This window comes from Mirounga leonina, unplaced genomic scaffold, assembly GCF_011800145.1.
Source record: "Mirounga leonina isolate KUSES-001 unplaced genomic scaffold, KU_Mleo_1.0 Mir_129, whole genome shotgun sequence".
NCBI classification, from domain to species: domain Eukaryota; kingdom Metazoa; phylum Chordata; class Mammalia; order Carnivora; family Phocidae; genus Mirounga; species Mirounga leonina.
The window spans coordinates 37105966-37250144 of record NW_023270323.1 but is presented as its reverse complement, the minus strand read 5'-3'; the positions used below and the strand labels follow the sequence as shown (position 1 = coordinate 37250144).

At 38.5% G+C, this 144179-nt stretch overlaps 3 protein-coding genes and 1 pseudogene across 7 annotated transcripts in view; 3 read left to right on the top strand and 1 right to left on the bottom strand.

Annotated features, from left to right (window-relative positions):
* The window catches only part of EXOC1 (exocyst complex component 1), a 68204-nt gene extending 54727 nt beyond the window's left edge, over window positions 1–13477 (top strand). Inside the window, exons 16-19 of one of the 2 annotated variants that reach the window (XM_035004938.1) lie at window positions 3483–3666; window positions 7007–7206; window positions 10590–10784; window positions 12429–13477. In XM_035004938.1, coding sequence (XP_034860829.1) covers window positions 3483–3666; window positions 7007–7206; window positions 10590–10784; window positions 12429–12581 — 732 coding nt within the window. In that variant the 3' untranslated portion in view covers window positions 12582–13477. The remainder of the gene's footprint in view (window positions 1–3482; window positions 3667–7006; window positions 7207–10589; window positions 10785–12428) is intronic. The other variant, XM_035004939.1, reaches the window with a different exon arrangement.
* A 29376-nt stretch (window positions 13478–42853) lies between these two features.
* Window positions 42854–117439, top strand: CEP135 (centrosomal protein 135). Of its 3 annotated transcripts, none has more exons than XM_035004936.1 (26): window positions 42854–43055; window positions 44487–44644; window positions 46126–46316; window positions 47499–47666; window positions 50389–50530; window positions 52628–52712; window positions 56671–56799; window positions 58211–58426; window positions 61387–61452; window positions 63764–63902; window positions 68074–68297; window positions 73305–73457; window positions 74352–74504; window positions 78454–78531; window positions 85582–85733; window positions 97318–97433; window positions 97507–97661; window positions 98269–98324; window positions 99065–99233; window positions 100068–100178; window positions 100480–100665; window positions 104774–104983; window positions 106046–106248; window positions 107318–107422; window positions 110350–110462; window positions 116002–117439. In XM_035004936.1, exons 2-25 carry the CDS (start codon window positions 44532–44534, stop codon window positions 110450–110452), a joined length of 3423 nt encoding a protein of 1140 aa, XP_034860827.1. In that variant the 5' UTR covers window positions 42854–43055; window positions 44487–44531; the 3' UTR covers window positions 110453–110462; window positions 116002–117439. The 3 variants fall into 3 exon arrangements, with proteins under 3 accessions (XP_034860827.1, XP_034860828.1, XP_034860826.1); XM_035004937.1 differs by lacking the exon at window positions 42854–43055 and adding an exon at window positions 43376–43566; XM_035004935.1 differs by lacking the exon at window positions 42854–43055 and adding an exon at window positions 43376–43662.
* On the bottom strand, window positions 86099–87182 carry LOC118010511 (annotated as a pseudogene). Its single transcript, XR_004679213.1, has one exon. The product of XR_004679213.1 is annotated as a 60S acidic ribosomal protein P0-like (transcript).
* A 15240-nt stretch (window positions 117440–132679) lies between the features above and the next one.
* The window catches only part of CRACD (capping protein inhibiting regulator of actin dynamics), a 250404-nt gene continuing 238904 nt past the window's right edge, over window positions 132680–144179 (top strand). Inside the window, exons 1-2 of the mRNA XM_035004934.1 lie at window positions 132680–132714; window positions 133348–133439. The gene's annotated coding sequence lies outside the window, so the exon portion shown is untranslated. The remainder of the gene's footprint in view (window positions 132715–133347; window positions 133440–144179) is intronic.

Genomic DNA, 144179 nt, shown 5'->3' with positions numbered 1-144179 from the left:
CACACATTATCTCATCTAATCTTCACGACCTCCTCCCGCCTCCATAAGGTAGACTCTCTGAGAGGTTATGTTACTTTGCCCGGGTCAATGGTAAAAAATGATGGAATTAGTATTCTTACCCGGACAGTCTGGTTCCAACACCTGCAGCCTTACGCTCCCCTCTCTACTGCATCCATTTTTACTTTTCACAATGATCAATACCGATGAAGTAAAATACAAGGATACCTCCAAGTTACTGCAGGCTCGGTTGGTCCAGGCTCCTGCAATAAAGCGAGTGTCACAATAAAGTGAGTTATTGGAATAAAGTGAATTCAGATGAATTTTTTGGTTTCCCAGTACATATAGAAGTTATGTCTATATTATACTGTAGTCTCTTAGTGTTCAGTAGCATTATATTTAAAAAACAATGTCCGTAACTTAATTTAAAAATACTATTGCTAAGAAATGCTAACCATCATCTGCACTTTCAGCGAGTTCTAATCTTTTTGCTGATGGAGGGTCTTGACTCCATGTTTATGGCTGCTGATGATCAGGGTGGTGGTTGCTATAGGTTGGGGTGGCTGTGGCCATTTCTTGAAATAAGACAACAGTGAAGTTTGCCCTGTTAATCAACTCTTCTTTTCACAGTTTCTCTGTTTGATACTATTGTACCCACAGTAGAACTTCTTTCAAAATTGGAGACAGTCCTCTCAAACCCTGCCGCTGCTTTGTCATCTAAGTTTATGTAATATTCTTGATCTGTTGTCATTTCAACAGTCTTCACAGCATCTTCACCAGGCATCGGTTCCATCTCAAGAAACCACCTTCTTGACTCATCCATAAGAAGCAACTCCTCATCTATTAAAGTTTTATCATGAGATTGTAGCAATTCAGTCACATCTTCAGGCTCCACTCCTAATTCTAGTTCTCTCACCGTTTCTACCACATCCACATCTGCTACAGTTACTTCCTCCACTGAAGTCTTGAACCCCTCAAAGTCTTCCATGAGGGTTAGAATCCTGTTCATGTCTTACTTTTGTCCTCTTCCCATGAAGCACAAATGTTCCTAATGGCATGTAGAATGATGAATCCTTTCCAGAAGGTTTTCACTTTCTTTTGCCCAGATACATCAGAGGAATCACCATTTATGGCAGCTTAGCCTTACAAAATATTTTTCTTAAATAATAAGACTTGAAAGTTGAAATAAGTCCTTGGCCCATGGGCTACAGGATGGATGTTGTGTTAGCAAACACGTAAACAGCATTAATCTCATTGTCCTTGTCCATCTCCATCAGAGCTCTTAGGTGACTAGGTGCATTGTCAATGAGCAGTCATATTTTGAAAGGAATCTCTTCTTTTTTGGAATAGTAGGTCTCAACAGCGGGCTTAAAATAGTCAATAAATCATATTGTAAACAGATGAGCTGTCATCCATATTTTGTTCTATTTATAGAGCACAAGCAGAGTAAATTTAGCATAATTCTTAAGAGCCCTAGGATTTTTGGGATAGTAAATGAGCATTGGCTTCAACTTAAAGTCACCAGATGCATTAGCCCATAACAAGTGAGTCAGTCTGTCCCCTGAGGCTGTCCCCTGAAGCCAGGCATTGCTATCTCTAGCTAGGAAAGCCCTAGATGGCATCTTCTTCCAATAGAAAGCTGTTTTGTCTACACTGAAAATCTGTTGTTTAGTATGGCCACCTGTATGAATGATCTTAGTTGGATCTTCTGGGGGAACTTGCTACAGCTTCTCCATCAGCACTTGCTGCTTCACCTTGCACTTTATGTTATGGAGACGGCTTCTTTCCTTAAACCTCATGAACCAACAGGTTGGTAGCTTCACACTTCTGCACCTTCCTCACCTCTCTCAGCCTTCACAGAATAAAAGTTAGGGCCTTGCTCTGGATTAGGCTTTGGCTTAAGGGAATGTTGTGGCTGGTTTGATCTTCTATCCTGACCACTAAAACTTTCTCCATATCAGCAAGAAGGCTATTCTGCTTTCTTACCGTTTGTGTGTTCACTGGAGTAGTACTTTTAATTTCCTTAAAAAAAAACTTTTCCCGTGCATTCACAACTTGACTGTTTAGCACAAGAGGCCTAGCTTTCGGCCTGTCAGCTTTTCACACGCCTTCCTCACTAAACTTAATCATTTTTAGCTATTGATTTAAAGTGAGAGACATGAGACCCTTCCTTTCACTTGAACATTTAATTGGCCACATGTCCATATTGTGTCTCAGGGAATAAAACTGTGTCTGGACTTAAGGAGAGGGAGAGAGAGAGGGGAATGGCTGGTTGATGGAGCAGTCAGAACACACACATTTATTGATTAAGTTTGCCATCTTTTATGGGCATGGTTTGTGGCACCCCAAACGAAAGATCACTGATCACAGATCACCATAACAAATATAAGAATAATGAAAAAGTTTGAAATATTGCCAAACAGTTACCACAGTGTGACACAGAGGCGTGAAATGAGCAAATGCTGTTGGAAAAATAGTACTGACAGACTTCCCAATACAGGGTTGCCACAGACCTTCGATTTGTTTAAAAAAAAAAAAAAAAAATGCAGTATCTGTGAAGTGCAGTAAAGCAAAGTACAATAAAATGGGTATGCTGTAGCAGTAAAGATAATATCAAGTGGTTGACAGTATTCCAGGACTTTCTAATAATAATGCCTATAGCCTACAAAGAATACTTTTCTAAGCCACATGTCCTAGGATTTTCAAGTTATGCCCCCAAAAGCATTTATGAAATTTTAGGTAGAAGTAAAAATGTCTAACAGTATTTGGCAGTGTAATTCTTATCTAGATCCTCTGAGAAGTACACAGAACCATAATTGAATTCATGGATTTTTTTGAACCCAAATATCTAGGTTTTGTCTATATGAGACATCCCTTTTGTACTTTGTCACCATCATACACAAGCACTTTGCTGAAATAAATAGAGAAAAAATAGGATAAGTAACTAATAGATACATGGCAAACCTATGTAGTGTAAATCCATTGTAGAAATGCCTGTTCTCCCTCTCTGTTCTCATATCCAGAAATGAAAGAACTGGTCTATCCAAACACAAATTTTAGGCTAATGAGAATTGGAAATGACTATGATTCTCAAACTTGGCCACATGGCCACCAACTAAAAATAACCTAGAGAAATCCTGTACCTGCCCTGGTTATCTCCTCTGCCCCAAAATGAGCAATCACCTTATACTTACCTTTCATGAATGATAGAATTGTTTAGTGCTTGTTTTCACTTTGAACAAAAACTTGAGCTTCACAAAGCTCAAGTTTGATTGTATCTTGTTTTAAATAATATGTACTTTTTAATCTATAAAAGTAGTGTTTCTTGGTTATCCCTGTTGTATTAATCTGTAATTAGTAAACATCCAAAATGTTCTAGGTACTAAATTATGTCCTTCCCCTATAATATATACGTTTGCTTATGATTATATGTTGTTTCTAATGTGCTTGGCTATTTCTCTCACTTGCTTTCTGCCTAACTGTAGAGTAACCAAATAAGGCAAATGGAAGAAGTAAAAATCTCAAAGAAGAGTAAAGTAGGAATTCTTCCATTTGTTGCTGAATTTGAAGAATTTGCTGGACTCGCAGAATCGATCTTTAAAAATGCTGAACGTCGTGGAGATCTAGATAAAGCATATACTAAACTTATCAGAGGAGTATTTGTTAATGGTAAGCTTTGTTATGTACTAAAGAATTTTTTGGTTGGTTGTTTTCACTATTTATGGTCATTTAAGTTATTTTCCATATTCTATAGTCTTATTTAAGTTTTCTGAAAGTAGGTATTTCTTGAACTTTACTTTGAATTAACTATAGCTATGAATGTACTATTTCTAACTTGTGCTCATAATAATTCATTTCCTTGTTTATTCAGGAGGTGTAGTCTGCTGTAAGATTGATCAAACCGTAAAATTCATCACAGTGAACAGTTCTGTAAATAGAAGAAAATGGAGGGGGGACAGTTAATAAGAGTATAATAGACTAAGTACTTGGTTACTGATGAAGCCTGTAGTAATGTGCCTCTCCTTAGGGTATCAGCCTAAGAATGGTGATTTCTCCACTTATTCTCAGTATCCCTCTGCCTGAAAAATCATATTGTTCTTTATCAAGGGGTACACAATTTATCAAAATACTCTAGAAACAAATACAACTATTGCTCATTCTATATCACAGTAGAATCATTCTGGATCCTGGTCACTATCCATCACAGTCCCTGTGCTCTAGAAGGATTAGGCAGATGACTATAGTAGTTGGACCAACCAGACTCTCCGTCTCTGCCAGGGATCTGAATCTTGAAGAGAGTGACACTTGAGTGAAATGAAGGCCCTTGGAGTTAAAATATTCCAATGATCGGGGCGCCTGGGTGGCTCAGTTGTTTAAGTGACTGCCTTCAGCTCAGGTCATGATCCTGGAGTCCCTGTATCGAGTCCCGCATCGGGCTCCCTGCTCGGCAGGGAGCGTGCTTCTCCCTCTGGCCCTCCCCCCTCTCATGTGCTTTCTCTCTCTCTCATTCTCTCTCTCAAATGGGTTTTATGTACTGCTTATCTTTTCAGCAGTACATAAAACCCATTCATATTCATCAGGAACCACTTCTATTTTAGTTCATATGGGATTATCACTATGCAAAATTGGAATTCCTTTTTTAATCACAAAAAAAACAACCTTTTTAAAAAATCTAAAAATGGAATTTTACATTTGCATTTTAGCAAGAATCTTCGGGAGATGATAGGCAGTATAACATGAAGCAAATCAATTTACCTCTTTAGGCCTCAGTTTTCATATCTGTCACATAAGGTAGGGTAATGCTAAACTACTGTCTTCCTGTGGCAGATCCCACAATTAAGTTACAGAAACTGTATGATGTGCCATTTAACTTGAAATAAATGATCTGATTGCATATATTCAGGAACTTTAAAAGCTGAAACAATTGACAGGAAGTGGAATCATCTTACCAATTACATATGACATTTTCGGTGGAAGCATGTCTAGGGGAAAGATAGATAAATTACATGATTGAATGTTTGTATGGTAGATATTTCTTTTTTTTTTTTATTTTTAAAGATTTTATTTATTTATTTGAGAATGAGAGAGAGCACATGAGAGGGGGGAGGGTCAGAGGGAGAAGCAGACTCCCTGCCAAGCAGGGAGCCCGATGCGGGACTCGATCGAGGGACTCCAGGATCATGACCTGAGCCAAAGGCAGTCACTTAACCAACTGAGCCACCCAGGCACCCCTGGTAGATATTTCTTTTAAAATTCAAAGTAACTTTGGGGCGCCTAGGTGGCTCAGTTGATTAAGCATCCAACACTTGGTCTCAGCTCAGCTCAGGTCTTCATCTCAGGGTCATGAGTTCAAACCCCAGGTTGGGCTCCACTCTGGGTATGGAGCCTAGTTAAAAAAAAAAAAAAATTTAAATTCAAAGTAGCTTTGCTTTGTCTGACTGTAAAGTAATATATGCTCATTATACACCCCCAAAAATCAAAAAACAGATTTTAAAAATCAAGAAAAAAACAAAAATAATTTGTAGTTTCATCAGGAAAGATAACATTTAATTTTTATCCATCCAAATTTTTCAGTATTTCTCCTTCATATATATGTGCATATTGTGTGTGTATGTGTGTGTGTATGTGTGTGTGTGTTCTTGAATGTAAAAGTTTTATCATACCTTACACTCTGTTTTGGAACATGCTACTCTATAAATTTTAATGCCTCTCCTTGTCAATTTATATTATAACTGTAATCATTTTTAATGATGGCATAGTATTCCATGTATCATTATTTATTAAATCTCCTATTAATAGGCATTTAGTTTGTTTCCAGTTTTTTGCACATATTTTTGTATTCTTGTCCAATAGTTTCCTTGGGGTAAATTACTGGAAATGGAATTACAAGGTCAAAAGGTTTACATATATCTCAAGGCCTTTGCCAAACTGCCTTAGAGAAAGGTTATACCAGTTTAGTGTTCTGAGCAGTTGGTGAAAGTTTTCATCACATCTCATTAATGCTGAATATCAGTCTTTTTTTTTTTTTTTTTTAAGAGAGAGAGAGTGAGAGCAGGAACACAAGCAGGGGGAGTGGGAGAGGGAGAAGCAGGCTTCCCTCCAAGCAGGGAGCCTGATGTGGAGCTCAATCCCAGGACCCTGGGATCATGACCTGAGCCGAAGGCAGATGTTTAATGACTGAGCCACCCAGGCGCCACTGAATATCAGTCTTTTTATTCTTTGTCAACTTAATAGACTTAAATTGATTTTATTTATGGTTTTTTTTTTTGTTTTTTTTTTACTATGCAAGAGCTTTGAAATTTCATGTCAGATTTATCCATCTCTCCCTTTATGATTTTTGGACCATCTGTAAAAAAGTCATGCTATCACAAAATTATTTTGTTTAAAGATTTTATTTATTTATTTATTTATTTATTTATTTGACACAGAGAGAGAGAGCACAAGCAGGGGGAGCTGGAGGCAGAGGGAGAAGCAGGCTCCCTGCTCAGCAGGGAGGACTTGATCTCAGGACCCTGGGATCATGACCTGAGCCAAAGGCAGATGCTTAACCAACTGAGTCACCAAGGCATCCCAAAATTATTTTTTTAATTAGTTTTATTTTCCTTAGTACTTGTGATTATATTTGTTTGCTTTTTACATTTTTAAGTACTTGAGCGATTTAGAATTTGTTTGGCTGAAAATGGGAAATAGGAATCCAGATTTATTAGTGTATTCAAAAGGACCAGGTGGTTGTCCTAACACATTCTGAATAATTCATCATTTCCCCCACTGATTTGAAAAGCCACCTTTATTATATACTACATTTCCATATATATATATATATGACTATTTTAGAGTGATTTTTTTATTAGGGCTAGGTGGATATGAAGACCCTTCAGAATATCTTAAGTCCAGAAACGTGCTTACTTCTTAAACTTACAAATGAAAAAAATCACATAAATATTTTTATAGCTAAATATGGTAATACTCATGTCAGGATGTTATTATGTTTTTTCTTTTTTTATTTTAGTGGAGAAAGTAGCAAATGAAAGCCAGAAGACCCCCAGGGATGTAGTTATGATGGAAAATTTTCACCATATTTTTGCAACACTTTCTCGTTTGAAAATCTCATGTCTAGAAACTGAAAAAAAAGAAGCCAAACAAAAATACACAGATCACCTTCAGTCTTATGTCATTTACTCTTTAGGGCAACCTCTTGAAAAACTAAATGTAAGTATATATTCATTCAGTAGTATTTTCCTGATTTTGAACCTCTATACATATATTTACATATGAAAAACATAAGACATTCATCCTAAGTTTGCTCATGTATTGATGCAAAGGTTAATGAAGGGGAGGGACCCAGTTATCAAAGGTTCCAGTGTACTAAGATACTGGTAGATGCTCTGTATGTTCTTATTTTAATTGCTGTAAACAATGATGTGGGCTGAGGTAGTGTCAACCCATTTTACAGATGAAGAAACTGAAAGTAAACTTGCTTGAAGTTACAGTAACTGGCAAGTAGCAAAGCTGGTTGATGAACCCTAGATTAGGCTTTTCCATTATACCACACTCTCTTATTTCATACCTCACAAATGGCTGATCTTTAACCTTAGTTCAGATGAAGATTTCAAAAACTTTATCAAGATAAAAGGAAAACCAAAAATTGTTTTTTTCATTGCCTTTTTCTTTCCCTTCCTTTCCTGAACTGAGTCATTCCCCACAGCATATTTGATCATTAAAATTAAGAAAGGATGGTTTTGGGGCACCTGGGTGGCTCAGTCGGTTGAGCCTCTGACTCTTGGTATCAGCTCAGGTCATGATCTCAGGGGTTGTGAGGTCAAGCCTCGCATCAGGCTCTGCACTCAGCAGGAGTCTGCTTGAGGATTCTCTCCCTCTGCCCCTCCCTCCGCTTGCATGCTGTCTAAATAAATAAATATATAAATATATTTTTTAAAAGATTTTATTTATCTATCTGCTGTCAACAACAAATACTTAAAATATATTTAATCAAGTACAGAACCAATTCCTTCTAAAACTTAAGAACAGATATTCCTTTAGGGTAAAAGGTCTGTCTTAGACCTAAATCCTATGTGATACTTAACTGCAACATCAGAGGCATTCCCTGTGAAATCAAATTTAAAGCAGAAACATTGCTACATCCTTTAATATTTAACATTGTTATGGAAGCTCTAGCCAATGCAATAAGACCTGAAACATAAATAAAAGATATAGAAAGAAGAGTTAACGGGGCATCTGGGTGGCTCAGTCAGTTAAGCATCTGACTCTTGATTTCAGCTCAAGTCATGAGCTCAGGGTAATGAGCTCAAGTGCCCGCATCAGGTTCTATGCTGAGAGTAGAGCCTACTTAAGATTCTCTCACCCTCCCCACCCTGCTCACATGCACTCTTTCCCTCTCTCTCTCTAAAGAAAAAGAGAGTCAAGATTATAATTACCTGTATATAATACATTGAAATTACTGATCCATGAAAATGTAGCAGGATTCAAAATAAATATATAAAAAAACAATTTATTTTCTGTGTGTCATAATCAATTAAAAGTTTATGTAGAAACAAAAATTTAAAAGCACCAGGAATAGACTTGTCAAAACAATTATTAGCAAAAACATAGTAATAATAATAATAATTTAATGAAGAACAAACAAATAGTAATTGCCAAGAAAATTTTAGAGAAAAATAATGAGAAGGGGATTGGCTTTTCAGTATTAGATCATATTGTATAGTGCTCAAATACAGGCATGCCAATCAATAAAACTACATATTTAAGAAACATATATTTCAAAGACAACCTGAGATGAATATTTATAACAATCCAGTAGTCAGTAATATAAAATATAAAATACCTTTTTAAAATCAATAAGAAAAGCAGTAGTATCCCAATGTATAAATGGGCAAGGGTTCTGAATATACTGTGAAACATATGAAAGCAGGCTAACTTCATTTATAGCCAAAGAATTGTGAAATAAAAAAACAAATCTTTTTCACTCATCAAAATGCAATGATTTCTTTAAGTTGTGATAATGCTGATGGTAATATGGTAAATAGCAGTCTCATGTACTGTTAACAGAAATAGAAATTGATTGAACTTTCCTGGGAAGCAATTTATGTGTATGAAGAATCTTCAGAATACTTACCATTATTCTCCTCAACTGAGGAATTGTAGTCATAGAAATTTGTGCTGAAAAGTAATCAGTAATGTGGGTAAATAGTTATGTATGAAAGATACTTGTGACAATTGTGTTTATAATAAATTTCTTTTAATCTGAGTAGATTTTATCAACTTAAAAAAAAAGTGAAAAATGTTAAATATCCAATACTGGAGGAATGAATGTATAAATTATAGTTCAGTCATTAGATGGAATATTATGCAGCCATTAAAATTTATACTTTGGAAAAAATATAAATATTACGTAGAAAATACAGCATGTGGGGCGCCTGGGTGGCTCAGTTGGTTAAGAGACTGCCTTCGGCACAGGTCATGATCCTGGAGTCCCAGGATCGAGTCCCGCATCAGGCTCCCTGCAGGGAGTCTGCTTCTCCCTCTGACCCTTCCCCCTCTCATGCTCTCTCGCTCTATCTCATTCTCTCTCTCAAATAAATAAATAAAATCTTTAAAAATAAATAGATAAATAAATAAAATACAGCATGCAATATTATAATCTCACTTATGTACTCACATCAAAAGACGAGAAGGAGGGGCGCCTGGCTTGCTCAGTCGGTGGAGCATATAACTCTTGATCTCAGGGTTGTGAGTTCAAGCCCCACTTTGGGTATAAAGACTACTTAAAAAATAGAATCTTTAAAAAAAAAAGAAGACTAGAAGGAAATCTAAAATGTTAACACAGTGAATAAATTTCACTGTTTTATAAGCAGGGTTTTTTAAATTTGATAATAAAAGCAGTGCTTAGCCATTATTAATTTTTTTTTACATTTTTATTTTTATTTTAGTTTCTTTTTTTTTTTCTTTTTGTAGTTTCAAGTTTTTATTTAAATTCCAGTTAACATACAGTGTAATATTAGTTTCAGGTATAGAATTTAGTGATGCATTACTTACATACAACACCCAGTGTTTATCACAGCAAATGCCCTCCTTAATACCCATCACCCCTTGAGCCCATCCCCCCACGCACCTCCCTTCTAGCAACCCTCAGTATGTTCTTTGTAATTAAGAGTCTCTTATGGTAGGACACCTGCACAGCTCAGTCGGTTAGGCATCTGCTTTTGGCTCAGGTCATGATCCTGGGACCCTGGGATCAAGCCCCACATTGTACCCCCTGCTCAGTGGGGAGCCTGCTTCTCGCTCTCCCTCTGCCTGCTATTCCCCCTGCTTGTGTGCTCTCTCTCTCGCTCTCTGTCAAATAAATAAAATCTTTAAAGAAAATAGTCTCTTATGGTTTGCCTCTCTTTTCGCCCCCTCTGTTCATTTCTTAAATTCCACAGGAGTGAACTTATATGGTATTTGTCTTTCTCTGACTTATTTCGCTTAGCATAATACTCTCTAGCTTCATCCACACTCTTGCAATGGCAAGATTTCTTTTTTTGATGACTGCATAATTGTATATGTATTCCACATCTTTTTTCATTTCCTTGAAGCATTTCTTTGAAGGCGTTGAAGCTCGAGTAGCACAGGGTATAAGAGAGGAGGAAGTAAGCTATCAACTTGCATTTAACAAACAAGAACTTCGTAAAGTCATTAAAGAGTATCCTGGAAAGGAAGTGAAAAAAGGTCTAGATAACCTCTACAAGAAGGTTGATAAACATTTATGTGAAGAGGAAAACTTACTTCAGGTATGCTTCGTTCTGTTAACCATCCTAGATTGCACATCTTAAAATGTTTTGCTTTTCTCCAAACGAGTCCTCTAGAAAGGCTACAGATTTTCTAATTTTAGTGCAGGAGGAAATTTCCATAAAGTGCCATAAAGTACAGACCAGACTAATGAGTTGTGAGGAAGAAAGGAATAATATTTATAATATGTTTATATGGCTATTCCTATTTATTTTATATTTCTACTGTATTGTTTTGAGGCATTAGTTGTTTTTCTTTTGTTTGGGGGTGGGGCAGAGTTTTTTTAGGCTTTTTGTTTGTTTTTTAGATTTGAGGGGAGTAACTAAATGGAATAGAGTATAGTACAGTGGAGTAATTCTGAGCATGGGAGCCAGAGTTAGAAATGGGTTCATAATCTGGCTCAAGATTAAGCTGCATGACTTTGGGCAAGTCACTTAACCTCTCTGAGCCTCAGCTTTCTTATTTGAAAAGTGGAAATAATACCTCTGTCATAGAGTGGACACTACTATTATTGTCATTGCCATTTTATAGGTAAGAAAATCAGAGCTTAGAGAGGTGGAGGAACATGACCAAGATCCCACAGTGAATGGATGGTAGAGCCAGATTTAAACCCCAAATTGGGCCATTTTTCTTTATGAACCATACTGAAAGGCCCAGAGATGAGGGAGAATAATTGACTTCAACATCATCAAAGCCTTTATTGCACTTGTGTTTGCCTCTGAAAGTCAGATAGTTACAGATAAAGTGAGAGGAGTCGCAGGTGGAAGAAACACCATGAGCTAAAAGATGTAAAGCAAAAAGTGTAATACTGTTTAGTACGTAGACTTAAGGTGACAGGAATTTAGGATTTATGAGATTGAGGGTTTACAAGGAAAAATCCTGGAAGAATACATTCCCTTATCTGTTGGGTAGTGATGACGGTCATAGCACCCACCCTCACCAGGTAGTCATGAGACTTAAATAGAATAATACGTATGTAAAGTACTTTGTACTGTGCTGAGATAGAGTAAGCATCAATAAATGTCACCTGTTAGTATTAGCTAATATGTCAGTGTATATATCAGATTCTGCCTTGATAGTTATCTACATAGTAGTTTCCACTGCTAAATCATAAATCACTGGATTATATATAATCTATCTCATTTTAGTATCCCTTATGGCATCAAGCAATGTTTTGTATCATCAATTTTAGATAAATGTTTAAACTTTCATCTGGAATGAAATTTAAGCAGTAAGTGTTGCATTTCATCTAATTACTAGTCTTAGTTCCATGTATAATTGTGCATGTACACATCTCTATTGGATATTGTAGTAGCTATAATAATAGCTAAAATGTAATGAGTGCATACCGTGTCAAACACTGTTCTAAGCACTTTATATACATGCACTCATTTAATCCTCACAAGAAACTTATGAGGAAGGTATTATTGTTACTACCCTGGTTTACAGATGAGGAACTTGAGGCCTAGAGCAGTGATGTAACATACTCAAGGTCACATATCTTGTAAGTAGAAGGAGCAAAGATGCATGTTCTTAACCATTACACTCTGCTAAAATCTTAGAATTTATCTTGACATTATTTCTACGTACTTGATTATATATTTCCTTTCATAATTTAATGACTTGTATCTTCATTTTTATAATAGGTGGTGTGGCACTCTATGCAAGATGAATTTATACGCCAATACAAGCACTTTGAAGGTTTGATAGCTCGCTGTTATCCTGGGTCTGGTGTTACAATGGAATTCACTATTCAGGACATTCTAGATTATTGTTCCAGCATTGCACAGTCCCACTAAAAAAGAAGAGATAAATGAAAGAAGTGTCTACTATTTTATTTATATATATATGGGAAAAGAAAAAGATTTAGGTGCTAGGGAGCCCCTGTTGCTTTACGTCAACAGACTGGGTAGGAGGAATGGTTATATACAACTTGCCTTATCTGTGTGATTAATAACACGAGACCTACCTGTTGCAGGTGGTCACTTGGCCCTGTGTGCTAACAGAGGCATGTGAAAGGAAGAACAGCAAATTAAGTGTCCCAGAAAGTGACAAAACCATACTTTTGACAAGTTTATTTAATCCATTGTGGTAGAAAAGGTACAACTCCAATAAATGTATCATTAAATGTTTAAAAATTAAAAAAAACTTCTGAAGAAAAGATAAATGAAAAAAGCACTCTGAGTACACCAGACATTATTCAAAATTATCAAGTAACTGTTTTGAGAACCCAGACTTAGAACTTTATGTATTATTAAATGTCAGATAAATGGGTAATACCATACTACAAATATTCAAGAGCAAAAGTACCAATTTATGTAGCAGTTTTATTTGCCCAATAGGTTGTGTACTAACTTAAAACATTTGTCTCATCACAAAATGCCTTTAGCATTTTTCTGTGACTGAACAGAAAGTTTTCTTTTATTGCCTACTTTCTTGTATTTGTCAGTGGTTGTCCTGTGTGTAAGGCATCAGGAGTTCTTCATTTTTCACTAACTCACTATTGCCTACAAATCATGGAACTACTAAAATAATTGTACAGAATTTTTTTCCCCTCTGTCTAACTAATGTGTATATGGATAAGGGATCTTGTGATGTTCAGTTGTAAACTTAGATTCTGAGAATTATGTGACTGTGTGGCAGTGAATCTGAAATAAAGAAATTTTCAAAAAAATTTTTTTCGGAAAAGTTAAAATTTGATATTCTTAGATCTGTTCTATGCTATTTTTTTATAAAAGCAAATTCTTACAAAATCAGTATACAAAAATTAATTACATGTTCATTTACCACAAAACACTTAAAAGTGTAATAAGAAAAATAATAATAGCATCAAAAATATTTAGTATTTAGGACTAAATCTCACAGAACACTGTACTATGGACTGAATTGTGCCTTCTCAAAATTCATACGTGGAACCCCTAACCCCCCCCAACAGTGTGACTGTATTAGAGAGAAGGCCTTTAAGGGGGTGATTAAGGTTAAGTGAGGTGATAAGGATAGAGCTGTGATCCAACAGAACTGGTGCTCTTCTAAGAAGACACCAGAGCTCTTTGTCTGCCATGTGAGGACACAGCAAAAAGGCAGCCATTTGCAGACCAGAAAGAGAGCTCACTAGAATCCAACCATGTGGCACCCTGATCTTGGACTTCCAGCCTCCAAAACTGAGAAAATAAATTTCTGTTAGCTAGCCCACTCAATCTATGATATTTTATTATGGCAGCCTGAGCTAAAAATACAAGATGTATAAGACCTTTAGGAAGAAAATTATAAAACTATTGAAAGATAATAAAGAAGGCCTAAATAAGTGGAGGACTATTTCATGCGCCCAGATAAGAACACGTAACAGTAGAAATGACAGTTATTCTCAGATTTAAAGATTCAGTACAGATTTCCAATTTCCAGTCCTATCCATAAGAAACTTAAGTCACCTCTCCATTCTAACAAGTGAAAAGCTGAACAAACTGAAAAATCAACTCTTCTTAGATCTGTAAGAGCAGTGAGGTCACAGGGCAAACGACTGCCACAATCAGAGAGACCCAACAGGAGAATACAGATTATCATGACTTACTGGACCAGAAACCCCCAAGCTGAAACATCCTCAGGAACCAGTGTCCAGGTAGGGAAAACTGAACTGTAATTGACAAATTGACAAATGGCTTGAGGCTGAGTGTGGGTTAAGTCTGAGAAATAACTCCTAGTCATTGGGAGTCCCTCAAATATTTGTGAGTTTTACCTCCTGTAGTTCTACCAGTGAATGTCAGAGAAAAATCCCCTTGTGCTTCTGGCAGGGGGATGAAGAAAGGATCCATTTGGAAATACGGCAGAGTATTCTGCTCCTGACAAATTGTGTTCTCAGGAGAAACATTTAACCAGAGCTTAAGTGACCTAGGAGAAGGGAAGTACCCAGCTCCAGCTGGCTCTAGCCTTACACATGGAGGAAGAGAAATACCCAACTTCAGTCCATTCTATGTCATCTTTTCCCACATAAAGGGGGGGAGGAGGACTGAAAAACACAGGTAAAGTTGTGCCTGGAGGTACAGGCTCAGTAAAAGACCTATTCATAGGACTATATAACATTTCCTCTCCCCCAACACCCCACCCCCACATTACTAATGGCCTATTTACAGCAGTTCCTTTTACCTAGCACATCACATCTGGCTATCAAGGAAAAAAATTACAAGACATATTAAAAGCAAAAAAACAGAATTTAAAGGGACAAGCATCAGAACAAGACTCAGATATGACAGGGTTTGGGGAATTATCAGAGCAGCAGTTTAAAATAACTATAATTAATATGGTCAGTGCTCTCATGGATAAAGTAGAACACATGCAAGAACAGATGGGCAACGTAAGCAGAGACAGAAATTCTTTAAAGAAAACCCAAAGGAAATCATAGTGATCAAAACACTGTAACAGAAATGAAGAATGCCCTTGATGAGCTGCTTAGTAGATGGGACACAGCCAAGGGAGGAATCTCTGAGCTCGAGGATATCTCAAAAGAAAACTCCAAAACCAAAAAGTAAAGAGAACAAAGACTAGAAGGGGAAAAAAACAAAAAACAACAGAATATCTAAGGCCTGGGACAACTACAAAAGGTATAACATGCATGTAATGGGAATACCAGAAGGAGAAGAGAGAAAGGAACAGAAGAAATATTTGAAAAAAATAATGATTGAGAAATTCCCTGAGTTTGTGTCCAACACCAAACCACAGATCCAGGAAGCTGTTCCAAAAAACAAGCAGAATGAATGCCCAAAAAACCACACCTACATGTATCATTTTCAAGCCTCAGAAAATGAAAGGTTAAAAAAAAAATCCTGAAAGAAGCCAGAGTAAAAAAAAGTCTTCACTTCTAGAAGAACAAGGATAAGAATTACATTCAACTTCTCAGAAACCAGTCAAGCAAGAAGAGAGTGGAGTGAAATATTTAAATTATTGAGAGGGAAAAAAACCCACCCACCTAGAATGCTATACCCTGTGAAATTATCCTTCAAAAGTGAGGACAGATAAAGAGTTTCTCAGATGAGCAAAAATTGAGGGAATTTGTTGCCAGTAGACTTGCCTTAAAGCAAATATTAAAAGAACTTATTGGGGTGCCTGGGTGGCTCAGTCAGATAAGCATCCAACTCTTGATTTCGGCTCAGGTCATGATCTCGGGGTCATGAGATTTGAGCCCCAAGTTGGGCTCTGCACTCAGCAGGGCGTCTGCTTGAGATTCTCTCCCTCTGCCCCTCCCCCCCCACTCATGTGCTCACTCTCTGTCACTCTCTCTCAGATAAATAAATCTTAAAAAAAAAAAAAAAACTTTGAAGAGAGGGAAAAATAAAATGAGATGAAACCAGAGAGGGAGACAAACCATAAGAAACTCTTAATCATAGGAAACAAACTGAAGGTTGCTGGATGGGAGAGAGGTGGGAGGATGGGGTAATTGGGTGATGAACATGAAGGAGAGTACATGATATAATGAGTACTGGGTATTACATAAGACTGATGAATCACAGACCTCTACCTCTGAAACCAACAATACATTATATGTTAATTAATTGAATTTAAGGAAAAAAAAGAAAAAACTTTTTTAGAAGGAAAATGATAGTGAAAATGAGTGAATTTTAGCTACACACAACATTGTAGATAAGTACCAGGAAAATAATGTCGGATGAAAAAAAATCACAGAAGAATGCATACAATATGATTATATTAATATAAAATTCAAAAACCTTCAAATTTAAACACTATGTTGTTTAGAGTCACAAATATGGTAAAACTAAAGAAAAGCAAGGGAATGATGGCAAAATTCTGGAGAGGTGATTAAGGGGCAGGAAGGGAAGGGTTGGTATCTCTTAGGTACACATAGGATTTTTTTTTAAAGATTTTATTTATTTATTTGAGAGAGAGCAGGGGGAGCAGCAGGGCAGAGGGAGAAGCAGGCTCCCCGCTGAGGAGGGAGTCCGATGTGGCACTCAATCCCAGGACCCCAAGATCATGACCTGAGCCGAAGGCAGACGCTTAACCGACTGAACCACCCAGGCACCCCCAGATACACATATGATTTTATTTTTTTAATTTATTTTTTTAAATTTTATTATGTTATGTTAGTCACCATACAATACACCATTAGTTTTTGATGTAGTGATCCACGATCCATTGTTTTACACATATGATTTTAAAGGCATATTATAATATTCTTAAACTGGGCAGTGGGCACATGGATTTTATTATATCATGATTCTTTATCCCTTACATATACCTTATAAATCTTATTTTATATCAGTTCAACATTTAACTTAAAAACACTAAATCAGGGGCACCTGGGTGGCTCAGTTGGTTAAGCAACTGCCTTCGGGTCAGGTCATGATCCCAGGGTCCTGGGATCGAGCCCCGCATTGGGCTCCCTGCTCAGCAGGAAGCCTGCTTCTCCCTCTCCCTCTGCCTGCCGCTCCTCCTGCTTCTGCGCTCTCTCTGTCAAATAAATAAATAAATCTTTAAAAAAAAAAAAAAACACTAAATCAGATTTGTATGTGTGCATCTTTATTGATATACAATAAAACCTGAACATTTAGAGGTAACAATCTGGGACCAAAAGAAATTCATTGACTTAATCAAGGTCCAAGCCAAGTATTAACAGAGCTGATACTCCACATGACACTGAACTCCCTCTCCAAGTGCTGGCCTTTCTTTTTCTCTAGGCTAACAGGAATGATACAAATACACATCACATCCAAGGACCAAACACTATCTAGTATCTCCACTAACAGGCAAAAGCAATGGATGACTCTCACCAGCCACAGTTTTCTGGACCCTTAGATCTATACTGCTGTTTGCTAGAAGGGAACACTGAACTTCTAAACAAAATGCTGAAAATGATAATTTAAATAAAGAATAACTGTAGATTAAAAAGTACTGAGAAAGTAAAAATAGCTTTACTGGGTTGAATATGTAATAGACTGATGTCAAAGGAGTAAGATTATGAATCCTCATAGTTCATGTGCTTTGGGATCCTCTGCATCTGTGCTTTTCAAACTTTAATGTACATACAAAACAAATGGGGATCTTGTGAAATGCAGATTCTGATTCAAAAGGCTTTGTGTGGTCCAAGATTCTGCATTTCTTTTTTTTCCTTCAAATTTTATTTAAATTCTAGTTAGTTAACATATAGTGTAATCCTGGTTTCAGGAGTAGAATTTAGTGATTCATCGCTAACACCCACTGCTCATCACAACAAGATTCTGCATTTCTGACAAGATCCCAAGTAACATCAACACTGATGCTCTAAAGGCCACAGTTTGAACTACTAAGCTTTACGATGTAGAGTTATATCATGGCTACCTCTGAACAAATCAGGATTACTTGTGCTTTTCTTCCAGGGGAGACAGCTGACCATAAATGCCATGGTTTTAAGAGTTCTGTTTGTTAAATTTAGTGGCACTGTGCCATAATGTTCACTCACCTAAATTTCTAGGTGAGTACAGTACTGAGTGCATTTAGGACTAATTCGTGTTTTCAAGAGGATGGAGGAGCAGTCAAAAGGCAGTGGGGTAGACAGAGGGGAGAGAAATATGAAAAAGGTGGGGAAGGCACATACTAAGAGGCAATGGAGAATACAGCAAGCAAGACAAAGTAACCATCCATCTATAAGCAAATTGCTTGTCCAACAATCTTAAGAAAGAAGCTTCTCTGAGATCAACATTTCAATTAATTTCACTTGTCTATACAAGATGATGGGTCTTTGGAGAAGTTAAGTATTTGCCTAGTTGGCTAGAAGAAAGTTAGTGGAGAAGCAATTAAGAAATTGAAGGGATGTGCCCTAATCTGAATTTTATACTTGTCTCCATTTAATTCTGAACAGCCTTTCATGATCTTCTTTAATTTAAATTACATTGCCCTATAATTCTCTGAGAAGAGCCTATTCTCTTCATGGCACTTATTGTAATTTGAAATATATTTGTCTTTTTATTTCTTGGTATCTTGTCTCCCCTACTTAGACTGCAAGCTTTATGACTCGGATCAAGACCGTTTTGTTTACGAGTATCCGTCTACCACATGTAAGTACTTAAGAAATATTGAGTTTAAAAAGTGAAAAGTGAATAGGTAAAGCCTGAATTGTTAATTCACAGAGGGAGGAAACCGTCACTCCTATTTCTTTACTATTCTCTTCAATATAGACAGCACAACCAATCTTCTGAAATACAAGTTCCATTAGGGCAGAGTCTCTACCTACTTGGTTCACTGATTGAGCTCAATGCCTGATTGGCTGCCTCGCCTTAAGTGCTCACTAACTAGATGTTGAAGACTAATACTCATTCTAGGTACTGAGTGAAGGAATTATTATAAGGAAACTGACCCGCAAGATAAAGAAAAATTGTGCTCTGCTCACCATTAACTTTATACACATAGGGTCTTGCAAATATAATAGTATAAATTCAACACATGCTTGATGAATTGAATTCATGGAGGACCTGTTAAAAAAACTGAACCAAGTAAATTTGGAGATCTATTTAGCTTTATTAAATGATTCATGAATCATGGGCACCTGGGTGGCTCAGTCGTTAAGCGTCTGCCTTCAGCTCAGGTCATGATTCCAGGGTCCTGGGATCGAGCTCTGCATTGGGCTCCCTACTCAGCGGGAAGGCTGCTTCTCCCTCTCCCACTCCCCCTGCTTGTGTTCCCTCTCTCACTGTGTCTCTGTCAAATTAATAAATAAAATCTTTAAAAAAATAAAAAATAAATAAATGATTCATGAATCAGGCAGCATCCTATCTAGCAAGTGGCGGGGGCGGGGGGGGGGGGGGGGGGGGCATCCCAAAGGGGGACAGAAAGGGAAGGGGTTTTAAGGGGTGGAAAAGAAGGGGAGGGACAGGGGGGGGGGGGGTGGGGGGGGGTGGGGAAGGATTATTTCATGTGAGGTCACTTTCATTTGGGGACAAAAGAGTTTTAGTAGATGGATTACTTCATCTCCCTTTGGGAGATGAGGAGGGTCTATGTGACAGATTCCTTATTAATGCTGACCAGAAAATTCCTGGCTGGTTAAAGGTTATATTCCTGGTGCAGGGGGGCAGGGCGGGGGGGGAGTGTTAAAACTGAAGTTAGGTTAGATATTAAGTCTTGGTTTGCTGATGTGGCTTAGGTGACACCATTTGGGGCCTGTGGTTTTCTTTTTAACAACCTAAATGAACGATACCTTCTATAGAATTCAGATATGCTCTCTTTAGGAGGGTTTTCTAGACCTACTTCTGTAAATTCCTCAGATAGCCACTGTGGGCTGTGGGGCCTTTCTACATTTTCTTGCTAACAGAGCTCTACTTTTTACAGGATAGGAACATGGCCAAACAAGGGCAAAAAAATTAAGATTGGCATAAACCTTTGGATACCTGCTATATATTAAAATCACTGGGGAAATGTTTAAAACTAATATCCTGCACCCCACCCCAGACAAATAAGTAAGAATTTCTGAAGGTGGGGCCCAGGTTTTTACAAATCTCCTGGATGATTATAATGGGCAACCAGGGTTGCACTGGTCCAAGACAGCTATGACAATCCTGTTCTGCTTTGCCTGTGTTTGGTTTAGAGGTTATGCATCTATGTGACCCAGTTCTGGTCACTAAGATAGAAGAGAAAATCTGCTAAGAAGTCCTAAAAAAGATTTCTACCTTGGTAAGCAGTTTATAAGATATGTAGGATCTTTTGCCTCTACCTCTTCTTCCATCTTGATGTATCATGATATGAGATCATTAGAGCTACAGTCATGAAGAGACACGGCTGACACACTCAGATGACAGAGCACAAAATGCAAGAGTCTGGGGGCGGCTTGGTGGCTTAGTCGGTGAGCCTCTGACTCTTGGTTTGGGCTCAGGTCATGATCTCGGGGTCGTGAGATACAGCTCCGCATCGGGCTCCACGCTTGGCACGGAGTCCACTTGTTCCTCTCCCTCTGCTCCTCCCCCTGCTGGCTTGCTCTCTTTCTCTCAAATAAATAAATAAATGAAATTAAAAAAAAAAAGGCAAGAGTCTGCTTAACTCTGAATTTGCCCAGCCTTCTTGTTATGTGAAATGATTCAATGTCTTTATTGTTTATGCCACAGTTTTTCTGTGACTTGCATATAATTCCCTTTCTCTTCCTACTTATAATATAACCCTTACTCATTCTTTCATTCATAAAATGCATTCATTTATCAAAATTAAGATGCATAACAGTTAAGAGCATGAGCTTTGCAATCAGACAGCTCTAGAATCCTATTTACCTGTTAGTAGTTGCATGTCTCTCTAAGCTTTGTTCCCTCTTCTATAAAAACAGTGGTGCCTACTTTATAATTTCATCATGAGAATTAAATGAAATAATATGCAGAAAGCTCTTAGCACAGAGCCGGGACCTAATCAATAATGGCCATTGCTGTTACATGTCTGCTCTGTACCGGAAGTTTCCTCTTGTTGCATTAAATTAAAAGAAAACAAAAAGCATACCTATTCCAAATGATATTCAGTAATGCATTTGATTATTAAATATTACCTCAGAACTTTCCAAGGCACAGTAATCCTAATTTAACATCTTGTTATTCACAATTTATCCTTTAGAATCTCCACATACCTCTTTTGAGTATAAGATCTGTAACGGAATAGTGATTTGTTTTCTAGAAGCATTGTATGCAAAGAAAAACATATTCAATCATCAGTAGTCTGGCTCCATTCATTTGCAATTAAAATTAGAAGGTGAGATGTGGTAGCAGACATTTTGTTACAGATTAGAAGACCAGTATTTCATTTCATGAATGGTTTTGTAACCTTGATTTTACTACTTAAGAGAAGTATCAAGTTATTGTTTTTGCACTAGATGAACTGGCATATTAGTTTTATAGTCATGTGCCCATTTCATACTTTAAGGCTAAGTAAAGAATAGAAGATATGCCTTTGTTTGGAAAGGGAGGATGAACCTAAAATTTTGTTGGATTAATATGTGAATGCTCATGTGAGCATTCTGAAGTGAGAGGTATTAGGTTGGTTTCTTGTCCAGTATGAGAAGAAAGTAGAAGGATTTTACTGAGGAATCAAAGAAAAATGTAGATCACAGAATGATATGAGTGCATGAATAGCAAATATGTAAAAATAACATGTATAAAACAGTAGAAAGAATAGGTGCAATTATCTGCAAATTGGGGGATCAGATTTAATTTCTTTAATGGTTATCTGTACATTACTATTAATCATTAGGGTTTTCTATTCAATATTCATTGCATAATGGATTAAACATAGGGTGAAAAAATTCTTCCCCAAACTTTCACACTAATTTACTGGGTAACTTTAGGCAAGTGATTTAACATTTGGGGGTTTTGAACAGCACAGTCATGATCCTTTTGTGTTTTGTAGATGATTTTGATAATGATATGTGCAGAAAGGTTTGAGGGTTCTTTTGGAAGAAATTTTACATTGTTTCATTAGAATTTAACATATCTTGCATTTGCCATAATTTTTTTAAAGCCCTTTATCTTTGGATGGTTTTTCTGGCCCAATAGCTCTTATTAGGTTACCTCCCAGGCTTTGCCAAGTTGTAACTAAGCCAATATTGATTCTCTGCAACTACTTTGAGCTCAGCACTGACCAGTCAGTATTATAGCACTTAGACAAAGAGAACTTCCTAAAAGGATTTCTAAGTAGTGGAATAATACATTTAATCCAAAACATTATATGCTTTCATAAGAAAGTTTGTAGGCCCTAAAATTTAATTTGAAAAAAAATCTTTAAGTGATGTGTATTAAAATTTACTTATTATAACTTGTAATTTTATAAACCAAATTTACTTTGAATTAACTATAGCTATGAATGTACTATTTCTAACTTGTGCTCATAATAATTCATTTCCTTGTTTATTCAGGAGGTCTAGTCTGCTGTAAGATTGATCAAACCGTAAAATTCATCACAGTGAACAGTTCTGTAAATAGAAGAAAATGGAGGGGGGACAGTTAATAAGAGTATAATAGACTAAGTACTTGGTTACTGATGAAGCCTGTAGTAATGTGCCTCTCCTTAGGGTATCAGCCTAAGAATGGTGATTTCTCCACTTATTCTCAGTATCCCTCTGCCTGAAAAATCATATTGTTCTTTATCAAGGGGTACACAATTTATCAAAATACTCTAGAAACAAATACAACTATTGCTCATTCTATATCACAGTAGAATCATTCTGGATCCTGGTCACTATCCATCACAGTCCCTGTGCTCTAGAAGGATTAGGCAGATGACTATAGTAGTTGGACCAACCAGACTCTCCGTCTCTGCCAGGGATCTGAATCTTGAAGAGAGTGACACTTGAGTGAAATGAAGGCCCTTGGAGTTAAAATATTCCAATGATCGGGGCGCCTGGGTGGCTCAGTTGTTTAAGTGACTGCCTTCAGCTCAGGTCATGATCCTGGAGTCCCTGTATCGAGTCCCGCATCGGGCTCCCTGCTCAGCAGGGAGCGTGCTTCTCCCTCTGGCCCTTCCCCCTCTCATGTGCTTTCTCTCTCTCTCATTCTCTCTCTCAAATAAATAAAATCTTTTTTAAAAAAATTATTCCAATGATCATACCAAAGAGACCATATGTAAATGTCTTCTCTAAAGATCCCCAGAGTTGTTCTGGTTTCCATTCCTCCCAAGGTCCAGTGGTTCTATTTTCCTTTGATTCTGTGAATCAACCAATGTTCTTCCCGTATTGAGGGCAGGGAGTGGTAGGGAGCATTTCAGTTAGTTTCTATAACTTGCAATCAAAGATTCCCAACTGAAGCAGGCAAAACACGTATATACACAAAATCAAACACACTATATAAGACAATAAATGATAGATGCCAAGTGAATGATACAGTGTTGTAATAACTCAGAGGAGCTAGATACATCTGTGGTCTGATAAAGTCAAGACAAGGAAGATTTTGTAAAGGAAATGAGACAGGTGTCATTGAGTTACTGCCACCTACCCATTGGACAATATCCATGAAGATCAGTGACAGTATAGCACTGAGCTAAGAGCTCAGACCCTGAAGCCAGAGAGAATTGGGTTCAAATTCTGGCTCTGTCTGGCTGTATGATCTTGTTTAAGTGAGTTAGCCTCTTTGTGCCTTGGTATCCTTTATTTGTAAAATGGAAATAGTAGTACTCCTCTCATAAGGTTCATTGTAAGGATTAAATCAAACAACATTTGTAAAATGTTTAGCACAACACTAATAAGCACTCAATTTTAAAAAGAAATGAATCAATCATGTATTTCTTGACAATGGTTGAGAAATCAAACTCAACTCTCCAGAGTGAATGGATGAAATGGAGCAACATAATTGGTCCAAGAAAATGACAACACATAAAAGGGATCCATTCCTTTTTCCCACCACCCACCCTATCTCCCTCCACACGTGCACACATTTTCTCAGGCTAGAAGGAGTCTCATTGAGGTCTTTGCCTGGGAAGCCATTATCCACTATTAAATGTTTTTAATAACTTGCTAATGGTGTTTCATCAGCCCTCAGCAACCTGTGAGATAAGCATTATTGTTACTAATGCCCATAGAGAAGCACAATGAGTAAAATATCTGCACTCAAACAATCCAGAAGAGGAGCACCTGGGTCACTCAGTCGGTTAATCATCTGCCTTCAGCTCAGGTCATGATCTCAGGGTCCTGGGATCGAGCCCTGAGTCTGGCTCCCTGCTCAGCCTTCTCCCTCTCCCTCTGCCTCCTCCACCATGTTCATGCTCTCTCTCTCTCTCCCTCTCAAATAAATAAATAAATAAATAAAATCTTAAAACAATCCAGAAGATTGAGAAATTGATTTTTATTAATTTGATGTTTTGCCTAATTCATAGTCTATGTTCCTTTAATATATGGCCAAATAAGTCGAGGAAGGCAACTATTTTAATATTTCTTTTCATTAGGAAATCTTTCAGGATTTCCAAACAAAAATTACTTTCGCTTTCCTAAAGAGAAAAACTACTAAACTCTAAGCTCATTGAGAGAGATGTAGGCCAATGAATAAAATACATTTATAGGTGACATGCTAGAAGTAGGTCGAGATGAAGTAACTGATTCTAGCTGGGACACATTAGGGAGTCTTCATAAGTCTCTTTGCTTCTACTCTGTGTAATTCATTCTTCTCACAGAAATCTAAATGACATTTTAAACCATGAACAAATCACACAGACTTCCTGTTTGTACCTTTTGTCCCCGTTACTATAGCTACGTAACAAATGACCTCAGACTGTTGTGAGGGAAAAAAACCATTTTTTATGCTCATGAATTCTGTGTGTCAGGAATTCAGACAGGACACAGCAGAGATGACTTGTCTCTGCTCCATGGTGTCTGGAAGCTTAGCTGCTGCACTCAGAGGTGGAGGCTGGAATCATTTGAGGACTCACCCTCTCACCTGACTGGTGGTTGATGCGGGCTGTTGGCTGGGAGCTTCAGTAGCTTTCCACACGAACCCCTGCAGGTGATCTCTCTGTGAAGACGAGTTTGCATTTCATTGCATCACAGTCGTTAGGTTCCAAGGGAAAATGTCCAGAGAGAGAGACAGAGTAAAACTGTATTTTTTATGACCTACCTGCAAAAGTCACATGGTTTCCCTTCTGCCATACTCTATTGGTCAGAGAAGGGATAAGCCCCAGGCCTAGGCTCAAATTGAGGTAACATAAACCCCACCTCGCAATGGCAGAGTTTCAGGCCCTTTGTAAGAGGAGTGTGTGAATGGGATTTATACTGGTGCAGCTACCTTTGGAAAATTCCACTTGCCACACTTTTCAAAGGTGCCTGCTGCTCTTAGAAAAATTCAAACTCCTTGAATGGTCTATAAGGCCCTGTGTAGTCAGGATTCCCACCTACCTCTCTGAACTCATCTCCTACCTCTCTCATTTCCTGTAGTCCAGTCACACTTTTGTCCGTCCCATGAATTGATTAAACCAAACGTTACCTAAAATACTCTGACCCCAGATCTTTATAAGCCTGCTTCCTTGACGTTCAGCTCCGGGCTCATATGCCACTCCTCACAGAGGCCTTTCCTGGCCAGCTCTCCTCCTTCCATTATTCTCTGTCACTTTACCCCATCTCATTTTCTCAGTCACCTATCTTAAGCTGAAGTTAAACTATTCACTTATTTGTTTACTCGTTTATTTTCTACCTCCCACCTACATTCCCCACTGAGAGCAGGATCCTTACCTGGCTTATTCCCCTCTCTGTCTCCGAGCTAGAACAAGGAGGCTTGGCACATCCTAGGTGCTCAGCACATATTTACTGAGGGAACTGAGTGAATAAGGGGGCATCGTGTTTGGGGTGCTTGGGTGGTGCAGTCAGTTAAGCACCTACTCCTGGCTTCAGCTGAGGTCCTGATCTCAGGTCCACCGATCTCAGGGTCGTGAGATTGAACCCCAGGCCTGGCTCTGTGCTCAGCACAGTCTGCTTCAGATTGTCTCTCCCTCTCCCTCTGCCCCTGCCCTCCACACCCTTGCTCTCTCTCTTTCTCTCTCTCTCAAATAAATAAATACATCTTTAAAAAGAGGGGATGATGTTTGTTCCAAACCTTAAAAGACAAACAAGTGGGTTGTTTTTTTTTAATAGCTTTACCAAACTATAATTCACATATCATATAGTTTATCCATTTAAAGTTTACAATGCAATGGCATTAATATATTCACAGAGTTATGCAACCATCACCACTATCTAATTTCAGAACATTTTTATCACCCCAAAATAAATGCCATCCATACCCATTAGCAGCCATTCTCCATTCCCCCAATCCCTGGCAACCACTAACCTGCTTTCTGTATATATTTAGATTTACCTATTCTGGACATTTCATATAAATAGAATCATACAATATGCAGTCTTTTATGATTGGATTATTTCACTTAACATAATCTTTTCAAGCTTCATCCATGTTGTAGCATGTATCAGAACTTCACTTCTCTTTATTGCCAAATATTCTATTCTATAGACATTTTATTCATCCATTTATCAGTTGATAGACATTTGAACTGCTTTCACATTTTGGTTATTGTGGATAATGCTGCTTCTGAACATTTGTGCACATGTTTTTGTGTGGTCAAATGTTTTTATTTCTCTTGGGTATATTACCTAGGAATGGAATTGTTGGGTCATAATGGTAACTTTTTTAAAATTTAAATTTAATTTTAAATTCCAGCATAGTTAGCATACAGTGTAATATTAGTTTCAGGTGTACAATACAGTACTTCCATACATCACCCAGTGCTCATCACAGCAAATGCCCTCCTTATTCCCCATTGCCGATTTCACCCATCCCCCCACCCACCTCCCCTCTGGTAACCAGCAATTTGTTCTCTAGAGTTAAGAGTCTGTTTCTTGGTTTGTCTCTCTCTCTCTCTTTATTCCTTTGCTCATTTTTTGTTATTGTTTTTTCTTAAATTCCACGTATGAGTGAAATCATATGGTATGTGTCTTTCTCTGACTGACTTATTTCACTTAGCATTACACTCTCTACCTCCATCCATGGCATTGCAAATGGCAAGATTTTATTCTTTTTTATGGCTGAATGATATTCCATTGTGTATATATACCACATCTTCTTTATCCATTCTTCTATCAACGGACACTTGGGCTGCTTCCATAATTTGGCTATTGTAAATAATGCTGCTGTAAACATAGGGGTGCATGTATCCCTTTGAATTAGTGGTTTTGTATTTGGGGGGTAAAATTGCACCCAGTAGTGCAATTATTGGATCCTACTCTATGTTTAACTTTTTGAGGAGCTGTCAAACTATTTTCCAAAGCGACTAAACTGTTTTACATTCCCACCAGCAATGTGAGAGGGTTCCAGTTTTTCCATATTCCTGCCAATACTTGTTATTATCTGTCTTTTGGATTATAGCCATCCTGGTGAATGTGAGGTTGTATTTCATTATGGTTTGTTCATATGGATGTTTATCCATTCCTGATGGAAAATGATGTGGAGCATCTTTTGAGGTATTTACTGGCCATTTGTATATCTTCTTCAGAGAAATATCTATCCAAATCTTTTGCCTATTTTTTTTAAAGATTTTATTTATTTATTTGAGAGAGAGAGAATGAGAGACAGAGAGCACAAGAGGGAAGAGGGTCAGAGGGAGAAGCAGACCCCCTGCTGAGCAGGGAGCCCGATGCGGGACTCGATCCAGGGACTCCAGGATCATGACCTGAGCCGAAGGCAGTCGCTTAACCAACTGAGCCACCCAGGCGCCCCCTTTTGCCTATTTTTAGTTTATCTTTTTATGAATGTAAGTCCCACATCAGATATATGATGTGCAAAAATTTTCTTTTGTCACTTGCGTCTTTGGTGTTGTCCCTAAGAAACCATTGTCTAACAAGCAAATGTTTATATATTTCAGGAAAATTCAGTAGGAGAGAGATATAATAATGATGAGGGGAAGCCATCGGATAAAGTCATGGGAGAATGAAAGCCCCAGGCAAGGTGTTTTCAGAATTCAGTGTATCTGGAGGCTGAGGGAGAGGGGGTTGTCTACAGTGCCTGGAACATGCAGAGGAGGGGTGAAGATTTGGGGGTCATTGCCATGGGGATAGTGGCTGAATTCACAGAAGCCCAGTGTACTGAGTAAGAAGGGAAGCGCTCTGAGGCTTGAATCTAGGAAGCACCAACATTTAATGGGATTAGGGAAGAAAAGAAGCTCACAACAGAGGTTGACCAAAGAAGTGAGAGAAGGCCAAGAGATGTTGTGTCACAAGGATCAAGAGAGCAGCAGTTTCCAGAAAGAAAGTTATCATCAACCATGTCCAATAAGGCAGTGTCCAATGATGGTTAATAAGACAAGGGCTGAAAAAATCCACTGAATTTGGCATTTGGTGGGTCATGGCTGACCTTGGGCAAGGCATTTCAGTACTTTAGTAGCAGAGAGGAAGCCTGATTGTGGTAGAATTGAGTACAAATAAGAGATAAAGGACAGGTTTACAAATAGAAGGATGACTCTTTGCAGAAGCTTGATTATGAAGAAAGGAAGGATAATGTCCCAGACAGGGACCCAAGAACAAAGCTGGGACTTTATTAAAATGATCTTGAGTTTGGGCACCTGGGTGGCTCAGTTGGTTAAGCGACTGCCTTCGGCTCAGGTCATGATCCTGGAGTCCCTGGATCGAGTCCCGCATCGGGCTCCCTGCTCGGCAGGGAGTCTGCGTCTCCCTCTGACCCTCCCCCCTCTCCTGTGCTTGCTCTCTCTCATTCTCTCTCTCTCAAATAAATAAATAAATCTTTAAAAAAAAATGATTTTGAGTTTGTGTACCCATCAGAGTTCAGTGCAGGAAATAAAAAACATTCTAGGTATTTCAAAAAGAAAGGAATTTAATTCATGACATTATGTGCTTTAAAACTCAATGGAAGGGCAGGGGGTCAGAAGTCAGAAGCCACCAATGACTTTCAGCTTCAAGATCACATCACCACAGCAGAAATCCATGGTTCCCACTGCTGCCACCACACAGCTTCCCTACTCTGAGATAGAAAAGGGGAGGAGTTGGGTACTGGTTCAGATGACTATGGATGTGGATGCAGGAAGTGCAGGTTCCCTCCTTCTAGTGGCAATCCAAACACATCTTGGTTAGAAAGACAGCCCTAGTTTCTAGAATGGTGAGTAGCTTGTAGTTAACTTTGAGCATTACGTGCAAAGCACTATGGTAAGAATGTGTTTGTTTAGTTCTTATAACAAGCTCACTTAGTGAGATCAGTTTTCCCAAGGCCATGCTGCTAAGAAATGATGGAACAGGCCTGTCTAACTTCACATGGGCTTCTGTGACTGTGCAAGGACAGAGATGTCTGCTATCTGCCCACTTAGGACACAGCAGGGAAGAAGGGCTGCTAGCCTCAATTGATCTTCCAAGAACTTGATTTGGAATCCTCCAAAATGACCTGGGGAAGAACCCCATTACCAATTCTGGGAACGAGACATAAACTTGGTCTTACTTCTTATTCATGCACCAATAATCTATTCACTAGATTGGTATGTCTCATCCCTATTTTAATCAGACTGCCAAAATTATTTCTTTTTTAACTTAAAAAAGAATCATATTTCTGCCTTTTAAAACACTGATGAGGGCACCTGGGTGGCTCAGTCGTTAAGCGTCTGCCTTCGGCTCAGGTCATGATCCCAGGGTCCTGGGATTGAGCCCCACATCGGGCTCCCTGCTCCGTGGGCAAGCCTGCTTCTCCCTCTCCCACTCCCCCTGCTTGTGTTCCCTCTCTTGCTTTGTCTCTCTCTGTCAAATAAATAAAATCTTTAAATGTTTTTTTTTTAAGATTTATTTATTTATTTGACAGAGAAAGACACAGCGAGAGAGGGAACACAAACAGGGAGTGGGAGAGGGAGAAGCAGACTCCCCGCCGAGCAGGGAGCCCGATGCGGGACTCGATCCCGGGACTCCAGGATCATGACCTGAGCCGAAGGCAGTCGCTTAACCAACTGAGCCACCCAGGCGCCCAAATAAATAAAATCTTTAAAAAAAAAAAAAAAGATCTCATCTTTGAAAATAAATAAATAAATAAATAAAACACTGATAAATCCAATTGATCAATCACCAGCACATTCCATTTTACCTTAGCACATTAGATAGCAGAGGCTGTATTGGCTATACTCTAGAACACATCAAAAATAAAATAAGCATGAAAGTTTTGGACATTATTGCTATGATATCAGATATTCACATAAAAGCACAAAAGCAGTGATGAAATGCCTTGTCATCATCCAATCTTCATTATTTGGCATAAGGTCTCTGAAGCATAATAGGAAGCATTTAAAAGAACACTGTAATCTCATAATTTAATCTCTGTTCTGTTTTAATCAGGTGCAATCCTATCAAGAAAGCTCAAAAAATGACTAAGCATCTTAACAAATTTATATAACAGTAAATTTTTTCTTAAAGACATTTTATGTAATCTATATTATTTCATAATTCATTATTCAATTATTCATTCATCAAGCATTTATTGGGGACCTCTGGTGCTACAGAGGCAAGCTCAAAAAGCTCATAGTGTAATAGGGGAGATGGACAAGTAAAAAAGATTCAATCAGACTGCTTACAGTTATTATCTTTAGGAAAAAGTAAAACAGGGGTCAGGTCAGGGAAAATATTAGCAGTTTCTTGGGGACTTTGAATTTGTAATCTCATATATTGTTTGAATTCCTCTACAAGCATATACTAGTTGATAATTTTGAAATGTGGTAAAATGTAGATGTTAGTTAATAAGGTTAATATTATAGAAATTATCAGCATGATTTTTCTCTTTTGCTTTTCCTAGCACATATTTTTCCTAGTTTATACAAGACACCAACCAGTCTCAGAAGGAGATTAAGGGATTTGTTATAGAATGAGAACATTGATTGCTTACTGCGTGCCAGGCACTGTTCTAAACAATTTACCTGTAATGCAAAGAGAAAGATCAAATTAATATTCAGTTTCTGACCTTCAAATAAGATTATGCGGCCAAACAATAGCCTCAAAAATAGGTTATTGAATCTAGAGGTGATTTCCTACATTCTTTTTTTTTTTTTTTAAGATTTTATTTATTTATTTGACAGAGAGAGAGAAGCAAGAAAGGGAACACAAGCAGGGGGAGTGGGAGAGGGAGAAGCAGGCTTCCCGCCGAGCAGGGAGCCCGATGTGGGGCTCGATCCCAGGACCCTGGGACCATGACCTGAACCAAAGGCAGATGCTCAGAGACTGAGCCACCCAGGCGCCCCCCTAAATTCTTTTATTAAGCTTCATCCCCCATCCATTAGAAACCAGGCCTGGACGACTTGGCTCAGACAGTTCTTTCCTTGAGTACAGAAGACACTCCGTTGAGGAGCTCTAACTACTCTGTGGTAGAAGGAGAAAGTGAGGAGGAAGCCATTCCTCTTCGGCCCCAGAATTGTGGGACGAAGAGCAAGACAGGAAGACAGCCATCAGACACCTGTCCTGAGTATGTAGTATGGGACTGGGGAAGATCCGAAGGGCAAGAGGAGGTCCTTCTCCCTCCTTCCCCATCTGAGACTCTGCGAAGGGGCCTCATTCATTGCAGGCTGCCTCATGTCACCCCAAGTAGGGCCAGCATGGCCAGGCAGAGAAAATCATGAGATTTAACTTTGGAGTCACCTCTACTTTCCACATGAGGACCTTGTGACTGAGAATATCTGAGAATCTGGCTGGGGATCCACAGTGCCTGTGAAGTAGGTGAGGGACTGCAAGATGGGATGGGATAAAATGGAAGTCACAGCCAGTCAGAGGAGGATGTAATGGTGGAAGGAGGCCAGGGAAGGCAGAGTGAGTCGGAAAGAACAACAGAGACAGAGAGATATGCATGCATCACATCAGCCACAGGCTTCAGCCCAATGCCAGCAGTGCCAGAGCGACTGAGTGGACAAGAGCAGAAGAGGCTCCCAAGGACCAGAGTCTTCCCTCAGCCACAAGGGCAGGCAACTCCACACCTCCCCACAGGCATCCACACACTTAGCATCTTGGAGCTCAAAGGGTCAGAAACCTGACAGGCTAAGCTTTTATTTTCCAAGACAGACCAATATCACCTTTTATCTTTATTTTTTTTTAATTTATTTTATTTATTTATTTATTTATTTTTTAATTTGACAGAGAGAGAGACAGCGAGAGCAGGAACACAAGCAGGGGGAGTGGGAGAGGGAGAAGCAGGCTTCCCGCAGAGCAGGGAGCCCGATGTGGGACTCGATCCCAGGACCCTGGGATCATGACCTGAGCCGGAGGCAGACGCTTAACAACTGAGCCACCCAGGCGCCCCCAATATCACCTTTTAAAGCGTGTGTTTAAATTACTGGATCAGATTAAATTTAAACCAGGAAGGATGTAAATGTTCATTGTTTTTACTCCTCACCAGCAGGTGGGGATGGAGGAAGAAGGCTGGATTAGTTAACAAAGGGACTACAATTTCTCCATATTACGGAGATGTGGTGTGAGTTAAATTCACAATCCTGCTAAATAAATTTAAAAATCAATTACAATACAGAATATTAAATGCTATGAAATGAAGCATAGGGTGCTATGGGAGCTCTATGCAGCAAAATAATTGCTGTATTGGATCAGACCCATAGCACATCCAGCCCAGGATTTGGTCTTTCTAGTAAAACCTCATGTGCTGGGCCCTAGAGTAGTGAGCATGGCGAATTTTGACTTTGTATGTCATCAACTGGAAAATTGAGGGTATTCCTTGAAATATTACCAGATTTTCATAATATTCTACTATATATTTGGCATCCATTGATTTCTCCAACTCTTCTTTTTTTTTAATTTTATTTTATTATGTTATGTTAATCACCATACATTACATCATTAGTTTTTGATGTAGTGTTCCATGATTCATTGTTTGTGCATAACACCTAGTGCTCCATGCAGAACGTGCCCTCTTTAATACCCATCACCAGGTTAACACATCCTCCTACCCCCTCCTCTCTAGAACCCTCAGTTTGTTTTTCAGAGTCCATTGTCCCTCATGGTTCTTCTCCCCCTCCGATTTCCCCCCCTTCATTCTTCCCCTCCTGCTAGCTTCTTCTTTTTTTTTTTTTTTTTAACATATAATGTATTATTTGTTTCAGAGGTATAGGTCTGTGATTCAACAGTCTTACACAATTCACAGTGCTCACCATAGCACATACCCTCCCCAATGTCCCTCACTCAGCCACCCCATCCCTCCCACCCGCCACCACTCCAGCAACCCTCAGTTTGTTTCCTGAGATTAAGAATTCCTCATATCAGTGAGATCATATGATACATGTCTTTCTCTGATTGACTTATTTCGCTCAACATAACACTCTCCAGTTCCATCCACATCGTTGCAAATGGCAAGATTTCATTCCTTTTGATGGCTACATAATATTCCTCTGTGTATATATACCACATCTTCTTTATCCATTCATCTGTTGATGGACATCTTGACTCTTTCCACAGTTTGGCTATTGTGGACATTGTTGCTATAAACATCAGGGTGCATGTACCCCTTCGGATCCCTACTTTTGTATCTTTTGGGTAAATACCCAGTAGTGCAATTGCTGGATTGTATGGTAGCTCTATTTTCAACTTTGTGAAGAACCTCCATACTGTTTTCCAGAGTGGCTGCACCAGCTTGCATTCCCACCACCAGTGTAGGAGGGTTCCCCTTTCTCCACATCCCCACCAACATCTGTCGTTTCCTGACTTGTTAATTTTAGCCATTCTGACTGGTGTGACATGGTATCTCATTGAGGTTTTGATTTGGATTTCCCTGATGCCGAGCGATGTTGAGCACTTTTTCATGTGTCTGTTGGCCATTTGGATGTCTTCTTTGGAAAAATGTCTGTTCATGTCTTCTGCCCATTTCTTGATTGGATCATTTGTTCTTTGGGTGTTGAGTTTGATAAGTTCTTTATAGATTTTGGATACCAGCCCTTTATCTGATATGTCATTTGTAAATATCTTCTCCCATTCTGTTGGTTGTCTTTTGGTTTTGTTGACTGTTTCTTTTGCTGTGCAAAAGCTTTTTATCTTGATGAGGTCCCAGTAGTTCATTTTTGCCCTTGCTTCCCTTGCCTTTGGTGATGTTTCTAGGAAGAAGTTGCTGCAGCTGAGGTTGAAGAGGTTGCTGCCTGTGTTCTCCTTTAGGATTTTGATGGACTCCTGTCTCAGATTTAGGTCTTTCAACCATTTTGAGTCTATTTTTGTGTGTGATGTAAGGAAATGGTCCAGTTTCATTCTTCTGCATGTGGCTGTCCAATTTTCCCAACACCATTTGTTGAAGAGACTGTCTTTTTTCCATTGGACATTCTTTCCTGCTTTGTCAAAGACTACTTGACCATAGAGTTGAGGGTCCATTTCTGGGCTCTCTATTCTGTTCCATTGATCTATGTGTCTGTTTTTGTGCCAGTACCATACTGTCTTGATGATGACAGCTTTGTAATAGAGCTTGAAGTCCGGAATTGTGATGCCACCAGCTTTGCTTTTCTTTTTCAACATTCCTCTGGCTATTCAGGGTCTTTTCTGGCTCCATACAAACTTTAGGATTATTTGTTCCATTTCTTTGAAAAAAGTGATTGGTATTTTGATAGGGATTGCATTGAATGTGTAGATTGCTCTAGGTAGCATTGACATCTTCACAATATTTGTTCTTCCAATCCATGAGCATGGAACGTTTTTCCATTTCTTTGTGTCTTCCTCAATTTCTTTCATGAGTATTTTATAGTTTTCTGAGTACAGATTCTTTGCCTCGTTGGCTAGATTTATTCCTAGGTATCTTATGGTTTTGGGTGCAATTGTAAATGGGATCGACTCCTTAATTTCTCTTTCTTCTGTCTTGTTGTTGGTGTATAGGAATGCCACTGATTTCTGTACATTGATTTTATATCCTGCCACTTTACTGAATTCCTGTATGAGTTCTAGCAGTTTTGGGGTGAAGTCTTTTGGGTTTTCCACATAAAGTATCATATCATCTGCAAAGAGTGAGAGTTTGATTTCTTCTTTGCTGATTTGGATGCCTTTTATTTCTTTTTGTTGTCTGATTGCTGTGGCTAGGGCTTATAATACTATGTTGAATAGCAGTAACACCTAGTCTTCTTAAACATTTTTAACATCTGCACTGTCTTTCAGAGGCTTTAAGTCTCTGTAGAGGATATTTTTGGACATTCTGGTTTTTTTTTTTAGATTTATTTATTTATTTTGAGAGAGAAAGCATGGGTGAGAGGGAGAGGGAGAGAGAATCTGAAGCAGACTCCACACTGAGCACAGAGCCCAACGTGGGGCTCGACTCACAACTGGGAGATCATGACCTGAGCTGAAACCAAGAGTCGGACGCTTACCCGACTGAGCCACCCAGATGCTCCTGAAACTTCTGTTTGTTATCATCCAATTTTGGTGAGTTAGGAAGAGTGAGGTGAGGCAAGTTCTGTGTATCAGAATCTTCCTCTTCAGATGGTTTTCCCCAACCCTGAGGAAAAAAAAAAGAGAGAGAAACCAAAGTATGTTTGAAGTTTAGATAATACATATGGTTTGCTCAGAATGGCTCAAAACATGAATTTTATTTCCTCACATGCAGTTCTTCCTCTTGCCCCTATACTTGTCCAGTATAACCCATGACTTTTTTTGGTATCTCTGAAGTAGAGTAAGTCCCTGGTCAGTAACAAAAATATCCAGTTCCCTGTCATAAACAAAACTTTAAGCATGGCTGAATGGTCATTGTTTTCTCCCTTTTCTAGCATGGGCCTGCTGTAGGGAGAGAAGACAAAGGGAAGTGGTCACTTGCTTTCCTCTTTCCCATCCTCATTTCAATTCCTCCTCTAACCAAGTTGCTAAAGGAAGGAGAGGAGGGGAGGGGATAGGAATGTTCTTACTTGACCAGTGTTGCTGTGAACTGATGTCTGCTCTCTGGCCCTGCCAGGTGTCTAAACCTCTTTCTTTGTTGTTATGGGTGCTTTGGAAACCACCTCCCTTCTTCCTGAGGGCTCTCTTACCTGCAGCTCAACTGCCAAGAGTCAAGGCATCCCTATTCCCGGAGGTCTCTTACTCCTTCTCTGCCCTGAAACTGGCACAATCTCCAACTTCCCTTCCTGTAGACCTTCCTAGACAGGACGCTTTGCTGTTAGGGTTTAGTTGCAGCCCACAGAAATCCCTCTAGATCGGGGCGCCTGGGTGGCTCAGTCATTAAGCGTCTGCCTTCAGCTCAGGTCATGTTCCCAGGGTCCTGGGATTGAGCCCCGCATCAGGTTCCCTGCTCGGCAGGAGGCCTGCTTCTCCCTCTCCCACTCCCCCTGCTTGTGTTCCCTCTCTCGCTGTGTCTCTCTCTGTCAAATAAATAAATAAAATCTTAAAAAAAAAAAAAAAAGAAATCCCTCTAGATCATTTAAATGGAAGGAGCCTTACAACCAGGTTATAGGAGGCCGACAAAAATTGTTTGGAAGGGCTATGTTTGGAAGGGCTAGAAGAAGAGGCTCTAGGCAAAGCTTCTAGAAACAGCTACCAATGCCAGGATTACATCTCCCTTGTGGTCAGGAAAGCTTTCACCAGCAGGATGAAATCTCTCTTGATTTGAGATGAAGAGACAAGCTCTCCAAAAATTCCTGGATCACTTTTAACATTCTGTTACACTGCTAATAAAACCCTAACTTGGTCTGGGAATGAATCAAAACTGATTCAGGCCTTCTTTGCCAGGGACTGCTCTTGTGGGCATGGAACCCAGTTCTGGCCAATAAAGGGAACTCTACTACGGGATTCTGGGCGACATTTTTCTCCCTGATGACAAAGAAGCCTTTGAGGCAAAGTCCTTTTTTTTTTCTTGTCATGCAATCCCTGTCCTCTGCTCTCACTTTTTTTTTTTTAAGATTTTTATTTATTTGAGAGAGAGAGAGCACAGAGGGAGAGGGAGAACAGACTCCCTGCAGAGTGGAGAGTCCGACGTGGGGCTCGATCCCAGGACCCTGAGCCGAAGGCAGATGCCCAACTGACTGTGCCACCTGGGAGCCCTGTCTGTCTTCACTTCTTGTATTTGGTGTTGTTGCATGTAGACCTGTTTCTTAGAGTTGTGATAGCCATCCCATGAAACAATGGGGCAAAATGTCTGAGGATAGAAGCCATCCACTGAGAAGGGAGAATGTGGATGGATGAGAAGTGATCAGGTCCTTGATGGCACTGCTGAACTGCACACCAAACTAGGATCAGCTACTGTCAGGGATGTTGTCAAGTGAGACCATGAAATGCTTTGATTACTTAACCAATTATTCATCAGGCATTCTGATACTTGCAACCAAAGACATGTTGACCAATACGCAGTCTCCATCTCTGGAACCTGTGATAAGTTCTGAGAGAGGATGAGAGAGCCAGTCCGGGCCTAGGAAAAAGATGCAAAGGCAGCCCAATTCAGCAAGTAAGTATTTTCATGTTTCTGCACACTTGGGACTTTCTGAGCAAGTTTCACCAGAACCTGGGTTAAAGAACAAGCCGTAGAAGTTAAAATATGACCGTGGCAGAATATAGTGAGAAAACTGAGAGTTTTCCCTCCTGGATGTATGTATTTACCTTTCAGAGTGGGACACAACCTGAAACCAGGGAGACATCCCAGGAGGTATAGACCAGGAGAGGCTTCTCTTGTCTTCCCCCTGGAGACATTTACAGTTGACCCTCGGACAATACAGGTTTGAACTATGCAGGTCCACTTACATGCAGATATTTTTCAATAAATACAGTACTGTAAATGTATTTTCTCTTATGATTTTCTTAATAGTATTTTCTTTTCTCTAGCTTACTTTCTTGTAAGAATACAATATATAATACATATAACATGCAAGATACGTGTTCATCGAATTTATATCATCGGTAAGACTTCTGGTCAACAGTAGGCCATTAGTAAGTATTAAGGAAGTCAAAAGTTATATGTGGATTTTCAACTGTGCAGTGGTCTTTACCCCAACCTCCCAGGCTGTTCAAGGGTCTAACATATTTATATTCCAGAAGGTAAGAACCCAGGACCTTTCCCTTCTCTTTCTAAGGAAAATGAGTATACCATAGGCAGCAAACATTTGTCTTCCTTTCTCAGGAAGGGAGGGGTGAGAGCTGTCCCTCTCATATATAAACTCTCAGATTCTTAATTTAGAGGGGCTTACTGTCCTGCAGTATAGAACCCAGAACATATTGGGTAACATCTGGCTTTCATCTTATCACTCTGGGGGGTTGGGCAAGTGAACCCATAGTTATTGATGTAATAATAACTTTGATCTCTGCTCCAAAAACTCGTATTTGTCTTCAAGATAATTAAGTAAATATTAAAAATGTATCAGCCATAGAAAGAAGCTTATGTATGGTTCTTTACTGCTGAATATGTGACTCAGTTATAAAAAGGCTAAGGTGATACTAGATTGTGTTGATATACATTGAATGTGCTGTGCCAGATATATCAACAGAAACAAATATATCCCAGTCCTCAGTCTTAATCTGATACAATAATTTATAGGTATAAATTACAATAAGAAAACAGAAAAACTAGAGTGTTTCTACTCCAGACGAGGTAGCCAGTTAAGTTATAGGCTTGGAGACCATATCATGTGAGCAAAGGTTGAAGGATCTGGAGTATTTTGAAGGGTCATCACATGTATGAGAGAGAAAATTCACGTTCTTTTGATTGCTCAGAAAAAAATTGCTCACACTCAAGGAGAAGCAGATTTTAGCTTCATATAAAGAAGAATTTTTCTAACAAAGCTTTCAGCAATGCAATGAGCTGCTTTGAAAAGCAGTGAGTCCTCTTGTAGTTGCAAGTAGCTACAGGGTAGCTGGGGTGACCATCTGTTAGAGAAGTTGCACAGACATCTGTGTTTATGTGGGAGGCTGGTCTAATTAACCTTTTGGGACCCTGGCAACTCTATGTCTCCACAAAATTTAATTGATCATCATCTGAATATTCTCTTTTTTGGCCATTGTCCTATAGATTTCCTTTCCTTGACAGAATTGTTTTAACTTCCAGACTTGAAGCCAACACTCTTACCACTTACTTTGTGACTTCTAGTAAGTTAATCTCATCAGTATACTGGAGATACCAATACCTCCTATGTCATAGGGTTACTATAGTGATTAAATGAACTAGTACCTGTAAGTCACACACAGCACTTAGAACATAACCTAATATGCACTCGATGCATTATGACTAATATTAGTTTATTCGTATCTTTGCTTATTGCCTTTTTCTACCTTTTACTTGGCTACCTACTCATCCTTCATACCTCCACTACTTTGAATTTACATGCCTCTTATTTTCAGTGAGTTTGAGTCCCTGTTCATACGGGTAAAGAGCCATGTGATGAATTACATGTTCATATTTTTGCTCATTTTAAAATTATTTTCCAACTATATTCTATTATTTGTTAGTCATTTTACTGTCGAGTTATAGGAGCTCTTTATATATAAGGTCTATGGTAATAGTTGTAAATGTTTTTCCCAGCTATCCTTTGTCTTTTGACCATAGAACTTTTGAAGTGCAAGAAAAAGTTTTTTAAAATATATATTAGTGTTTATCAATCTTTTCAGTCATGCAGAGCCCCTACTCTTCTCTCTATTCTTACTGACTCCAAATGGTGATTAAAAGGTGTAATCCCTTGCACTAGCATTATGCAATGAGAAGTTCTGATGTCTTTGTAGACACAAAAGAAGCTGCTATGTCATTAAGATGCTTTAGCATTGTGCTTTTAAAAGTGACCCTTTCTTGGAAATAATTTCCTAGTGTCTCTGCTGCTAAAGAATAGCTCCTCATAACATCTGATCACTTACACAGCTTGAGTGTCTTTTGTAGCCAAGTCACTACAGAGGCTCCACTGCAAGGCTCCAGACAGACGGGAACTATTGTAACCATTATCCTTATCTGCCAGTAAAAATCAGGTTGCCAGCCAAACCACATACCTGTGGTAATAGGGAAACTGAGTCCCTGCTGCTTAAATAAAAGGACCTGAATTAGCTAGCGGTCATAGTGACATTTTAGCCCCATCTTTGGGCCAGTCACTGTAGGGAGGCAACTGTGTTGTATGGGACTCGGGGTCAGAAGATCTGGTTCATTCAGTTCTGTTCAATTCAATTCACCTTCCTGATCTTTTTTTTTTTTTTTTTTAAGATTTATTTATTTATTTGTTTGTTTGACAGAGAGAGAAAGAGCACAGGCAGAGGGAGCAGCAGGCAGAGGGAGAGGGAGAAGCAGGCTTCCCACCAAGCAGGGAGCCCGATCACAGGACCCTGGAACCATGACCTGAGCTGAAGGCAGACACCCAACCGACTGAGCCACCCAGGTGTCCAACCTTCCTCATCTTTTATTAAGTGCCAGTCACTCTACTTGGTTATGGGCACAAAGAAGATCACATTAGTCTTCTGTGTAGTATGAGGAGCTCATGGTCTAACAGGGGAAATGGGATAATCAGTGACAACAGCAGAGTTAATGATATCCAGATATGCAGAATATGTTTTGAAAATACAGAGAAGAAATCTGAAAAAGAAACCTCAATTTATCTCTGTTAAGTTTCTCCTAAACATTATCTGCACATACCTAGTTGTTTCCTGGTGAATTATTTTTATTCACAACACTTTTGACACCAGATGAGAGATTTTTTGTTTTTTTTTGTTTTTCCCTCCTGACACCAAATACAGTGTCTTTTCCAAAATCACTTTTCCAAGCGGTCCAGACTTCAGTTAAGTTCAGACTCTAACTACCTAGAGTTACCACAGACTCCACAGGTTAAGACTCTACAAGACTGGGTGCCTCGGTGGCTCAGTTTGTTGGGTAACCAATTCTTGGTTTTCACTCAGGTCATGATCTCATGGGTCATGGAATCAAGCCCCTGGAGGGGGGCAGGGGCTTGAAGATTCTCTCCCTCTGCCCCTCTCCCCATTTGCATGCATGCGCCTGCTCTCTCCCTCTCATTCTCTCAAATAAATAAATAAATCTTAAAAAAAAAAAAAAAAGACTATACAAGACTGCTCCTACTTGAGATGCCAGTCATAAGTCCTGGGCCTCCCATACTTCTGTTGGACCAACTATAAACTGGGGTTCCCATGACCTCTCTCAGGTTAGATAATTTACTAGAATGGCTCACAGAACTGAGAAAGGCACTTTACTTGCTATTACCAGCTTCTTATAAAGGATAGAACTCAGGAACAGCCAAATAGAAGAGATGCACAGGGCAAGGAAGGGGGAAGGGGGATGGAGCTTCCACGCCCTTTCCAGACATGTCACCCTCCCAGCACCTTGATGTGTTCACCAACCTGGAAACTCTCTGGATCCTGTTGTTTAGGGTTTTTACAGTGGTTCTATTACATAGTCATGATTGTTTGTTTTCCTGCTCACCCAGACTAAATGTCAAGAACTAAGAGAGTGTAGTGGGTTGAATGGTAGCCCTCCTAGAGATATGTATGTGTGTGCTGGGGACCCTGACCTTAGGCCCTGGAGTCCAGCAGTGAACCTGACTCTGGTCTTTCATGTCCCCTGGGGCAAAACACGGCCATAACATCAGTGTTTCGCCCACCTTTTGAATTTGATTTTGATTTTTGTTTTAATTACTGTGTTTTGGGGACAAAAGGAAACCAACCAGTCTTCTGGACTAGAGGCTGTTGCACAGCTATTTTGTTATGTTATTAATTTATTTATGCCTCGCTGTTTCCAAAAGAGATATTTGTTCAGCAAAAAAAAAATGTGTTTATTATATATGTTCAAGACTATGAAAGCCATTTACAGTAGTACCTAAGTCCCTGTCTCCTAGAAATTCCATAAAACAACTCATTAAGACATGTGGGGAAACCAAGTAGACATAATGGAAACGTATGTGTCTGTCAATATATGAATGGGTACAGTTATTCACAACCCACAGAGCAGTGATCTGACATGCAAAGATTAAGTACCTTTTCTGACTGTAAGGCCTACTCGGGAGAGTAGTGAACAGAAAGCACTTGAGCTCCTCTCTGATCATACAGAAATCTTCAGAGGAGACGTGGAATTCTAGGAGTTGACCTATCTGGTTTCTTTAAGTGAGCAAGCTCTCTACCCCACAACCAGTTTATTTCAATTGAATTCCCTTCACAAATGTTTATTGTGGTAGGTGCTAAAGAAACATAACTGAGTAAAATAATCTCTGACTCAAAAAATTCAGTTGTGAGGTGGCCAGGGAGAGACATACAGCGCTAACTACGTTTTGATGGGATGAGCCATAATTCATGGGATCAAAACTTAATATTATACTCATGATGGGATGAGTATAATAAATGTGTCTACACCGCTTTACAGGGAGAGGGGTGTGGCAACAATAGTTAATTTTATTGGGCGGTTGTCAGGGAAAGTTGCAAAGCACCGTGATTATTAGGTTGGATTTTTCGTGGTCAGCAGGCGTTCACCTGACGGGTGAAGGCTTATCCGCCGCAGGGACCAAGGGCTGCACAGCGTTTTAACCCTGCGCGGGGTAGACAAGCAACGAATCCCGCAACGGGGAGGGATCATTTCTGGCATCCGCTGAAGTGCGGGGTTTGCCGACCGGCAGGAGGCGCCGTGGCCGCGCGCCGTCCGGCCGTTGCGTTTCCGGGCACTCGGGCCCAGCGCCGCCATCGCCGCCGCGCGCGCCCCCGCCGCGCGCCGCGCATCGCCTGCGCCGCTCCCGTTACCGAGGCAACCGCGGCGCCGACTCCGCGCCGGCTGGGATCGTCTCTCGGCGCCATTTTCAAACTGTCCTAGCGCCGGCGCCGGAGTCTGGGGCGGAAGGAGCCAGCGAGGGAGGCGACGCGCGAGGGGCGATGCGGCCGCAGGCGGAGGAAGCGGCGGCTGGAGCTGGGGGTGAGTGCCGCTGTGGGGGCGGGAGGCCCGGGCGCGGCGGCGGCGCTCTCGCCGTAGCCTCCGGGAGGTCCCCGCGGGCCGGGCCCGGGTGCTGCCGGGAGGGAGGCCGCGCGGCTGGGGAGGAAGTGGGGCCCGGCCGGGCGGGGCGCGGCGCGGAGATTCGTCGCCGGCTCCGCGGCCGACACCCCTCCCCTTCGAAACCCGGCAGTGAGGCTGCGGCGCGGAGGTCGACCTGGGGCCGCTCGAGCCTCCCTATTTCCTTCCGCGCCGCTCGCTGCGGGAGTCTGTGCGGTGTGTGCACACCCGCCTACCGCCGACTGATGGGTTGATTTAAAAGTTAAAGTGCTCTCTCGTGTAAGAATCTTACAGGCTCTTTGTGAAAACAAAGTACCCGAAAATGTAGGACGGGAGCCATGTGTTAACCTTTGCCCTGCATCTTCGAAAACATCCCCTTGACCTTCCAGTCACTACTGTTTTAAGTTCAGTGTGGAAGGACTTAACCTAAGTTAAGGTTGGTGTTTTGTTTTGAGCCCCTGTGCATACATACACACAGGCTCCTTTTGTAAAAATAAGATGTACTGGCTTTCAGACACCCACCTTCCCAGAGGTAAGCTAGTGAGTAGTTCTAAACACGTATGCGCGGGGGACCTCCAAACCTAAGCTTTTATGTTGTGCTAGAAACTTTCAGTAAGGCACAGTGTTTGGGTGATGTAGGTGGGGGAGGACAGCAGCCCGTAGGTGAGGAGGTTTTTTGTTCTTGGAGGGATTTTACTCTTTTCCATCTGTCCTGTGTTTCGATATTTTAGCCATTCTAGTATGAGTGAAATTGTACTTCATTGTGGTTTTAGTTCATATTTCCCATATAACTAATGGTGGTGAGCACCTTTTCATATGATTATTCCTGTTCAGTTATCTTTGCAAGGTGCCTGTTCAAGTCTTTAGCCCATTTTCTTACCGGACTGTAATTACTGAACTGTAAGTGTTCTTTATGTATTCCATATACAAATCCTTTGTCAGATATTTTCTCCCACTCTTTCCTTTATCTTTTTGTTTTCTTAATGGAATATTTTGATGAGCAGACATTTTTAATTTGATGAAGTTCAAAAACTTATCAGGTTTTTCTTTTGTATTTAGTCTTTCAATAAGAGGCTTCTCTGAAGATTCTCTGCCTACCTCAGGCTTGGGAAAATATTCTTTGTTTTCTCCATTTTTTTTTTTTAACTTTTACGTATAGGTTTATTAATGTTTATTAATGCAGCAACATGACTATCATAAGCATTGCATTTAAGTCAAGTCTAAATATTCCAGAAGGCTGCCTACCTGAAGAGAAACAAAAAAAAGTTGCTTCATATTGAAAGAATCTTTTCTTCTTACCATGAAATAGTAATAATAGCCATAATAACAGAATAATGTCTTACTCTTTTCTTTTAGGACTTTAATTTTGGGGAGTGAATAAAACTAGTTTTGGAAGACAAGATGACTGCAGCTGCAGAAAGAAAGTACATTAATATTAGAAAAAGATTGGATCAGTTGGGATACCGCCAGACTCTGACAGTGGAGTGTTTACCATTGGTAGAAAAACTTTTCAGGTAAAGATGAAAATACAGTTCTAAACCCATGTGATCCTTAATCCCATTTATCTAGTTTCTGTTAAACTTCATGTTACAGTAAAGAAATGGGTAGGTTTTTTGTTTTTTTTTTTTAAGTCCTTCAGTCATCTGAAGCTCATCTATTCTTAGATCCTACTCCCAGATCATCAGTTCAGGGCCTCCACATTGCAAAACTCTAGGGGTCACCTTTCATACTCTACTGTTCAGAGTAGATGTTTCGGAGAGTTCTCCGTGAATAGAATTACAATTTTTTAATGTGATTTTCTGATATCCTTGGGTATTCTATGTCTGCCTCACTAGTCTTTAATTACTGTGATTTGATAAAGGTTCTCTCATATGTGGTTGGTCATTACTTTAGCAGTTACATGTTACTTTAACTGAAAGATTCTATGTGATTTTGTTCTTTTCCATTTTTTGTTCTTTCCTTGAGACTGGAGCAGGGAAATTGCTTAGAAAGCTTTTGCAGTAGGGCTACAAGCTATGATGATGGTAAAGAGAGAATGGAGGAAAGATATTTGGTGCTCTTTATTATGGCCTCCAGAACCCTTCATGATCTAGTTCTAGCTCTGTGATTCAAGGTTGGAGGGTGGGTGAAGTATGTTTAATTTTCTAAGAAACTGGCAGACTTTTTCCACAGTGATCTTATACTCCCGACACCTTCATCTCCCATGTATTTAACCATTTGGAGTTCCCTAAACATAAACACTCCCCACCAGTCTCTCCCCTTGGTCTCTCCATGTGCTATTCTGTCTGCCTGGGAAGTCTGTCTGACCTCTCCCTCCTGCCCTATGCTTGTTTAGCTCTATGGCCTGCAAGATTGTCACATCTGCTACGTGTTACCTTCACTACTTATCATTGTTGGAAACTTGTTTTTGTGTTTCCTTTAGAATGTAAACTCCATAAGACTAGAGACTGACTTTATCTCTGCTCTATCTAGTACAGGCTGAACACATAGTTGTTGAGTTTGTCACACAGTATTATAACTTTTGACAAACTGTCAGTAGGATATAAGCTCTATGATGCTGTGTTCTATATTGTGTTCCCTGCTCGGTAAATACTGAGGGAGTGAATATTCTACTGGTCTGTGTTCTTAGAGGTAAGGAATCAATTCTTATTCTTCTATGCTAGCATTTAGCATATAGCAGGCATTCAGTAAATCTTTGCTGAATGTACAGGTAAGTTTCACAGGTTCCACAGGATAAGGTGATTAATTGGACATGGGGGATGAATGAGAGGAGAGATTGAAAGGTGATTCTAACTATGTGTATGTTTCATAACTTTTAATCTTGTTTTGAGAAATTTTTGAGCACCTGGTACCTTGAAAGACGCCTAGTGTTTTTGTTTTTTAGATTTGATCTCACTTAGTGTTAACATTTAAGTCTTTCTTGAAATATATTTTTAGTTATTAAAAGTTAATGGAATGTTTCCTTGTATTTATATTTTCTGTTCTTTAATTTCAGTGACCTAGTTCATACAACAGAAAGTCTTCGGAAATCAAAATTATCTACTGTGAAAGCTGAAAAAGAAAGTGCCAATTTTGATTTTGTTTTGGAACCTTATAAACTTGAAAATGCAAGATTGATCAAGGAAAATAATGAATTATACCTGGAATTAATGAAACTGAGAGAACAATCAGGTCAACACATTAAAGGTAAAATATTGTGACTTTTTAAAATGCTGTATTTTGGGCGCCTGGGTGTCTCAGTTGGTTAAGCGACTGCCTTCGGCTCAGGTCATGATCCTGGAGTCCCAGGATCGAGTCCCGCATCGGGCTCCCTGCTCAGCAGGGAGCCTGCTTCTCCCTCTGACCCTCCCCCCTCTCATGTGCTCTCTGTCTCTCTCATTCTCTGTCTCAAATAAATAAATAAAATCTTAAAAAAAAAAAAATAAAGTAAAATAAAATAAAATAAAATGCTGTATTTTTTGCCTAAAAAGTTTTTTCTGTAGGAAAAGCTTATATATAATATTGTGATAGTCTTCCTGCTAACAGTCTTGAAATAATGTAGAGTGCATTGAAGAGTTCCCAATAAGGAAAATAAATTTACATTTCATAGCTATAATCATCCTCACTATAAGTAGATTAAATTTTTAGAATTAAAATTGCTGTAGAAAGATGCACAGCATAGGAAATATAGTCAATGATATTGTAATAGCGTTGCACGGTGACAGATGATAACTACGTTTGTGGTGTGCGTAACATAACTTACAGAGAAGTTGAATCACTATGTTGTACACCTGAAATCAATATAACATGTGTCAACTATACTCAATAAATCTTTTAATTAATAAAAAGATTGCTCTAGGAAATATTAAATGCTGAAACTAAAGAAATGTCCTTGAAACAACTTTCATTTTTCCCTTACTAAAAGTAAGAGGACTAAGATGAGGTGAAAGCCTTGTATCATTCTGATTCTTTAATACCCCCGTCTTCGAGCTGGAAGATTGAATCGAATGATTTCAAAGGTACCGGACAGAGGGTAATTGTGTGGCTATCTTACTATAAATTTTTCTTTTATCAGTAGAAAGCCCTGTCTGATACCTGGCATGAATATATAATCCCTCAGCTACATACCCACCTTACTGGATTGGAGCAAATGCCATAATTTATATTAAGCCATATAGCAGAAGAAAAATATGATTCCCTTTTTTGTTTAGTGACTGACTTGTAGTTTTGTTAATAATGGTGGAAGAGGTAATAACCTTTCAGACAAAGGCTTGGGTAAGAATCAGATGGAGCCTTTCAAATTAATGTGACTTTTGTATTTTGTGAAATGGAAGGATTTGATAGATTTCCTGATCTGTAAAATGGTTTTTGAATCTTTTTCATTTTAAGAGTTGAAAACTACGTTGAAGAAGTGTGCACGTGAAACAGCTGATCTGAAATTTCTAAACAACCAATATGTTCATAAACTCAAACTTTTGGAGAAAGAGAGCAAAGCTAAGAATGAAAGAATTCAACAACTTCAAGAAAAGAATTTGCACGCTGTAGTACAAACTCCAGGTGAGTCTGCCGTGTCTCAAAACAAATTATACACGTCTAATCTTTTAAAGATATTAAAGCTGTTGACTAAAATAAGACTTTGGATTTTCATGCTTAGACTTTAGTATTTGTAAAGATGATTTTGGATTGTCACATAAACTTTTAAATTTATTTCTTAAGATCTAGGTAGTATTTTATACAGGCACTTAGAAACTTTATAGTAGTTTCTTAGATACAAGTAGTCTAACTTCAGTGCCTAGAGTTTTATTTCCTTAATCGTTATTTTAACTTCTTTTTTAAATTATTATTATTATTTTAGTATCCTTTTTTTTCCAAGTCAAACTGTATTCAGCTTTATAAAAAATACTCGTCATAAACAGTCCTGGTATTTCAGGGAAGACATGGGCACACAGCCACTGGCAGTATACAGCAGCTTCCAAACTCCAGGCTCCAGTGGACTGCCATCATCAGAGGCCACTATAAAACCCAGTGAAGTCTTCATGTGGTGCTCTGAACAGGGGAGGTTTAGGGTGAGGGTTGACAGTTCACACTTAGGGTGTTGTTTAACAACTTATTACAAGCCGGCCCTGACTTTCAGGAAATGAAATGAAAATGGCAGAACTATCAATCTGAAGATCCACAAGCTAAAAAAGGAACTCTTTTGAGGGATGCCATCTCAATGTTATCATTATTATTTTAGTTATAAAGGTAATCTGTACTCATTAAAAAATTTGGAAATGTGTTTTCAGTATTTCTTAGTTTATTTTACTTTTTTTAGCTTTATGTTCGGTAGTTCTGTAGCAAGAGAAAAGAAAGGAAGGGTCATATCCAGAGTTAAGGGTGGTCAAGGCATAAAGTTGGTGGAAGAATCTCCAGTACCAGTGACAAGATCGTCAAGATGTCTGAATTATGGGCTGAAGATAATGGGAGTGAGTGAGGTGTAGGAAAGTGCTGGATTATGAGATGAGGTGGAGGCTGAGGGATTAGGAGCATGAAGACTGAGATCAGAAGGGAGTTGGAGTTCTAGATGCTGGCACAGTTTGAAGTGGTGATGAAGGCCACACACAGTCATCTTACGGTGTGCCTGTAGCCAAGCGGAATCAGGGGAAGATGGAAATGTCAGGAAATGAGATGGAGAGGGGGACTGTGGGCTAAAGGCACAAAAGATCAAGAAACATGGAAGAAGGTCTTAGAAGTAACTAGAAGATTAAGGGGAAAAATGAGGATAATCAGGTTTCCTGAGAGAGGAATGGGGCAGATTCCAGAGAGATTCAGGTGGTGTAATCTATAGAATTCAGTGACTGAATGTGGAAGACGTGGGAGGTAGAGGAATTCCCAGATTTCTGTTTCAAGTGAATGAGCGGGTGAATGATGGTACTATTTTTTAGAGAAGGTGGAAAGCAGAGCAGGAGTTCACTTTTGCATGTGTCAAATATTATACCCATGGAACATCCACATTGAGATTTCTAGTACACAGTAGGATATGTGGATCTGATTTTAGATGTGTGGTCCCAGATGGAAATTCAAATTTGGGAGTCATTGGAGTTTGGTGGGAATTGAAGCTATGGATGCGGTGGGAATTATCTAGTAAGATTATGTAGACTGGGAAGAGAGAACAGATCCTGAGGAGAGGTTGGTAATTAAAGGACTGGTGGAAGGAGAGGGTCTTTAAAAGAAACTGAGAAGGAACAACCAAGGAGGAAAACCAGGAAGTAAGGGAAGGAGAAAATGGTTTACTTTCTTTAGGTGTGTAACTACAAGCAAATCATTTAAATACTTTTGATCCAGTTTCTTCATCCTCAACACAAGAGATATATGTATACAAAATGTGTCAGGATTCTAATAAAGACACAATTGTAGATTGTGTTTGTTCTTCGTGTGGATAAATTCATTTTTCAAGTGCATGTCTAATCTTGGCCAGGTGCTGGGAAAGGTAAGTTATCCGTGTAGTTTGGATGTATATGTCCATAAAAAGAAATTACTCCTGATGGTTTTAAGGATAATTAGGTAGGGCGCCTGGGTGGCTCAGTTGGTTAAGCGACTGCCTTCGGCTCACGTCATGATCCTGGAGTCCCCGAGATCGAGTCCCGCATCAGGCTCCCTGCTCGGCAGGGAGTCTGCTTCTCCCTCTGACCCTCCTCCCTCTCATGCTTTCTGTCTCATTCTCTCTCTCTCAAATAAATAAATAAAATCTTAAAAAAAAAAAAAAAGGATAATTAGGTAGGCATTCCCCACAAATTCAGTTATAGCATCATTTTATATTACAGATGACATTCATTCATTGTATACTAATTTTGCTGTATAAAGTTTCTGTTACCTGCTCTTTTGGCATTGCTTAATAAACAAGTTTATTTTAGTTATCACTGCTTTAAGCTTCTCATTTGACAGTTTTCTGCTGGTGATGATTTCTTGAGTTCATAAGAGCAAATACCACAAGGCATGCTCAACTTTTAATCTTGCCAAAGTCTTGTTCCCATCTAATGGAGGAACAGATTGCATCTGGATATATGTACCAAGCATGCCAAAAATAAAACTTGTTTTATAACCATGTCTTGTTGAGGTTTTCGGGAATGCATTGTTTAGTTAAAGATCAGGGTGTGAGTATATATAAGGGAGGAAGTATTTTATCGCTAGGTAATATGAGCTAGAGACACCCTTTATAACAAAAAACCTAACCTTCTGGAATATTTAATTCTAATATTTGTTTCTTTTAAATGTTTTTGAAACGCACATTGTGTTTTAGGTGGCAAAAAAAGAAGTATTGCTTTCAGGCGCCAGCGTATGCAGATTGATGAACCAGTCCCTCCCTCCGAAGTCAGTTCATATCCAGTTCCGCAGCCTGATGACCCTTACATTGCAGACCTCCTGCAGGTGGCTGATAACAGGTGCATTAAATAATTTTTTGTTGGTTTTAGTTAATTACTTGATTAACTCTAATAAGTTTCTTGATGCTAGGGCTCCAGTCTTTGCTGTTGTATCTCCAGGGCCTAGGACAGAACTTTGCATGAGCACTGAGGAAGTACTTTCTGAATGTATCCTAAATATAGAATGTTTTTACTTGGGGCGCCTGGGTGGCTCAGTCGTTGAGCGTCTGCCTTCGGCTCAGGTCATGATCCCAGGGTCCTGGGATCGAGCCCCGCATCGGGCTCCCTGCTTCGCAGGAAGCCTGCTTCTCCCTCTCTCACCCACCCTGCTTGGGTTCCCTCTCTCGCTATGCCTGTCTCTGTCAAATAAATAAATAAAATCTTAAAAAGAAAAAAAAAGTTTTTATTTGTTTTGGAACTTTGATCTCAGATAGATCATAAATCTGATGTTTCTGTCCATGTTTACTTTAAAATAATTTAGTGCCATCTAGAACCTATTTTAGTAGAGTTGCTTTAGTATTTAGTTTTATCACCCAATTCGTCTTTTTGCAGGACTCTCTCACTTCAGATATGTCAAATGCCAATGAACATGAATAGATTTGTAACTGGCTTTGAAATTCTTGCTTCATGATTCTCTAGCTCTGTGTGCTTGTTTTTCCTTAAATTGGAATCAGATATAAATTCTATTTTATATAGAAAAGGTCTCTGGGAAAGGCACTATGTAAGTGTCCTGGGGTTGTAAAGATGAGTAAGATGGTACTGCTGCTCTTGAGAAACTTACATTCTAATAGTAAAGATGAGATAAATACACAGAATGCCATTAAGAAAATTTTAAGAGGTTCAAAGTAGCAAAAGAACACTCGTGACAGCATCTGTGGTCATACCTGGAAAAGCATTCTAAAATAAGTACTACACTAGTAAAAATGGTTAGTATGGATAACTTTTTATTTTGTAGATTATACAGAGTATATGGGGGAGTTTTTCCACTTCATTAATCTCATAACAATCTAAAGGAACATTGGTGGAGGTACTGATTAGGATCTCTTAGTTATTGTCACACAGTATTACATAACTATGTTTATACAGTTATCTGAACTTGTGAAATATTTTGTGGGGTTCTTTTTTTCTGTTACAGTTGTAATCTAGGACTTCTCAGTGTGATAGTGTATTTAAGGAGTTTTTTGGTCTGCATGTTTGTCATTTTCTGTCTTTAATCTTTTTCCTTAACATCTTTCTTTTCTATCAAACCATCATAGGTGGCATTAGTCTCTTGATGATCTTGTTTGTTTCCTTTTGCACATACACATTTTGTTTGTATTCAGAGTAATTCGTGTGCATACATATGAGTGCAGTCACATACCTACTTTTCTCCTAAACCTAGAGTAGTAGAAAATACTGGTTCCAATAACAGCATGGACAAGGTGTGCCAGCCTCACTTACTCTACTTCACAGAAAATCTCTCTTAAAAGCAGACCTGGCTTCAGGCTTTATTTTTCCAATATGAAAGTGGTTATGTCATATTTATGTTAATGTTTGGCAAAGTTTGATGTAATATAAATACATTTGGATAGTTGTAGAATTGAGGTAATTTGGACAAATCTTGATTTTGTTAGAATTAACAAGTTCCAGAAAGGAGTAGGTTTTTGCTGTAGTTATTTGGTGAATTACAGTATTTCTTGATATTTTTCTTTTCTCCAGGATCATAGGGTAGTTCATTAGAAAATACAGGGTCATTTAGGGTTAGAAGACAAACTTGAGTCCCTTATTTCACTTCAGAATGTGAATTCTGGGCTAGACCCTCTAGTTTCCTGAACTGAACCTAAGCATTGGCAGCAATACCTCAAAGAGTTTTAAAGATCAAAATGCAACAGTAGGCATAATGTATCTGAATTTCAAATTATTTAACACTCAGTTTCTTTAATCTATTCTTATAAAATTATATCTCCAAGATGATGTACTCTCCTTATGATGTGGTTTGGAACCCTTTGGTACAGTACTTCATACCTTATTGAGAAATAGAAAATAGAGAATTTATAGGAGAACATATCTAGTTTCATTTCTTGTTTTTTTTGTATTTCTTAAAAAAGTATATTGACATTAGTTATACATGTGTTTCAGAATTCAAGAACTGCAGCTGGAAGTCCACCAGTTACAAGAAAAGTTAGCAATGATGGAAAGTGGACTGAGAGATTATACGGAGCAGGTAGGATTTTTTTTTTACTTCTATAACAGGGATGCATGATTGCATTGTTGAGATGGGTATGCTGTGATTGTAAATAAAGTTGGGTTATATTTGGTATTACTGATACTGAATTTTTATACAGCTTTTATCTTTTCCACCAATTTGTTAATAGAGATAATAGCTGGAGTGGCTTAGATGGCTTTAGAGCAAACAGTCCAGTCCATTATGCATTGAGGCAAATACTAGTTTTTTTTTTGGTTCCTTTAGGTGAATCATCTGTCTCCCCAAATATTGTAACCATATTACTTGTTTTCATCTTGGGAGGTATTTTACTGAAGTGTACTGTGCTTTACAGTGGTAACATAAATAATTTTTTTACTCTTACTGTAGATTTTGTTATTTGGAACATAAGTCTTCTTGATAGTTACTCTTTTGTGGCACCATATTTGTTGTGTGTTTTCACTACAAGAACTAGTAAAAGAGTTTTCTGAAGAAGCAGGGGAATTAATATATGCAGGGTTAGATCATAACCGTAATAAGCTTTAATTCTTTCTTACCTTCTGTTGGTGTTTGGCTAAATTCTGATTTGTATAATTACAGGCTTACTTTCTTAAAATGCTTATTGAAGCTTAAATTGGGTAACACGTTTTTTCATTTTCTGCATGTGACTGCATTTTTTCTGGAGTGAAGTGATCTGCACATACAAATATATATGTAACTTATGTGTTGGTATAACTGTTAAGTTTGTAAAGTACTTTGAAGATATTTGAATAAAAATGGAGTAAAAAGGAATTGTGATCACATCAACCAAAAAACTTATAATATGGAGAGAGATTGAAAATATCAAATATGCATAAGTTGAATATTGTTGGTATTTTTCAATTTATAATCACACTTTCATCACATTTTCCCCAAGTACTTTATGAACATAAGCTGACCAATCTTGGTTATCTCTGTGAGGTAGTTGAGGTGTTTGGAGAAAATAGCCTGATCATTCTCATTGAAACTCTGCTGCCTATCTGGGTGTTTGGTTTTTGTTTTTGGGGGTTTTTTTGCTTAAGTTTGTTCTGTTTTTCTCAGTTTGTATTCCAAATGTTGCTGTTCTCTGCAAGCTCTTTCCCCAGCCTGTAATAAATACTCTCCTCAAGATATCACCTTGTCTCAACTTTGTTTCTACCTTTAAAATTAGCAATGTTCACACTGAGGCTCTCCAGACTTAATGGGTAGTGTGGCATTCTTCCTATTTAAGGCTTAGTCTTTGTACCTGTGCTCTTGGCTCTATTTCCTCTTTTCTTTTTTTTTTTTTCAAGATTTTATTTATTTATTAGAGAGAGAGAGAAAGAGGGCACAAGCAGGAAGTGGCAGAGGGAGAGGGAGAAGCAGGCTCCCCACTGAGCAGAGAGCCAGACCTGGGGCTTGATCCCAGAACACTGGGATCATGACCTGAGCTGAAGGCAGATGCCCAACAACTGAGCCACCCAGGCAGCCCTCTTCTTCTTTTTTTTGCTTTCATTGATATTTTTTCCTTCTTTAACAAACACTTAAATGGCCACTTTACAACTAGTAATGCTTTTAATCTCCCTAACTGTCCTAGAAAGAGGTGCTATTATGGTCGTTACTAACCTCCCCTAAAAAGATCTCCTTTAATTACCTCTCCCTCTTGCTGATGCCTTCTCTTCCCTCATGCAAACTTCTCTAAAGAGTATCTTACTCTTCTGTCTCCACTTCTTCACCTCCTGCTGTCCTATTGCGTTCTGGCTTCTGCCTCCCATTACATAAATTGGTCTAGTTAATGACACCAGTGACATTAATTGCTAGATCCAAAAGGATACTTTAGTCTTTATTTTCTTGGCTCCTCTGTAGTATTTGTCATTATTGATAATTTCTCTTTAAAATACTTTCATTTTCTTTCAGTTTTCCCTTTTTTAAAAATCTATCATCATTTCTTCTTTGCTTATTTCCTCTACCTGTTCCCTGAAATGTTACTGTTTTTCAGGATCTTGTCTTTGACCCCTTCTTTCCCAGTATATTTTCTCAGAAGGTTTCATTTACTCTCTTGGTTTAAGATATTCCCTGTAGTTAATGACTTTTCAGTCTTTCTGGCTCAAATCTCTATAGAGCTCCAGACCCATATATCCAATTTCATATTGGGCGTTTCCACTTGGATGAAAGCTCTTCATACCATATACCTAGTACTAAACTTGTTATCTTCTGCCTCAAATCTGTTTTCCCTCTTATATTCTCTACTTTGGTTGGTAGCATTACCATCTGCCCAAGCCAACATTCTATAGTCTTTCTAGATCTCATTCTTTCCCCTTCACTTACCAAGTTCTGTCACTTCTAAGTACTTTGTAAACTTACTTTTTCTGCTTTAACCTATCTACTGTTTTATGCCTTACTCATTTCTCATACATTCCTCCAATAGGTCTCCCTTCCTCTGGCTTTATTCTTATTTATCTTTTAATCCAGAGCAGTCTTTCTCCTTAGCAAAGTATTCAGAGCTTAACATAATTAATTCCTGCCTGATTCTTCAGACCCACCATAAGTTCCCTTGCACGTTACAGTCGTCTTACTGATCGTCTTACTGAGCCATTTCTGCTCCTTCGATCATACCATGTGGCTTTATACTTCTGTGTCACTGCCTGAAACATTCCTCCTTTCTTCTCTTCATAGCATCATTTATAACCTTTTTGGGCATATGTATTTGATAAAGCCTTCACTAATTTCAATAGGCATATGAATATATCATGGAGAGTAAATCCTTTTATTCCCTTAACTTCTTTGGTGCCATATACCTCTTTACTTTATTCTACCATTGAACAACATATTATATAGCAATTATTGGTTTACTTGCTAGTTTTCCCTGTAAAGCTGTGTTCCTGAAAGTCAGAGACCATATTTTACTCATCTTCATATACCAAAAATTGTGTTCCATAATTGTTGAATTGAATGCTTGGTTTTAGTTTTCAATTTTTTTGAAAAAACAAAAGCCGCAAAACCCAAAGCTGTAAAGTGTTTGGGTTTTTCCAAATTCATGAATGTGAATAAGTGTGAAATCATGGCTGATAGTGCTCTCTGTGATTTTATGTGTGTTATTTTCTAAATAATAATTAAATTCACCCCAGCTTCCTATCCTTTTCCATATTGAGTTTCAGTAGCAATTCTTTGTGTCCTACATCTATTTGTTCATTCTACATTTATTCTGCCAGGCACTGAAGTAGCTCAGACTCAGTTCTAGTACCCAGTAGTTTCTTTTTTTTTTTTTTTTTTTAAGATTTTATTTATTTGAGAGAGAGAATGAGACAGAGAGCATGAGAGAGGCGAGGGTCAGAGGGAGAAGCAGACTCCCCGCTGGGCAGGGAGCCCGATGCAGGACTCGATCCCGGGACTCCAGGATCATGACCTGAGCTGAAGGCAGCCGCTTAACCGACTGAGCCACCCAGGCGCCCCCAGTAGTTTCTTTTTATATAAACATTGCCTAATCTATGGAGGAGGGAGGGGGAAAAAAACCAAAAATTAAAAATAATTGGGAAGAATCTATTCAATAGAAATACTTATGAGGGGCGCTTGGGTGGCTCAGTCGGTTAAGCGGCTGCCTTCGGCTCAGGTCATGATCCTGGGGTCCTGGGATCGAGCCCCACGTCCGGCTCCCTGCTCAGCAGAGAGCCTGCTTCTCCCTCTCCCTCTGCCTGCCACTCTGCCTACTTGTGTTCTCTCTCTGTCAAATAAATAAATAAAATCTTTAAAAAAAAAAAAAGAAATACTTATGAAAGCTTTGTTGACATTATTTTGAAATTTTCTGTGTTTATTTTTGCTTGTGTATATGTATTTCATAATATGGTACATATATGAATGTTAATCTCTTGTACACACTGTAAAACATAAGAAAAATGAAAGTATATCCAAATAAGTGTTTGTACAGTGTTATTTCAGTTCAAAGCAGATTTTTTTAAGTGATAACATGACTTTATGTCTTCAGATTGAGCTAAGAGAACGAGAGATAGAACGACTATCAGTAGCACTGGACAGTGGCCGTTCCCCTGATATTCTCTCTCTGGAGACTAGAAATAAAACCAATGAAAAACTTATTGCTCATTTAAATATTCAGGTAATGACTTTTATAATTATTTCACTGAGTATATAAAATCATTAAGTGTTTATAACAGTCCATGGATTTGTAAAAGTGACAGAGTTGTTCAGTAGTGTATTATTTACAATAGGAAAATTTTGATAGAGCCAGAGTATCCAGAAATAGGATGCGGCTATTGAAAAATCATGTTTTTAAAGAATATATAATGAAAAAAAAGAATATTTAATGAGGCAGAAAAATACCTACACCATAATGTTAAATATTTAAAAGAGGAGAATAAACTGTAGACACAAGTGATGTTCAGTTTGCTTTTTAAAAATGTGCATATGAACTTGGAGAGAGAAAGCATTGGAAGAGAAGACACCAAAGTATACTAACAGTCTATCTTTGTGTGATGAGATATTCTTTTTGATTTTATTTTCAAAACTTTTGTTTTATAAAAACGTAAAAAAAGAAAAGATTTTTAAAAAGAAATATAAAAGCTAAACATGTAATAGATTCCCTTGCCATGCATTTGACCTAAGAGTAAAAGAACACGAGAGTTATATAAAGCATGTTATGTTACCTTTAGAAATTTAGACATGTCGTTGCTGCCTGAGCTGTAACCAAAATAGAGTAAATCACGAATATCAGCAGTAGCTCTAGAGCAGTGCTATCCAATACAAATATGATATGAGCCACATAATGTAATTTAAAATTTTCTAGGGGCACGTGGGTGACTCAGTTGGTTAAGCGTCTGACCGACTCTTGCTCTCAGCTCAGGTCTTGATCCCAGGGTCATGAGTTCAAGATTCTATGGAGCCCACCTAAAAAAAAGAAAAGAAAATCTCAGATCAAAATGTAAAACATGAAACTATAAAATTTTCTAGTAACTAGATTAAGAAAGTAAACAGGTGAAATTAATTTTAATAATGTATTTATCTCAGTATATCCAAAATATAATTTCAATGTATAATTAATGTTGTAAAATTGATGTTGAGATCTTTTACATTCTTTCTTTTTTGCACCAAGTCTTTGGAATCTTGTGTCTATCTTACATTTATAGCACAACTCAGTTCAGACGAGCCACAGTATGAACATGTGGATACTAGTGACTGCTGTATTGAACAGCACAGTCTAGAGTAGTAGTATCATGGTAGTGATATTCTTGTCGTAATTTTAGAACTCTCTGTTGGGAAAAAGTTCACACAAATGTTTTGCTTTTCCTTTCCTTCCACGTTTAAAAATTGGAAGCCAATGGCTAATATTTTTATTACACCCCACATTGTCAGTTTTGTGAATCAAAGCAGTGTAAGATTACAAATGTAAAATAGCTCTGGTTTAAATGTTCAGTATTTTAAAAAATACGGTATTTTGAAATATTTTTGGAAGTCCAGTATTTAGGATAATTTTCCAATTCATATACCTGTGAATTACAAATTCAATTTAGGTTGACTTTCTTCAGCGAGCTAATAAAGACCTGGAGAAGCATATACAGGAGCTTATGGAAACCAAGGAAACAGTGACTACTGAAGTTGTTAATCTAAGTAACAAAAATGAAAAACTCTGCCAGGAATTAACTGAAATAGATCAGTTAGCACAGCAGTTAGAGAGACATAAAGAAGAAGTGCTTGAGACTGCCGATAAAGAACTTGAGGAAGCAAAGGTATGTCTAGGTTGTGGGAGCATTTGTTAATCCTCCTGGAACATCGTGAGCCTAAGCCCCTTTGATATCTGATATGGTCTTTTGGTTTGTTTCATAATTCCAGTTTTCCCAAAGTGTCGTTCACACTCTCTAAAATTGGTTATGTTTCTGAAGCACACCTTTTCTTAGGATAGCTCTCCAGATTTTGTCCTATTTTCCCTCAAGATTTTCATCTCTGCATTGTGAGTGAGCTTTGGAAGTTTGTCCTCTGTGTCATTCTGTGCTCATGTTCCCTTTAAAAGTATTTTCTGAAATAGTGTATGTCCTTACACGTTTTTAAGTTGGTAGCTAACATTTTTTCATCTTTAAGTTTAAATAGGTATGAAAGGGGGCACCTGGCTGGTGTGGTGGGAGGAGCATGCAACTCTTGATCTCGGGATTGTGAGTTCGAGCCCCAAATTGGGTGTAGAGATTACTTAAAAATAAAATCTTTTAAAAATAATAATGAGTAAATAAATAGATATGAAAGATGTAATTTCCAATGTATTGTAAGTATTGATCTCTTAAACTGTCACATCGTTCTTTTAAATATAGCTAAATGACCCTTTCTTCTTGAAATCTTCACAAAGTTTTATCCTATTTTAATATATTTATGCTTGGATATCTTTTCATGATCACCCTATCAAACATCTCTGCAATAAAAAAATACATAAATTGAAAGCATTTATTTATTTAGAAATTTTTTACTTTAAAAAATGTCCTTTGATTACAAGGTTCAAAGTGTTAACATTTTCCTTTGAATAGTGTTATCATTATAATTATTAGTAATTAGTGGATCAAAGTGACAAATATAGCACAAATGTTGATACTTACTGAATTAAAAAGTAAAATTTTATTGGAAATACATCTCTTAATAAGATACATATCTTATTAATACATTTCTTAATACATATCTTTCATAAACTTTGATTATCTTTTTGGTGCTTCAGAAATTTTTCATATTTTGAGTGGCATTAGATGCATGACTTTGCTTTAAAAAGTGGGAGGAAAACAGTTTTGAAAGGGAAGGTGAGAGAGGAAAGATCATGAGATACTTAGACCACACACAGGTTTTCAGGTAGATAATTCTTAAAAAGGACTGTACATGCAAATTAAGAATCCAGATATGGATACATTAAAACTGCACGTATACAGTAGTTTTACATAATACTTGGGAAGTATTTATGTTATCCCAGGAATGGATATAAGCTAGCCTGAGGATCAGTACTCTACATCATTGAATCAATTTTGTACCATGTCGTTTCCACTAATTAGTGGAATAAAAGTAGCATACCTCAACATAGTGAAGGCCATATATGAAAAGCCCACAGTATATCATACCCAGTGGTGAAAGATTGAAGCTTTTCCTCTAGAATCAGCAGCAATGCAAGTATGCCCATTCTTACCAGTTCTGTTCAGTGTAGTACTGGAAGTCCTAGCTAAAGCAGTTAGGCAAGAAAAAGAAATAAAAGGCACCCAAATTGGAAAGAAAGAACTGAAATTGTTTCCAGATGACATGATCTTGTATGTAGAAGATCCTAAAGATTTCACAAAAAAATAGAACTAATACATTCAGCAGAGTTGCAGGATACAAAAATCAATGCACAATAATCAGGTGTGTTTCAATATGCAAATAATTAAAATCCAAAAGGAAATTAAGAAAATAATCCCATTTGCAGTAGCATCAAGAAGAATAAAATAACTTAGGAATAAACTTAACCAAGGAGGTGAAAGACTGTATGCTGAAAACTATAAAACATTCTTGAAAAAATTTGAATAAGACAGAAATAAATGGAAAGACATCCTATGTTCATGGATTGGAGGACTTAATATTGTTCAAATGTCCATGGTACCCAAAGCAATCTACAGATTCAGTACAATCCCTATCCAAATCCCAATGGCATTTTTTATAGAAATGGAAAAAAATTATAAAATCTCAAGGGGCCCCAGAATAGCCAAGAGAGTCTTGAAAATGAAGAATATAGGGGTGCCTGCCTAGCTCATTTGGAAGTGCATGTGACTCTCGATCTCAGGGTCATGAGTTCCAGCCCCACATTGGGTATAGAGACTACTAAAAAAAATAAACTTAAGAAAAATGAAGAACATAATTAGTGCAGTTTTAATTTTTGGTGGCTCTAGTTTCATTGCAACATTCCTATATCTCATTCCTCTCTTTTTCCACTTTTTTTACATCTTCTCTGCTCATGCACACAACATACTGAATATAGCTTCTCAGGTCCCATTGGCAGTGCTCAAGAATGACAGTTTAGGGGCGCCTGGGTGGCTCAGTTGGTCAAGCGACTGCCTTCGGCTCAGGTCATGATCTTGGAGTCCCGGGATTGAGTCCCGCATCGGGCTCCCTGCTCGGCGGGGAGTCTGCTTCTCTCTCTGACCCTCCCCCTCTCATGCTCTCTCTCTCTCTATCTCTTTCTCTCTCTCAAATAAATAAATAAAATCTTTAAAAAAAAAAAAAAGAATGACAGTTTGGCTCGCAAAAGATTTCTGTTGGGTCAAAATATTTTAATATTGGCATTCAGTGCTCTTATTTGCTGTATAGAGGTTCCACATTGGTAGTAGCAGGTGGAGGGAAATCAAATAAGATGGGAAAATTAGGAAATGACAGTGCCGTAAGAAGAGCCCAAAAATCAAGGTTCAAGGAAGGTCCTGCAAGTATATAGGCAAAATAGGTTTTTAAGTGGGCCCTCTTGTTTCAGATGTTACAAATAGCTCCCTCTAAGCATTCAGGATACCAAGAAATTAAAGAGAAGCCTGGACTTTGTCTCCTCTTCACTGAAATTGAGCCTTAAAACTGCTAAAACCTCCCATCTCACTGCTGAGAAGGAAGACTACTCAAAAAAATGACTTGGTCTTATTTGCATTGTGACTTAGTGATAAATATTCTTGACTTTTAGGTCTGTACCTAATAAGTTTTTTATTCCTAGAAAGAGATTAAAAGAAAGCTTTCTGAAATGCGGGATCTTGAAGAAACAATGGCAAAACTTCAACTGGTAAGTAGATGTCATGTTAAATTGCCAGAACTTTTGGTAAGAAAATTTGCATGCTGTATTTTACATATATTTTTTAATTGAGATATAATTTACACATTATAATATTCACTCTTAAGCATTTATTTCATTGGTATTGGTGTAGTTATGAAGTACTGCAACCATTCTGACCATCAAGTAAAGGAACATTTTCATCACTCCAAAAAGAAACGTCATACCCATTTAGCAGTCCCTCCCCATTTTCCTCTGCTCAGCCTCTGACAACCACTCATCTTTCTATTTCTATAGACTTGCATATTCTGGACAGTTTATACCAATGGAATCATACAATATGTGGCCTTTTGTGTCTGGCTTCTTTGATTTAGCACAGTGTTTTCTAGTTTCATGCTTGTTGTAGCATGTATCCAAGTACTTCCTTTTTATGGCTGGGTAATATTCCACTGTATGGATGTATTTAATTTCATTTCTGTTTTTATAATTCTTTAATTTTATATACAGTAGATGGCAAGTTAAATTTGAATTTGGAAAACCTGTTAGGAATTTTATATTCTTTTAACTACTTCATGACTTGTAAGTTTACTAATATTAAAATTAGAAATTGATAATTACTTGTTAAAATTGTTGACTTTTATTAAAAGCACTCAATCTGGGGTACCTGGCTGGCTCAGTTGAGGCATGCAACTCTTTTTTTTTTTTTTTTTTTTAAGATTTTTTTATTTATTTATTTTAGAGAAAGAGCACGTGTGTATGTGAGTGGGGGGAAGGGTAGAGTCTGGGAGAGGATAACAAACAGATAGGAGCCCATTGCAGGGCTCAATCTCACAACCCTAAGATCATGACCTAAACAAAAATAAAGAGTTGGACACTTAACTGAACCACCCAGGCGCCTCTAGAGCACACATGACTCTTGATCTCAGGATTGTGAGTTTGAGCCCCACGTCAGGTATAGAGATTACTTAAAAAAAAAAAAAAAAATTCCGTCCTCTTTTATAAAAATAGCTTTGTTTGGTAGTGAAAACCATCTTTCTAGATAATATTTGTTCTGGTAGTCTTCTTCAAATAAGAAAAATAGTAATCGTCCCAGCATAAGCCTAGATGTAGCATATAGTTCTATAGTCATGCCTTGCTTCCAGTTAGAAACTCCTGGGTGGTCACCTAAAAGATGATTGGGGATTTTTTTTTAATAGCTTATTAAATTGGATGAGTTTCTTTTAAGATTGGAAACTAAGACTAATACTAATTTTCAAGTTTTCTTATTATTTATAGTCTTACACAGTATAGCAGCAATGTTCTGGTGGCATAAGGCAAATTAAAAAATGAAGCCATTGTGATATGCTGCCACACTGTAGGTGCTTGAATACTTGCTGACTTTTATATGCTCACTATGAATCACAGTGGCTTCTTTTTTATTCACTTGCAGCTACTCAATTCAGTATTAAATAACTGAATTAACTAAACCTGATAAATGTCCACTCTTTTTTTTTTTTTTGATGTTGTCTACTCTTGAGTCTCATAGATATTGTGAAAATCTTCCATGAGGTCAGTAAACAGAAAGTAGATGTTTTGATGATGTTTTTACTGACAGTGTAAACTCTGTGAGGGCAGGAATTTTTGTTCGCTGCATTGTATGTATCCTATCAACAGTTGAGTGTGATTCGTAATGCTTGTCTCGGACTCTGACCAAGTCTCAGTAGTATTGGATGACAGTCAGATGCTATAGTTACTTTCTGACCTTTCTTATTTTTTTCATTAGTATGATATTATGTATTTTTAGGATAAATACTAATGATATTAATAGCTAGCATTTATTAATCACTTGCCATGTTCTAGACACTGTGCAGAGTGCTTCACATCCTTAGTTTCATCCTCACCAGTGAGTTCTCGGTGTCCAGATACTGCTCTTATCCCCATTGTGCAGATAAGCCTGAGACAATAACCAGCATAGTTACTGATACCTATGATAGTCTGAGAGCACTATGGCTTCCTTCCGCCTTCTTTTAAAAATAAAAAGGCTTTAAAGCTTTTTATTGCACAAGTACATATTCATTTTAAAAAGTAGACAGTATGTTAAACAAATTAAGAGAAAATAAAATCTAATAATTCTACTCAGAAAGGAGCCCTATTCATATTTGGGTTTTGTGGTCCTTTTAGCCACAGTTGAGAATGAACTTTAGTTGAACCCATATATTTGACTAACTAAAAGTGTGTCTGTGACTTACTCTTAATTAAATGTACTTACCAAAATATCTACTTTAAGTTCTATAATATTTTATCAAGTTGTTGGAAATCTTAATTATAGTATTAAAATTTGCAGGAATTAAACTTATGCCATAAAGAAAAGGAGAGACTGAGTGATGAACTACTTATAAAGTCAGACCTGGAAACTGTTGTTCATCAGCTTGAACAAGAAAAGCAAAGACTTAACAAAAAAATGGAAAGTTTTGCAGTTACAGGTAAAATATAAAATGTTGATAACTTAAAAAGTGTTATTTCCTCTTGACATATTATTTTTCTTAGTAGATTATCTTTCATTCATTCATTCACTCAATAAATATTTGTAGAGTGCTTGTTAATATATCAGAAACCATACTGGATGCTGTAGATAGAGTGGAAAATCTTCAGTGACCTTACAGGATTCTTTTATATTTTGACTAGTTGGTACAGGGAACCCTGCTTGAGTATTTTCCAATAGAAGTATATGCTTTTTTGAAGCAGATAATAGAATTAATTAAGACTAAGAGGAAAACTTCTGAAATGGTGAAAAATTGAAATGCAGAATCTTTGTAAGGAGATGCACTTACATCACCTGAAAGAACATATTCTCTTTCTCTCTTTCTCCCAGTAGGGCAACTTTCTGCCAGGTATCAGCACTAAATAAGTTAGTTTAAGAAACATGTAAGAATTCATCCACTCATCCATTCTATTTGACAAATGTTTATGAGCCTTTCGTGTGCCAGGCTCTGTTTTGGGTACTGGGGTATATGATGGTAAACAAAATACGCAAGGTCCCTGCTCTTGTGGAGCCTTTGTTCCAGTTGGACAAATTAGTAGCACATAAATGAAAAAGCCAATTTTAGATGATAAGAGGTATGAAAATGGGGGAAGATATGCTAGAGATTGACTAACCCAAGGTCTCAGAGACAAGACACCAGCCAATGAAGATTTGGGGCAGTTTTTTCCAGACAAAGGGAACGGTAAGAGCAGAAGCCCGGTGCTGTCAAGAGCAGAGCCCCCCCCCCCCCCCCGTTGGGTGTAGAGATTACTTAAGAGCAGAAGCCCCATGCGTCTTCAGAAGTAAAAGAAAGCCAGTGTGCTGTGTTAAAAAGAGGCTATATTCTAGGCTTTTCAGCATCCATATGGATAATCTGTTTGACCCCTTCTCCATTCACTGCCTTTATGACTTGAGCACATTACTTAACCTCTCTATGCTTTAGTTTCCCTGTCTATGGGGTTAATGATGGCACCTACCCAAAAGATTATTCTGAGGATTAAATGGGTTAATACATTAAAGTGCTTAGACCTATGTATAAAAGTTTGTAATTTACTTCCTTTCATACCTAGCTGTGACCTATCATTTCAGTGTGATCTTTCATATCTGAAACTCCCTGCTTCTCTGTGTCTCAAATGCACCAGCCTACCAAAAATCCAACCACAGGTCAACCAAAATATTTACCTTCTACACATTTGCACATGAGCAACTAAGTACTGCTTGTGTGTGCACCAAACACATCAGTAGCACTGTAAATTAGATGGTCCAGCGCTCAGTGATGTATGGAAATTTTACTCTATATTTCTTACCACTTGATCTCCTACTGTCTGCAGGGAACATTTCAAATGTTTTCCATTCTCAATAAGCCTATGACTCTCATTCCACCTCCCATTCTGAGTGGGCGATCTTCAGGTTCCCTAAGAGAATGGAAGCCATCAGTGAGGCTTTCTGTCATTTTCCTGTCCCAAGATCTTAAACTGTCCATTTTTATCTTCCTTCCTGTTACTATGGAAGTGTGTCCCTCTTAGGAAAGGCCACTGCCTCCGAATGTTCTCTGGGTCCTGTCCTTTCTAATTTTAAAACCTCGCATATTAATTATCTCTTTTCTATAACTTAAGTCTGTACTGTTTTTGTCCATTGGCATTTAAACATACTTACCCTGATATGTCTCTTGAGGCAAGGAAAACAAAAGCAAAAATAAACCACTGGGACTACATCAAAATAAAAAGCTTCTGCACAGCAAAGAAAACAATCAACAAAACTAAAAAGCAGCCTACAGAATGGGAGAAGATATTTATAAATGACATATCTGACAAAGGATTGGTATCTAAAATATATAAAGAACATATAAAACTCAACACCTGAAAAAGAAATAATCCATTTAAAATGGTAGAAGACATGAATAGACATCTTTCCAAAGAAGACATACAGATGGCCAATAGATGCATGAAAAGCTGCTCATCATCACTTGCCATCAGGAAAATGCAAGTCAAAACTACAGTGAGATATCACCTCACACCTGTCAGAATGGCTAAAATCAACAACAAAAGAAACAACAGGTGTTGGCGAGGATGTGAAGAAAGGGGAACCCTCTTGTACTGTTGATGGGAATGCAAACTGATGCAGCCACTGTGGAAAACAGTATGGAGCTTCCTCAAAAAGTTAAAAATAGAACAACTCTCCTATAATCCAGCAATCGCACTACTAGGTATTTACCCAGAGAACACAAAAATACTAATTCAAAGGGATACATGCACCCTGATGTTTATAGCAGCATTATCTACAATAGCCAAATTATGGAAACAGCACAAGTGCCCCATCGACTGAAGAGTGGATGAGGAAAATGTGTATCTGTATACCATGGAATATTAGCCATAAAAAAGAATGAAATCTTGCCATTTGCAATGACATAGATGGAGCTAGAGAATATTATGCTAAGTGAAATAAGTCAGAGAAAGATGAATATCATATGATTTCACTCATGTGGGATTTTTTTTTAAAGATTTTATTTATTTGAGAGAGAGCACAAGCAGGAGTGAGGGGTAGAAGGAAGAGGGAGAAGCAGAATCCCCGCTGAGCAGGGAGACCGATGCAGGACCCGATCCCAGGACGTTGGGATCATGACCTGAGCCAAAGGCAGACGCCCAACCGACTGAGCCCCCCAGGCACCCCGCTTATGTGTGGAATTTAAGAAGACAAATGAGCAAAGGGAAAAAGAGAAAGAGAGGCAAAGAAACAGACTCTTGGGGCACCTCTCTGGCTCAGTCACAAGAGCATGTGACTCTTGATTTCGGAGTTGTGAGTTTGAGCCCCCCCCCCCCCGTTGGGTGTAGAGATTACTTAAAAAAATCTTTAAAGAAAAGAAAAAAGAAACAGACTCAACTCAAGAGAACAAATTGCTGGTTACCAGAGGGGAGGTAGGTGGAGGGATGGGTGAAATAGGTGATGGGGATTAAGGAGTGCACTTGTCTTGATGAGCATGGGGTGATGTATGGAAGTGTTGAATCACTGTATTGTACACTTGAAACTAATATTACACTGTATGCTAACTAACTGAAATTTAAACAACAAACCCATGCTTACCCTTTTCCCATTCTGTAACAAAAACTTTGACCCATTCCCCTCCAGCCACCCTTTTTCTTTTTCACAGTTTTAACATTTTGAAAGGTCATCCACCTTTGCTGTTTCTGCTTGATCACTACTACCCTTTAGCTCCTCAATCTGCTCCAGTTGGCTTCCGTCCCCACCTGAGCTACTCTCGGAAGGGCTTCTCTCATCCCCATTATGCTAAATGCAGTGGACACTTTTCATTCATTACTTTATTTGACTTCTTAGCATTTAACCCAGTAACCCATTCCTTCCCACTCTCCTACTTTCTTCTTACCTCTCTGGTCACTCCTTGGGATGAATTTGCCAATTCATCCTCCAGATTTCATTGTATGCTATTCTTTTGTAGATTTTATCCCACTACACAGAATAACTGTTTGACCTTAGCTATATTTTTCATACATGTGGGCATAGAGTAAATGCTCCACAAATACCTGTCAAATGAATGAAAGAAGAGATGAGTGAATCAGAATATGTCTAGAAAATCATTTCGTGCCTCAGAGTTAAATTAGATTGAACCATGTGAAATTACCAGTATTAGCATACTTGTGACTCATGAAAAGGTAACTTTGGTTGTAAAAGTTAATAGTTGTACTTATTTGGAGAAAGATGAGTTGTTTTGATCTCTTTGTGTAATACTGTATTAAATTCAAACTTAATGTTAAAAATCATGCATATTATGATTAATTGCTTTTAGATAAATTTTCTTTTAATGCATTTTCAGGTCACCAGAAAGTACCATGTGGTAGTTTATTCATTCTATAGTACTAAATGATACCAACCTTGTGAGAAGACAAAAGTAGGAGGACTTTGACTTATTAGATTTTATTTAAACTTTTAATGTAATTTGTGCTCTTTTTCTTCATTTTTCTTAATATTTACCTCTTTGATATCAGCCAATGCTAGGTGATATACAAAAGTTAATGATTTTTAGTAGCTTGTATTCTAAAACTTACTGATATAATGTATTTGGGTAATTGTATAATTTATATGCAACACTTTTAATATTTAATTACTTTAATTTACAGAAAGAGAACTTACTCTGGAAGTTGAAAGGATGAGGCTAGAACATGGAATAAAACGTCGAGACAAGTCACCCTCTCGTTTAGATACATTTCTGAAAGGTATAGAAGAAGAACGAGATTTTTATAAGAAAGAACTAGAAAGACTCCAACATATAATACAGCGAAGATCTTGCTCTATAAATTATTCTACACGTGAAAAAATTCCAATATTTAAAACACTAGAAAAGGTAATATCTCTTTTTAAGGATGATTGATAATCAAAAGTGTGTCTTTATGAACAAACTTTTCTGATGTGATTATTATATTAAATATAACTTATAATATTTGTTTTTTAAAAGTTTTTCTTGGGGCGCCTAGGTGGCTCATTCAGTTAAACGTCTGACTCTTGGTCTCAGCTCAGGTCTTGATCTCAGAGTCATGAGTTCACGCCCTGCCTTGGGCTCTGTGCTGGATGTGGCGCTTACTTAAAAGCGTGGGGTGGTGCACCTGGGTGGCTCAGTTGGTTAAGCATCATCAGACTCTTGATTTTAAAGGTCATGTCATAATCACGGGGTCGTAAGATTGAACCCCGAGTCGGGCTCCTCGCTGGGCATGGAGCCTGCTTCAGAGTCTTCCTCTCTATCCCTTTGCCCCTCCCCCTTGCTCATGTATGCACTTACTCTCTCTCAAAAAAAAGGTTTTTCTCAATTTTGATTTTTTTTTACACAACCTGTACTGTAGAAACATTGCATTTATGAGGAAAACTACTTAAGAACAAAGCATAACATAGTGATTTTTGGAAATTAAGGAAAGATGAATAGTTCATTATGTATGTAGGGTAAGTACAGGGACATCTGGGCTTCCAGAAACTGGAACTAGTAATTCATGCTACTGGACGTTTCCTTTCTTTCTATCCTTTACTCTTGGTATCAGCTACATTTTCTCTCAAAGCAGAGTGGCTTCATCCACATGGCAGATGACATGGCTTCTTGCTATTCCCAGCCTTGGACCAGTCAGAAGGGCTGGTCACACTGTGCATACCAGACATCGTCCATGTTAACCACTCAACAGGAGCAGGTAGAGTGTGGAAGTGCGTGCAGGGCAGGCCTTCCCATTTGTCTGCTACAACACATTTATAAGTTGGTAGTCTAAAGATGTATATTAGGTAAAGTTAACCATGTTTCTTGAGAGATTAAAATCATGTATCTCTATTTTCGGTCTTAATTATTTTCAGTGTTTTATGAGTATCATTTGACTTCTTCATTCATGTTTTTCTTTTTTTTTTTTTTAAGCTTTGGAGCTATAGGAGTCCTGGAGGCTTATGATTCTAACATTATCTACACACTAGATAAAATTAGGGGAAGTTGGGACTAAAATTAAAACTCAAAACATTTAATTTCAAATGTTTAAAAATACCAAGTCACTGTGACATATACATGAAGATAATAGGTTAGAAAAAATTCAGACTTGGCTGAGTTTACTAGTTTCATCATTTTTTTTCCTGAAGATCCTGTGTCCATTGTCAGATGGTTTGGGGTTGTTTTCTGATTGGACTGTTTTTTAACTTCATTGGCTAATGGCTGAATTTGATTTACAGGTGTTAGTAAAAACACTATCCTATGTTATCTGTTATAAGCAGAATGAATTGGTGGGAAAATGCTGTATAAGTTAATCTTTGTGTTACTGAGTTGTTTTTTAAGCCCCATATATACTTAGGACTCAGAAAAAATGAATCACTGAATTGATCACCTTTATTGCATAGGAGAATCTTCCATAAAATGGTTGATTAGTTTAATCACGTATTTATTCAGTAAAACTGAGTAGACAAATATCTTAAAGCTTTTAACCTAAATATTTGATTTGACTCCTCAGTATGGATTTCTAGTTGAAAAACAAATGAGGTATTTTTGAGGTACTGGTAAAATTAGAAGAGACTTTTATCCCTTTTCAACTTATGTATTTTCTTAAAATGTTCTAATGTTACCTGACACAGATCAAGAATTCCTTTTCTAAAGTTTAGAAAGGTAGGGTGTTCAGAGCATTTTAGAGTTCCAGTAATAAGTTGCAGGAATGGCAGGGAAGAGTAGGTGTGTACGTGAGTGAAATGGGTGAAGTGTGCATCTGCACCTAAACTTGGGTATTTTAAACATGTTTAGAAACTACATAGCAAACTATGGTACACATGAGTTTTCAAATCCTGCTTTATGGCAAACTGTTAGGCACAGTTTCCTTAGGATTGCAGTACTCAGAAAAAAATATTGATATTTTTAATATCAATGATCTTTGTCAAAGATACACCCATTGATACTCTATTGTGTGTGTAGCGTGAGCACTGCCTCCTTCTCCTTATGCTTATACTCACTATGGTTCCAATCATGAGTTTTAAGTATAGTAGAGTTGAAAGGGCTTTAGAGTTAGAGACACAAACTGCCTTTATGACCTTGGACAGGTTACCTCACTTCATGAAACCCGTTTCCAAAGGTTACATGAGATAATAAGGGCCCAGCATTACACCTAGTGCCTAGTAAATATTTCACGCCCTTATTATTTGCTGGTTCAAAACACATCAGGTCTAGGTACAAAGTTAAATTCAGTTCAACAGGTACATATTAAGTGCCCGCTCTGAATCAGGCACTGGATGTGAGATAAAGAAGACATAGTTTCTGTGCTTGTAGCCTTTAGTATTGTGTATGTATGTGCATGAGCTTGTGTGTGTGTGTGTCAGGAACAATGGAATGGTAAAAGGGAATTATTAACAATTACATATGAACACAAATATATCTGTATATTTATGTCTATATAGGATATATTTAGAAAAGAGCTAGAGTTCCTGCTTAAGAAGGCCAGTCAGTAATGTTGGAGAATTCGTTCATTTTAGGTACCATGCTAGGCACTGAAGGTGTGGTCAGACCAGATACCTACTGTGTCTCTCATTGAGCTTTCATTTTAGTGGTAAAGACATATATTAAACACCTAATCATGTTAATAACTTTATAAGCTCGTTTATAGTAAGTGTTAGTGAAAAAAGGATACAAGGTTTCAGAATGCTCTTAAGAATACAAAGAGGGAGATCTAAATTAGACTGAAGAGTCAGAAACTCCTGAGAGAAAGTGACATTTAAGCTGAGACCTAGACAGTAATGAAAATAGACTGTCAAATCTTTTTTGTTTTTTAATGTCCCAACTTTATTTATAACCAGACCCCCAGCTCCCACCCCATCCCAGGTCCTCAGCTTAGCTCTGGGGGAGAAACTGGATGAGCAGTGACACTTCTGCCAAGCCTTGAGCTCAGGAGCCCCTCTGGGCTTTTGCCCTAGCCCGCTGAATTTTGTCAGCCATGGGCAAACTCTGTGATTCCAGGGCAGTGGGACAGTACAAGGCTCAGCTCTGCTTTGTTCCAGTGCTCAGTGACCACATCTGCACTACTGTCAAATCTTTATTCACTGAGTACTCCTTTTCTTTTCTTTTTTTTTTTTTAACAAGGATTTAACTCTCTCTCTTTTTTTTTTTTTTTTTAAGATTTTTATTTATTTATTTGAGACAGAGAATGAGAGACAGAGAGCATGAGAGGGAGGAGGGTCAGAGGGAGAAGCAGACTCCCTGCCAAGCAGGGAGCCCGATGCGGAACTCGATCCAGGGACTCCAGGATCATGACCTGAGCCAAAGGCAGTCGCTTAACCAACTGAGCCACCCAGGCGCCCGAGTACTCCTTTTCTAAAATCTATGCCGACCACCTCCTTTTTGTAAGATATTTTGATGTAGATATAATTAGGTTACAGATTTTCTTTTATAGCTATCTAAGCCTTAAGTCCTCAAACCCTAATCTGCTTTTTTTTTTTTTTTAAGATTGTATTCATTTATTTGACAGAGAAAGACACAGCGAGAGAGGGAACACAAGCAGGGGGAGTGGGAGAGGGAGAAGCAGGCTTCCTGCGGAGCAGGGAGCCCGATGCGGGGCTTGATCCCAAGATCCTGGGATCATGACCTGAGCTGAAGACAGACACTTAACGACAGAGCCACCCAGGCACCCCCCTAATCTGCTTTTGTCCTATAAAATATCTTACCCTTTAAGGTGTCCAGATAACTGACCTCATCCATTATGCTTTGGTTTTGCTTGTTTACCAAGATGATAACTTACTTCCAAGTGGCAGGTTAAATTTACCTCACAGATACCAAGTCTACATTAGACATGGTTATGTGCACAGTAGATAATGAATAACATATATCAGGATGCTTAACATATATTAGATTATCTCTTCCTGGGGCTTCTGCATTTAGTACTTTAATATTAAGGTACCTTACATCCCCTCGGGGTTGTGAGATCAAGCCCTCCGTCAAGCTTGTGCTGGGCGTAGAACCTGCTTAAGATTCTCCCTCTCCCCTGATCGCTCGCTTGCTTGCTCGCGCTCTAAAAAAAAAAGACCTAGATCCCAAGTCTACATTTACCACCTTTATTTTCCACATAGTTGTGAAGATAGTGGATCTGTTGAATCGGACTAAAATAATAAGCATCATCTTGTTTTAGAAATGTTGGAAGTATTTGCTTATTTGGTGAACATCCTTAGTGTATACTGCCTGGTAGAAATGTTTATATTTCTCTCATTGCAAAAATAGACTTCACATAGGTTGGGGCTGGGATGGTTGTGGAGGTTGGTGTGGCTGGGAAATTGATCTTAGATTCAATCAGAAAACACTGAAGAATGTGCTAGGCTATAATAGTTACTTATACTGGGTGAGCAGGCACACACATATCCTCCTAGTCTCTTCCCTGGAGAGGTTTGTAAACTAGTGGTTCCCAACAATTAGCATGCGTGAGAATCACGTGGAGGGCTTGATAGACCGTGGTTACTGGCCCTATGCCCACAGTTTCTGATTTAGTATGTCTGGGGTGGGCCCACCAACTTGCATGTGTAACAAGTTCCTACATGCTGCTGATGCTTCTGCTCTGGGGATTACACTTTAGTTACTGCCATTATAACTCCAGGAGAATGACAGTTGAAGTGTTTGACAGGATCTGATCAAGTGGTATTATTGGCAGCGGGGGTGGGGGTAGGGGGGTCCTTTTGGGCATTTGAAGGCCGGGAAATTTGCCCCAGTACTGCCTGCACTCTATCATCTGCTGCTCTCACTATGGATAAAAAAATTGTGTTCCTTTTGTCTGTTAACATTATTCAGTCACTATCATTACCAACATCCTGTGACAACCATATGGTGATAATTATAACAATGATAACTTGTTTTTAAATTATGTTTCAGGGTGATTACAACTCAGAAATTCATCTGATCACAAGAGAAAGAGATGAACTTCAGCGTATGCTGGAAAGATTTGAAAAACATATGGAGGACATACAGTCCAATGTTAAATTATTGACAGCAGAAAGAGATAAACTAAGTGTCTTATATAATGAAGTAAGAAATTGATTAAGCCAACATTATATAGAACAAGTTAAATATAAGGGAACCAGTATAAATCTTTTAAATTACTGTAATATATGGACCTTGTTATATTCCTTCATAATTAGAGTTATCTAAGTATGGTAGTAGTTTCTGTTATTGTCCTGTTCCCAAAGCAGAGATTTCTATAATTTTTTCCATATTTATTCTTCTTCTCTTCCAGTTTATCTCTGTGTTAAGTCTGTTAGAAATAATCTCCTACTTCTAAAGCTACCTGAAACAGGTCTTAGCCTACTCTGAGCCAAGTTTATCCTTGGGATTCAGACATGTTAGGAGTCTATCAAACAGTGGGTAGCGCCCACGATTTGGAGATACTGGATATTAAGGACTTAGCCTGTAATTTGAGAATTGATACAGCTTGGCCCAGTTTCAAAGCCTCAGTTGTCAGAGAGCAAGGTGAATATAAACACAGCAGAGTGTCTAAATTTGTTCCATACCAATTTCCCATGAGGCTCTAATGCTACTTTGAGAGAGGGAGAAGGACATGTAAGTTAAAAGGTCAAGTTGAAAAAGCTGTTCTTACTTTTGGAGATTTTTCTTGGAATCTGCATTTGCAATTTGATTCATTTCTGGGCTTTCCCCACTATTGACTTGGATTTCAGCTTTCTCGAGTCTGCTTAGTTAATTACTCATTGTTCATCTGCTGTCTGGTTTCCAAAATTTTGTAGCTGGCGTTTCCCCTCAATCTCCTTGTCTTTCGGGATTTTGTTGTTGTTTTAATCCTTTTACTCATTTTGTTGGGATTTGGGAAGAGAGCAAAGGCAGTATGTGTTTAGTTTGCCTTTTTTTTTTTTTAACCTTTGGAGCATATCCAAAGTGGTTTTTATTTATATCTTTTAATTCTTTAAGGCTCAGGAACAGTTATGTGCACTAAGACAAGAGTCTACCAAAACCACACTCTCCCATAATATTGTGAGTCTTATGGAAAAAGAAAAAGAACTTGCATTATCTGACTTAAGAAGGATTATGTCAGAAAAAGAAGCTTTAAAAGAAAAGTTAAAAGTAAGTAATAAGATTGACTTATTTTTGAAAGGTAATTTATAGGGAAAAGGGAGGCCTTTATGTTTTCCTGTGAAGTGACTTATTTAGGATGTACAGCTAGATCAAGAGGTTGGCAAACAATGACACATGAACCAAATCTAGACCATTGTGTTTTTGTATGACCATGTGCTAAAAATGGTTTTTACATTTTAAGTCATTGAAAAATAAAGGAGAGTATTTCATGACACATGAAAACTGTGAAATTCAGGTTGCATCTTCGGTCAGTGTTATTGGAATACCATGCTCATTTGTGGACCATAGTTTTCTGTGTGGCTTCTGTCGTGCTGCAGTGGCAGAATTGACTATTTGCAGCAGAAAGTGGCCCACAAATCCTAAAATACTTATTATCTGGTTCTTTAGAGAAAATTACTGACCTCTGATCTCAATAGGTTCCTTCGTCATGTGGAAGGACATTATCTTTTTTTTTTAAATGTAAAACGACTTGACTGAGTTATTCACATAACATTCAGTTCACCCATTTATAGTGTACAGTTCAGTGCTTTTTAATATATTCATAGACCTGTTCAGCCTACCACCACAGTCAATTTTAGAGCATTTTCATTACCTCGAAAAGAGACCCTGAAACCCCTTAGCAGCGGTTCTCCATTTCACCCTAGCCTCCTCAGGCCTAGGCAACCACGAAACTTTCTGTCTCTACAGATTTGCCTACTTTGAACATTTCATATAATTGAAACACTTAGTGTGTAGTTTTTTATCTCTTGGCTTCTCTCACTTTGCATAATGTTTTCAAGTTCATTCATGTAGTATGTATCAATACTTTATTCCTTTTTATTGTAGAATAATATTCCATTCTATGGATAGATAGAAAACATTTTAATTTTCATTTATGTGGTTTTTACTTTTTGTTACGAAAAATGATGCTGTGAACATTCATGTACAACTTTTTGTTGATGTAGGTTTTCATTTATCTTGGGTATATACCTAGATTCATATGATAACTGTAGCCATTTGAGCAACTGCCAGGCTGTTTTCCAAATCAGCTGTACCATTTATATTCTCACCGGCAGTGTATAAGAGTTCTAGGTTCTCCACATCCTCACCAACACTTGTTATTATCTGTCTTCTTTGTTATCATCATGCTGGTGGGTATGAAGTAGTATCCACTGTGGTCTTGATTTGCATTTCCTTGAGGGCTAATGACATCGGGCATCTATTCATGTGCTTATTTGGCCATTTGTGTATCTTCTTTGGAGAAATGTCTATTCAGATCCTTTGCCCATATTTACATTGGGTTATTGCCTCATTGTTACTGAACTGTAAGAATATTTTATATATTCTTGATACAAGCTCCTTATCAGATACATGATTTACAAGTACTTGCCCCCATTCTGTGGGTTGCCTTTTCATTTTCTTAATGGAGTCCTTTAAAGCACAAGAGTTTTTAATTTTGATCAAGTCCAGTTTATGTATTTTTTTCTTTTGTCTCTTGTGCTTTTGGTGTGCTATTTAGCGGCAATATCTTATACTTTCTTTTATAATCTCCAAAAAAATATGTGAATGTACATAAAGCACTTAATAGTGCCTGGAACATTATAAGAACTCAACGTTAGCTATTACTGTTACTATTTTGGATTCATAGTTTGCTTCCAATAAGTATTATTGAATTAATACTTAGAAATTAGCAGCTCAAGTTAGGAATAAGAATATTTAAGCATTATAAGGGTAGTCTTTATGTCATACATTTTCAGTTGAAATTTTACCCCAGAATATTTTTAATTGGGTTCTTTTGGAATACTGCCCTGCAGAATGTGCTTTCTTATAAAAATAAGTGTTAAAATTACCAAATGGAAAATTTCTGTGCAATATGGCAGCGTTTAGCACAAGCTTCTGATTTATTCTTCTCCATATTTGTTGAAAGGGCCAAGGACTGTAGAAATAGGATTTTAAAATGCAGTAATACTGAAAGCTCAGAAAAAGTGAAATTCCTATTACCAGAATCTTTCTAGATTGTAGAAGGCAAGATTTATGAGTTTACAGTAGGTCTTTTACTTAAAAACTAAATTAATCATCTCAATCCTAAAGCCTCCTCTAGTAGTTTCCTGTTATTCAGCTATCTACCTACCCAGTTGTCAAACCAGGCATCATCACTGCTCCTCCCTCCTGTAAAGCTCTTTTCTCTCAACTAATCACCAAGTCCTATGTGTGCTACCTCTTAAATAATATTTAACACTTACTGAGGTCTTTTCATGTGGGAGGCTCTGTTCTAAGTGCTTTTTACATGGGCTATCTCAGTAAATCTTCACAATTACCTTTTCAGATAGCTAATGCTTACAGATGTGGTCTTTGAGTTACATAGTTTAAATAATCTGCCCAAGATCACCTAACGGTGAAGTCAGATGGAGTCTGACTCCTGAGCTTACGTTAGTTTCTCTCGACTCTGTGTACTTTTTTCTGTTCCCCTGCTGCCATCCCATTCTGGCCATTATTTTCTCCCAACTGCATTAGTGTATCAGCAGCCTCTCAAATCTGTATTTTACACCAAAGGCAGAGTCTATCTTTCAGAGAGATAAATCTGATCAGATTTAAAATCTATCAACTGGGGACGCTTGGGTAGCTTAGTCGGTTAAGCGTCTGCCTTCAGCTCAGGTCATGATCCCAGCGTCCTGGGATCAAGTCCCACATCGGGCTCCCTGCTCAGCGGGAAGCCTGCTTCCCCCTCTCCCTCTGCCTGCCGCTCCCCCTGCTTGTGCTCTCTCTCTCTGTCTCACACAAATAAATCTTTAAATATATATATATATATATATGAACTGTTTTCAAAGACTTCAGTGATTGGCTTTTGCCTACTTCAAGGTCTATCTTCTTTTCCCCAAACTCATCTCCCCCATTTCCCACATCTCATTTTCTCAACTCCAAGCTTAATGGACTTTTTCTTACCCCCAATTTTCTGCATAGGCTATTGAAAAATCTTTTACCCCTTACAGTACTTTCACCTGGCTAATTCCTATACATCCTTTAGAGCCAGGTTAAACATCGTTTCCTCACACAAGCAATGAACCCAAGACTCTAGATTCCCTTCAGTATGTTGCCATAAAGTTCATTTTTTCTAGCAGAATATTCATGGTTTTATTATGGTATCTTGTTTAAGGTTTGTCTTTTCTACTAGGCTTTAGTAACTGTGATGTCAGAGGCTTTATCCATTTTACTCACTATGTTTTCCTAACACCTTGCTGGGTGCTTGATATGTAGTATGTACTCAATACTGGTTGAATGATCTAATAAAAAATGCATATAGCACAGTGACCCTTCCAACCAGATATATAATTCAAGTGTCCAGGTGTCTTAATTGATTTGTTTTTAATGAGTAACATGGATAGAAGTATGAATCTGCACTAGAAAAATTCTCAGGGAATACTAGCTTATATCATTTGTCCTACACTTAGCATCAGCAAGAGTTGGATAAGGTAACCTAACCAAAGAAATAGTGCTTGTGTTTACACTGTTGACCAGCCTATTCTTGAAATTCTCATCTCTTGCATGGCCCTGTAGTAGTCTTTCCTGTGTCTTTGTGACCTCATTTCTTCTTTGCCCTGTGCTCCTCTCACTTCTCATGAGGGCGTACTCCTGATCAGACTTAACCTGCTGCTTTTTCCTTTTATATTTGTACTAATGGATTGACCTGTATAAATCTTTAAAAACAAACCCATGCCATTCTGTGTCTTCTATTACAATTGCACATGGAAGTTGTATATAAAGGATAAGAAACTCTTGTCCCTTTTTTTTTTAACCAAAAGCATCATTATCATAAAATGTCTAATGATTTTCTTTCTAAATCATTTCCATGTTATTAAAAAGACAAATAGAATAAATCTGTAGACTTGTGTTGCTTACTTTGCTAATTTTGTTTTGTTATCTGCTGTGAATAAACATCTTCCATAAAATTCTTTTTCAGGATCTCCAGGAAATGAGTATTTTTGAAAAATCAAAATTAGAGAAAACTATTGAACATTTGACATGTATTAACCATCAGGTAATTTATCAAACTAGATTTGGGGTAAATTATGTTATATGAATTTCAATTATAGTTTCAATATGCTCTATGTTTTTAAAATTACAAAATAGTATGCTAGAGATGCTGGTTAGGAGTACATACTCTGAAGGTCGACTACGTGCGTTCATATCCTTCTCTGTCACCTATAACCTGTAGACAGGCTACTCAAACTTCCTATCCCTCGGTTTCTTTATTTGTAAAATGTAAAATGGAATGGTGGTAGTACTTCTAAAGTTTTTGTGACGATTAAACAAGTTAGTACATGTCAAGAACTTAGAAGAGTTGCTGGCATGTTGTAGGCACTCAGTAGGTGTTAGTTATGATTATTGTTGTTTTGTTCTTGTTAAAAAAATCATAATACAGACATAGTGGAAAAAATGAAATTCATTTTCATTCCTTATTGCTCTCTCTAGAGATAGAATTTTGTAATCAAATTGTTATGTGTTCTGAATCCTTTTTTTTCCTTGGTGTTTCATTTAACTAGTTTCCTTTACTATGTCTTCACTGCTTTTATTTACGTCTACATATGCTATCATCTGTTTCTATCAACTTTGAGTCAGTTGATTTTTTTTTTTCCTCCTCCTCATTGGTTATATTTTCCTGATTCTCTGCATGCCTAGTAATTTTAGATGTCAGACATTGTGAGTTTTATCTTCTTGGTTGCTGGATGGCTTGTATCCCTATAAATACTCTTGAGGTTTGTTCTGGGACAGTTAAGTCAGATGGAAGTAGCTTGAGCCCTTTCAGTTTTGCTTTTAAGCTTCATTAGGTGGGACCAGAGTAGCATTTAGTCCTGGACTAATTTTGTTTCATTACTGGGACAAAACTGTTTTGAGTATGCTATCTATTGCCCTATGAATTATGAGGTTTTCAAATGACTGATGGGAACAGTAGTTATTCCTGGCCTACATGAGCCCTGAGTATTATTCCCTTTAACTTTTTGATGGTTCTTTCTCTGGCCTTGGGTAACTTCCTCTGTGCTGAGCTCTGCTCAGCTGAACACTCAAGGGGCAACTTTTATAGATCTCTGGAGCTCTGTCTGTGTAGCTCTCCTCCAGTGTCTGCTCTGCAAACCCTAACTGCCTTGGCCTCCCTTGACTTTCAGTCGTGTCTTCTGAACTTAGGGGAACCACCAGGCTTCACCTGAGTTCCTTTCCCTGTGCCACAGCCTAGAAATTCTTGAAGCAGTAAGCTGGAGCTGTCATAGGGCTCACCTCATTTATTTCTTGTCCCTTAGGGGTCACTGTCCATCACTACCTGATGCTCAGTGTCTTGAAAACCATTGTTTTATGTATCTTGTCCAATTTTTAATTATTTCAGGTAGAACGGTCCAGCTTGCCCAGAAGCTGAAAGTGAGAATTAATGAACTGAAAAATATAAAAAATATATCTAAAGTACTAGAAGTCATTGGAAAGAGACTAGGATATGGAAAATGTAAAATAAGTTAAAGCCTTAGAGAATAAAGTGAGAAAGTCTAACATATATTTGTCAAAATTCTAGGAGAATGTAATAGAATGTGTGAGAGAGGCAGTATTTGAAAAGATAATGACTGATAATTTTCTAGGTCTTATAAAAACAGGAGTTCTCAGATTCAAAATGCACAATGAATGCTGGAAGTTTAACAGATCCCAAAGAAGAGAAAAAAAAAGAAAAATCCAAACCATTTACTAGAGATAAGCAATGTAAGATACTTATGTATGAATTTGCTGGATCTTAATAGAAAATATAATACAACCTTATTGAAAGACATTAAAGAAGACCCAAATAAGTGAAGAGATATATCAGGTTTATAAAAAAGGTGACAGACATGTTTATAAAAAGAATATAAATTCTCCCCAAATTGATCTGTAGAATTGATGTAGTTCCAGTTGAAATTCCAAGATGGTGTGTGTGTGTGTGTGTGTGTGTGTGTAAATGAACAATGGATTTTATTTATTTTATTCATTTATTTTTTTTTAAGATTTTATATATTTATTTGACAGAGACAGCGAGAGGGAATACAAGCAGGGGGTGCGGGAGAGGGAGAAGCAGGCTTCCTGCTGAGCAGGGAGCCTGTTGCGGGCTCTGGGATCCCAGGACCCTGAGATCATGACCTGAGCTGAAGGAGACTCATAACGACTAAACCACCCAGGTGCCCCTAACAATGGATTTAAATTTTACATGGAAACAGAGCTAAGAATCACAAAGAAATTTTAAAGAAGAACATGGTGTGGAACTTAGCCTACCAAGTATGAAAGCTTTAGAGTTAGTAATTAATATAGAGGGGTAGTTCACAAGGATTAAAGGAAAATGATAAAATCTAGTAGAGCACAAAACCACAAATATATGGAAACTTGATCTATCAAGGACTCAGATAATGGGAAAAGAAAGGATTATTCAATAATTATTTCTGGGAAAATTGGCTATTCATGTGTATGTATGTGTGTGTATATATATACACGCACACACATATATATGTATATGTCTATATTAAGAAGGAATTACATCCTACTTCAAATATACCATACCCAAAAATAGTTGCAACCTTGAATGTTCAAGAAATAGCTACAATTTTTTAAAGAAAATACAAGAGATGGGGCACCTGGGTGGCTCAGTGGTTAAAGGTCCGCTCTTGATCTCAGCTCAAGTCTTGATCTCAGGTCGTGTGTTCACACCCCATATTGAGCTCCATGTCCAGGAGAAAATCTTTGTGACCTTGGAGAAATAATAATAATAGCAATTCATATAGCATTTACTTTGTGTCAGGCACTTTCTCAACATTTTATATAATTTTAATTCTGATAACAATCATATGAAGTAAAGGCTAATATTATCTTTATTTCACACATAAAGAAACTGAGGGCGGGGGTGAGGGGGACAGTTTGCCTAACATCACACAGCTAGCAAGTGTCTGTTGCCAGAATGTAAGCTCCTAAACACAAATGAAAGAAAACAGATAAATAGGACTATATTGACAAGAACTTCTTTGTTCATCAAATAGGTTGAAAAAACAGGCCACTAACAGAGGATTTGCTATACATTTAACCTAAAAAAAAACTTACAGAAGATATGAATTGACACTTCATGGCAGAAGAAATTACAAATGGCTAATAAACATAAAAAGGTGTTCTACATCAATAATAGAGGAAATACAAATTAAAACCATAGTAAAAACATTTCATATCCATCAGGGCATCAGAAATTAAAAAGTTAGGGGCTCCTGGCTGGCTCAGTCAGTAGATCATGTGACTCTTGATCTCAGGGTTGTAGGTTCAACCCCATGTTGGGTGTACAGATGACTTTTTTAAAAAATTTTAAAAGAAGAAATTAACAAGTTATAACACACAGATTTAGCAAATACATGTAGGGTCAGGGAATGCAAACTGGTACCTCTTTGGAGGATAATTTGGCATTGCCTAGCAAAGGCATATTCTGTGAGCCAGCAAATCCATTTCTAGGTAAGAACCCTGGTTGGAAGTCAGCAAACTGTGGCCCCCAGACCAAATCTGGCCTCTAGTTTGTCTTTGTAATAAAATTTTTATTGGAACACAACCATGTTCATTTGTTACACATTGCCCGTGGCTGTTTTTATATTACGACGGAGTGGTGGCAGCAGACCACAGGGCTCACAAAGCCTAAAATATTTAACTCTCTGGTAGAAAACAAGAAACAATCTTGATGTCAGTTATGAGGAAAATAGAGAAATAGTGGTAATGATTCATACGGTGAAGTATTACAGAGCAGTGAAAGTGAGTGTGCAGTAGCTGCAAACATCAGTGTACTTGAATCTTATAAATACAGTGTCAAAGAACATGCAGTATGATTCTACTTGTGTAGAGTTCAAAAATATACAGACCTAAACTGTATATTATTTAGGGATTCATACGGATATGGTACACTAACAAAAAAGTAAGAAATGAGAAACACGAGACTCATGATAATGGTTATTGTGGCAGGGCTTGGGGGATGTGATTGGTGATTGGAGACTGCTCACCAGTAGTTTCAAGGTTCAGGTAATAGGTAATATTTTTAAGCCAGGTAACTTTTGTTGTTGTTGTTCTTTATACTATACATATATTCTTGTTTGTACAAGGTATACCCAAGGAATTTTGGAAGATTTTTAATGCAATAAACACCCAGTTTCATTTCCCACCTCTTTATCCCCGAAACTACTACCCGCAATTCTAATTCCTCCCTGTTTCTAAATAATGTGCTTCTAACTGCTTAGTCTTACTTGCCTTACTTTATCGATTCAAGATTATTTGAGTATCTGTGATGTTAGATGATGACTTGGCACTCTTTCCTTTTTCTTCCTCCATTACTTCATAGTTTTATTACATATTACACTTACTTTAGTAGTAACTGTTTATATTATTATTACTTCTAGTGGCCCATGGGTCAGCCAAATGAGATAGTACTACTCTTGCCTTTTCTCTTACAGATCTTTTTCCTGGAATTAATAATTGCTTTTGTTTTGTTTCATTTTATTTTTTCTTTTCTGTTTTCATTAAACCCGTTGCTAATTTTTGTCAAGAACTCCAGTATCTCTAGCACATGCTCAAACCTATCAGTTCTGTTGTTTTCCACTGAAGACTTCCCTTCTTGAGCTTTCCAGCATCTTGCTCCAGTGTGGACTATGTCCTCCTCTTAAGAATTTCTCTCTGCCCCTCTCCTATATTGAATCTCGTGTTTTCTTTCCTTCATTCTGGGATAGCACCTTCTCCAGTGGTTTCCTGGAAAAACGTACATGGGAGGAGATTTTTTTGGTACACTACGTGTCTGAAAATGTCTTTATTCAGATTTCATAATTGATTTATGATTTGGCTTGGTATATGGGAATCTAGATTAGAAAATTATTTTCCCTAAAAATTTTGAATACTGTCTTCCATTGTCTCAACTTTCTTTGAGAAGTCTGATGCTATTCTATATCCTAGTCCTTTGTACATGTTTTTATTTCTGAAAACTTTTAGAATTTCCTCCTTCTTATTTTCAATTTCTTGGGTAATTTACTGTACTATTTTCTCTCTCTGGAACTCTTTTTTTTTTTTTTTTTTTTTTAAGTAAGCTCTACACTCAGCATGGGGCTTGAATTCATGACCCCAAGATCAAGAGTCACATGCTCTACCTACTGAGCCAGCCAGGCACCCTTCTGGAACTTTTATTAGTTGGTTTTGGACCTCCCAAAGAGATCTGAGGTTCTTATCCTTTTTCCCTTATTTTCTCTTTGATTTTTTGTTCTTTCTGGGAGATTTCCATAACTTTATCTTCTAACTCTTCTATTGATTTATTTTAAAATTTATATTTTTGGTTTCCAGGAGAATTTTCTAGAAAGAGATAGCTCTCTGGGGTGTGATGCTCCCAGTAAAGATTTTCAGCCAGTCTCCTTGTTCTGTTCTTGACCCCAGCCCACCACCTGGTGCTTGTGTTGAGTTTCTTCAAGGCAGATCAGCTAATTGCTAACTGTGGTCACTTTAGATCAGTGTTCTTCAACTGGGGTCAGTTTTGCCTCCTAGGAGATATTTGGCAATACCTGGAGAATGCGGTTGACACTAGAGGAAAAAGTGCTTTTCATACCTAGAAATTCTACTAGAGGGTCTTGCCTACTCCAGAGACTGGGATGCTGCTAAACATCCTACAGTGCACAATGCACAAGTCAGCGCCCCACAGCAAAGGATGATCTGGTCCCAAATATCAGTAGTTCCTAGGTTCAGAAGCTTTGCTTTAGATTGTATCCTTCCACTCTGCATCACTATTCTATCTCTTTGTCTTCCACAAGTTATTGACATCATTTATCCACTGTTGTTTTCTTTCTTGTTCTCTATGTCCTTATGAGTGTATAACTTTCTATTCCTTTACTGTCATTTCAAGAGGGAGGGAAGATCAAATGTGTATAGTCAGTCTACAGTTTTAACTGGAAGACTTCTATTTAACACAAATATTTCTTTTTTTTTTTTTTAAAGATTTATTTATTTATTTGACAGAGAGAGAGACACAGCAAGAGAGGGAGCACAAGCAGACGGGGTGGAAGAGGGAGAAGCAGGCCTCCCGCTGAGCAGGGAGCCCGATGCGGGGCATGATCCCAGGACTCTGGGATCATGACCTGAGCTGAAGGCAGGCACTTAACGACTGAGCCATCCAGGCACCCCACAAATATTTCTTGATTTTGAGTTGTACATACACATCATTATTCCATTTAGATTTTATTTTTGTATATAAAATAAAATAGAAATCTGGTTTTTTTCTTCAATGAGTGACTGTCCCAACTCTGTTTTTAAAGAGCTTTTTCTTTTCCCACATCCCTTAAAATTCCACCTTTTCTGAATTTACATCTGTGTAAATTTGCTCATTCATGTGAAATCCACACTGTTTAATAGTAGCTTGTAATTTATTCTAATATTTCATAAATCCCCCACAATTTTTCCTGTTTTCTTAACTTTTTTTCCTAAATGAACTTTAGAATGAATTCTGAGCCACCTTCCTTATTTAAAAAAGGTTCTGTTAGGATTCTTACTGAAATTTCATTGAATTTATGATTATTTCAGGAACTTTTAATACATTTCCAATATTGTGTTTCCATTCAGAAACGTGTTATGTCTTTACATTAAATCAGGTTGTGTTTTATGTCTTTCAGGAAAATTTTTGTTTCTTCATCTAAATCTTACCCATTTTTTGTTTGGGTTACAGTATTTTCTGCTCTGATTTTTCTTTTAGTCCTATGTACTTACTGTTTTTTAGAAATTCTTCACAATGTTTGCTCTGTTGACTAATTGTTTCCCTTCCTTTTTTCACTGCTGTTGTGGATATGTTCTTTTCTTCCTTTCTTGTTTTTTTTTTTATTTTGTATCCTTTATTTTCATTTCACTGATATTGATAAGGAGGAATAAATGTGTATGCCCATTCTGACATCTAGAACCTAAACTGTACACATGACTTTTGAAGTATTGTTAAATAAATATAATTTATTTCTTTAGTTTTTCTCTAGAAATATTAAAGAGTGCTGAAGGAAGACAAAACTGAGACATCTATTAATTTTTTTAATTTAAATTATAGCTTGAAGATGAAAAATGTGATTTAAAGTCTAAAGTGTTAATAATGAAAGAAACAGTAGAGTCATTAGAGAACAAAGCAAAACTCCAAGCTCAAAAACTTAGCCATGTGGCTGATGACTCATCTCATCGGAAGACAGAGATGAACTCGCTTAGGTAAGTTTATTGAAAGTTTTGTTATTTCACTTCTGGGAACAAATTAGTTGCTATGTAAGGTTCTTAGTGATGGCATTTTGGTTTAGGGCTTTAAGCAGTGAAAGTTGGCCTCGCAGCAGAATCACCTGTGGAGATTTTGAAAAGTATGAATTTAAGGGCAAGTCTCTGGAGGTTCTTATTCACTGAGCAAACCTGGGTAGGTGTTGAGTATCTATATTTTTAAAGACTCTCACAGATATGATTGCAGACAAGTTTTTATACCTACTTCCTTCAGAAATTCCCCTTAGATACTTAGGATTATTTGTACTCCCTACTGTAGGATTGCTGAAAATTACAGAATTCTTTGCTTGTCATTGTCCTTTCTCTTTTTTTTTTTTTTTTAAGAGAAGTAAGCCTTTATTTCCTTGTTTCACAAATAAACTTGGCTGAATTGGTTGCTTTTTGGTGATTAGTCAAAGAGACCAAATCCCATATCCTCGTCCAACTCCTCCGACTCCTCCTTTGCTTCAACCTTGCCTGGGGCCGTGGCGGCAACAGGTGCAGAAGTGGGGGCAGCAGCCACAGGGGCAGCAGCCACAAATGCAGATGGATCAGCCAAGAAGGCCTTGACCTTTTCAGCAAGTGGGAAGGTGTAATCAGTCTCCGCAGACAAAGCCAGGACCCCTTGTATCCACTGATGATAGAATGGGGCACTGATGCAAGAGTCGGGTAACCTGTCTGCAGACATATGCTGGCAACACTGCGGACACCCTCCAGGAAGCAAGAATGCAGAGTCTCCTCTGATGTCAAGCACTTCAGGATTGTAGATGCTGCCATTGTCAAACACCTGCTGGACGATCAGCCCAAAAGAGAAGGGGGAGATGTTCAGCATGTTCAGCAGTGTGGCTTCGCTGGCTCCCACTTTGTCTCTGGTCTTAATCAACTGCACATCACTCAAGATTTCAATGGTGCCTCTGGAGATTTTAGTGGTGATGCCTAAAGCCTGGAAGAAGGAGGTCTTCTCGGGCCCCAGACCAGCGTTCTGGGCTGGCACAGTGACTTCACAGGGGGCTATGGCACCAGCACGGGTGGCAGCTGGCACCTTATTGGCCAGCAGCATGTCCCTGATGTCAGTGAGGTCCTCCTTGGTGAACACAAAGCCCACATTCCCCCGGATAGGAGGCAACAGTTTCTCCAGAGCTGGGTTGTTCTCCAGATGCCCTCGGATGGCCTTGCACATCATGGTGTTCTTGCCCATCAGCACGACAGCCTTCCCGCGGAGGGACATGCGGATCTGCTGTATCTGCTATGAACCCACACTGTCTGCTCCCACAATGAAGCATTTCAGATAATCATCCAAAAGTTGGATGATGTTAAGGAAGTAGTTGGACTTCCAGGTCGCCCTGTCTTCCCTGGGCATCACGGCGGTGCGTCAGGGATTGCCACAATGTCACTCTCACGAGGACGCCTGGAGAGTAGAGGGCTGTCCTTTCTCTTTTAAAAAATGTAAAATCAGAATATGCATATACAGAGTCTAAAAAGCTGAGGTGTCTGAAAGGTAAAACAGTCAGTATGGAAAAATAGGCTGGATCTATAGGTTAGAGTCACGTTATGAAGAATATGGTATGATAACCAAGAGTGTCTGGATTTTACCTTATAAATATGGAGAACAAATTTTTAACCAAAGAGGTAATGTTATTAACATGCCTTTTAGGATGAACTCTGGCAGAAATTGGGAAGATGGATTTGGAGTGTTAAGAGACTGATGGCAAACGATGGAGACCATGTGTCTGGACTAGAAACAGGGACAATGAACTTGAACAGAGGCTAGATTTAGGAAACATTTCTTCATAAAATCGAAAGGATTGGATGGTTTATATGAGAATGAAAGAAAGATACAGAATGCAGAAAGTGTTTGCCTTAGGAGTCGGGGTTGTTGGTTAGCCATTAGTAAATTTAAAATACAGAACATTGAAGGAAACAAAAATTCAACAGTTTTTCTCTGGACTGCGTAACTGCAATAAGTAAAAAGACTTATGATCAGAAGAAGGAGATCACTGAAGAATCAGAAGAGATATTCCTCTCTAAATTACATTTGCAGTAAAGATCAGGAAAAGATTTTCAGATGTCAACATGACCTTGCATATGTGAAACTAAATCAGTCATGAAATAATAACAACTTGAGATCAGAAAGGATTGTAGTAGTGATGATTAGAAAGAAGATTGGGAAAAAAAATAGAAAGATTGACAGGAGCACCTGGGTGGCTCAGTCAGCTAAGCATCTGCCTTCAGCTCAGGTCATGATCCATGGCTCCCAGGACTGAGTCCTGTGTGGGCTCCCTGTTGAACAGGGAGCCTGCTTCTCCCTCTCCCTTTGCCCCCTCCCTTGTTCGTGCCCTCTTGTGCTTGCGTGCGCGGAAGTGCTTTCTCTCTCTCTCTCAAATAGAATCTTTAAAAAAAAAAAAAAAAAAAAGATTGATAAATTAGAACTGAAAGTGTAAGTGAACAGTAGAATGGATATTTCTGAAAACTGAGTTAGTGAAATAGAAAAACAAACTCAAGAAATTCATCTAGAATTCAGAACCAGGAAGAATAAAAAGAAATGAGAGAAAAGACACAGATCTAATATACAAATACTGAGAATTGCAAAATATATAGTAAAATAAACAGTAGGATTGAAAATCCGGGAATAATTAGGAAAAAAAAGGCCTGAATTTGTTCATAAGGGGGTCTGTGATTATCAAACAAATTTAATGAAATAAGATCAAGAGCTCGTTGTGTCTGATTAATTAAGGAATACTATTTTAGGGACTCATGTAGGGTATCTCTAATTTTTGCCCTTTTGCTGCTCTGACTACAAGTCTTGATAAGTTAGACTTTAGGAAGAACTAAAGTGAAAGCTGCATTTTTACTTTTTTCTTTTTGTGAGAGCTACATACATCCTCTGGAAAGCTAGCTGAATGAACCAGCCTCTCTTCTTCTGGTTCATGCCTATCCTCAACTCCAAAGTATAGATACTATGGTATATTTCTGTCACCCAGAATTACTAGTCTACCTGTTTCCCTGTTATGTTGAGCTGGCTGGATCTGCATTTAATCCATTTTGCTTTCTCCTTCAGACTGTAGCCGCAACTCTCCTTTCCTTTCCTCACAGAAGGCCCTTCTCAGTCTTACAAGGCAGAGCTTTCAGTGCCCTTTCTTGGATCCCCTAGCCTACAGTTCCTTTCACATTTTCTGTTATAATAATGTCCTTTTCTCTTGTGAGCTCAATGTGCTACTTCCCTCATAGACACTGTGTTATAGGAAGGGATTGTGAAGACTTTACTGTCTACCTTGTACCACCTGGGGAAATTGCATGGTTCCATAACTTTATTTTGCTCTGACAGAAAAAACTGACTTATCTCTGAGAAAAGTTTGTCAGTCACATTCTCCGTATCATTCTCCTAGTAGAACCATGAGGTCTAGCTTCAGGTCCAATCCAAATTGTAAACCGAATACAAACCATGATGGCAAGCACTCTGTGGAAGCAAAGCCACATTATCCAAACCTCATGCCACTTTCGATACCATTAGTAGAGATCTTTCTGCTCCTTTAATCACATAAAGTTATCTTACCTTGACATGGAGACATTTAAGAAGCTGATACTCAGGGGTGCTTGGGTGGCTCAGTTGGTAAAGCATCTGCCTTCAGCTCAGGTCATGATCTCGGGCCTGGGATCAAGTCCCACATGGGGCTCTTCCCAGCTCAGTGGAGAGCCTACTTCTCCCTTTCCCCCTGCTTGTGTACTTTCTCTCTCTGTATCAAATAAATAAATAAAATCTTTAAAAAAAAAAAAAAAAAAAGAAGCAGCAACTGATACTCAGATAGATGAAGCATATGTTCCTTTTCATCCACCTGGTGACCCATTTTCTTTTCCCTGTCCTGGGTCAGGCATCTTTAAACAAATTTCAGTGCCACCAAACAGTCTTTTCTGTATCAAGCACAGTTTCTAATTGTTCAAATACAGCATCTGAGGATGTAATACAAAATCCCACTTTAAGACTGCCATTAACGTTAAACAAATGATTCTTGTCTTCTTTGAATTTTAGCATTTAATGAGACCTGGCATTTAATGCCCCAGTTCAAAACTCCGTAGTGCTATAAAGCAACTTTATTCTACCCAGGGAAGATGGTCTTAGTCCCTCAGAGCATGTTAGCCATCCTCGGGAGCTAGGGTCAGTAAACTTTTTCTGTAAAGGAACAGAGAGTCAATGTTTCAGACTATACGCACCACCCAGTCCCTGCCTCATCTACTCAATCCCGCCTTTGTAGCACAAAAGCAACCACAGGCAATATATAACTGGAGGAGTGTGGCTATGGTCAGTACGACTTTATGGGCACTGAAATTTGAACTTCATATAATTTTCATATGTCACAAAATATCAGTCTTCTGTTGAAATTTTTGTCAATCATGTCAACATGTAAAAATCATTCTTACCTCTTGGGCCTTACAGAAACAGGTAGCAGGCTGTAGTTTTGCCAACCCCTGCTTGGGGATAGTTTCCCGCCCAATTAGACAACTGACTTTTCTCAATCAACCCCATAGTAAAAAGCCTTAGTTCCTACAACGGCTAGCAGTGAGGCTCTAAACGTTTAGATTCTTACAGCTGAAAATACCCTCGGACTGTTTTCAGTTTACCTTAGTCTTTAGTTATCTCTGTACCTTTTTCTAAACTAGAAGGTTATATACTTATCCAGTATTAAATAAATGCATTAGCAGATTTTCCTGGAAAGGGCCCAGAAAACTCTGGTTGAAGTTAATATTATGGCAATGGGTATCAGTTGTTACAGGAGAATTTAGGTATATTCAGACAACCAAATATAACTGGTCTCCCTTGAGAAGTTTTTATTTGTTAAAGGAACTGAGAACCATTTTAGATATGGGAAGGAAGGTTCACAGACTCCTTTGAATGCCTACGAAGTGTCTTCTGGGCATGCTAACATTTTTTTCTACAAAGACAGGAAGAGGAGCCAGAGCCCCAGGTGAGGACAATGAGCTCATGGAGATGGACTTGGAAGGGCCAAGGGAAATTAGGATCACCGTATTCAAATCATCATCCCTTTGTAAAAAGGCAAAGAAAAGCCAGTGCTGATCCCTTTTTCCCTCTCTGGCTCACCAAGAGATGATACTTCATACTAGCCAGCCTATCTCAATTAGTGGAGGGCCATAAACATAGACTCTTGGGAGACATCTGAAATAAAACAAAGGAGAGATCCCAATCAGTATGGCAGAGTAGGAGGATCTTGAGCTCACCTCCTCATACAGGCACACCAGAGAAGAAAAGGATTATTAAAAGGCATCCAGATTGGTAAGGAAGAAATACTCACTGTTTGCAGATGAAATAATGCTATACATAGAAAACCCTAAAGAAACAAAAAACTATTAAAACTAATAAATGACTTCGGGACGCCTGAGTGGTTCAGTTGGTTAAGCGTCTGCCTTCGGCTCAGGTCATGATTCCAGGGTCCTGGGATCGAGCCCTACATTGGGCTCCCTGCTCGCGGGAAGCCTGCTTCTCCCTCTTCCTGCTTCTCCCCCTGCTTGTGCTTTCTCTCTCTCTCTCTGACAAATAAATAAACTCTTAAAAAAAAAAAACTAATAAATGAATTCAGTAATGTTGCAGGATACAAAATTAATATATAGAAATCTGTTGGGTTACTGTACACTAATACCAAATAAGCAGAAGGTGATATCAAGAAAGCAATTCCTTTTATAGTTGCATCAGAAAGGATGAAATACCTAGGAATAAATTTAACCAAGGAGGTAAAAGACCTATACTCTGAAAATGGTAAGACTTTGATGAAGGAAATTGAAGATTGACAGAATAAAGGGAAAGATACACTGTGTTCATGGATTTGAAGAATATTGTTAAAATGTTCATACTACCCAAATCAATGTACAGATTCAGTGCATCCTAATCAAAATACCACAAGCATCTTCTTACAGAACTAGAATGAATAATCTTAAAATTTGTACAGAACCGCAAAGCCCCCAAGTAGTCAAAGCAATTTTGAGAAAGAACAAAGCTGATGGTATCATGTTCCCAGATTTCAAACTATACTACAAAGCTATAGTAATCAAAACAGTATGGTACTGGCACAAAAACACATAGATCAATGGAACAGAATAGAAAGCCTGGAAATAAATCTACACTTCTATGGCAGAGGAGGCCAGAATATACAATGGAGAAAAGATAGTCCCTTCAGTTAATGGTGTTGGGGAAACTGAACTGCTTTCCTATACCACATACAAAAAATAAAATTGATTAAAGACTTAAATGTAAGACCTGAAACCATAAAACTCTTAAAAGAAAACAGGAAACTCTTGGATATTGGTGTTAGCAGTATTTTTTTGGATCTGTGTGAGACAGGGCAATAAAAGCAAAAATAAACACTTGCAACTATATCAGACAAAAGCTTTTGCACAGTAAAGGAAACCATCAACAAAATGAAAAGGCAGCCTACTGAATGGGAAAAATATCTGCAAATCATATATCTCATAAGGGGTTAATATCCAAAATAATATCAAGAACTCATACAACTGAACACCAAAAAAAGCAATCAATTAAAAAATGGGCAGAGGACATGAATAGACATTTTTCCAAAGAAGATACACAAGAAATACATAAAAAGATGCTCCACGTCACTAATCATCAGGGAAATGCAAATCAAAACCACAGTGAGATACCACCTCAGGCTAGTCAAAATGGCTAGAATCAAAAAGACAAGAAATAAGTGTTGGTGAGGATGTGGAGAAAAAAAGAATTCTCATGCACTGTTGGTGGGTATGTAAATTGATACAGCCACTGTGGAAAACAGTATGGTGGGTCCTCAAAAAACTAAAAACGACATACCATATGATCCAGTGATTCCCAAAGAAAACTAAAGCACTAATTCAAAAAGATATATGCATTCTTATGTTTATTGCAGCATTATTTACAGTAGCCAAGATAGGGAAGCAACCCAAGTGTCCATTGATAGATAAGTGGATAAAGAAAATATGGTTTAAAAAAAAGATATGGTATATACATATACAGTGGAATATTACCATAAAAAAGAATGAGATTTTGTCATTTTGTGACAACATGGATGGACCTAGAGGCTATTATACTAAGTGACAAAGGGCAGACAGAGAAAGAGAAATAAGTCACAGGAATGAAAAGTACAGCAGAGGGGATATAATCAGCAATATTGTAATAACTTTGGTAACAGGTGGGAACCAGACCTATTGTGGTCATTTTGTAATGTATAAACTGTCAAATCACTATGTTGTATACTTGAAGCTAATATACTGTTGTATATCAAAAAGAAAAAAAGCGGGGTGCCTGGGTGGTTCAGTTGGTTAAGCGTCTGCCTTTGGCTCAGGTCATGATCCCAGGGGCCTGGAATCAAGCCCAATGTTGGGCTCCTTGCTCAGCAGGTCTGATTCTCCCTCTCCCTGACCCTCCCTCTGCTTGTGTGATTTCTCTCTCTCTCTCTGTCAAATAAATAAAATCTTAAAAAAAAAAAAAAAAAGGTATAGTATTCAAAACGGTGTGGTAACTGGCAAAAAGATAGCCATAAAGATGGACCAATTGAATAGAACTGAAAGTCCAGAAATAAACCCATGTATCTATGGCCAACCCATGTATCTATGGATTTCAACAAGGGTGCCAAGAGCATTCAATAGAGAAAGAGTAGTCTCATCGATAAATGGTGCTAGAATAGCTGGATATCCACATGCAAAAGAATGAAACTGGACCCCTACCTCACACTAATTATAAAAATTAACTCAAAATGGATCAGTGACCTAAATAGAAGAGCTAAAGCCATAAAACTCTTAGAAGAAAACATAGGAATAAATCTTTATGACTTTGAGTTTGGCAATGGATTCTTAGATGGGACACTAATAAGAATGAGCAACAAAAGAAAAAGTAGGTAAATTAGACTTTCAACAAAATAAAAAATTTGCGTATCAAAGGACCTTATCAAGAAAGTGACAACTTGCAGAATGGGAGAATATATTTTCAAATCATATCTCTGATAAGGGTCTAGTGTCCAGAATGTATAAAGAACTCTTATAACTGAACAAAAAGACGCAACCAGTCTTTTTTAAATAGGCAAAGGACTTGGGGCACCTGGGTGGCTCAGTCGTTAAGCGTCTGCCTTTGGCTCAGGTCATGATCCCAGGGTTCTGGGATCGAGCCCCACATCGGGCTCTCCGCTTGGCAGGGAGCCTGCTTCTCACTCTCCCTCTGCCTGCTGCTCCCCCTGCCTGTGCTCACTCTCTCTCTGTCAAATAAATAAATAAAAAATCTTTAAAAAAAATAAATGGGCAAAGGACTCAAACAGGCACTTCTCCAAAGAAGATATGTAAATAACCAGCAAGCATATGAAAAGATGCTCATTAGGAAAATGCAAACCAAAACCACAATGAGGTACCACTTCACATCCCCTAGCATGGCTATAAATGAGAAAGAAAATACAAGTGTTGGCAAGGATGTAGAGAAACTAAAACTCTCATATTGCTGGTGAGAATATAAAATGGCTCAGCCGCTGTGGAAAACAATTTATCAGGTCTTTAAAAAGCTAAACACAGAATTACCATCTGACCCAGCAATTTTAGGTATATACCTAAAAGAATTAAAAACAGACCAGTGTATGTACACAAATGTTCTTAGCAGCGCTATTCACAATAGCCAAAAGAAAGAAACAGCCCAAATGTCCATCAACAGATGGATAAACAAATTGTGGTATATACATACACTGGATCGACCATAAAGAGAAAGGATATTCTGACACTTGCTACAACATAGATTAACCTTGAACACACTGTACTAAGTGCAGTAAGCCAAATACAAAAGAACAAATACCGTATGATTTTACTTATATGAGGTACCTAGTGTAGTCAAATTCATAGAGACTGGAAGTAGATTAGAGGTTACCAGGGAATGGGAAGAGAGGAGGAGGAGTTATTGTTCAATGGGTTATATAAACAGAGTTTATATTGGTGATAATGAAAAAGTTTTGGATAGATAGTGGTGATGGGTATACAGGATTGTGAATGTATTTAATGCCACTGATTTACATTTACAGATGGTTAAATTGGTAAATATTCCACAAATTAAAAAAAAAAAACAAACCCAAACCAGGGATATCATTACTGTTTCTCTTTCCTCTAATACACCATTAAAATTCCAAACCTACCCCTGTAAGATGGAGCTTCAGCTCCATTTTAGACCTTGAACCCTTGTTATGAATAAGGACTCTTTAAGATGCTGTCTTTAAAATATATTTCATCAGGCGCCTGGGTGGCTCAGTTGGTTAAGCGACTGCCTTCGGCTCAGGTCATGATCCCAGGGGCCTGGGATCGAGTCCCACATCGGGCTCCCGGCTCAGCGGGGAGCCTGCTTCTCCCTCTGACCCTCTCCTCTCTCATGCTGTTTCTCTCTCTCTCTCACTCTCTAATAAATAAATAAATAAAATCTTTAATAAATAAATAAAATAAAATATATTTCATCATGAAGGGAAGTAATCGCTTTTGCCCCCTAAAATGAAATCATGTATACCTCTATGTAATGTAGTATAACTAAGGAATTTGAGGCTCAGAGAGATGGTCCTATCCAGCCACATGGCTGGTAAGTAGAGAGCTAGAACTTTGATTTTAAGTTGTTTTACTGCTTCACTGTCTTGTGCTAAGTCATCACTCCCTGTGTTATGTTAATGACACTTTCAAAGCTAAGAAATTGGTTCATTTCTCCTAACAACATAGTTCTCAAATTTTCCTTTCCAAATACCATGATGAACAAATAGTATGATAGTCACTCAACTATTTGTCCTTATGAAATTTATACGTTGGTTCTTTCATTAAGCACACCTTTTTCTTAGCAGCAGTATTTCTGTCAGAAAAGTTACATCCAGGGTCAATTATAGAATCTCCATTGGCTCCTTCCTGGCTACACTAGAGTATGAAAAGGTAAAGCTATTTTTAGGACTCACCAAGGGCCTACTTTTTGTGTACAGTGAAGATGTTACTCTGTCTTCCTTTATCAGTGCTACTTTTATTAGGAATTAACCTTCCTTATGAACCTTAAATGTGAAGACATCTTTACCTTTCTACTTAGGACTTCAAACACTGCCAACCATTTGGTGTCCTTCATAGGGACCCTGTGGGCCATTCCATTTTGAATATTTTCCCTTCCAGATAGAGGATATTGGTCTCCCTGAATTCTTCATAGAAGGCAATGTTATGTAGTAGAATAACATTGATATCAGGTTAGCCCACCTGGATTTACATCTTTGCTTTAATAGCTTTGTCACCTTGGACAAGTTATTAGTTTGTTTCTGTAAAATTCGGATGATATTTCTAATTATGGAATTGTTCTAGGAATGAAAGAGCTAATGTGTATAAAGTGTCAATACAATGAATATTAGCTTTCTTTTCTCTCTGCTCCCTGTGGTTATATCCCTCAGTGCAATAGCTGTAGCTTTCAGGAATAGCTTGAATACAGTGCAGTCACCTGGACCTCAAAGGTAATTTTTTTGAAATAAAATTCCTTGAACATAGAGTCCTTCTGACTTGGTTCTGTTTGATTGTGCAACCCTAAAGAAGCCAGTCTCAGTTCATCTTTCCTCCCTGCGTCTGGGCCATTATTCACCTGTGGTCAGAGCAATCAAGGTCATGTCTTTTGTCTTTCAGAATACTTCGTATTGCCAATAAAACTTCCTCATTTCTATCCGTATGTCCCATCTTACTTGTGGCTTTGGAAATTGAAAGCCCCTCCCCCCCTTAAGCAGTTCTAAACTGAGCCACCCTTGGTAGTTACTTCCCTGTCTTATCCTCAGAAGAACTCTAAAAAGGAACATTTGGGAGTTCCCAATAAATAGCCTGAGGTGAGAACCACTTCTTTCCAGCTGAGCAGGGTTGAGTACTCTAGGGCTAAAAGCATCCCAGAACTAGATGACAGGAGAGCAAATTCTTGTTACTTCTGAAAAATAATCTCACTGATGAGTAAGTCATTCCTCTGAAATTGTCTTTATTTCTTCTTTATTTTGTTCCCTGAAACAAGTCTTTACTCTTAAATATTCATTGCACTACAATAAATGTCCACTTTCCCTGTTTACTATGACCTCCAGTTGACTACCCACCAAAAAAGTCAAAATAGAGAGCAAAATTAAAAGCTCACTGGTCAGGATTTATGGATAATCCTTGGAAGTGCCAGGGAATACTGTAAAAATGACTACACCTTTACCTCCGCTATTGAAAATAGATTTTATAAGGGAAAATGTTGATATTAGGAAACTGAGGAGGGCTTTAAAACTACCAAAAAACCTCTAGAAAAGAGTATACAATTAATTTGATTTTCATACTATATTATTTTTAGGAAGTGGAACCATTTTGGAGAAGAATGGTGGACAGCAAGAAATAATATATAATATAATATCATTGATTATACTGGAAGAGCTTTAAAATAAAAAATAAAAGAAACTTTAAAAATAAGAAAATACTTTTTTCAGATCTCTCATTTTTAAAAAATTATTTCTACCAGAGATAAAGAATGCCATTTGTTTTTGTCCGTATACTTTAGGATAGTAAATGAGCAGCTACAGAGGTCACTTGATGATTGTCAGCACCGGCTGTCCAAGAAAAGAGGTGAACTTGAATCAGCCCAAGCCCAAATTAACATACTGGAGGAAAAAATAGGTAAGTGTTTTTAAATTTTGCTTTTGCTAAACCTAATTTACTTTGTCTAATGAACATTTCTCTTTATTCATAGGTAAACTGCACCTTCAGATGACTTCGCAGAATGAAGAGGCTCATGTGATGAAAAAGACCATTGGTGTTATTGACAAAGAAAAAGACTTTCTTCAGGAGACTGTAGATGAGAAGACAGAAAAGATTGCAAACTTGCAAGAAAACCTGGCTAGTAAAGTATGTGACTTTTAAATACCTTTATCCGGCATCTCAGCAGAAACAATTTCATTCTCTCTCTCAAATATGCAATTCTTACCTCCATATGCAAGTTCCTAAGACCCAGAGCCATATCTTCTAATATTCTTAAATTTCATTTCATGCCAATAATTCGGATCTGCAAAAATTCTATTTATAGGGGTGCCTGGGTAGCTCAGTCAGTTAAGCATCGGACCCCCGATTTCGGCTCAGGTTATGATCTCAGGGTTGTGAGATTGAGCCCTGTGTTGGGCTCCGCACTGGGTGTGGACCCTGCTTGATATTCTCTTTCTCCCTCTGCCCCTGTTCCCCAGCTGTCATGGGTTCATGCACTTTCTCTCTCAAAAAAAAATTCTATTTATAGAACGTAATTTTATCAGATGTGATTATAGCAGACTCAAGGAAACAATTCAGATTCTTAGAGTGGGTAGAAACATGCCAATATGTGAAGTACAGTTGGGACGTAGAAATGTTTACTTTAAAACTTTCTTTTATAGCATAATTTATATAAACGTGATAAATTATAAATTCAAGCAAAGACATTTTTATATGAATGTTTTAGAATCCTATATTTTCATAATTTCTGTAGGAAAAAGCTATTGCTCAGATGAAGAAGACAGTCTCAGAGTATGAATCTTCTATGAAGTAAGTAATCAATGAAATGGCATCCAGCTCTTTAAAGAAATTTTCAGTAAGAGCAGTTTATGTCTTTAAGTAGCAATTTGACAATGGGAAAATTTCCTTGTTCAGTTTTGCCTGTGACAGCATCTGAATCTATTACATGAACATGCCATCCTCTTCAACTTTCTCCCCTCCTCCATCATCAGCATCTCAACAGTTATGTCTGATTCATGATTCTTTTACATACCTATTTGCTTTTTATTTCTACTATAATTACTCTGTTCAGACCCTAATCATTAAAACTTAGATTACTTTAGTAGCCAGTCTGGAATTTGTTCTACATCAAAGCCTATCTTGAACAGTTACAAAATTTTTCATTTTATGTCTCGTCTCTACTTAAAACAAAAGTCACTAATTATTATTTTATATACCTTACACATTTCATAGTAGTGGGGACTTAAGTAACATTTGCCAATTCAATCTATTATGTTTTGCTCCTAACATTTGAAAGCCCTCTATTTAAAAAGAAAAAAAAAAGTCCTCTATTTTTCCTTGACTTTTGGAATTATAAATTTATTTTATGACTATTTCTAAATAATGTTTGGTAGAGATCTAAAATATCTGCTTTACCTAATCAGTATCTTAAGGCAGTGTGGTTTCTTGTATTCTTAGTATACCTAATTCAGAGTACAAGTTTTCTTTTAAATGATTTACAGTATTCCAAAGAGCTTTCTTTATTATTTCCACATCCCTCGTATTAACAGCCAGCTAAAGGAAACGTTGACGAATCGGGACCGAGAAATAAGCAGCCTCCGGCGCCAGCTTGATGCAGCTCACAAAGAACTTGATGAGGTAGGAAAATCTAAAGAAATGTCTTTCAAGGAAAACAGAAGATTACAAGATGATCTGGCTACAATGGCAAGAGAAAACCAGGTATGAGCACAATGCATAAACTTTGATTGTTTTACAGTATATTCATTCTTTGCTAAATTTTAAAGCTCTGAATATGTTTTTTAAACATATTGATGATCTAAATATCAACAACATAAATAATTCTTTGAGGAGAATGGAATTTATAAGAGTATTTAAAAAATGTGGTTTAGAACGCTCCTGTATTTCACAGCGTGTCTAATTGATCGACCATGGTCTCCGTACCATTTTGGTCTGTGTTACAGGGAATCCTAAAGCTGAGAGTGTGGTTTTCTCTGTGGGAGATACCATTGTCACCCTCAGCCTCACTCCAAGGGCAAAGTGATGTGTTATAAAGACCCAGTATAGATTTTAATTTTTCATACTTCCTGCCAGCAGCTTAGGGATATACCTATAAGTAAATTAATGACTATTTTAGAATGGCAGATACTGAAAAGTATTGGTTTTGTTTCTGCTGGTTTATTAAAGGATTATACCAAGAAGATGAATGGTTTTCCTGTTTTAAATATTTTAAATTTTTTAAAAATTACTTTTAGTATTCAGTATACAGCATATTGCCGATATATGAATTTTTAAAAATGTCAACCCATGAGCATAGCTAGCCCCATAATACAAATGCCAGATACATGGTCAAGACTATTGTGGGAGATGGGTGGTAATATATGATTAAAAAGTCGAGGTCAGGAAAAACATGTGAAAATAACTCTTAGGAACAGTTTTCCTTTTTCCTACTCTTATTCCCCCAATTCAAAAGGAGCTATTTGAATATAAATATAATTCATTATTAAGTGCCACATTCATTGTAGATTTATCTGTCTTCAATTTTCTGATTTATAGGAAATCTCACTGGAATTGGAAGCAGCAGTGCAAGAAAAAGAAGAAATGAAGAGTAGAGTTCATAATTACATAACTGAGGTGTCGCGATGGGAGAGCTTAATGGCTGCTAAGGTAAAAAAACATGATTTAGGTTGGATTTCAGATTGATATCTAAAAAATATTTTCATGTGTACTTATTCTGTCTCATTTATATATTTATTTTTTCTGTCTCCTCTCTTAGATATTAAGATATGAGAGTGGAGATCTTGCCTACTGTATTTTTATATTTCCCCCTAGATCTTACTTAGTATGCTAATAGTGTATGCTCCCTAATTAAAACAAAAATCCCAGTGTCTATATATGTTTATGATATGAGTATTCCAGTGGGTGACAGTCACTAATTCAGAAACAATTTAATTTTGCTTAAAACCAGGAAAAGGAAAATCAAGATTTGTTAGATAGATTTCAGATGCTTCATAACCGTGCTGAAGACTGGGAGGTCAAAGCCCATCAAGCTGAGGGAGAAAGCAGCTCAGTTCGACTGGAACTTCTTTCTATTGACACAGAGAGGAGACACCTTCGAGAAAGGGTGGAGCTATTAGAAAAAGAAATTCAGGAGGTAATATATTCATTTATCTTGTGATGACATTATTTACTAAAACAGTAGCATTCAAAGATACTTTATTGAAGTGAGATTTAAGCATTGATAACATCAAGTTCAATGTAATCTTTTATCAATTCTGATAATTTGCTTAGGAGCCCCATTACTTTTTTTTTAAACTGTAGTAAAATATGCATAGCATCAAATTTACCACTTGAACCGTTTTTAAGAGTACAGTTCTCTGGCAGTTAGTAACTTCACATTGTTATACAGCGGTCACCACCATCGCCAGAACTTTTTCATCTTCCTGACTGAAACTCTGTACCCATTAAACACTAACTCCCCGTTCCTCCCCATTCCTCACTTTCACACCGCCCTCCCTCCCCATCTCAGCCCCTGGCAACCAGCATCCTACTTTTTCTCTATGAATCTGACTATTCTTTGTACCTCATATAAGTGGAATCATACAATATTTGTCTTTCTGTGACTGGCTTTTTTCACTTAGGCTTAAGGTTCAGTTAACCTCAAGGTTCATGTATGTTGTAGCATGTGTCCAAATTTCATTTCTTTTTAAGGCTGAATAATATTCCACTGTGTATATATGTCACATTTTCTTTATCCATTCGTCTGTTAGTGGACATTTCATTTGTTTTCATCTGTGGCTACCAGGAATAATGCTGCTACGAACATGAATGTACAATATCTATTCAAGTTCTTGCTTTCAGTTATTTAGGATATACCTGGAAGTGAAACTTTTTATGTTTGATTTTTTTCAAAAATTGCCATACTTTTTTCCTTTTTTTTTTTTTTTAAGATTTTACTTACTTATTTGACAGAGAGAGAGACAGCGAGATAGGGAACACAAGTAGGGGGAATGGGAGAGAGAGAAGCAGGCTTCCCACTGAGCATGGAGCCCAATGCAGGGCTCAATCCCAGGACCCTGGGATCATGACCTGAGCCGAAGGCAGCCGCTTAACTGACTGAGCCACCCAGGCACCCCAGCCATACTTTTTTCTTCAAGGAAAATTATAACAAACATAAAAATATTAAAGTGGCTTTGGAATTTGGTAATGGATACAGGCCGAAAGAATTTTGAGGTGCTTGATCGAAAAAGCCTAGATTGCTTTGAAAAACTTGTTGGTAGAAAGATGCATATTATAAAAGGGATTCTAGTAAGGGCTCAGAAAAAAGAAGAGCTATTGACAAAACTTCTGTCATTTACAAAATACATAAATTGTCAAGAACAGAATTTTTCCAGAAATCTTAATGTTTCTTCTAGTGAGGTCTGAGATGCAATTTAGGAACATGTTATTGGACACCAAAAGAAAGGTGATCCTTGTTATAAAATGGCAGAGAACTCAGCTGAATTAATTATGGTCTACTCTTGGAAGGAAAGTAGATTTTTTTTTTTTTTTTTTTTTGAGAGAGAGAGAGCGAGCATAAGCAGGGGAGGAGCAGATCTGGTGTATGTATATACATATATATACAATGTGTGTGTGTATATATATATACACACGTGCACACGCGCACACACACAATGAAATATTACTCAGCCGTAACAAAGAACAAATCTTTTCATTCTTGCCATTTACAACATGGATGGATCTAAAGGGTATAATGCTAAGCAAAATGAGAAAGACAAATACCATATGATTTCACTCAAATGTGGAATTTAAGAAATAAAACAAATGAACAAAGAAAAAAGAGACAAACCAAGAAACAGACTCTTAACTGGAGAACAAACTAATGGTTACCGGAGGGGAGGTGGGTGGGGGGAGGGGTGAAATAGGTGAAGGGGATTTCGAGTACACATATCATGGTGAGCATTGAGTAGTATATAGAATTGTTGGGTCACTATATTGTACATCTGAAACTAATATAACACTGTATGTTAAGTATAGTAGACTTAAAATTCAGGAGGAAAAATGGAACCAGGTCTTGATGATTTGGAAAATTCTTAGCCTATCCAGACAGTGTGCTCTGGAGACAGGGCCAAGTGTGTGGCTCCACAGCTCCTCTGTGAACACATTAGGTCTGTGACTCACGTGGCCAGTCAGTCATCTCAGGAGAAATACTGCCAGCTTGTACTCACAGGGACGAAAACAAGGTGAAATGAAGGAAGGCTGTTGAACATCTGGGATCCTACCAGCAGAAAACAGGCTAGTAGGGTTACTTGACTAAAAATACCAGTTCTCCTTAGAGAAAAAGGAAGAGTGGCTCTGTAGGTATCTCAGAGGCTGACAGGGCTGCTGCTGTCACCACCGGCCCAGGGGATATTGCCTTCTTGTTCCAGGTGCAGGGCCACTGCCCCTGAGGGCCAAGAGGGTGGGGCTGTAGCTGAGGGTTGAGAAGGTGGGGCCACCCTAGCAGGCCCAGAAGGCAGACCATCAGGGCACAGATAATTATTCTTAGGCCTTAAAACCGAATGGAATTCTCCTTGCTTGGTTGCAAACTTACTTTGGACTAGTAACCCTTTCATTCCTTCTGTTTTCTCCCTTTCAGAGTGGGCATGTCTATTCTGTGCTTGTTTCGCTATTGTTTTTGGAAGCAAATAACTTGTTTACCAGTGTCACAGATCTCGGGAAGGAAAGTAGTTTTGCCCCTGGATGGACCATACTCAGAGTTTTACCCGTATCTAATTTAGATGATGCTTAGATGAGATGTTGGACTTAGAATTGATGCTAGAATGTTGGCATGGAGTGACTATATTTTGCACAAAGGAAGGACATGAATTTTGGGGAGCTAAAGGGTGGATAGAATTATGGGCCTTAAGTTATGTTGAAATCCTAACCCCCAGCACCTGTGAATGTGGCCTTTTTTGGAAATAGGGTTTTTGCAAGTATAATCAAGGTAAGATGAGGTCATACTGGACTACGGCAGGCCATAATCCAACGACTGGTGTCCTTTGTAAGAGAAATCTGGAACAGAAGATACAAGGGAGAACCCCAGATGAAGACAGAGGCAGAGACTGGAGTGAGGTGTCTACAAGGCAAGGAACACTAAGGATTGCTAGCAGCCACCAGAAGTTGGGAGAGAGGCATTGAATAGATTCTCTCTTAGAACCTCCAGAAGAAGCCAGCTCTGCTAACATCTAAATTTCAGACTTGTAACCTCCAGAATTGTGACAAGAAATTTCTGTTGTTTAAAACCACCCAGTAATTTGCAGGGATTGGTTGCAGCAGTGCTAGGAAACTACCCTCTCTCTCTGAGTTTTCCTGTTAAGAGTATAATAACTGAAGGAATGCTTTCAACCTTCAGAAAAATTCTCAGAAGAAACTGTTCTTTAATTTTTTTGTTCTATGTCATTGTTTATGTTTTTATGTGGTATATAAAATTGACTTTTACATATTTATATTTAGGTTTAGGGAACTTTGATTTTAAATTAATTAACTTGGAAAATCCAAATATTTACTTTTATGTAACTGTTGAAATTTATTAAATCTTCACAGCACAGTTAGATTTTTAATGTCAACTTATTTCATTATTACCTATTAAAATAATTTTATTTTTCAAGTATGGAAGTCTTATTAAACTCTATAGTAGAGTTTATATCAGTTTGTATTTATCACTCAGTTTAAATTGAGAAACTTAAAATGTGGACTATTCTAGAAAAAGCTGTATCAGTATTTCAAACTTTATTATTTCAGTTATTAAAATCTTATAAAGTTGTTTATTACTATTAGGTTAAATTAAGTTTAAGTACAACTTCAGGTATTTCGTTTTAAAGCAAACTCCATTTTGAAATTTAAAATTTAAAGACAGCTAAGGAGTGATTATATATATGTTACTTTTTCTTGAGAAGGTATTACAACAATTTATAAAGATAAAATTTAACCTAACTGCAAAGATCCCTCTTGTTCACCCTAAAACAATAATTTTCATTTTTGTATCTTCCAAATATATACATGAGGTACTTAGGTACTGTGGCTAATAATTATATACAATTCATTTGGTTAAGCATTAAATAGGCCACCTTTAAATAGCAGGCAGCTTCCTGAGAGTATCTTAAAATATGCAAAAATTGGCTCTCATATTTGCATAAAAGGAGGTCGTGGCTGCACAGACTCAAGCCTTTAAGATTATTGGGTTATTTCAACTTTTTACCGGTTTCTTTTTCTACTTTCAGCACATAAATGCACATCATGCTTATGAATCTCAGATCTCATCAATGGCAAAAGCCATGTCTAGATTAGAAGAAGAGCTGAGACATCAAGAAGATGCAAAAGCGGCGGTGTTGAATGATCTGTCGTCTCTTAGAGAACTTTGCATTAAGCTTGATTCAGGCAAAGATATTATGACCCAACAACTGAATTCCAAAAGCCTGGAGTTAGAGAGGGTAGGAACTTAAAAGATTTTGTTTTGTAGCACATTATTTTATTAAGCCCTCCCCTCATTGTTTTACTTTATCATGCACTGCCCAATATATTTGTTCCCCTTTAAGGAGTTACTTTTGACTACAGGATTTTGACAACTAGATTCTTTGCCAGGATTTTTCTGGCAAACATGGTGATGAAACTAGGTGCTCTCCATTTTGGAGTAGATGGATATTTAGGAAAATAGGAGTCTTCTTATTATAGAATAGGAGCCTATCCCAGTACATTTCTTTTCTCCATTTGAAGGTAAGATTTAAATGATGGATTAAGCAGTTTATTACTTCCTAAATGGAGTAGTTTTTCTTATAAAAATCCCAAGACATTTAGGGGTGCTGGGAGGCTGAGTCGGTTAAGTGACTGCCTTCGGCTCAGGTCATGATCTCCGGGTCCTGGGATTGAGCCCCAAGTTGGCTTCCTGCTCTGCGGGGAGTCTGCTTCTCCCTCTCCCTTTGCCCCCACCTCCTCGCGCACTCTCTCTCAAATAAATAAATAAAATCTTAAAAAAAAAATCCCAAGGCATTTAAGTCTTAGTTAATTTTAAAAGTCTAGTTAGCTGGAACTTCCCATTCTCAAACTGAGGCATTACTTTAAACAACCCAGTGTGTGTTTTCAAACATAGGTGTTTTCAGTTTTCATTCATTTAGTAGTATGTTTATTTTCAGGTACTGAGAAACCCCAGTGCTGGTTTGACTGTTGTCAGAGGACACAAAATAGATCAGAAGGGCTTATCCTTGCTGATAAGATGGGCCACATTTTAGGATTTTATGTTAATGACCGTCTCTTGACAAGGTAGTGTGAATGGAAACTATTTGAGGGCTGGAGTAAGTCTTGTAACAAATAAGCTCTTACTGAAAATAGCAAAAATTATTTTGAAAATAAGATGATTTTCTTACACTTAAAAAAATGGTTCAAAATCTTTAACTGGTACCCAAAACAAATAACTGATGGGTGTATAGCTCTGCAAATAATTTTTCAGAATAAGTCTAAAATTCTACTGAAGTAATCTTCCTTTGTTTTCCCTGTAGGTCATGGCAGAATTAGAAAATGCAAAATCAGAAGCAGAACTGTTAAAAAAACAACTGTCAAGTGAGAGACATACAATTAAAAACCTTGAATCATTGTTGGCTACAAATAGAGATAAGGAATTTCATTCTCATTTAACATCCCACGAGAAGGATACAGAAATTCAGCTACTTAAAGAGAAGTTAACCCTTTCAGAAAGTAAATTGTAAGTGCCATAAATCAACCTATGTAAAGAAAACAGCTTGTCAAAAATAATTTTTCAATTTTTGGTGGGAGAGGGGGATGGAAGTGTATAATGTGGAACAAAACCAAAATATCTTACTTACGTGGTGGCTGCTTTTGGAATTCAGGGGTTTACTTCAGGAGAGACATTGTGTTTGGAAATGTAGATTTGTCTGTCTTCACCATAGAGATGGCACCCATGGAAGTGAATGAATGAACTTTAGAAAAATGTCTAAATTTGAGGAACAAAGAGGAGTCAGCAAAGGAGAGAGCATTTCAGGATGGGGAGAGCCGTCTGTGTCTCTTGCTATGGACTAGGAAAAAGACTTCAAAAAGGCTGTGTGATATTACCTTTTAGGAGATTGATGATAGTCTTTTAGATGGACAGGTTTGGATATACTTGATGGAAGAGGGGAAGAAACCCAGAGCGGATAGTACAAGCGGAACAGTTTTAAAAGAAGTTAAGAAATATTTCTTTTTCGGGGCGCCTGGGTGGCTCAATCGGTTAAGCATGGCTCAGGTCATGATCCCAGGGTTCTGGGATCAAGCCCCACATCAGGCTCTCTGTTGGGCGGGGAGCCTGTTTCTCCCTCTGTCTGCCACTCCGCCTGCTTGTGCTCTCTCTCTCTGTCAAATAAATAAAATCTTTAAAAAAGAAAAAAAGAAAAGAAAAAAATATTTCTGAGGCAGGAGTTAAGAAAGAGTCAATGAAGATACTTTACATCTTGATGTTATAATTCATGTCTTGTTCAAATTTATATTTCCAACATTGCTGCAGTGCCTAGCACATACTGGAAGCTCAGTTTAAATATTTGTTAAATAAATAAGATGAATGAATGAATGAAAAGGAAAACTTAGTGATAGAAGCCCCTGAAAAAAATAAGCTCCTGAAGTTGAGAAAATTTGTGTTAAAAAGTCTTGTTCTTTTCTTTTTTTGTCCTTAAGTATCACCTCCATTTGTATTTATTAATAACAAAAACAAAAATCCATAGTACTTGATTACAAAACAGCACATTTATTTATTTCTTTGATTTTTAAAATTTGTTTTTAAGAACTAGTCAAGGCCGGGAAAACACCATGCTTCGGGCTAAAGTGACACAATTACAAACCGATCACGATGCTCTGAAAAGGCAGATTTCAACTGAAAGATACGAACGGTAAGAAAAATTCTTAGCACTGGACAGTGTTTTTATTTATTCCCTATCCTATTTCAAAAAGGATTTAATATAGCTTAAAAAGAGACAACTTCCGGGGCGCCTGGGTGGCTCAGTCGTTGGGCGTTTGCCTTCGGCTCAGGTCATGATCTCAGGGTCCTGGGATCAAGCCCCGCATCGGGCTCCCTGCTCCGCGGGAAGCCTGCTTCTCCCTCTCCCACTCCCCCTGCTTGTGTTCCCTCTCTCGCTGTGTCTCTCTCTGTCAAATAAATAAAATCTTTTAAAAAAAAAGACAACTTCCTTTTAGCATTTATACAAAAGTAAATTTCTTCTGATATTTCTTCCCAAAAAGGCAACAAGTGTTGTGGAAGATAATATCCTTATAGTAAATAAAGTAGCAGGTGTTGTCTCAATGTTTTCTATAGCATTTCTCAGGGCCATATTAGGGCATTATTTGAAAGAGTATAGGTAGGGAATCAGCAAGGTAGTAAGGATTCTACAAGAACCCAAAACAATATGGTCCAATAGGAAACTCTAAATATAGATCATCAACAAAAGTGATGATGATCATAAGAACAATTGATAAGGGACACCTGAGTGGTTCAGTCGGTTAAGTGTCTGCCTTTGGCTCAAGTCATGATTCCAGGGTCCTGGGATCAAGTCCCATATCGGGCTCCATGCTCAGCAGGGAGCCTGCTTCTCCCTCTGCCAGCCGCTTCCCCTGCTTGTGCTCTCTCTCTCTGACAAATAAGTAAATAAAATCTTAAAAAAAAAAAAAAATTGATAAATATGTGCCAGATACCATATACCAATAATCTATTTTTATGCCTATATTAGAGGAAACCAAAGTCACACAAATAGTAAATGGTAGAACCAAAACTAAAATCAAGGTAGATCTTGTATACCTGAAACTAACATGTATGTTAATTATACTTGAATTAAAAAAATAAATACAAATTTAATGGGCACCTGGGTGGCTCAATCGGTTAAGCATCTGACTCTTGATCTCAGCTCAGATCTTGATCTCAGTGTTATGAGTTCAAGCCCTGCATTGGGCTCCATGCTGGATGTGGAGTCTACTTAAAAATTAATTAATTATAACGAATTAAAATGAAGGAAAGGCAGATCTAATTTTATATCCCATACTCTTATATACAGTGTATTCCCTATAGCTTAGTAATTTTCATACTCACTTATATTCCAGTTCATTTGCTTTATTATATTGAAAATTTGAATCCCCAAGTGTTACAAAGAGAAATGAGACCTGCTTTTTTCACAGCTAAAATCAAAATCTAGTTTGCAGATCACTTAAGTTACTTTTCTTCCATTACTCTTTTTTTTTTTTTTTTAAGATTTTATTTATTTATTTGACAGAAAGAGGGAACACAAGCAGGGGGAGTTGGGGAGGGAGAAGCAGGCTTCCCATGGAACAAATTGCCCAATGCAGGACTCGATCCTAGGACCCTGGGATCATGACCTGAGCTGAAGGCAGATGCTTAATGACTGAGCCACCTAGGCGCCCCTCCATTACTCTTTCTTGCTATGTTAATACCATAGACATCAACATTCCTGAGATTTCATTCTCAAATAGTTGGTAAAATTGCTTATCAGGTCAATTTTTTGAGTTCTCTTATTATCCATTGGCATCAGAACTTTGAGTGATATGCTATTTGGAGCATAGACAGAATTTGCTAGGAAATATTTATGATTTTAAAGAGAAATGAAGCCTGAGTAGTGAAGAAATGCATCAGTGTCATAAAAGCAGTGTTATTAATTTCTCGTAATTGGGAAGATTTAGTTTCTCAGTGTGCTAAACTGTACATACATGATGATTTCCATTTCCTAATGATGATTTAAATTTTCTTAAATCCAAGGGCCCTAAATCAAGCCCTCTTTTGCCTAGGGTTATAAGACCCCATTAATTCTTCTTTTTCCATTGCCCCTGGTCCCCAAAGAAACCTTGGCTGACATGACCATGTCTCCTTTTCCTTACCGTCCAACTAGATTATACATTCTTACACCACCCAGGGAACAATATTGGTTCTTGGGGGAATAGAGAATGGCAAAAAAAAACTTTAGGTATTACAATGATTTATAGCCCTATAAAGGGCTTCAATACATAAATAGCGTATCTATGTATTAAAATTTCAGGGGGAGAGATAGCTAATTTGGGAGGAAGGAATATCTTTTTTTTTTTTTTTTTTTTTTTTAAGATTTTCTTTATTTATCAGAGAGAGAGAGAGACAGAGGCAGGCAGAGGGAGAAGCAGGCTCCTTGCTCAGCAAGGAGCCCGATGTGGGACTCGATCCCAGGACCCTGGGATCATGACCTGAGCCGAAGGCAGACGCTTAACCAACTGAGCCACCCAGGCGTCCCGGGAGGAGGGAATGTCTTAAAAAGTTTCTTTAGGGGGATAATAATGAAAAAAAGTTTGTGAAACACCCAACTAGGTAGAAATCCTGGATACTGAAGAACATAAGGCAGAAAGTCTAGGCCAGAGACAAAATAGCCCACAAAAGAGGGAGCAACAGAGTCACCATGCTTTGTGGGGCTGACTCAGACACAGGGAAGGAGATCATAACAGAGAAAATAGTGATTTCACTTCTGAAAGTTTGGGAGTTGTTAGGAAGGAGGCTAGGCTTATGTGCAAGAGGAGGTGGGAAAGGAAGTGGGGTGGGGTAGAGGAGGGAACCAGCCAACTTTGAAAATCTCTATTCAGGGAGGCTTTGAACAATCTCTTATGGTACATATTCCTTTAATTGAAATCTTTTATTCAGTACTTAAAAATTATATAAGGACATAGGATTTAAATTTAGTAGAAATACACATCAATTAATTGAGAAGCTATTTAATCACCCAGTAACAATTACAGCAGCTTATATTTGTATTTCACTTTTTGATATAATCTCTTATTTGTTTTTTACTGACAGAGAACGAGCAATCCAAGAGATGCGTCGCCATGGTCTTCCCACACCACCCCTTTGTTCTACTCTGAGGTCTCCTTTACATTCTCCTGAACATATAAACTGTTAATTATCAGAAGGTATGTATGTAACACCAAGGACAGGCAAAACAAATCCGTAGTTATAAAAATTCAGAAAGTAGTTTTCCGCATGGGGAGAGGGGAAATTGCCTACAAGGTAGTCAGGAGGGGCACCTGGGTGGCTCAGTCGTTAAGCATCTGCCTTCAGCTCAGGTCGTGATCCCAGGGTCCTGGGATCGAGCCCCACATCGGGCTCCCTGCTCGGCAGGAGGCCTGCTTCTCCCTCTCCCACTCCCCGTGCTTGTGTTCCCTCTCTCGCTCTCTCTTTCTGTCAAATAAATAAATAAATCTTTAAAAAAAAAAAAGAAAAGGTGGTCGGGAACTTTATGAGGTAATGGAATGTTCTGTATTTTGGTGATGATTACATGGGTATATAGGATTGTAAAAACTCAGTGACCTGAACATTAGTTCATGCTTTCATTGTATGTAAATTATATCTCATTTTAAAAAAGAGAAGACATACACAACAGAACACTAAATGACAGTATGAGATACCACATTTGATGAAGTGCCAAATTCAAGGTACAAATAATAGGTGGTAGAAGTGTAGACAAAGACGTAAAAATAGGAATGCACATGTCACAGTAGACTCAATCTGACAGGATTGGCAGGTTGGAAAATGATGAGGGAAGAAGGCATGGAAGGTAGAGTGGAACATACAGGCTATATTGAATGTGAGGCAAAATTAGAGATTCTATGTAGTCTTGATTCTGTGAGTCAAGGGGAGCCATTGAAGGTCCTTCTGTGTATAGGATGAATACAAGGGAGGGATTAAGATGAAAGAACTGCTCCTGGTGGATCAACTTCATATTTGGGCCATATTGGGGAGGGTGGAAATCAGAGGGAGACCAGAAAGAGATATGAAATGAACAGTATACTCAGCTCAGGATCTGTATAATAATATTGAAAGCTAGGGGCGCCTGGGTGGCTCAGTTGGTTAAGCGACTGCTTTCGGCTCAGGTCATGATCCTGGAGTCCCTGGATCGAGTCCTGCATCGGGCTCCCTGCTCAGCAGGGAGCCTGCTTCTCCCTCTGACCCTCCCCCCTCTCATGTGCTCTCTCTCTCTCATTCTCTCTGTCTCAAATAAATAAATAAAATCTTTAAAAAAAAAAAAATATTGAAAGCTAGGACAGATTTTAAAAAACAAATTGTAATATATATCAGAAAAGTGCCATATCCTAGTATACAGCTCAGTGAGTTTTCACAAATAGAACACACCTATGTATAACCTACACCCAGACCAAGAAACAAAATCTATCTCTCTCAGGCTCTCTCCTGGTCGTAAGCCCTGCTCCAGAAGTAACTGTCCTGTCTATTAAAAACAGATTTCTTTTGCCTGTTTTTGGACATTTTTTAAATGAAATCATACATTTCTGGCTTTTTTTCTTCTACAGTATATTTGTGAGATTCATTCATACCGTTGTGTGTATTTGTAGGCTGTTCAGTCTTGTTGCTGCATTGTGTGTACTCATTCCGTTGTTGATGGGCTTCTGGTAATTTCCAGTTTGGGCTCTTACAGAGTTATGATGAACATTCTAGTACCTGTAGGTGAACAGACATGTGCATTTCCTTTGGGTATGCACTCAGGACTGAGGTTGTTTGGTCACTGGACATGCAGATGTTCAAACTTAAGTAGCTATAGCAAAGTGGTTGTAAAGAGCTAGGATACATTTGACAGAGGAAGGGCCAAAGGGATGTGCTGATTCACTGGAGATGGGAATGAATGGGAAAGAAGTATGTCAGACCCAGGGCTTGAAAGGTAGGTGACTGAAAAATGCAAGCTCCCTGACCAAAAGAGTAAAGTCAGTCTTTTTAAAAAATATGCATTTCTTCGTCTTTTTTTAAATAGAAGTATATAGAAGATAATTAAGCATTTCTTCAATGACTCAGAATCCTCATTATGTACATTAATTATGTGCTGTGCTTTAACATACTGATGCCTCCAGGGTTTATTGGTATTTGTAGGGCCTAGGTTTGTTGTTGTTGTTTTTTAAAGATTTTATTTATTTATTTGACAGAGAGAGACACAGCAAGAGAGGGAACACAAGCAGGGGGGAGTGGGAGAGGGAGAAGCAGGCTTCCCGCCGAGCAAGGAGCCCGAGGTGGGGCTCGATCCCAGGACCTTGGGATCATGACCTGGGCCAAAGGCAGACGCTTAATGACTGAGCCACCCAAGCACCCCTGTTTTTTTTTTTAAGATTTTATTTATTTATTTATTTGACTGAGAGAGACAGCAAGAGCAGGAACACAAGCAGAGGGAGTGGGAGAGGGAGAAGCAGGCTTCCCGCCGAGTGGGAAGCCCAATGTGGGGCTCATTGTGGGGCTCACTGTGGGGCTTGATCCCAGGATCCTGGGATCATGACCTGAGCTGAAGGCAGATGCTTAACGACTGAGCCACCCAGACACCCCTGTAAGACCTAGGTTTAAATGATGCCTGATTGCTGTGCTTTTGCTTTTGTGTTTGTTTGTTTGATTAGAGCGTGTATTTTCCTCTTTTCACTTTGAAGATCACTTCTCGATGCTGGCTGCAAACACTGTGTCCTCAGAACTTCAAAGCTTTGCTGTATTAATTTGAATGTGATTAGATGGAGGTTCAGCTTCTCCTTATAAAGCCTTGTAACAGCTGTGACGTATACATTTTCTCATACTAGATTCACAGCTACATATTAGATCAGGGATTGGTAAGCTAAGGTCTGTGAGCCAACTGTACTCCACTGCCTATTTTTGTAAATTTAGCTTTATTGGAGCATAGCCACAGCTGTTTATATATCGTGTAAGACTGCTTTTCTACAGTTGCTGAATTGAGTAGTTGTAATGGAGACCCCATGGCCCACAAATCTAAAATATTTACTACCTGGCCTTTCACATCCTGTGGCCTCTAGAAAATTCCGCTGTACACCCGTGAGATAGTAGAGTGAAAAAACAAATCTTTAGTTTTATGAAAATAGGCTTTACCTTATAAGACCCCCCAAAAGGGTCTTGGGGACTCCCAGAGATCCCCAGATTCTACTTTAAGAACCACTGATATAGAACATACTGGATTTCAGCAATCTCTAAAGCTGAATTAGAAAACTTTTTGTTTTGTTTTTGTTTTTGTTTTTTTTTAAGATTTTATTTATTTATTTGACAGAGAGAGACACGGTGAGAGAGGGAACACAAGCAGGGGGAGTGGGAGAGGGAGAAGCAGGCTTCCTGCTGAGCAGGGAGCCCAGTGCAGGGCTTGATCCCAGGACCCTGGGATCATGACCTGAGCCGAAGACAGACACTTAACGACTGAGCCACCCAGGCACCCCTGTTGTGTTTTGCTTTAAAGGTTTTTTATTTTTAAGTAATATCTACACCCAACATGGGGCTCAAACTCACAACCCCGAGATCGAGAGTAACCTGTTCCACCGACTGAGCCAGCCAGGCATCCCAAAACTTTTTAATTGCGATAAAATATATATAATGTGAATTTTGCCATCTTAACTATTTTGAAAGTGTACAACTCAGTGGCATTAAATTCACAATGTTGTACAGCCAAAACCACTATTTCCAAAACTTTTTCATCACCCCAACCAGAAACTCTATATCCATTAGGCAATAACTCTCCAGTCGCCTGACTTTACCTCCGTAGGCCCTGGAAATCTGTAATCTACTTTTCTATGAATTTGCCTATTCTGGATTTTCATGTAAGTGAAATCATACTATATTTGTCCTTTTGTGTTGGGCTTGTTTCACTTAGGATCATGTTTTCAAGGTTCATCTATATTGTAGTGTGTGTCAGAACTTGATTCTTTTTTATGGTTGAATAATATTCCTGTGTGTGTTTGTGCCACATTTTGTTTATCTACTCATCAGTTGATGGACACCTGGATTGTTTTCACCTCCTAGCTATTGTGCATAATGCTGCTATGAACATTGGTGTATGGTATCTGTTTTAGTCCCTGTTTTCAAATCTTTTGGGAGTACCTAAGAATAGAGTTTCTGGGTCATATGGTAATTCTGTGTTTAAATAATATATCCCCACTGAGAAAACATAAAATACAAAAATATAAAGAAGGAAACAAAATCACTTTTTTTAACATTTTTTTATTGTTATAAAATATATATAACATCAAATGTATCATTCTAACCATTTTTAAGTGTGCATTTCTCTGGCAATTAGTACATTCACATTATTATGCAAAAATAATGTCCACTGTCCATCTCCAGAACTTTTTTATCTTCTTCAACTGAAACTCTTTACCCATTAAACACTAACTCCCCATCCTTCCCTCCCCCCCAGCTCCTGGCAACCACCATTACAAATTTCTGTCTCTATGAATTTGACTACTCTGTTTACCTCATATAATTGGAATCATACAGTATTTGTCCTTTTTGTGACTTACAGTGTTTTCAGGGTCCATCCAAGTTGGAGCATGTGTCAGAATTTCCGTCTTTTTTGAGGCTGAACAATATTCTGTTGTATGAATACACCACGTTTTGTTTATCCATTCGTGAGTTGATAGATACTTAAGTTGCTTCTGTCTTTTGGCTGTTGTGAAAATGGATGTACAAATCAAAATCACTTTTAATCCTACAACCCAGAGAAATTAGCAATTATCATTTTGGTATATACTTTCTTCGTGTGTTTGATGTGTAATAAATACACACATTCATAGACATATAATTCTAATAGAGATCATACTCGAAATAGTTTTTATCCTATTTTTTGTTTTGTTTTGTTCTTTGGGGTTTTTCCCCCTTAATAAATTGTTGAGAGCATCTGTTCTTTTTTTTTTTTTTAATATTTTTATTTATTTATTTGAGAGAAAGAATGAGAGAGAGAGAGCATGAGAGGGGGGAGGGTCAGAGGAAGAAGCAGACTCCCTGCCGAGCAGGGAGCCCAATGTAGGACTCGATCCCGGGACTCCAGGATCATGACCTGAGCCGAAGGCAGTCGCTTAACCAACTGAGCCACCCAGGCGTCCCGAGAGCATCTATTCTTACCATTGAAAGTATTTTCAAAAATGCCATTTTAAAATCATTATGTAACAGTTCATCACATGAATATTCCATGATTTACTTAGATTACTTTCTCAGTGTTTCCATTGTGGAATTTTTCATTGTGTGTGTGTGTTTGTGTGTGTTTGTGTTTTAATTGGGAGGCTGATTAAATAGCACATAAGGTTAAAATATTTGAAAAAATATTTGACTATCCATACTATGCTGTTTTAAGACTCAACACAATTTACAGTACTTGTATATTATCCTAAATGTCATATTGTTCCTCAGTTTGAGTGATTTTTCTCAATTAATATGCTGTGTTATCCCTTTCTTTTCACTATTCATTTAGTCCTCATATACTTTGATGTACTTCCGTGGTTTGAGGGGAATATCTTTTTGAAGTGTAGAGCAGTACTTCTGAGCTATTAACTATAACTTGATTATGGGCAAAGGCTTTATTGGAGACTACAATTTCAGTTAAAACTGAAAACAATCTCAGTTTTTTGTGAATGTTCTAAGTAATTTTGTCGTTTTTCTCTTAACTCACCTTTCTTGTCCGCTCTTTTTCAGAATGATGGCTATCAATGAGTTAGCTATATGGATTTTTTAAAGGACGGAACAGTAATGAAATATTTGAAGTACTTGTTCCTGAAAATCATGAACATTGACACAAATTCTACCTCTGTCAACTTTTATTTAGATCAGTGAATATTTATGTAAAAAATTTGGTTTAAAAGAGCCATATCTATGTGTATATTTTTATATATATGACAGAACAAAATATGTATTAATAGTGCTAATGTTCTATCTGTATTTATACTACTCCTGACTTAAATTACTCCTCAAAGTGTGTGTTTATACTGTGAATTAATATAATGTATTGTTCACATTATGCTTTAATAATCTTTTTCATAATGTGTATATAAATATTCTTACAGTACTTCTAACAAAGTGTTTTTAGTTTTCATGCCTGTGTTTATAACCCATATCTTTAATGCATTCACATAAGGATTATCAACTTTGATGCTATGCTCTCTCACTTAACTTTTTTCTTCTAAATGTAAAATTATTCACCAGTATGTTGTCTGTCATCCAGGGTAATATATTCAAGTCTATTCTTAAAATAGTAGAGGTCTTGATAAAATAATGATTACCATATGTAGTTTGTTATTGCTCACTTGAACTGTGATGGGAAAGATGCATTTATATATTATATACAGTATATTATTTTGGTTATCACATGGACTTTTCATATAATACAGATTCTATCAAAATCAAACTAAAAGCTGCATTCAGAATTTTGTAAGACAGTAGAACAGAAATTTGGGACACTTTTTCAGTAAATAAAATTTCTCCCTGTATTAATTGAAAATCTCAGAGTATAAAAGTATATGGAGTAAATACAGTATTCTGTTAAAATGCCAATATACATTCAGTAATAGCAGTTTTTTGCTTCTAAACCTGTGTGTTGTAATTTATGAGTCTTGCAGAATAGTAGTAAACACTGAACTGTGGCATGTTAAATAGAAAACAACTTTTTACAATTTTCAAAGTTGTAATTTTAAGGAATTTAAATATATACATACATGAATAGAAGAACAGAAGTACAAAATAGAATGTCAGATACAAAAACTAATCGTGTTTGAACCATACACATTTGAAGAAAATTCTGTTCTCTGTAGATTTCATTATGATTGAAAAAGAAGAACTTAAGAACTAACATAGGAAAGTTGAAGAGCAGTTATTTATGATACGTTTTGTTTCCTCTTGTGCTTTACTACAGTGGAGTTTGTGTGTGTGTGTTTGTGTGTACCTGGGGGTGGGCACTGTTGTTTTTCCAAAACTAATATGCCTTATATGTTCGGGTTATGCTCTTTGCAATAATTCACTGTATATTTGGTTGTGATGTGGTTTACTTTTCTACCATCTTTGTAATTTTATGTATTCCACCTTCTTTGTGTGAATTCATGTATTATGTAGCAAAATACAAGAGAAATGGGACTGTTTGCAATGTCATGGAAAAATCTTTTAATAAATATATGTAAATAAATAAAAAATATCTGTCCCCACCTTTTCCCCCTAAGCAACAGCAAGACATACTGTGTTAATATTTTTAATGTTTTCCATAATTTAAAAATGTATAGCTTTAATTGTTATTTTCTTAACCATGTTACAATTTTTCTAAATTATTTTTATCCTGGGACGCCTGGGTGGCACAGTCCATTAAGTGGCTGCCTTCGGCTCAGGTCATGATCCCAGGGTCCTGGGATCGAGCCCCGCATCGGGCTCCCTGCTCTGCGGGAAGCCTGCCTCTCCCTCTCCCACTCCCCCTGCTTGTGTTCCCTCTCTTGCTGTGTCTCTCTCTGTCAAATAAATAAATAAAATCTTTAAAAATAAAAATAAAAAATAAATTAGTTTTATCCTAAAATACCGAATGTTCTGACCTTTTATAGATGTTTTTGTTTCAAGTAATTTTAAATTATGCTTGATATAGATTTTCCAATAAACTTTCCAGTCAATTTATTTTCTCTTTCTTACAAATAGTTTTTTCTTAAATTTTAGCAATATTCTTAATTCTAAAGTTAAGTACAATTAATTCAAATCAAACTTTATCATGATAGGATATGGGGAAGTTGCTGTGCTTATGTACCAGGTACTTTTTTTTTTACTGACTTTGATTTATTTCTAGGTAGTTCAAATATAAGAAATGAAGTCAAAGGTTGTTTGAAATCCATCTACAAAATGATTAAACAGGCTCTCCCCAGTTCTTAGATGATTTTAGCGCCTGACTTACTGTCTTTCTACCATTAGTTCTATCATCAGTCTTTTTTATGTATCTTCTTAGAACAGTGGTTATTGACCAGTCCTGCACATTAGAGTTACCTGGACAATTTTAATGAAAAACTGATTTCTGAGCCCTACACTAGTCCAAATAAGAATCTCTGGGGGTTAGGTGTGACATTTTGGTATTGTTTGTTTGTTTAGTTTTAGGTTCTCTAGGTGATTCTAATGTGTCACCAGATTTAAAATGCTAATTTAGAAACTGATCCACCAAACTGATTTCATGACCTACTAATGGGACTCAACCTATGGTTTGAAAACACTGCTCTAGATCTTATCATTACTTCCAAAAATCTCAACTTCCAGCATGCTACTTACCCCCCTTTCTGGGTCACTCTGTCATGCCTAGCCTAACAATTCTTTGACTCTCCCAGGATCTCCAGACAATCGATTCTCTCACCTATCCTTTGTCTAGAAGTCCCTCGCTTTCCTTTTTATCTAGCATAGACATCATTTTCTTTGCATATACCCTAAATTCTCTTATCCCTCTAAACTGAAAACTCAAATCTTGTTTGTATCCAACTATTCCAACTACGCTGCATCTGTACCTAAGCAGCTGAACGGGACTAGAGAAAAAACCAACCATGCGGACTCTTTTCACTTGAAACTTAAGGCCCTGAAAATCAAGGGCCCACAGCACTGTGTGAGGATCTGTACACATTTTCCTGGTCAATTCACAATCTCTCAACAAACATTTCACACCTTCTCCTCTCAGACCTTCAGTCCTCCCTCTTTCTTGCTCTCAGGTTGTTTCCTTTTTCACTGAGAAAGTGGAAACAGTAAGGAAACTTTCTCACCCTCCCAAATCTATTAACAATAGATTTGGAGACATCCGTATCTTTATAACTTCCTATTCTAACACAAACCATCTCTACCTCTAGCTATTTTATCTAGTTGTGATCAGCGTTCATTCCTTCTACTACTCAAAAGACTCCTGCATTTAACCCCACGTTCCTGAGTCATTTTGGCTCTATTGGCTTGTTCGAACTTGAGTGCATACCTTCCATTTTTAATCTCCCATTTTAAAACCCTCCCAGACCCAACCATTCCATTTTTTGCACCCTTCAGAGCAAAAAAAATCTTTAAAAGGTGTTATCTATACTCACTTCATCCCCTTTATACCCACCTTTCCTTCTTAAACTATCCAATCAAGCTTTATTCCCATTACTCCAAACCATTTTTGTCAAGGTACTAAGAACCCCTATGTGTTCTTTATTTCCTTTTTCACACATAATGTCTCCAATTAGTGCTTTTTGCTATATTTTGTTCTTACTTGATACTGCCTCTGTCCTCCTTTGAGGAAGGATTGGGGATAGATAGAGCTTTAAAAGAAACGCATTTGAAGATAAGATTAAGGACTTCTTCCAGAAGGCATCAGAAAAAGAGATTGCAAATGTAAAAGAAAAGCATTATGGAGGATGTGTGTCAGAGTGCCAACATCTAGGTAATAATGAGCCTTAGAAGAAAGAAATATTAGGAATGCAAAAACTATTTTAAGAAATAATGGACGTAAATGTCACTAAATCAAAGGATACAGTCTGAGGTCTTTATTAAAAGGGTTCAGAAAAAGCCAAGTAGGAGAGAAGGGAAAAACCCACATTTAGATACAATATTAAAGACAAGGAAAGAAATTTTAAAAGCCCCAGAGAGAAACAGTTCACCTGAAAAGGAACAAGAATTGTTGGTGAAGTCTATTTTACTAATAAAAAGAGAAGGAAGGACAAAACAAGAGAAAGGAAGGGAGGGAGGGGGGAAGGAAGGGAAGAAGGAAGGAAGGGAGGGAGGAAGGAAGGAAGGGAGGGGGGAAGGGAGGGAGGAAGGGAGGGAGGGAACAAGGGAAGGAAGGAAAATCCATAACAATTCAGACCAAAACTGGATAATGACAACATGTTAGATGGAAGAACATGAGAAGTTGAATATTTGTGTTATTGGGAGAAGATACAAATACTAATATTTCAGAAGTCAACAGGGTGAAATAACACAGCTATGAGTCTTAAAAGCAACTATCATATGACAGTAATCACTTACCTAGAACTTTATTCTTCCCAGGTGCTATTCTGAGAATTTTACATATGTTAACTCATTTAATTCCCACAACAATCATATTCTTTTTTATTCTCATTTTATAGACGAGAGCACAGGCAAGATTTGCCTGTGGACATATAACTAGTAATGGTGAATTCACTTTTAGACAATTTGTTAAGTGATTTAACATTTAAACCAGCACAAGAAAACATGATCCCTGCAGTGGAAAGCAAGAAAACAGAAAAAAAGAAAGTATATTAGAAGATGTGAAACAAGATGGCAGAAGTAAATCTTTATATAAGAGTGGCCACAATAAATGTAAGTGGATGAATTTCTTCAATTAAATGGCAGAGTCAGATTGGATTTAAAAAACAGTATGTCAGCTACAAGAGAGAGATGTTTAAAAAGACATAGAAAATTTGAAAATAAAAGGAGAAGATTCACCAGGCACATGGGAACCAAAAGAAAACTAGAGTACTAATCTTATCTGACTAGATAGGATTTTAGGGAAAAGAAAAGAAAAAATCAAGGTGTTACATACTGGTGAACAAGAACAACAATAGAACATAAAGATACAGCCATCACAAACACACAACTATATGTGTATATGTACATATAGAAAGTTTCGCACCCAACAAACAGAACACACATTTTCTTCAAGTACACCTCTTACATTTAAAAATAGACCATATAGGGGCGCCTGGGTGGCTCAGATGGTTAAGCATCTGCCTTTGGCTCGGGTCATAATCTCAGGGTCCTGGGAACGAGTCCCACATCGGGCTCCTTGCTTAGCGAGGAGCCTGCTTCTCCCTCTGCCTGCCACTCCCCCTGCTTGTACTCTCCCTCCCTCCCTCTCTCTCTCTGGCAAATAAATAAATAAAATCTTTAAAAATAAATAAATAAATAAAAATAGACCATATAAAATAAGTCAATCAGAGAAAGACAAGTATCATATGATCTCACTGATATAAGGAATTTGAGAAACAAGACAGGATCATAGGGGAAGGGAGGGAAAAATGAAGCAAGATGAAACCAGAGAGGGAGACAAACCATAAGAGACTCTTAATCTTAGGAAACAAACTGAGGGTTGCTGGAGTGGAGGGTGGTGGGAGGGATGGGGTGGCTGGGTGATGGACACTGGGGAGGGTATGTACTATGGTGAGCGCTGTGAATTGTGTAAGACTGATGAATCACAGACCTGTACCCCTGAAACAAATAATACATTATATGTTAGAAAAAATAAAATTAAAATTAAAAAATAAAAATAGACAGTATATTAGCCTTTAAAGGAAGGCCTCAAATTCAAAAGGATTAAATCATATAAATCATTTATTTGACCATAGTGCATAAAATTAGAAAATCATTGTGTTTGGAAACTAAAAAATGTCTTTCTAAATTATCCTCTGATATAGATGAAAATCATAAAATGAAATAATTTAGACTGATAAGTAAATGATAACAAAGCCACTGGGATCAAAATTGTGGGACACAGCTAAAGTAGGAGTAGAGGGAAACTAGAACTTAAATATGTTATTCAGGAAATAAAAACCTGTTAACAAATGAGCAAGGATTTAATTCAAGAGATTAGGAAAAGGTAACGGCAACCCTTGCTCTCTCCCCCTCCTCAAAATAATAGGTAAATAATGAACAGAAAACAATGTTAGAGAACAATAACATCAACCACAAAAGTTGAGATGAACAAACCAAGAGTTGGATCTATAAAAGGACTGATCAATAAACTTCATTTGAAATAAGACTTATCAAGAAAAATATTGTGAAATTCAAAACGAAAAGGAAAATAATTACAAATATGTCAGGTATCAAGAAAATGAAAGTATGAAGAATGGCTATATGCTAATATAATGTGTGAAATACATAAAATCCATGAAAATAAAAAATGCTGAAATTTGGTACAGGAAATAATATAGAACTCAACTAGAACAATATGTGATAAAGAAATTGAGAGACAATCAAATATAAATGTGTGGGGTTGTATATTTCTTAGTTATAAGCTAATAAATTAACATATCTCTGTTTACTAGATGCTGGTAGAAAATAGGAGACTCCTGGGTCAGAGACAAAGGCCTTTATTACTTTCGGCACAGCAAGCAGCATAAGCATCATGTCTGTACTGGTTCTCCTTAACTGCCCCCCAAACACCATGGGGGGAGGGAGTATGGCCCAGATGAATACCAACATGCAGAGTTTCCTGTCACAGCCCACGAACACTAAGTTTAGGGAATCCATTTCTTTTACAACAAGCAATAAGTAAGCCTGCTCTTTGTCTGAGAAGGAGACATTGCTGCATCCCTCCCTGTTGCTCACAGCAAACACAATGCTCACTGCAAACACAATGCTGAAACATGGTGTGGGTGAAGATCGATTAGGGCCTTGCATTCTTTGCATGCCCCCAGGAATATACAAGGATGTTCAGAATCCATGGCAGCCTCTCCCAAGGATAATCCCCCACCTGGACTGTATATGTTCTTGGCCAAACTTAAGTTTTTATGTAAGTATGCCGCTCCATTGGCCATGCTGTTTAATCTGACCAACAGAGGCTGGGACCAAACCTATTCAATTTGTCGCATATAGTATTAGTTAAGGCTGATATCAATAAAGATTCTAAGCAGCAGGAAGAGGCTAACCAGCGGTACTGACATCAATCATGCTTCCCAGGATCCCACACACGGCCGACTGTGAATAAATATGGGGAGCAGTGGGTATTATTTTAGACATCCAGGATATAGTCTAAGGTCAATCTGTTACTCGATATGACTCTTGCAATGTAGACTGATCTGCTAATCCCTGGGATCATTGTCAATGGGGCAATAGATGAGCCAAAAAAATAGATGAGCCTCATCCACAATGGAGAGAGAGGCTGTGGCCATCTCTCCCCCACTTACAGATAGCCCAAAGAGTCACAAGTCACTCTAGTTTGGGGTTTATTTTGAAACTTGATTTGGATCATCATTACACTGGTTTGGTTAAGAAACATGGACCACGTCACTGAGTGGTTGGAGCCTTGATAGGCATACATGGCATAAACTGAGTCTGCTCAGCAGTCAGAAGCCTATGTATTTGCATCAATCAGATTTTTAAAAGATTGTACTAAAAAAGAAAAAAAAGAAGATTGTGCTGGTCTGTGTGTTTGTACATAGACAAGGCAGAGTCCATGTTTGGTATTAGGCATAACAAGATGGTTGAAGAGCAGCCATGCCTGTGTGAATTTTTCTGTTCTCATAGCACGTGGACAGGGATGACAGATACAGAAGCAGGTTAGATTGCCAGCCACTGCAGTTTCTTGATTCAGGCAGACCATATGATTTTTTGCCAGGCTGCAGTGTAGGCTCTTTGTAGGGGACAAAGAGAGCATTCATTGCTATTGGTTTGGGCCCGCTCAAAGAATGCTGATTTGTGGATTAGCAGATATAAAGGACCTAATAGAATGCCCAATAGAGGCACATACTGTCTCCTGTTCCCAAAAAGTCCCACAAGATGCTCAACCTCCTTTTTGGTTGGGGCATGGCTGGAGATACAACACTTTTTCCTGAGGTGCCAGAGGAATTGAGCATTGTGAATCTGCCCTTACAGTCCCAAGAAACTTCACTTAGCAAATAGGCCTCTGAATTTTGTAGGGGGTTATCGGCCACCCCTGCTGGTGAAGGTGTGAGAGTCAGAGGCCTTGAAACAGAGGCTTCTGACTTGCCAACCAATGGGATATCATCCTCAGGTGGAAAACTGTGAAATCAGAGGGTAGAGGCACCCATGCGAAATCTTGGCTCGCCTGCTCGTGACAAATGGCATCAAGTTTGTCCCTCAAGCATGTCTCTACTTTCTGCTCTTCCCTGATTCGGATAATCTCCTCTGACACTTACGGGATGGGAACATAAGCATATAACACCTCAATTCCTACTATTCATTCAGATGTGCAAGCAACAACACTGCAGTGAGTTACACCAAAAAGTCTCACTAATAAGTCATATTAGCTTCTCTTCCCCATGCAGAACCCTGTCCAAATCACATCTGTTAAATCTAAGCATCCTTTGGACCAGGTAGGATGGTGACTTGGATGCCTATATCCAAGGGAGCTAAAGAAATTTGAGTCCTTTCCGTCCCTAAAGTTTCTCAGTATATTTGTACAGAGGGTGTATGGTCTTCAGTCTTCCATGGGAACAGGGAGACCTTGACCCAGTCGTTTGGTTCCTTAAGGTAGCAGGACTTTCCTGAGGTCAGGACAGAGGAGGGAGAAATCAGAGGGCACAGAGAACAGCTCTCTTCATCAGGCAAAGGCTTGTGTTGGTTTTTACTTCCAAGGGGCTGATGGTGGCTCAGGCTCGACCAAACAAAACCAAAATTCTGGATCCTTCCTACTGACATCATTTATCTCAGCTTTGGAGCTCTCTTGACCTAGCAGCCAAAGTCAATTTGCCTTTTCACTGGGGCCCCAGGGCTTGCTGCTCCAGTGTCGAGATGACGTCTCGTTGCCCACCTGAGGAGAAGAACACCATCAGACAGCTTGTCCCCAACCCACCTCTCATTGCTCAGACTCTAAATATTCACGAACAGGACTGAATAAAATACTATAGGACTGTTGGGTGAGAATATTCACTACCAGTTTCTGTGTAATCTCCTCATATCCCCTCACCTTGTCCTTTCTCTGCCAGGTAGCCACATTGACAGCAGCCTATCCTTGCTGTCCAAACTGTGAAGAACAGTGAGTGGTCTGAGACTCTGTGCTGTTCACAACCTGGCAGGTTAGCCTTCACAGGTTCATGAGTGCTGGCAGAAGACACGAGACTTCTGGGTCAGAAACAAAGCTCTTCGTTACTGCACACACAGCAGGCAGCAATTACACCAATTCCTCATGTCCCCACATCCCCCAGGGACCAACAGGAAGCTCATGTCCTCAAATCCCATGGGGACCACACAGGTAGACCTAGATGGGTGCTGCACATAGAGTGGGTTTATATCACAGCTGAGGAACGAGAATTTAGGAAACTTCCATCTTCTACATGAGACTTCAAGCAAACCTGCCCAACCATTGCCCTGGGGGAGACATTATCTTTTTTAAATTGGACAGCAAACAGATCTGCTCCCTCGTCTGGAGTGACACTATCTCTATCTTCCAAAGCTAGACAAACATCCCTGAAAGATAGTCTGGAACAAAAAACTGTCAGGGCCTCTGAGGCAGAGGCAGAAGGAAAGCTCCGTGGAAAATTACCTCCCAACGCTTGTAATGTTAACTTCTTTTATTGTGGTAAAATATACATAAAATTTACCATATTAACACATTTTATGTGTACCATACAGACTCTGATTAATGCACTTTCGATTTTCTAGTATTTATTCAGATTTTTTTTTAATCTATGCTTGTAAGTGGGACTGGCCCATAGTCATCTTTTGTGTGAAAGCAGCATTGTCTGGCTTTGATATCATAGTTTTATTGACTTCCTAGAATGAGTTATGAGATGTCTCTTTTCCCATGTTCTGGAATCCTTTGCATTACATGGGAATTGTTGGCTCCTTGAAAGTTTGTTAGAGCTGACTCATGAATTCACCTGGGCAGGCATCTTTTTTTGAGGAAAATGTTTGACCACCTTTTCAGTTTCTTCAACAAATATCGATCTATTCAGATATTCTCCCCCATCTTGAGTCAGTTTTGGTAATTCAGTTTTTCTGGAAAATCTGTTTCATCTAGATTTAAAAAAATCCGTACCTTAGTAATTTCTCTTTTCTTGTGAAATGTGTGTGTGTGTGTCTTCACTGATTGACCAGAGATTGGCCATTTTTTTCCCTAAGATTCAACTTTTTGTTGATCAAATCTACTGCTTGATTTGTTTTCTGTTTCATTGACTTCTCTTTTCATTCCTTCCTTATTTCTGCTTGTTTTGTTTTTGTTTTCATTCTTGAGTTATATACTTAGTTCATTTTCTTTTTCTTTTCCTTTTTTTTTTTTTTAAGATTTTATTTATTTATTTGACAGAGAAAGACACAGCGAGAGAGGGAACACAAGCAGGGGGAGTGGGAGAGGGAGAAGCAGGCTTCCCGTGGAGCAGGGAGCCTGATGCGGGGCTCAATCCCAGGACCCTGGGATCATGACCTGAGCCAAAGGCAGACGCTTAACGACTGAGCCACCCAGGTGCCCCTACTTAGTTCATTTTCAATCGTTCTTATTTTCTAATATATTCATTAAAGACTACAACATTTCCTCTGAGAACTTCAGGCTGCACCCCTACAGGGTTTTTAATCATTATTTGTCATTGCTTTCTAAATAGATTCCAATTTCAGTTCTGAATTATTTCTTAACTGGGGTCACTACATAGTTTATCATCCAAATTGGGACACTTTTGCAATGAAATATATATATTATGTCAGGACAATAGGTAAAAGTCAGGACTATTTTGAGTGAACTGGGAAATATGGTCACCTTATTTTTTTTTTTAAAGGTTTATTTATTTGAGAGAGAGAGAGAGAGAGCATGAGTGGGAGGGGCAGAGGAAAGGGGGAGAGAATCTCAGACTCCACGCTGAGTGCGGAGCCCAACCGGGGAGGGGGGAGGGGTGCGGCTTGATCTCCTAAGGCTGAGATTATGACCTGAGCCGAAACCAAGAGTGGGATGCTTAACCAACTGCACCACCCAGGTGCCCCGTATGGTTACCCTATTTTTAACACAAGAGTTTTAAAAAGGAAGTTTTTAATTTTTCACATAGTAGAACAGAGACATGGCGGACAGAGACATAGCGAGAGAGGGAACACAAGCAGGGGGAATGAGAGAGGGAGAAGCAGGCTTCCCGCCGAGCAGGGAGCCCGATGCAGGGCTTGATCCCAGGACCCTGGGATCATGACCTGAGCCGAAGGCAGATGCTTAATGACTGAGCCACCCAGGCGCCCCTATTTTTATTATTTTTTAAAAGATTTTATTTATGGGCGCCTGAGTGGCTCAGATGGTTAAGCGTCTGCCTTCGGCTCAGGTCATGATCTCAGGGTCCTGGGATCGAGTCCCGCATCGGGTTCCCTGCTCAGTGCAGAGCCTGCTTCTCCCTCTCCCTCTGCCACTCCCTCTGCTTGTGCTCTTCTGTCTATCTCTCTGTCAAATAAATAAATAAAATCTTTTTAAAAATTTTATTTATTTATTTATTTGAGATAGAGCGAGCTAATGAGAGAGAGAGAGAGCATGAGTGGGGTGGAGGGGCAGAGGGAGAGAGAGAGAAGCAGACTTCCCACTGAGCAGGGAGTCTGAAGTCAGACTCGATCCCAGGACCTGAGATCATGACCTGAGCCGAAGTCAGACACCTAACCACCTGAGCCACCCAAATTGTATGATTTAATGATTTTTATTATATTCACAGAGCTGTGCAACCCTTACCACAATCAATTTTAGAACATTTTCATCAACCCCCCAAAGAAACCTCATACGAAGAGTTACTCACCATTTCCCCCCAACTTTCCTTCTCCAACCATGAATCTATTACTGTCTCTATAGATTAACCTGTCATACAGGTTAATTTGGTATAAATGGAATCATACAATATGTGGACCTCTATGTCTGGCTTCTTTTACTTAGCATAAGGTTTTCAGGGTTCATCCATGCAGTATCATGTATCAGTATTTCATTTCTTTTAATGGCCAAATAATATTCCATTGTATGGCTAATAGCACATTTTGTTCGATCTATTCATCAGTTGATGGACATTTGGATTGTTTCCACTTTTCGGCCATAAACATTCATGTACATGTTTTGTATGGATATGTTTTCATTTCTCTTGAGTGTGTACTTTGGAGTGGAATTGCTGGGCCACATGATAACTCCATATTTAACATTGTAAGGAACTGCCAATTGTTTCCTAAAGTGGCTGCACCATCTTACATCATCACCAGCAATGTATGAGGGTTCCAATTTTTCTACAGTCTCACCAACACGTTATTATATTTTTTATTATAGCTATCTTAATAGGTATTTCATTGTGATTTTGATTTGCATATGCCTGATAGTTAATGGTGTTGAGCATCTTTTCATTTTCTTATTGGTTATTTGTGTATCTTCATTGGAGAAATATCTATTTAGATCCTTTGCTCATTTTAAAATTAGGATGTTTGCCTTTTTTTTTTAAAGATTTTTTATTTATTTATTTGAGAGAGAGAGAGTGCAGGGGGAGGGGCAGAAGGAGAGGGAGAAGCAGACTCTCCGGCGAGCAGGGAGCACCACATGGGGTTCAATCCCAGGACCCCAGGCTCACACCCTGAGCTGAAGGCAGACACTAAACTGACTAAGCCACCCGGGCACCCCTGGATGTTTGCCTTTTTAATTATTGAGTCGTATGAGTTCTTTATATGTTCTGTATACAAGTCCCTTTATCAGACATATGATTTTCAAATATATTTTTACTCTCTCGATGGTATCATTTGTAGCACAAAAATTTTTAATTTTGATGTAGTTTAATTTTATTTTTTTGTTGTTGCTTGTGCTTTTGGGTGTCATCTAAGAAACTATTGTCTGACTCAGGGATGTAAAAATTTACTCTTATGTTTTTTCCTAAGAGTTCTATAATTTAACTCTTACCTTTAAGTTTATGATCCATTTTGAATTAATTTTTGTAAATGCTGTGAGATAGTTGTCCAGCTTCATTCTTTTGCATCTGGATATCCAGGTGTCCCATATGGCTTTTTAAAAATTAATATTTGCCTAGTATACGCACCTATTACTTTATTTTTAGATACCCTCATAACTTTTTTTTTAAGATTTTTTTTTTAAAGATTTTATTTATTTATTTGTGAGAGAAAGAATGAGAGACAGAGAGCACGAGAGGGAGGAGGGTCAGAGGGAGAAGCAGACTCCCCGCCGAGCAGGGAGCCAAATGCGGGACTTGATCCTGGGACTCCAGGATCATGACCTGAGCAGAAGGCAGTCACTTAACCGACTGAGCCACCCAGGCGCCCTTTTTTTTTTTAAAGATTTTTATTTATTTATTTGACAGAGAGGGAAACACAGCGAGAGAGGGAACCCAAGCAGGGGGAGTGGAAGAGGGAGAAGCAGGCTTCCCACGGAGCAGGGGTCCTGATGCGGGGCTCAATCCCAGGACCCTGGGATCATTACCTGAGCCGAAGGCAGATGCTTAACGACTGAGCCACCCAGGCGCCCCGAATACCCTCATAACTTTTTATTCAGATGTTAGATATGTGAGATACAACAGTTATCCCCATTTTACAGTTTTGATGAAGTGTCTAGTTGAATGACAGACCCATGCAGAGAGACAGAAAGTCAATACAATGGATAGGATAAGCGTTCTGATTTCCCACCCCATCCCAGGAGTTATTGCCTACCCTCCGAGCCATTTAAATAAGCCCACCTCGCTCACAATAAATTCTGAATATTCACAACAGCTCATCCCCTGGAGTGGTCAGGAGGTAATTAGTTACCTTATGCCTGATTAACGGAAACTTTCAAAATGATGATACACGTCAATTTTCTCACTTTGGAGGTCAAGGCTATTGGGCAGACACAAGAGGGCTCTGAAAAAGTTGCAAGGGACAGTTAAGATCCTCCTACACCCTAATATTTCTACTACCTTAGCTTTTTCCTATCTTTTGTCTTTATTTATTATCCATATGACTTTCGTTTGCACAATTATTTTTTGTCCCACTCAGTTCATTAGTCTCTCCACCCAGTGAAAGATTTTGTTATTGTACTCCTTTACTGAGCACTAAGAAAATTCGATGTTAGTATAGAGGGAAAGGATTGACAAGCAGGCATGCGGGAGTACAGAATCAAGAGGCGTCGGGAGTCCATGGTCTAACCGAGGGTTTCTTAACCTTGGCACTACTGACATTTTGGACTAGATAATGAGTGGTTAAGGGCGCTGTCCTGTGCATTGCAGGATGTTTGCAGCATCTCTGGCCTCTCCCCACTAGATGCCCGTGGTGGTGCCTGCTAATCAGTTGTGACAACCAAAAATGTCTCCAGACACTGCCAAATGTCTCCCAGAGGGCAAAATTCCCCACAATTGAGAACTACTGATTTAACTATATCATCTCTTTCTCACATCCTTTCCACACCCCCGATACAACAGTGAGTTGTTAAATATTTTTAAAAACTCCTAACGTTCTTCATCTTTTGTATTATATTATGGTCTCTGAAAATCTATCTTAACTGAAAGGCAGTTATTTCAAAAGTGGAATAATGGGCTGATACCCGGTTTGCTTTACTTACAGTAAAGTAAGTGTTTACTTACTCTAAATTAGTAAGAGCCAATGTGTTTGAAAAGTGAGGGAAAAAACAGCACCTGTCAAAAGTGGTGCCCGATAGCTTCTGATTTCTGAGGCCCCTGAGACACAAAGTCCAACTAGAAGGCTCTATCATGAGCATTAAATTCTCTAGAACTCTTTCAATATTTGAAGGCTGTGTAATTTGGGGTATCTTGCCCTGCAAATTTAAAAGATAGTAGATCTACACTTGATTAATGCAAATTTGAATTTTTATAGAGTATGTTTTCATGTAGTTGGCAAGACTAAATATGTCAAGAAAAAGATCTGTTATATGTCCTACACAGATTTAATTTTTGGCTCTGAGAAGTCCTAGTGCTACTGGATCAAATCAGAAAGATTTTTTTTTTTTCGATTCCAGTATAGTTAACATACAGTGTTAGTTTCAGGTGTACAATATAGTGATTCTCAAATCAGAAGGCACTTGCTCAGCCCCTTGTAAAATTCTTCATTATGCTCACTTGGAATAAAGCAGACATCAATTAGAATATGCAAGCACTGAACAACTGGATTTTACCTATATTCACAAAAACACACAACCATATTTTATGCTGGTAATTAAAATATTTATTTAAAAAAAACCCAGTTGGGGGCGCCTGGATGGCTCAGTCGGTTGGGCGTCTGCCTTCGGCTCAGGTCATGATCCCGGGGTCCTGGGATCGAGTCCCGCATCGGGCTCCCTGCTCCGTGGGAAGCCTGCTTCTCCCTCTCCCATTCCCCCTGCTTGTGTTCCCTCTCTGACTGTGTCTCTCTCTGTCAAAAAAATAAATAAAATCTTAAAAAAAAAAAAAAAAAAACCCAGTTGGATAAAGCAACATGCACTAGGTTCTCCCAGGATCAAAGTTTACTCTTGGGGCACCTGGGTGGCTCAGTGCTTGGGCATCTGCCTTTGGCTCAGGTCATCATCCCAGGGTCCTGGGATCAAGCCCCGCATCAGGCTCTCTGCTCGATGGGAAGAATATTGAGTACCTCTGAGGGTTACCTGTTATCTTTAAAGATTTTATTTATTTATTTATTAGAGAGAGAGAGAGAGAAAGACAGAGCACCTAGCAGGGAGGAGGGGCAGAGGAAGAGGGAGAAGCAGCTTCCCCGCTGAACAGGAAGCCCGACCTATCATCTTTTGTCACAGAGGATTTTTTTACTTTGTTTCCAATTTCCTGACTAATAATGATACTGAATTACTTTTAGCATCTTTGCATGCATGGTGAAGGAAAAGATCACTAGAAAATGATTGCCGAGTTCCATTGAAAACAGTCATAGCAAAAAGTATGGAGAAAGAGTCTCAGTGTTTCCAGTTAGGCCACAAAATGAAAAGTTAACATATTTTCCTTAAAATATCAAACTCAATCTTTAATTTCATTATGGCTGGGGACAATAATGCCCAACGTCAATGTCACTCTGTTCTGATGTACAGAGGCTCAGCAAAGCAATTTTGAGCCTTTCTATTTCTGCGGGGCATCTTTCAACTTGTTTGACTTCCAGGAGTCCCAGTGCTCGCTCTCACTGCTGGGGCTCTGCGGGGGAAGCTCCCTCTGGAGTCCCGGTGGCTCCCATTAGTCTCTGGCCCGCCCAGGTACCAGGGAGCGGCTTTGCCTGTCGCGGGGTCATGACTGACGGTCCCGGGTTCTGCCCCCACTCGAGCCTCCCTGCGAGCCCCCCCCCCCCCCCCCGCCAGCACCCTTAGACCCCAGGCGTTGGGTGGTCCCTCGAGCCATCCCCTGCAGTGCCGGGAAGGCTTTCATCAATCCCACGCCCTTCGCTCGGCCGGCTCGCGGTGCCTGGGCACCTCCAGGGAGGGGAGCTGTCCGATGCGCGCCCTTCCCGGCGGGCGCGAGAGCTCGGGCGCCCAGTGCCAGGCGGCTGCCGGCGCTTCGGGGCGAAGCCGGGCGGGGCGGCGGCGCGGGTCCGAGCGCCCGAGGCGCCGGCGGGACACGTGACCACGCCGCGCGGGGCTGGGCGCGCAGTGCCGCGCGGTGGCGGCGGCGGGGAGAGCAATGGAGGCCGCGGCCGCCTGATGGGCGGGTGCGCTGCCGGTGCTGCTGTGGAGGCTGCCGGTGCCGCGGGGGAGCCGCCGGCTCGCTCGCGTCCGCCGCCCGCACGGGACCGCCGGTCGCCGTCCAGTCGCTCCGCCAGCCACGGCACCAGGCGGAGACTCAGGTGAGCGCCCTGTCGGCCCGCGGCCGGAGCCAGACAATGGGGGCAGCGGGCGGGCTTCTCCCCTGCGCTCGCGATCCCCCAGGCTGCGCCCCCGCGACGCCCCGGGATTCCCGACCTTGCCCTTGCCCTGGGGACGTGGGCTCGGCGTGGCCGCCCCGGGGACTTTGGGGCGGTGTCCCCGCGGGTACGGTAGGGACCCTCCCCGAGGAACCGGCGCTGGGTGTGCGCCGCTTTGGATCTCACGCGAGGGAACCTGCGGACGAGCTGCGCCCGGGGAACTTGCCGAGAGCGTGGGACCTTCTAATTCCCTTTCTCCTTCCCGCGCAGCGGCATCCTGTCCCGGGGTCCCGGGGTCCCGGGGTCGGGTGCCTGCTGCGGCGGGGGCAGAGCGAGACCTCGCCGTCTGGGATCTCAGACGCCGACCGTGCTCAGCCCTCTCCCCACGCCGGAGCTGCATTGCTTTGTTTAACCTCTGCCAAGCCATTTCGCACAAACTCTTGTTGCCCCAATTCTGATGAGCCACCAGTTTGATGGCTGAGGCAAGACAAAGGTTCTCCCTGTTTACCAAGGGCTGGAGCCGGGAGACTGCACACTGCCAGTGGTGTAAAATGTGTTTTCCTTATCTTCTCCCAGGCGTTCTTGCGATGGTTTTCCTGGTCCTGTAACCGTCATTTCTTGCAGAGGTCTGTAGTGGTGAGATTGGACCTCCTAACCCTACGGATACGGTAGGTGGGGTATGGCTTTTATTCATGGTTATCAGTAAGCAGAAGGGCAGACGTTTACATTTTATGTTTGTTGTTCTCAGAAAAGAGGCATCGTAATGTTTTCTGAATTCTGGATTTTTAAGAAAGAATGTATATATAAAGACATATCGACTCAGTAGGTGGAGGGGAGGGGGGGGGAACCTAGTAACTAGGACCATGTGTTGTGAAATTTTAATATGGTTTTACGAATAATGGCCTGGAAACTGATCTGGTGTAGGTGAGGGAGTGTGAGAATGTTGGGGGTGGTGGTGATGGAGAGGGAGTGGTTAGAATACAAAGGATAAGGCAATTTTAGCAAACGGTTCTTAGTAAATATCTTGTAGCAAATTTCAATTCATTAAGTTGTCAGTAAATCGATGTTCACCTGTAAAAATCACCTATCTTAGTTGTTGAATTATATATAAAATGCCTAACAATTATTTGGTATTGTATGTGACTCGGGAATCCGAATACAACGATCAGTTTTGAGTTATTTTAAAATGTCAACAAGGAAAATACACCTTCACTACTGCCTCCTTTATTCTATGAGAAAACTGAATCCTAGTTCAATATATTCAACAGAAAGTTGCCTGTAAGAAAAGAAATTTCAAAGGCAGGTTTTTAAAAGAAAAATGCATCTTCTGTAGGTGATATGGATTACTTCAACTCAGAAATGGGAAGGGAAAAAATCGTGCTACTAGATTGCCCCTTTCCAGTATTAAAATGTATTTTCTTCAAAACCTTATTTTTACAGTCACCTCTGACACTGAGAAACTTTCACTCTAAAGATTTAGTACTGGGGCGCCTGGGTGGCTCAGTCGTTAAGCGTCTGCCTTTGGCTCAGGTCATGATCCCAGGGGCCTGGGATCAAGCTCCCTGCTCAGCGGGAAGCCTGCTTCTCCCTCTCCCACTCCCCCTGCTTGTGTTCCCTCTCTCGCTGTGTTTCTCTCTCTGTCAAATAAATGGATAAAATCTTAAAAAAAAAAAAAAAGATTTAGTACTTAGCACTAAATTTGGAGTCAAGAAAATAGTAATACTGACTTGACATACTTAGGCATTTGGTGCAGGAAACAAAAGCTACCGTGTATTTTTTTCTAAACTGTAACACACTATAATAAATGTAAGCTATTATTGCTGGATGAAGAAGTATTTTACAAAAATTAATTGAAATTAATATGAAATTCTCCAGGGCAAGGGACAGTTGATAGTCTTTTTTTGTAGTCCACATTTCTAATGTGGCTTATAGTAGGTGTTCAATAAATAGTTACGGAAGGAATGAATTAATGAAAAATAAAAATGGATACAACATGCATGCAGATTGAATTGATTTGCTTCTTTTAGTTTAATGAACAATTACTGAAGGCCTCCTGTGTGTCAAAATTGTGCACAGTGTTTCCACATAGAGTTTATAAAAGCCTGGTGACCTTCCTTTTTTGATCTTTTTTGATGTATGTTTCTATAAAGAATGGGGCCCCTTGGGTGGTATTAATGATCATCTCAGATAACTGCGTAGCACGCTGAAGCATTTCACTTGTTGTATGTACATGTGCTTTCTCACAATGGCCTATGGGAAGGCAGGCCAGATATTATCACTCCTGTTTTGTAGGTGAGGAAATCCAGACACGGTGAGATTAAATGACTTGCCAACTCTTTGCCACTGAAGCAGCAATACCAGGGACAGAAGCTGGATCTCATGCCTAGTGTTTTCACCTCTGAACCACACTGCCTTTTTCAAGATATAGTGTACTCCAGAAAATCACTCTCAAATTAGGCTTCATGAAAGTCAAACTTTTGAATAACTTTTATATAAGGAAAACTTATATTTTACAACCTAGTAGTTACTGAAATGGTTAAATGTGCAAGTTCTAGAGTCAGGTGACTAAATTTGAACCCTGGATTAACAAGTTGCCAGCACTGCATCTTTGGCAAGTGACTAAATATCTCTAAGTCTCAGTTTCCTCATCTGTAAAATGGTGGAAATCATAGTACCTATCTTGGATCAAGTGAAATCAAGGATCAAGTGAAATCATGTATGTGCATAGCACAAACAAAGCATTCAGTGTCAACTAATTATTTTTATTCCCACTATTATAATGTAAAGCAGTGGCTTTTATTTATTTATTTAAAAAAAGATTTTATTTATTTATTTTAGAGCGAGAGAGCGCACGTGCGAGGGGTCGGGAGGAGCAGAGAGGGAAGGAGAAGGAAGGGGAAAGAATCTCAAGCAGACTTCTTGCCAAGCGGGGAGCCCCAGACAGGGCTCCATCTCATGACCCCGAGATCATGCCCCAGCCGAAACCAAGAGTCTGATGTTCAACTGACTAAGCCACCCAGGCGCCCTTAAAGCAGTGGCTTTTAATTTTTTTTTTTTTGGCACAGTAAGAGGTGAATTTTATGTTGCCATCCAGTGTACAGACACATTACAAATATGTTTAAAAGAAATTCATGAATCAAGCTTAAACTTCCTATGTGCAATTCATTCTTATATTTTTATTCTATCTTACTTAAAAATGCTGGTTAAGAACCACTGAATGATTTCAGATTCCATTAATGGGTAGGACCTGAAGTTTGAAAAGCATTCATGTACAGGATGATCAAGTTAAATGAAAGAAAAATCTTTTATTGAATCTTTACATTTTTCCTTTTAATCATCTACATCATTTGGAAGTATTATTAAACTGAAAATAGATTCTTAAATATTTCATAGTAATTACAGTCATTTATTGAGTATCATGATCTAGGTACTGTGCTAAGCAGTCTATTTATATATGTTATCTAATTTAGGGCTCACAACAGCCTGTAATTTGGCCCTGTGTTTCCATTTGATAATTGAGATTAAGACCCAGAGAGGTTTTATTAACTTGCCCAGGGTCATAAAGTTAGTAGAGATGAAGCAAGAACTCATACTGAGTTCTGTTTGACCCCAGAGTTCTCTGCTGTCTTACCCTGTTCCGATATTCTGTCACAGTGACTGCTGTAGATCTATCATTCTTTTTATGTAAATTTGAATGGCAATATCAAGAATTTACCCCTTGTGGTACGTCTTTTGTAGTTTGCTTTGAAAGGACCCATTTGAAGAAAATTTAGTAAAGTAAGAAAACATATTGGGTAGACTAGTAACTCATTTTGACTTTGGCTGTTCTTTGTTGTAAATATTTGGGAATAGCTTCTCGGGTTTTTACGATAGAGTCAATTAATTGGTCAGTTTTATTGAGCACCCAAAGGTTTAATATGTCTTCAAAAGAGACATGAAATAGCTGTGTAACTATGAAAAGACTTCATTACGAATGAATGTCAGCTTTTGTTAAGGCACAAAATGAAGACTTAAGAGCCACAAAGAGTATTTTATAGTATATTGATTTGTCTCAAACTCACTGGGCAGTAAAAGTATTGATTTTGTAAAGTACATATAAGGAAGCACAACTAACCGCCCTATTAAATTTTTTTTTTTAATTTCAGTTCTTTGCAAGTGTTTTTTTTTTTTTTTTAATTTTATTTATTTATTTGACAGAGAGAGAGATAGCGAGAGCAGGAACACAAGCAGGGGGAGTGGGAGAGGGAGAAGCAGACTTCCTGCCGAGCAGGGAGCCCAATGCGGGACTCGATCCCAGGACCCTGGGATCATGACCTGAGCCGAAGGCAGACGCTTAACGACTGAGCCACCCAGGCGCCCTTTGCAAGTGTTTCTTAATTTTTAGCAGTATTTCAATTTTAATTTTTTGGTTTTTGGGACTTTCCTCTTTTAAAACTATCGTCAGGAAGAATTAAAGCATGTTGTAAGGGAATATATTTTATAAATAGTACTTAGAATTTACAAATAGGTGATTTTAAATGACAGTGGAAAAGCAGATTTCACTGTTTCTTTCACACTTGCATCTTCTAGATTCAGACTCTTATAACTGGTCTGCCTATTGCTGTGGACATGTAGGAGTGTACTAACGAGATGATTACTGGGTGCTTAAGTATCTTCTCTACCTTTAAGTATAGGAATATGCTCCTGCTTTTGCATTAGAGTGTCTCTGTGCATGGAGCTTTTAACTTTTAACTCGATGTTTGAACAGTTTATTTGTTGAATTAGGGTGAGTCTTTTCAAATTTGATAATTTTAAAATCAGAGTTTGTGTAGATCATGATATATTAGACAAAGAACAGCAGTTTCATGGTTTATTTGGTTTGAAAATCTGTATGTTTCTGTTCATTAGTCTTCGTTTTCTGTTAAGATTAGATAAAAGTGAATATATTGCTTTATTTATTTTTGGATATCAGATTTCATCCTTAGGTTAGCCCTCAAAAAATTGTTTTGCTACTAGTGAAATGTGTACAGATTTAATAAGCTCACATCTTATGCTTTATTAACATTCCTTTTGTCTAACACGTGACCCTTAGTGAATTGGTATAGTTTCTGAGAGCATCAAGGAACATTCCAGCTATCGAATTGTAATTTGATACTAAACTTGGTTACCATTACATTTTGTACTGTTTTTTTAATTGAAGTATAATTGACATACAATGTTACTAGTTTTAGATGTATAACAAAATGATAGAACTATTACTCTCAGTGTGAAAATTCTTAGAGATAAGAGTACAGTCAATTTAGATGTTTATGCTAGTGGCTTTGAGGCAGATCCATATGCATATATTAGATTTACATACATGTGTGATTTCTACAGATATATGAGAAATGCAAGATTATAAACTCTTATTCCATAAATTTATTTATTTATTTTTATTTATTTATTTTTAAAGATTTTATTTTTATTTGACAGAGAGACAGCGAGAGAGGGAACACAAGCAGGGGGAGTGGGAGAGGGAGAAGCAGGCTCCCCGCAGAGCAGGGAGCCCGATGTGGGGCTCGATCCCAGGACCCTGGGATCATGGGTGGCTTAACCAACTGAGCCACCCAGGCGCCCCTTAATTCATAAATTTAAAAAATTCTTAAGTAACTTTGTGGAAATAAAAAAACAGAGTAAAAACCTTTAAAAGATGTTGAATGTCTTATAGTTATATGTTATCAGAAACATTTAAGAAGCCAAACAGGCCGACCGTGTGTAATAGCTTTTATATTGTAATAAGTTTGCATGTGAAAAGGTGATTCCATTTGAAATGTGAAAATGAAAAGCAGAAATATATCCAATCAGATTTTAAAATCTTCACCAGCTCTTTCGGGTATTTGTAGAATTTTTCAAAAGCGTACTTTAAGGCTTAAGGGGAAATTTCAATAAACTTGCTTCTAAAACTTGTACTATAGTAAATATTAAGTGTTTGAGGAAAAGACACAGAAACTGCATCCCTGAAACACTCTGGGAGATATTTAAATCAGAAGTAGGTACTCAGCTCATTAGAGACAGGTTGTTAGGATGTGAAACAGGTAGCAGCTGCTAGGAGGAATTATTCCCAGTAACAAGAAAGGAATGACAATTTACTAAAAAGGTGTCGGGCTTTTACCAGGGAAGGCAAGAACAATCCACCCCGATGCCCACTGGCCTCCCTGGTGAGGGACTGGCTGGCACTAAGGGGGAAAAAGGGGAACAGGCAGTGGGGGGGATGCAATAGAGAAATTCAGTTATTATTTAAATCTGAGATAAGCTGGATTCAATATGTAATCTGTGAAAATTCTTGTTAACCCACGGTTTATAACTGTTAACCAGTGGTTTCTTCACACAGACATAGAAAGGAAAGGCCATAGTCCTATGATCACTGTTTTGGAAAAGGAAACATCAGTGCACTGAATGCCCTTGACAGAGCCATTTGTGGTCTTAGATAGGGGCCACAGCTGATGTTCTTAGGGAAGCTTGTGACTGATCCAGCAGAGAAGACGCTGCTGGTGAATTCCAGACTGCTTCAATGATGCATGCAGGATTTTCTTCATTTTGAAAAGTTCTTAATAAATATAGAGTGACTTTTTCTCTACCAGTGCGTTGTTGTGACAGACGCAGTGGACTTTCTTGGCACTCTTAGTGATGCAGCTGCCCAGGCATGTTTGTGCTGGGTTAACTGTTTTCTAGAGTTAATGAGGTCAGGGTCACAGGTTCAATTCTTGGGAAGGCCAGTTAGCTTTGCTTTGTTCTCTGATCTCATATTGTACTCTTAACCCAGACTAGCCATCTGGCGAAGGCAGATCATTGAGCACAAAGGGACTAATAAACAAGACAGTGTGAGAGGAGCAGCACGACTCTTCCTAGAACAGTGGATGTTGAGTAATTAGAGAAACAAGCCCAAAAGCATGTGCAAATTGGTTTCATAGCATTATCTTAATATGTGGAAGATAACGTGTTGTCAGTTATTTTTCTTTGTCATTTCTGTTGAATTCTCATTTTAGCAGTTGTTTTTTCCTAGTTAGGATTTTCTAAGAGTCTCATTTATTAAGCAGTTGTACACTTTCCTTGAATGTTCTTAATGTCCCTTTAGGTTTGTAGGATGGTGGCTATGGTAGCGAGAAGAGGGTAAATCTGCAAGTAGTAGATCAAACCACCTACTCTGTTGTTTACAGATCCAACTTCACTGAATTTAACAGGGGAACACTTACAGTTTTTCTGAGTCTCCGATGATGTACGCATCTCTTCTTCCCTTTATTGAAATTACCTCCAATAACAAGAGAAATACCAAAGATCATCTGGATTTGTGCTGTCTCATATGGTCCATGTGGCTGCTGAGTATTTGAAATGTGGCTTGTCCAAAGGGAGATGTGGTGTAGATTTCAAATACTTGATATGAAAAAAGAATGTAAAGTACCTTATTAATAATTTCAAAATAGACTATATGTTGAAATAATATTTTAGCTATGTTAGGTTCAATAAAACATTACTAAAATTAATCTTACCTGTTTCTTTTTACTTTTTTAAATATACCCACTAGAAAATTTAAAACTGCATATGCAGCTCACATTTGTGGCTTGCATTCTACTGGGCAGCACTGTTCTAAACCAGCCCCTCATTTTACAGATGAGAAGGCTAAGGTTCAGAGGTTAAGTAACTGAGCTGAGTTCTTTCCATTGCCTGTAATGTCTTCTTGCTAATAGGTTAGGTGCTCTGGAAGATGGAACTCTTTGAACCATTAGAAGACCATTTAGTGCATGGCAATTATCATTAAGTTGCAAGATCTGTGCTTGAGTCACTGTACATTAGGTGTTACGCCAATTTGTGTGTATGTGCGCGCGCTCATATATAGGAGGGAAAGTTTGTTTATAATGTTGGTGTTTAGACTCAGTTTTAGCTTCCTATGTAGGTCAGAGGTCTTATAGCTTTATTTATTTCTGAGAAAAATGCATTAAGATATTAGACATTAACAGCTGTAACTTGGGTAAATAAGATGGTGCTCATTAAAGAGATACTTCACTATGTATTTCTTATTATAAAAATTTCAGGTAGTTTTGAATGAACCTTGATGGACAAAGCAGCAAGATTTCCAGGCTGTACCCCTTTTGGAAGGAAAAGAGCTAAAGTGAAGAGACATTGCTTACTTAGCCTATGTTCTGAAGAAAGAGCTATGAGCTGTTAGTTATTCTCTCTTAACCATGAATGCTCCTGATGTGCCAGTTGAGGAAGAACTAGCCAGAGTTGGCTGGTACAAAGCCATGGCCCCAGAATGTGGGTTTTCTGTCAGTTTTGTGAACATTATGGTCTTTAATTGGCAATGATAAAAAGGGAGAAAACCTTAGGACCAAATTTGTTGTCTTTATTATTTCTGATTGAGATTTTTGCTTTCTCAATCAGCACAGGCAGCTCAAATTAACATCTAAAAGATGTTCACTTTATGCACCTTTAGATCTAGTCTTTCTTTATGGTCCACACAGTTCTAAGACACCATCAGTTTGTTATCAGTGACCTAATGACAGCTAGTGAACAGTGACTTTGTCAGGCAACCTCTGACACTTCAGTTAATCTCATCATCTATACATCCATCCAGCTAAAAATGTGCAAGAATTTATCTTTGTTTTTTTTTTAAGATTTTATTTATTTGAGAGAGAGAGAGAGCATGAGCAGGGGGGAGAGGCAAAGGGAGAGCGGGAGAGGCAGAGGGAAAAGCAGGCTCCCCATGAGTAGGAAGCCTGACATGGGCCTTGATCCCAGGACCCTGGGATCATGACCTGAGCCAAAGCAGACTCTTAACTGACTGAGCCACCCAGGCGCCCCAGGAATTTGTCTTTTTAAGTAAGGGTGGTGTGGAGGTTGAAAGAAGATACATGATTATTTCCAGAAGATTGGCTTATAAAAAGATTTCCCGATTACCATTTTTCTATGCTTTTTGTCTGTTACAAAAACCTGGTTGATCCTGGGTCTAGAGAAACAAAACAAGATAGCAATCTCTTAATGGTTACCTTTGAGTAGGCCAAAATATGTAACAGTGCCCTGTGGTATGAAGCTTAATGAAAAGAATGTTAACCTTTTTTTTTTTTGATTTTATTTATTTATTTGAGAGAGAATGAGAGAGAGAGAGCATGAGAGGGGGGAGGGTCAAAGGGAGAAGCAGACTCCCTCTTGAACAGAGAGCCCAATGCAGGACTCAATCTTGGGACTCCAGGATCATGACCTGAGTGGAAGGCAGTCGCTTAACCAACTGAGCCATCCAGGTGCCCAAGGTTGTTAACCTTAAAAATAAATGTGCCAGTTATTTTATCAGCAAAAGATTTGCTTATTTGGGAATAGCAGAGAATGCAGTTTGGGACATGGAAGCTATGGCAGAACTATAGACAAGACTGGAGAACAAAGCAGTGGACTGCTTTTTTGTAGAGGAAAGGGGCAAGTTGGGAGGTGTTTCTCATTGGCTGAACTGTGATTGCCTCTCATTGGCTGGGCTGCTGGGATTGTAGAAGTAGTATCCACCTCCAATGTGCCACTTGCCCTTGGGCCTGAAATTGAGCAGGAGTGCTGGGTGTGAGCGCTCCCCCTGCTGGTCTCGAGACTTCATTCTAAATGAGGTCTCCTTTTATTAATTTTCACAAGTACCATGACCATCCACATCCCATCCGGCCTGAGTCATTGGAAACCCACTTTATCTTATAGCACCAGACATGTATTGAGTACACACCATGTGCTGGGTACCATGGGTAAAGCATGAGAAGAACAAAGGTTGGGGGAGTGCAGATTACTTGAATGCAAAAATACTAATCACCTTGTCTCAGTCTAACTTAAGAATGTAGCATTTTTACACTGTTGCAGAACAAATGCATTATAATTTATGGTCTACATTTCACTATCTGATTTCATGTACTGTCATGTTTAATGTCACCTCTCGTTTTTAACAATAACTAAGTTTTTTCCTTTGTCATTGGGGCAGCCGGTTGGGATGCTGGGAGGCTGTTGTTGCATCAGGAGTCATATTGAGCATGGAAGGGGTAGTACACCTCCCCTGAATTCCCTCCTTTTCCCCCTGATCCAGCTGTTTCTATCAGGCAGTGTGGAGTGGCTAGTGAATATGAAAACGAAGGACTCACAGTCTAGTGAAGAAGAAACACAAGGCAGACTTTAAAGTGTGCTAGGATGCATCAAAATGCTATGGCAACTCAGAGTGATTATTCTGGTGAAGAAGGATTGAATAAAGAAAGATAAGGAGGTCGCTTACAGAGGAAGTGATATTTGAGCTGGGTCTTGAAGGATGGGGAGAATTTTGACAGATGGAGAGGGGGTGGAAAGTAAGCACGAAAGCCATGGTATATTGAGGTGGCAGGAACATCTGGCGTGGAAGGGAGTGGTAGAGGCAGGACTAGAAAAGTGGGTCAGGCAAAATTTGGAGAGATTTGAAAAAGGTAAGGAGCGTTGACATTTTTTTAGGCAATGGAGAGCTATCCTAAGCAGCAAGTGGCATGATTGCATTGACTTTGGAAGGATGACTGGGATTTAAGAGGCCTGATTCTAAGGGCAGCTTTCCCTCTAATTAGCCTGGTGACCTTGCACAAGTCACTTTACTCCTCTGGGCCTCAGATCGTCTCATGTATAAAATCAAAGGGTATGGGGCAAGAATTATCCAGTCAGTAAACAGATACAGTAGTTACCAAGGGCTTGGTCTGTGCCAAGGACTGTTGTTGCTGGGATACAAGAGCAGACACACAGGGCCCTTTGTGATGGAGGCGATATTCCAGTGGGAGAGGGACAGTAAATAGTAAACATGTAAGTATATAATATAATGTCCTAAGTACTTTAAAGTAAAGCTGAGTGAGTGGAGTGAAATGTGGCACTGTTTCTGGATAGAGTAGCCCAGAGTACTTTGAAGTAGAAGAGCCGTGGGAATATTTGGAATCTCTTCCAGCTTTCAAATCATAGGTATAATTAAGTGAAAAGCTGTGGGAATTCAGTCTCTTCAACATTGATTAAAATCAGTTTCCAGATGGATGTTGTTCTTACAGTTTCGATTAATTCCACCAATATGGTTATTGATGGGCAGGATCTTTTTAGCATTCCATCTTTTAAATAGCTTGACTAATACAGCATAATCTCATTTTAGAAAACAGTTTCTTTGGTGTCCTGAAAAAATGCCATTTGTGTTGGTAATTTGGATGCCTCCTCTCTCCCTCCTCACATGATCTATCTCAAACCTTGCGACTTATGGAAAGGGAAGATGCTAACATTTAACCAACTGGATTTGAGGAGGTTGTTCATATATTGAATAGCTCTTCTGAGTTATTTTAATATGAATTAAAATTAAGTGGGAGCTCTGGGACAGCCCTGTTTTAATTAGAGCTGGAACGCATCTTAGGAGACCATTTCTGCCAGTTATAATTGTAACA

Bases quoted from the DNA above. Each gene is read 5' to 3' on its own strand.
- CEP135 (XM_035004936.1), top strand. From the start codon at position 44,532: ATGACTGCAGCTGCAGAAAGAAAGTACATTAATATTAGAAAAAGATTG. The intron at 47,667-50,388 runs GTGAGTCTGCCG...ATTGTGTTTTAG, and splicing joins CGCTGTAGTACAAACTCCAG to GTGGCAAAAAAAGAAGTATT. The intron at 50,531-52,627 runs GTGCATTAAATA...CATGTGTTTCAG, and splicing joins CTGCAGGTGGCTGATAACAG to AATTCAAGAACTGCAGCTGG.